This window comes from Oryza brachyantha, chromosome 6, assembly GCF_000231095.2.
Source record: "Oryza brachyantha chromosome 6, ObraRS2, whole genome shotgun sequence".
NCBI classification, from domain to species: Eukaryota; Viridiplantae; Streptophyta; class Magnoliopsida; order Poales; family Poaceae; genus Oryza; species Oryza brachyantha.
The window spans coordinates 1,550,345-1,673,331 of NC_023168.2; the positions used below are offsets into that span (position 1 = coordinate 1,550,345).

At 41.5% G+C, this 122,987-nt stretch overlaps 18 protein-coding genes, 1 long non-coding RNA gene, 1 other non-coding gene and 1 pseudogene across 22 annotated transcripts; 8 read left to right on the top strand and 13 right to left on the bottom strand.

Annotated features, from left to right (window-relative positions):
• The first annotated feature begins 12,334 nt into the window (after positions 1–12,334).
• Positions 12,335–14,282, top strand: LOC102715950 (anthocyanidin 3-O-glucoside 6''-O-acyltransferase-like). Its single transcript, XM_040525242.1, has 2 exons — positions 12,335–13,233; positions 13,310–14,282. The coding sequence occupies exons 1-2, from the start codon at positions 12,502–12,504 to the stop codon at positions 14,033–14,035; spliced, it is 1,458 nt and encodes a 485-aa protein (XP_040381176.1). The 5' UTR covers positions 12,335–12,501; the 3' UTR covers positions 14,036–14,282.
• A 5,299-nt stretch (positions 14,283–19,581) lies between these two features.
• Positions 19,582–21,222, top strand: LOC102716224 (anthocyanin 5-aromatic acyltransferase-like). The gene is made up of 2 exons (XM_040524859.1): positions 19,582–20,342; positions 20,509–21,222. The coding sequence occupies exons 1-2, from the start codon at positions 19,587–19,589 to the stop codon at positions 21,220–21,222; spliced, it is 1,470 nt and encodes a 489-aa protein (XP_040380793.1). The 5' UTR covers positions 19,582–19,586.
• Positions 21,223–22,663: 1,441 nt separating this feature from the next.
• On the top strand, positions 22,664–24,320 carry LOC102716508 (malonyl-CoA:anthocyanidin 5-O-glucoside-6''-O-malonyltransferase-like). Its single transcript, XM_006656566.2, has 2 exons — positions 22,664–23,407; positions 23,521–24,320. Exons 1-2 carry the CDS (start codon positions 22,664–22,666, stop codon positions 24,199–24,201), a joined length of 1,425 nt encoding a protein of 474 aa, XP_006656629.2. The 3' UTR covers positions 24,202–24,320.
• A 2,853-nt stretch (positions 24,321–27,173) lies between these two features.
• On the bottom strand, positions 27,174–30,382 carry LOC102716789 (ethylene-responsive transcription factor WRI1-like). The gene is made up of 6 exons (XM_040524774.1): positions 30,102–30,382; positions 29,530–29,612; positions 29,317–29,414; positions 28,905–28,978; positions 28,076–28,126; positions 27,174–27,868 (listed from the first exon to the last, which is right to left on the bottom strand). Exons 1-6 carry the CDS (start codon positions 30,380–30,382, stop codon positions 27,295–27,297), a joined length of 1,161 nt encoding a protein of 386 aa, XP_040380708.1. The 3' UTR covers positions 27,174–27,294.
• Positions 30,383–33,501: 3,119 nt separating this feature from the next.
• LOC121054826 lies at positions 33,502–33,698 on the top strand. The gene has a single exon (XR_005812110.1). It is a non-coding gene; the product is annotated as a U2 spliceosomal RNA (small nuclear RNA).
• Positions 33,699–34,630: 932 nt separating this feature from the next.
• LOC102717072 (single-stranded DNA-binding protein WHY1, chloroplastic-like) lies at positions 34,631–37,535 on the top strand. The gene is made up of 6 exons (XM_006656568.3): positions 34,631–35,038; positions 35,140–35,232; positions 35,637–35,731; positions 36,403–36,476; positions 36,566–36,654; positions 37,053–37,535. The coding sequence occupies exons 1-6, from the start codon at positions 34,691–34,693 to the stop codon at positions 37,164–37,166; spliced, it is 813 nt and encodes a 270-aa protein (XP_006656631.2). The 5' UTR covers positions 34,631–34,690; the 3' UTR covers positions 37,167–37,535.
• A 2,433-nt stretch (positions 37,536–39,968) lies between these two features.
• LOC102717349 (putative disease resistance RPP13-like protein 3) lies at positions 39,969–43,267 on the top strand. The gene is given in 3 exon segments (XM_040524860.1): positions 39,969–40,087; positions 41,303–42,716; positions 42,719–43,267. Coding segments are annotated over 3 exon segments (2,082 nt in total).
• A 4,807-nt stretch (positions 43,268–48,074) lies between these two features.
• LOC121053213 lies at positions 48,075–48,714 on the top strand. The gene is made up of 2 exons (XM_040524732.1): positions 48,075–48,504; positions 48,624–48,714. Exons 1-2 carry the CDS (start codon positions 48,160–48,162, stop codon positions 48,678–48,680), a joined length of 402 nt encoding a protein of 133 aa, XP_040380666.1. The 5' UTR covers positions 48,075–48,159; the 3' UTR covers positions 48,681–48,714.
• Positions 48,715–52,321: 3,607 nt separating this feature from the next.
• LOC107304396 lies at positions 52,322–61,976 on the bottom strand. Its single transcript, XR_001550467.1, has 3 exons — positions 61,724–61,976; positions 52,933–53,034; positions 52,322–52,828 (listed from the first exon to the last, which is right to left on the bottom strand). It is a non-coding gene; the product is annotated as an uncharacterized LOC107304396 (long non-coding RNA).
• Positions 58,882–64,050, top strand: LOC102717624 (WRKY transcription factor 72A-like). The gene is made up of 5 exons (XM_015838344.1): positions 58,882–59,030; positions 59,730–59,807; positions 60,278–60,859; positions 61,015–61,128; positions 62,795–64,050. Exons 1-5 carry the CDS (start codon positions 58,965–58,967, stop codon positions 63,761–63,763), a joined length of 1,809 nt encoding a protein of 602 aa, XP_015693830.1. The 5' UTR covers positions 58,882–58,964; the 3' UTR covers positions 63,764–64,050.
• Positions 64,051–64,264: 214 nt separating this feature from the next.
• On the bottom strand, positions 64,265–68,017 carry LOC102717905. The gene is made up of 9 exons (XM_015838390.2): positions 67,742–68,017; positions 67,544–67,631; positions 67,243–67,353; positions 66,931–67,013; positions 66,324–66,438; positions 65,920–66,011; positions 65,516–65,581; positions 65,321–65,414; positions 64,265–64,791 (listed from the first exon to the last, which is right to left on the bottom strand). Exons 1-9 carry the CDS (start codon positions 67,993–67,995, stop codon positions 64,681–64,683), a joined length of 1,014 nt encoding a protein of 337 aa, XP_015693876.2. The 5' UTR covers positions 67,996–68,017; the 3' UTR covers positions 64,265–64,680.
• Positions 68,018–68,424: 407 nt separating this feature from the next.
• LOC102702383 (iron-sulfur assembly protein IscA, chloroplastic) lies at positions 68,425–71,028 on the bottom strand. Of its 2 annotated transcripts, none has more exons than XM_015838265.2 (3): positions 70,664–71,028; positions 69,182–69,406; positions 68,425–68,815 (listed from the first exon to the last, which is right to left on the bottom strand). In XM_015838265.2, the coding sequence occupies exons 1-3, from the start codon at positions 70,821–70,823 to the stop codon at positions 68,640–68,642; spliced, it is 561 nt and encodes a 186-aa protein (XP_015693751.1). In that variant the 5' UTR covers positions 70,824–71,028; the 3' UTR covers positions 68,425–68,639. The 2 variants fall into 2 exon arrangements, with proteins under 2 accessions (XP_015693751.1, XP_006655784.1); XM_006655721.3 differs by having other exon boundaries at positions 69,182–69,409.
• A 2,084-nt stretch (positions 71,029–73,112) lies between these two features.
• Positions 73,113–73,557, bottom strand: LOC107304473. Its single transcript, XM_015838561.1, has one exon. The coding sequence runs from the start codon at positions 73,479–73,481 to the stop codon at positions 73,119–73,121; it is 363 nt and encodes a 120-aa protein (XP_015694047.1). The 5' UTR covers positions 73,482–73,557; the 3' UTR covers positions 73,113–73,118.
• A 4,539-nt stretch (positions 73,558–78,096) lies between these two features.
• On the bottom strand, positions 78,097–78,862 carry LOC102702664. The gene has a single exon (XM_015838508.2). The coding sequence runs from the start codon at positions 78,785–78,787 to the stop codon at positions 78,428–78,430; it is 360 nt and encodes a 119-aa protein (XP_015693994.1). The 5' UTR covers positions 78,788–78,862; the 3' UTR covers positions 78,097–78,427.
• Positions 78,863–83,186: 4,324 nt separating this feature from the next.
• LOC102702945 lies at positions 83,187–83,890 on the bottom strand. The gene has a single exon (XM_006655723.3). The coding sequence runs from the start codon at positions 83,752–83,754 to the stop codon at positions 83,389–83,391; it is 366 nt and encodes a 121-aa protein (XP_006655786.2). The 5' UTR covers positions 83,755–83,890; the 3' UTR covers positions 83,187–83,388.
• Positions 83,891–88,264: 4,374 nt separating this feature from the next.
• Positions 88,265–88,883, bottom strand: LOC102703221 (annotated as a pseudogene).
• Positions 88,884–96,429: 7,546 nt separating this feature from the next.
• Positions 96,430–97,089, bottom strand: LOC102718464. The gene has a single exon (XM_006656572.3). The coding sequence runs from the start codon at positions 97,063–97,065 to the stop codon at positions 96,625–96,627; it is 441 nt and encodes a 146-aa protein (XP_006656635.2). The 5' UTR covers positions 97,066–97,089; the 3' UTR covers positions 96,430–96,624.
• A 2,524-nt stretch (positions 97,090–99,613) lies between these two features.
• LOC102718748 lies at positions 99,614–100,269 on the bottom strand. Its single transcript, XM_006656573.3, has one exon. The coding sequence runs from the start codon at positions 100,228–100,230 to the stop codon at positions 99,799–99,801; it is 432 nt and encodes a 143-aa protein (XP_006656636.1). The 5' UTR covers positions 100,231–100,269; the 3' UTR covers positions 99,614–99,798.
• A 3,883-nt stretch (positions 100,270–104,152) lies between these two features.
• LOC121054804 lies at positions 104,153–104,965 on the bottom strand. The gene has a single exon (XM_040525573.1). It carries the CDS (start codon positions 104,836–104,838, stop codon positions 104,422–104,424), a length of 417 nt encoding a protein of 138 aa, XP_040381507.1. The 5' UTR covers positions 104,839–104,965; the 3' UTR covers positions 104,153–104,421.
• A 1,231-nt stretch (positions 104,966–106,196) lies between these two features.
• LOC102719023 (mitogen-activated protein kinase kinase 2) lies at positions 106,197–110,484 on the bottom strand. 2 transcript variants are annotated; one of them, XM_006656574.3, is made up of 9 exons: positions 110,240–110,484; positions 110,048–110,132; positions 108,999–109,136; positions 108,582–108,806; positions 108,295–108,477; positions 107,743–107,948; positions 106,899–106,944; positions 106,695–106,788; positions 106,197–106,598 (listed from the first exon to the last, which is right to left on the bottom strand). In XM_006656574.3, exons 1-9 carry the CDS (start codon positions 110,305–110,307, stop codon positions 106,555–106,557), a joined length of 1,089 nt encoding a protein of 362 aa, XP_006656637.1. In that variant the 5' UTR covers positions 110,308–110,484; the 3' UTR covers positions 106,197–106,554. The 2 variants fall into 2 exon arrangements, with proteins under 2 accessions (XP_006656637.1, XP_015694425.1); XM_015838939.2 differs by lacking the exons at positions 110,048–110,132; positions 110,240–110,484 and adding an exon at positions 109,826–110,039.
• Positions 110,485–113,909: 3,425 nt separating this feature from the next.
• On the bottom strand, positions 113,910–118,057 carry LOC102719305 (RNA-binding protein 2-like). Its single transcript, XM_006656575.3, has 6 exons — positions 117,929–118,057; positions 115,832–115,929; positions 115,461–115,746; positions 115,309–115,370; positions 114,694–114,775; positions 113,910–114,343 (listed from the first exon to the last, which is right to left on the bottom strand). The coding sequence occupies exons 1-6, from the start codon at positions 117,975–117,977 to the stop codon at positions 114,225–114,227; spliced, it is 696 nt and encodes a 231-aa protein (XP_006656638.1). The 5' UTR covers positions 117,978–118,057; the 3' UTR covers positions 113,910–114,224.
• Positions 118,058–122,987: the final 4,930 nt, after the last annotated feature.

Below are 122,987 nucleotides of genomic sequence, written 5' to 3' on the forward strand. Positions count from 1 at the left end.
ATACAGTAAATACTTTAATTAAAACAATGCATGTTTGAATAAGCAAAGCAGGGAATTTGCAATAATGGGTTCAATATGATCAAAGATGAGTGCCACTTGCCTTGCTCTGGCTCCTGGGGAACTTCGGCGACGATCTCGAAGTAAACCGGCTCTTCGGCGGGGTCCGAATCTAAGCGACAAAGCACAAAAATAAATAAAACAGGCACAACCTCTACTGAAACAGCAAAAGAAAGTATTTTTAATGGATTCTTGACAATTTTATGAATTTAATGAAATTTGAATGGACCTAAACGGAGACTAGATGAATTACTTATGAATTTTAGAAGTTTTCTGGGTTTTTAACTAAACAGAAAAGTCCTAAATCAATTATTGCGCAATTAATGGGGCTGCTGACGTCAGCGAGGAGAGAGGAGGCGCTGACGGGTGGGGGCCACTTGTCGGTGGGAGAGAGGGGAGAGGAGAGGCTGACAGGTGGGACCCGGGGAGGATAGAGGAAGGGGGCGCGGCGGACGACTGACGAGTGGGGCCCGCTCGTCAGTGGCCTAGCACATAGGAGTGGGGAGGGTGCTCGGCCGGGAGAGAGAGAGGGGCGGCGGCGCCTGGGCGCGACAGACGGCGACCGGCGGAGGGCGGCGTCCGGCGACAAGTGGCACAAACCGGCGGGGGGCGGCGAACGGTGACGGCGGGCGGCGGCGAACGGCGACAGCGGCCGGTGAGCGGGAACGTCGGTGGCGCGAGGGGTGGCGGCTGAGCGCGGCGCACGGTGACAACGGCTCGGCGGCACGACGACGACGGCGGACGAGCGCGGGAAGCGGCCACAAGGGAAGGCGCGCGTGGCGAAACAACAGCGCGACGACGGCGGAGCTGGGCGACGGTTTGGCAGGGACTGCCGGCGACCCGCGGCGTCCGGCGACGACAGTGAGGGGAGAGCTCGGCGACGGCGGTGGAGGGAACGGGAGAGAGAGGAGGGGAGGCGCTCACCGGCGGCGACGGAGACGGCGGCGCGTCGGCGAGGGCGAGGCGGAGGTGGTGACGCGGACGAGCGGCGCCTTGCGACGAGCGGTGACGAGATCGGCGAACGGCGGCGAGGCGACAAGGCGCGGCGGTGGAGAGGATGAAGGAGCAGCGAAGGGCGCGGTGTGCCCTCCGGCGGCGACGGGAGCCGGAGGAGGGTCGGCGACGCCGAGGCGGAGGTGTCGGCGTGGCTGGATGGCGACGACGGGCGGCAGAGGGCGCAGTCGCACGACGGCGGCGAACGGCGGGGCACAGCGGCGGCTTGGTGGCGGAGGGGATTTATAGTGTGGTGGCGCCGGCTAGGGCGGGACGGAGGTTGGAGACCGAGTCGAGCGCGGCGAGGTCTCGGCGGCGGCGGTTGCGGCGGCGGCGGTTGCGGCGCGGCGGCGGACTCGGACTCGGCCGGCGCGGCGCGGCGCGCTGGCGAGGGCTCGGTCGCTGACAGGAGGGCCCCACCTGTCAGTGGCGTGAGGGAGGAGGGAGGCGGCAACGGACTTCGCGGGCGAGCTGGGCCGAGGCGGCGGCCCAGGCGGAGGGGAGGCGCGCGCGCGGGGAGAGGAGCGGGAGGCCTGGCTCGGCTGGGCCGGCCTGGAGGGAGTGGTGGGCCGGCTCGGCTGGGCCGCCCCGGGAAGGAGGAGAGGAAAAAGAAAAGGAAAGGGAGGAAAATTGGACTTAGGCCCAATTTGAGAAGGAAGGGAAAAAGAAAGGAAAAAGGAGGGAAAAAGGAAAACCCCACTTTTGCCAAGTTTTAAATTAATTTGTTTGGCCAAATTTTATACTTCTGTAATTTGAATTTAAATCCAGTTAGTCGATTTACGAGCCTCGATTTAATTAAGTTAAGTTCTTTTAGAGAGATTTTTCCTGAGTTAATTAAGCCAATTGTTATTTACGGATTTCTTTTTATGATTTTAGGCTTAGGACCAAACTCCGGGCGTGACAGCATCCCGCTCCTCCTTTATCAGTGATAACATGTATGGGTGCTCATCCTCACGTAGCCAGAGAAGTATAATCATTGCCGGCAATATCAGGTTCAACAGCACTACTTTCCTTATTTTTCCAGTATTACACTTGCTTAAGCCTTTGGGTACTCCAGAGATAGTGTTCTTCGATTAAAATTGTGTATGTGTTACTTATAAAGTTGATGGGAAATGGCAAATGCTCTTGTTCTAATGGTTATTTTGGTGTAGTGTAGTTTAGATAGGAAATGTTAGCACCATTAGTGTGCAAATATAGGGGGTCTGTTTCGCTTTTTCAACGAAAAACAAACAACATATTTACAAAAGGAAAATAATTTGTAAATAAAATTAGTGTATATGTGTTCTTAGTGATCTTAAAATAAATACGGAAAAATAATCTATGATGAAAACCTCAAAATTAATTTTAGATTTAAGGTTGAAAATTGAAATTTTGGTTGATAAGCACCAGCAGAAGCGAAAAGGCTTGGTCAATAATTACAAATTCCAACTCAACATTACTTTCACTCACGAACTCCCGTATCTGCATAATGCCTGCTGTATGCTAAAATATTTCTGGGTTTTAGTACAATTGTACAAAATGATAAGAGTTCATTTCATGGGTGCTGATTGTCTCAAGTCTCAACAAAATGATATTTGTTTACGAAGGTAATGAATTCTGGGGGAGAAGTATGGCATGTTGTCAACTAATTTTCTGCTTATTTAAAGCTTTCTCTGTTAATAAGAAGTCCAATGCAATGAGAATTAATGGTCTATTTTTTCACGAATATGCTATATTGACTTCGTCATACATATAAGTTCCTTGTGGAGACATATAATTTTTATTATAAATTAATTTCCCGCTTATTCTCATTGTGACCACGGTAATGAGGACATTTTTTCTTTGTTTTTTCTCTACATGGATAGATGTGATCCTAAATATTGTATATGTACAATAATGAACTCAGCTAATGAGGACCCTTCATGGATTTGTTTCACTATGCACTGTTACGGGAGACCTAACTTGTGAGCGTAAATGGTGTTGTCATTTCTGAATAGATCCAGTTAACTATCCTTTTGTTTTAGGTTTTCAATACAATGAATCTAATATTGTTAAGTGGAGCAACCAAGAATCTATTACCAGGTAAAATCACTTATCAAAAAAAAATGTTCTTCTCCTCTATATTTTGTATTGGTCAGATACTGCTAATTTTGGATCCTTGGGGCCATGTTCTTGGATTTGTACTATAGCTACACGCTGTTATCATTAAAACACTGCAACATGGTTTAGATGGATATACATGCTCATCGGCTGTTCTCCCATGAACCAGCAGTAGCTTGATTGATTGACTTACATTCCATGTTTCCAGGTGACATATGAGGTTCTGCTCCGATAGGCTGATTCCATGGTGTATTAAGAATGTAGCAAGGATCTTACGCAATGTGAATGAAGTGACATACATATTTGGGCTTAAGTAAGGCCACAGATTCTTTCGTTTTTCGCATACATGCTTCTTAAACTACTAAACGATATGTTTTTTTTGCAAAAAATTATAGAAAAGTTACTTTAAAAAGTCATATTAATCTTTTTTAAATTTTTTATAACTAATAATTAATTAAGTATATACTAATTTATTAATACGTTTTCCACTCGGATAACGTAACTATCGCTGAACGGGCCTAACTAGGAGCCAAAGTAGCGAAGAAGACTCTTGAGCTCATGATGCATACTTTTAGATATTTCTTTGTATCTCGGGTAGAGGGCTGTCATCTCATTTTCTTTTTCCTTGACCTCTCAGTCAATAGTTATTGCGTACTGTCAATACATATGCTTCAGGTTAGGGGATCGTTTAGATTGAGAAAATTTTTGGGAGAAGTGTCACGTCAAATGTTTGACTGGATGTTAGAAGGGGTTTCGGACACAAATAAAAAAATAAATTTCACGACTAGCCTAGAACCACGAGATGAATCTTTTGAGCCTAATTAATCCGTTATTAGCACATGTTGGTTACTGTAGCACTTATAACTAATCATGGACTAATTAGGCTCAAGAGATTCGTCTTAAGATTTCTTCCATAACTGTGCAATTAGTTTTTGGTTCATCTATGTTTAATGTTTTATTTAGGTATCCAAAAATTTGATGTGATGTTTTTGGAAAAAAGTTTTGGGAACTAAACAAGGCCTAACAGTATGCTCTTTCAAAATGAACAGATGAATCATTCTTGAATATATAACCTTTGCCTTTGAGGACCGAGCGGTGCTCGGGTGGTCAGCCGCGCGGGCGCGGAGCTGCCGGCGCAAGTTCGATTCTTGAGGATCGCAACTCACGTTTCTTACCTGGGGATTTTTCCCCTCACACGCGTGTGCACCCCAAAATCCTAAGCGTGTGATAGGGACGCGCACGCGTGTGTGTGCGTGTGTCCTGGTGTGTGTTCGTGTACGTCCCGAATTGTACCCTTAAAAAAACCCTTTGCCTTTGCCTTTTATTCGATTTCCACTAGACTTGATTTTCATGGATAAGCTAGACATAGCCGCATAGGTGTCTGACAGTATTGACAGTTCTGTCTGTCCAATCCCAAATGCACGATTGGGGTAATTCCATAACTATATAGTACTAAGGTATTCATCCTGGATAGAACTACTTAGATTATTGTTTTTATCTATTGGTTGCTGAGGTTCTTTGGTGATTCATTTCAGAAAAAAAAGTAGTTGCAAAAAATTAACTTTTGATGGAATTTTTCAAAAATATTTTTTAAATGAAGTGAGAAGTTAAGCTTAGTATTTTTATTTTTATTTTGAAATGACAGTGAAAAAATAGACCTAGGATGGCTTTTACTTATTTGTCACTGAAGAAGACACTCATTTGTCATATCATTCTAACATATGTGGTTTAGAATAAATTTATTTTCTAAAACTATTATTAGAATTGAGTAGATAAATTCATGTAACGTGCATTGCATGTGCACGATTACTATAGTGTGTGTGTATATATATATATATATATACCCCCTCCCTTCCATGGCCTCGCAACATCCCACCTCCACTCTCTTTTGAAGGCCCCAAAACACCCCACCTCATTCAAAATATATATATATATATAATCAGAGAGCAAGGTGTTGCTCTCATGACAAATATTGCATCATTTCTAATATAAAATAGTTCATCTCTAATCAAACTAAATCTCTAACACACAACCATATAATATGATCAAAATAGCACTACCTAAATTAAACCACACATCTTTGTAAACATGACCTATATATTAGCATCTCCTACAACAGCTCTAGTCCAAAAAGAGTACAATATAGAACAAATTGCAGTACACCACAGCAGCGCAAGCTCCAACTGACATGTATGCGACGTACACTGCAAACTTGGTCACCATGGACAAACACGTGAAGGTAGACACCCTTACCTCAACAAGATGGTGGTAAACGAACCCCTCGAGCACCAAAGACATGGTGACGGCGATGAACATATATAAGGGTCTGAAGCCTCCTCCTCGTGTCTGAGTCGATGGCTGCCATCTCTCCGGCGAGTTTGAGGCGGAAACAGACGAGAGATATGAAGATAGCAGAGACGAACACATCACCATCAAAATGAAATGTTGTAGAAGCGCATGCAACCTGCTGGAAAATGTAGAAATGGGCGATGTAGCGGCTCATCGACTGGCCAACGAACTGGTGCTGCGGTGGCATAATCCCCGTCCCGAGCAGGAAGAGCCCGAGCTGCACCATCAATATGTGGACCATCTCGTTTACTACATGCTCAAAGACGACAATATATGAAGCTCCGATGTGCAGTGTCAGATCCAAGATCCAAAGGCTAGGGGGTTGGTTACCTTCTTCTTCATCTAGCCTCCCTCCCCCTCTTCTTCTTCCTCCCCTCTTCTTCCCCTTTCTCTCTCCCCTATTTTTCATGGGGTATCTAGCGTGTAGGGGGCTCTGCCCCCTAGGCCCCTCGTTGGATCCGCCTCTGCCGACGTGTTACCTAACTACGGAGAAACACATGCAACATAAAAGAATCAGATGGACAAGCACTTACCCAAAAAGAGTGAAACTGTAAAAGGATTAAAGAAATGATTTGGATAAGAGTTTTTTTAAGTATATCAAGGAACTATATTTTTCAATGTATCTTGAGATAACATAATTTTACATTAAAATTTTTTATACCTTAAGGTAATTTTTAAGAATGGTAAAAAAATCCTTTGGATAAACCCTAGCTAGCTAGTTTCTCGGTATTTGTTTTTCTATGATGAAAGGCATTAATTAAGGAAGAACATAATTCAAAACTGAAAGCAAATTGAACCCTCTAACCTATTAGGAATGTGTGGACGTCAAAATGTGAACGTTGACGTGTCACACACGAAGGCCTGAGAGTTGTTTCTTAGAATACTTCAGTGCAGGAACTAAATTCTTATAAGGTGTGCGGGCTTGCCAGTCAGTTTGATCCTGCAACTGACAAAATGAAGAATAAAACAAGTCAATCGGCTATCGAGCCGATAGGTACTAAATATTCAGCCAATCAGATGTTGGTGTAATAGTGTTTAGCCGATAGGATGAGCGATCGGCTGTAAAAAGCTTGGATCGGCTAGAAACTTAATAGAAATAGATTTAAGTTAAATATTAGACCAACGTAATCCGCTAAGTTACTTATTAATCTTAGTCAATTGGACGAGTCTCTATAACCAGATCGAGCCAAACATACATAGATCGGACTTAACCAAGACAGTATACAGTCGAGCACGATATAATTATATGAAAAACATGAAGATCGATAAGGCTAATAAATAAATTGATGAATTACTCAGAATAATTAAATCAACAATGAATTTCTTTGCTGTGATCGGCGAAAACCAATTTGCTTGTAATTCTCACGAGCCGATGCAACATAAATAACTGCCGATCTAACTAAATTAAGTCGATTGATATAAAAATAACACAGCAAGACGATCGGCTACTCTATTGATGTAAATATGATAAGCATATAGATTGGTAAAGAATCATCGGCTATAAACGATTGACAAATGACCAAGATCTATAAAATACGTAGTCCAGATTGCTAAGAATAATCATAGAAGATCGGACACATCCAAGATAGTTCAAGATTACACCTAGCAATGTCAGGCTAGATACTAAACAGATCTAGATTGCTATCAAGCCAATAAACCGAAGACTGATAACTTATCGGTTGGTACTCCGATAAAACAATGAGCAAAATACATTAATCTGATATAAACCATATGATAAATGCAGTTTAGTAGATTGAACCGAACCGAGACAGTACTAGATTGAATATGTCAAACAACGAATATCAAACCAACGTAGATCACCCAAAGTGGTTGACCAGATCAACTCAAGATACCCAGGTAACTCAAGCTAAAAATGATACGATAACTGGCAATCGCACAACCAAATTAGAAGATCGAACTGAATCAAGACAGTTCTAATCTAGTCGATACGATTACCTTGGCTGGCAGAACGTAGGACTTACCCCTCCGTCGGAGATCGAGACGATGTAGCCCCGCGTCAGGTACCAAGTTTCGCTGGAGTTGAAACCTCGGTTAGGATGATGGCGATGCGCCGAAGGTAATTGATCTAATTGATGTGTAGATGTTTTACAATGACCCCAGGCATACATATTTATACCCTCGGGTGGATGCTAGTCCGTGTTGGACATAACATACGACTCCTAATAGATAAAAAGAAATAACAAACTCCTATGTAGATTCTATCTCTAACACACAAGTCCTGATTGGACTCTAACTCTCTTAGAGATAAAGGAAAAAATCTAAACTAACTCTAATTAATAAATTAAATTAAATTACACAGACTGATTATTCCTGAATCTAACTGTAACATTCTAGGCCCAATCAGACTCTATCTCTTATCTGATCCATACTCTATCGGCTGAATCCGAGTTGTATTCCATATGTTCTTCTATCTGATTATCATGTTTCTTGTTCGATTCGTTCTTTAATCACAGTTTAATCTCCAACGACAATTATCCAAATTCTGTCGTTAACAAAATCTCTCCTTTACTCAATAGAAACCCTCAAGTTCTCTCTCACGGGTGAAAGCACACCCCACAAGAACAAAAGAGCAAGTAGTTTTGGTCGGCTTTTGCACACTACACTACTCACGCCATTTTTCTTTCATATATATAAACTACTCAAATACGAAAGGACGAGAACTGATCACATGACCAAGACTCATGGAATTCTTCAGGCTCATGCGATGTGCAACTACCATGCATGCAAAGATGCTGACTAGGATATATTCTCTTGCCATGAAATCACTTCACGGCTTCACCAAATCAGGAGCATCTCACTCATATTGTCACGTATATCTCCAACTATTTTGACTCTATCCTATGGCTAGGATACATACAACCATTACTGACCATCTTATGTGCAGCTAAACTAGGGGTGGATCCAGCAATGGGGTTGGGGGGCTCCAGCCCCCCTACATGCTGGATCCTCCATGGAAAATTGGGGAGAAGAGAGGATGAAGAAAAAGAGAGGAGCTAGAGAAAAAAAGGTAACCAGCTCCCCTAGTCTTCGGGTCCTAGATTCGCTACTAAGATGAATTGAAGTGTTTCCTCTTGCACGTCGTAGACGATATTAACACTAATAGTCTGATTGTATCGCACGACTCGTCTACCTACACCAATATTCTGGTCTATCAGGTCTTCTAATTCCACAGTTCGTTGGATTAAGTTGCCCTTCGGTACTCCTAAGAATTGCGACCTTGTAAACCATGCATTGTGCAAAATATCATATCATTTGGGAAATGGATTTGCCCATGTTTACAGTGAACTGTGTGATAATGTGGTGAATGGATCAATATAGCCAACAATTACTTATTGTGCATAGTTAATAAATTGAAAAGAACATAAACACATGTACAGAAGTATAGAACCTTCTATTATACAGTACAGACAGTAAGAATATATGTGCAAAAGGAGAAAGAAAGGAAGGAAGGAAGAATACCAACATAGGAAATTCCTCTGGTTAATTACATTACATGATCAGTAATAAGTAGCAGGAGATAGAGATACTTGTATGGTTTTGTGAACCAATGTGCTTGTTCCAGCAGTAAACACCACAACTAGAAGAGCAACTCTGATGAGGAAGAGATATGTTGCAGTTACTCTGCTTGAGGTTCCATGCATGTGGGTTAGCTTGGACTCGATCGATATGATGATGTTAATATGTCAGTGGTTAAGCAGTAATATCAATAAAGAAACGATGAGTCTCACTGATCGAGCCAGCTCACGTTGATTCCTCACTCCCTATTAGGTCTTTTTCATACACTTTGCTCAAATTACTCTACAGTGCACTAATTGATTTCACTCATTCTACTTTCTTCATTTATCATTCTTCAAATTCAACGGCTAAAATCATCTTCGTAAATGAGATGGTTAGGACAACTCCTTCTCTCCTTATGTAGACTTTCTACGTTTGAGAGACTTTCTAAATTAGAAATTATCTTTCTAGAAAGTCTAACAAAGCAAACATTTTCTATATATTAAAGATTTTATATAAAGATAAATATATAGATGTTATAGAAAGTGTTTATAAATTAGCTAATGTTACTTTCCATATTTATAGGTGGCCCCGTTAAAACCCACCTACTTAACATTAATGGGGACATTTGCAAAATGTTCCTACTCTTGAGGGGGAAAGAAGAAGGATGTTTTTGCATGTAGCCCCCTAAGGGTGAATAAAATGCCCAATAATAAGGCATTAAGGGGCCACCTGAAATCGACATCCCCTACCTGTTAAGTGCTTACAGCTTGTCATGGACACCCATAGACATTCGCCACATCAGATATATCATTTAGTTAGTGGTTATTTTATATATATCGTCCACTGGTTGAGTGTTTGGGATCTAGTTTTAAGATTTTCTCAAACAAAAAACTATTTTTGTTAATTTTTAATAAAAAAGTATGAAAATAAAAATTCCAGATCACAATACTTGTATGGGCTACCGAGCTCACAATGTCATTATGGCCCAACTACTATAGGTCCCATGGAGCTCTTAGTGGGTGTTTAGCTGGGGAAAAGAAAATTTTTAGGTGTCACATCAAATGTTTGATCGGATGTCGAAAAGGATTTTTAGACACGAATGAAAAAACGAATTTCACGGCTCGCCTGGAAATCGCGAGATAAATCTTTTGAGTCTAATTAATCTATTATTAGTACATGTAGGTTACTGTAGCACTTATGGCTAATCATAAACTAATTAGGTTTAAAAGATTTGTCTCACGATTTCTCCTATACCTGTATAATTAGTTTTTTTCATCTATGTTTAATGTTCTATAAATGTCTAAAGATTTAATGTGATGCTTTCTAAATATCACTTTTCTAATACAAACACTACTAATACATTTAAATTTATAGTCATCTCTTTTATGTTTTAGATAATATGGTGTAGAAATCATGTCTTATGCAATAGATGATTTTTTTTCTCGTTCTTCGTTATCTCGCTCGCCCGCATCATGTGTTTGCTGGGTGCGGTTCCTCGGCTGTAAATGCAGAGAGTAATTTGTGTCTTGAGTAACAGTGATGCACATTTGAACAGTGTCTTCTACTGTACCAACAGTGTTTAGGTGTTGTACCGTAGGTCTTTATTTTTAACCGTCTATTGATGATCTCACGTCCAAAAAGACAAGCTAATCCTAATCACTATAGCACCATTTTCTTCCTCAAGAGGATCTCATCCCGCTTTTTGCTTGTCTGCATCGTGTGTACAGTGAAGTAGACGGGGAACTACGACGTAACGTTCCAAGACTTTAATTACGACGTCATGGCTAGCATTTTTTGTATCCATCTCTTAAAAAAAGATAGTAAATTATACCAATAATTACGACTATACTGAGTTAGGTACGTGCTGACATCTTTGGTGTCAGCGTTGTATTCAGGATTATATAATGTTTTAATATTGTAAATATATAATATTAAATATATACAACACAAGTATAAAATTATTTTAAAAATTAGCATCATATATTATTGAGGGATTTTATCTTTCTTTTCTTCATAGAAGTTATTTTCCTTTTCACGGGACCACTCTCTAAATACTTTTGTTTTACATTAGCGGATCAATCTCCATCGTCATGTTTTATATAGATTGATCCGACCTCTCTAAATACGTCACGGGTACTTTTGTTTGACATTAGCTGATCAATCCATCGTCATATTTGATAGATTGATCCGACCAACCCCTTAAATATCTACTACAGTATGGCCGTTCATTTCTTCGGATCAAATCATTATAAATACAGCGAACAAGCAAATACTACTCCCTTCGTCCCAGAAGGCTTTTTATAAAATTTACAAACATATCATTATAATTTTTTATAATTTTATAAAGTTAAAGATATGCTATTGGTATTATAATGATGTGTGGGACCCGTATGAGTCAATGACATATAGGTCAGAATGACATATCTCTGATTTTAATGATATTGTTGCAATCACATATATAAGACTATAAAGATAGAAATGTGTTTTTCAAACATCAATGCATGTGTCACGTACACTTTTAAATCCCAATGCATTTTTCTACTACTTTATCATATTCTAATACAATAATTCCTAAAATAAAGTTTTTGGGACAAAGAAGGTGTTCTATCAATAAATTTTTTGACGATATTACAGTACATGCCCACCGACACTATTCAACATTAATAACAATAATAAGCAATTGCAAATTTAGCACTGATTTAAATCGCAATTGCAAATTTCTAAAATATTTGTCTACTATTTTATCATATTTCAATACAATAATTCCTAAAGATAAAGTTTCGGGGACAAAGAAGGTGTGCCAACAAATTTGAAGATAGGACAGTACATGCCCACCGACCCTAGTTCCCATCAATAACAAGAAGCGGCCAAGTAAACTTAGCACTAGTTTAAATCGTTATTGCAAATTATTACTAAAACAGATATTTTAGTGGCGCCCTTATGATATAGAAAAAACAACGGTAAATTTGTAAAAGCCGCTAACAAGAAAGGGCTTTCCTCTTTGGTTTCAAGAATTTACAAAGGGAAATTATACGAACTGAAATTTTTACTGTGGATATTGTGTAAATTTTCTGCGTTCTAAATAGGTACAGAGAGTTTTAGATGCATAGAGGTTTGTAAATGAAAAATAATTTATGAATAAAATTATTATATACCTATCTTTATATGTAAAAAATAAAACTTAAAAATAAACTTCGCTCACAATTATCTTAAACCAAAATAAGTTTAAGTTTTTTAGTTACGATATTTAAATTAACACTTTTGCTACTGATCAAACGTTTAATTTTTTTATTTTTCTGTTAAACATGCACAGGGGCTAGGGAAAGGACGTGTATGAATCTTCTAAGTTGCGTTTAAATTTTCATCTAGCAATAATGATCAGATTTAATCGACAAAACTAAAATTCTCGAACGGATCACTACACGACCCTTGAATTTAAGAGACTTTCGTCTTGCGTTTTATCAAAAATGTTAGGTGAGAATCAATTGCTCGCTGCGAACAGTGATGAGGTCCCAAGTGCGACTTGTCAACGTCACTCATGTCCTCCCCGCCGGCGCATCACCAGCCGGCGGTGGCGGAGCGCCACCGCACGCCGTCGGCGGCGACGTTATCAAGCTCTCCTTCCTCGACACCACGTTCGTCGCCCTCACGCCGCTCAAGCGGCTCTTCTTCTACGAGGGCGGCGACCTGCCGCCCTTCCCGGACCTCGTCCGCTCCCTCCAGTCCTCCCTCGCCACCACCCTCGCCGCGTTCACGCCGCTCGCCGGCAAGCTGACCCACCGCCCCGCCCACGACGACGTCGTCATCGACTGCTCCGCCGGGGCCGTCTCTCCGGGCGTCATGTTCGTCGAGGCCGAGTACGACCACACCCACGCCGCCGTCGACATGCTCCGCCTCGCCGGCGACGACGAGCACCACACGGAGGCCTTCAAGCGGCTCGTGCCGGAGATGGACGTCGGGAGGCTCCCTGCCCCTCTGCTCGCCGTCCAGGTTACGAGGCCAGCCCGCGACGGCGGCGGCATCGTCGCCATCGGCGTGTCCATCCACCACGTGGTGGGCGACGGGCAGGCCGTTTGGCAGTTCATGAGGGCATGGTCCACGGCGTCGCGGGAGGGGTCGCCGGCGGCGACCGTGGCAACTCCGGTGTTCGACCGGAAAGCGGTGCTTCGCCATCCCAAAGACGAAGAGCTGTCCCGCATTTTCCTCCGCGTGTTTGCCCCGGCGCTGCCATTAGTGGTAATCATTTAACTAATCAATCGATTATTGATGAGATAATTAGATAATTAAACCAATAATTGGTGTGGAAGTGCAGAATTGTTCAATGTTTCCAGAGCCAGACACGGCACGGCAATGGAGGAAGACCTACCAGCTCCGGCCAAACCAAATCCAATCACTGAAGCAGCAGATGCTCGCCATGAGCGAGCTCGCCGAGACGAAGGAGCTAACGACGATGGAGGCGCCAACCACCCACGTAGCCGTGCTGTCTCTCTACTGGACGTCACTCGTTCGCGCCAAGTTCTCGAGCAGCGTCGCCGGAGGCGGCGACGGCGACGTCTACTTCATGATCCCCGGTGACCTGCGCCGCCGCCTGCGGCCACCGGTCGACGACGGCTACTTCGGCAACTGCGTGAAGGGCTGCTACCTGAGGGCCTCCGTCGCCGACCTCTGCGCCGGCGACGGCCTGGCGCGCGCCGCCGTCGCGTTCCAGAGCGCGGTCCGCGAGCACCTGGAGCGCGACGACCCGCTCGCCGACGTCGCGCGGTGGAGCGAGCCGGAGACGAAGGCGCCCACCAAGGAAAGGATCGCGCAGGTGAGCTCGTCGCACCGGTTCATGGCGTACGAGACGGACTTCGGGTGGGGCGCGCCCCGCCGCGTGGAGCTCGTGTCCGTGTACCGCATGGACGTGGTGGCGCTCCTGGCGGCGGCCGGCGGCGGGGTGCAGGTGTCCGTCGCGCTTGACCGGGCGCACAAGGCGGCGTTCGAGAGCTACTTTCTTCCTGCTTTGAACACCGAATCCGACTCATTCTTATCCGTCTAAATAGCTACGATATCATATCATTACACGGGGGCAATTGCAAATTTATAATCGGTGTGAATCCTTATGTAAAACTATCGTTAATAATTACAAAATTACTACTATCAATAAAAATTACAAATTACTACTACAACTATTATTCGAGTGGATCCTTGCAATAAAAGAAGAAATAGTGATAAATTTACACAAAGTCTCTACGTACTATCCCATATCCTATCTTATTTTCCTATATAGTTTACCCATAAAACTGGATTCCTAGAAGGTCACGTCATCGTGAAATTATAACCATTCGACATATACATGGATTTCAGACCATTAGATTTATTCATCCTCTTCAGAAAAAAGACCACCATGTCTTTCGATACACTAGTTCATCCATAAAGCTAAATTCCTACAAAGACACATCATCATGAAATTACGGCCGTCCGATCAAAGCTGGCCAACTTTGGATCTATCGTCAAGTGTACATAGATTTCAGACCATTAAATCCACTCATCCTCTTCAGCCCAAAAGCCCACCATGGAGACAAAGACATAGATTTGGTACTAATCCATTCACAATTTCAGTGATGGAGATACTAACAGTTAGATTTAATACTTATATTGTTAGATACATACCTTCTATTTCAATTTAGCTTCAGCTATCACTACCTTTTTACTATTTAATGTGATCAATAAAATAATACACCAGATATATTTGCATGTTACTCTATATCTTTACATTGTCTTTTATACGTCCTTCATTTGGTATGACATGTATTTGTTCATTAATTGTGCTTGCAATCCATTATAAATTCAAATTATTAACTGATGTTATGGTTTTTATTACAAATTTAAAACTGCATGCATGCTAATCGTTTATAATAATGATTAAATTTTTGAAATTTCTAATATGCCCACGGTAACTCGCGGGGTATCAACTAGTCAGTACTACAATGTAACGCTTTGTTAATGTGTTTGCTTGCCATGGATCTTGGAGAAGTACTAAAATTGGTCGGTCGTTGACTAATGTTAACTCCAAGTACTTGCACACAAACAATCCGAACCATCGTTTTGTAGGCACAGATTTCGCGACCTGACCCACATTAGTCCAATGCACTCACATGAATCGACCAATTTTTCATCACAACATGATTCAAAACACCCTTGCTTTCACAATCTATAAACTTTAAACTTAAATAAAATATTTCTGTTCATAACCTTTATACATAAATAAAATATTTATTGTAGAAATATTTTTGCTCGTCAACTTTGTACACCAATCAAAATAATCTATCCTAAAATCATAATAATAATGATTTATTTTGAGAGCGTACTTAGGTGATAGTTGTTTTATTTAAATTTTACATGAATTGTATTGATATATGTAAGATTGTTTATTTAGGTGATAATTGTTTTATTTAAATTTTACATCAATTGTCTTGATATATTTATTAAGATAAAAAATTAAAAAAAAAACAAGAAGGAACTCGGAAATAATCTGTCGGAATCGGAATCGAACCCGGCACCGAACGATTACACGTACGTTTGCGTGAGTTATATATATGGACGTTAGTTTGATGGGCGACGACACCGGCGGCACGTACGACGTCGAGCGAACAGTCGTCGGTGCACCGGCCATTGCCATGGCAGAGCTGAGGACGGTGGAGGCGCCGAGCGACGGCAGCGACTGTCCTATATGCTTGGACGGCGGCGACGGCGGGGAGGAGGAGAAGACGCCGGACGACGCGTCGTCGACGTGGGTGGAGACGCCGTGCGCGCACCGCTTCCACGGGCGGTGCCTGGAGACATGGACGCAGGTGAAGCTTCGGACGACCTGCCCCATGTGCCGGCGAACCTTGACGACGGCGGCGGCTGCGGCGGCGGCATCGACGCCGCCGGAGATGGTGGATTTAGATGATTCCGTGTTCGACTACGACGACCACGAGATGGAGCTCGCGCGGCAGCGTCGAGCTCGTGTCCGTCTAAGGCCCCGGTTCATGGAGGGTCGCGCTCACGCAGGCGAGCTCGTCGCATCGGTTCATGGCGTACGAGACGACAGACTTCGGGTGGGGCGCACCCGGCCGCGTGTAGCTCAGCCCCATGTTCCGCATCCACGTCGTGCCGGCCCTCTTCGCGGCGGCCGCCGGCGAGGTATAGATCTCCGGCGCGCTTGACCGGGCACACAAGGCTGCGTTCGAGGGCTACTTTCTTCCTGCTTTGAACACCAAATCCGACTGATTATCGGTATAAATAGCTAGGCTATCATATCATATTATATACTATGTACAATTAATGTAACGAGTCATTGATGTCGTTTTGCTTGTCATGGATCTCGGAGAAGATCGCTCCGAGCTACCGGAAGCAACAGTGTAGGTCAACTCGTTTATAAAGACCCTGTTCGGTTAATCCCCAAGAGGTAGGAATGGAAGAGGATTGAGGGAGAATAATTCCACACCATAATAGGTGTGAAATTAATCCCTCACTAATCCTTTCAAATCCCATTGTGATTGGGATTAACTGAACGGTCCGAACAAGACCTAAGACGGGTTACCCACTTAATTAGTTTATAAGTGGGGTTTGTGGGTTGGCTCACTTATACCCTTAACCGGAAGCGGATCTTCTGACGTTAAATTACATTGATATTGACTTTACGTTGGAGGATCTTGTTCCTAGCTACCTAGCCATGATCACGACGGCAGCGACCACCACCAACACAGTGACATGATGTTACCGTCAAACCAGCCCGATGACATGAAACTGAGGTTGGCTTTGATCTTTGGTTGGTTAAGTAACTGACGCGAAAAACAAACAAGACATGGGTGAAGACATGGGCGCATGTGAAACAAGCGACCTGTCTCATGCGCCGATGCGTCATGGTTCTATGGATTTTTAAAAAAAGTCAAATATCTCTTATTTTTAACTACATTTACACAAAAAAATAAAAAAGTTAAAGCCAAAATTCATGTACCAACTTTAAATACTCCATCCAGTTATATTAATAAGATATTCTGGACATAGCTAAGATTCAACCATAGATAAATGATTATTTTTTATTTGTGTTAAGATTCATTACTTCCATCTAAATTCAGTGAGAATTAGAAGATATTATAATAGAGGACTAAAGATCTTATAATATAAAACAAAGATAATGATTAATTAGCCAACAATATCAATGCCCCCATCCTAAATACAAATGAAAATCAGGCGGCAGTGCAATTTATAAGTTGAATGTCGTGGTTCATCCTAAATACAAACGAAAATGAAGAAACTAGAAGCTTTACTAATTGAGGTGCCAGGAATCAATCCCAGTACTGTTCTGGCCCAAAGAGAAATTCTTCTTTGTGCAAGAGGAAGTGTTCTTATACGGAGGAAAGATAAAAGATAAAAGAGTATCAATTTTTTTATATTTAATAGTGTAGACGATATAATTAACTGCTACAAAGTTAAAATTTTGTATTATAAAGATAAAACGATAAATTCTCTGTAGAAACTTTGTATTAAGAAAATACGTACACAATTTAATAATTCAGGAACACGTGCGAGTAAAAAACAACAAATAATCCGGACTATATAGCGCTACAAAAGAAGTTGAGGATCCCGATTGGTCAAATTCCCAACTACGAGTATGATGGCCGGTCCATATCAGTTTGACTTTTGAGTGGCTGAATTTAACTTGATGAATTTAACTTGGAAGTGGTATCAGATTTCGAATCCGAGTCTTTCAATCCGGAAGGTGCATGGCGACCAACACCGATTAGGCGACGTCGACTCGTCGGTGCACCGGACCGTTGCCATGGCATCCCGTTTGGACGACCACGATGATCCGCTCCACATCGACGGCGGTCCGGCGCCAGTGGCCGGCGTCGTCGAGGCAGCGACTGTCCGATATGCTTGGACGGCGGCGGCGGGGGAAGAAGACGCCGGACACGTCGACGACGGCGTGGGTGGAGACGCCGTGCGCGCACCGCTTCCACGACCGGTGCCTGGAGACATGGACGCGGGTGAAGCTTCGGACGACTTGCCCCATGTGCCGGCGAACCTTGACGACGGCGACAACATCGACGGCGGAGATGGATTTAGATTATTTCGTGTTCGACTACGACCACGAGATGGAGCTTGTTCTTCCGTTAGTTTGATTCTACTACGTACAAGAACACAACAAGTTGACCACCAGATGCATGTACTGATGCTGCTAGCATGCTCGTGCGAGTGAATCAGAACTGCACCAACTATGCGCACCGGACTACAGTTTATGATGACCTAGCTATAACGGAATATTGCCTCCGTTCCGAAATAAAACATGAATAGTATTTTATACGTGACTAATTTTTAAGGTTTTGTATAAATTTTTTAAATAAGACGAGTACACAGAAATCAAAAAATATTATAGGACAGAGGTAGCAAGAGGGATGTCCACTTATTTGGTTTTGGTGCTTTTAAATGAGTTTCAGCTAATACAGTTCCTTAAGTTTGGATCAAAAGATATCCGTATATGGTGAAAATAGATTAATTCTAGTTAATTTTTTTTGACCGGGTTGCTAGAAACCCCATGTCCAATGTAGCTCCACCCATTGTATGTTTGGCTTTACTAAGTTTGATGAAAGGCGGTTTGGTTAATTTTGTGTTGTGATCTCAATAGTTTAAACTCTACCTGGTGCTTTTATTTTTAGAATGTATAGAACTATTATACCCCTCTCGCCCGCCTCTCCGTGCAAATACAAGAATGAGGATTATTAGTCTGGGAAATTTTGCTATAGGCAGCTAGAAGTTTGCGTTCTTTGTCATAGAATATTGCAAGGGTGTGTTTTGGCCAAAGAATACCCTAGAAAGTTGGTAATTAGCCACTAAACACCTACAATATTATTTTATAGTTTCTGTTGGTTTTAGAGAGAAAATATGGTGAAAATATCAAAATGCCTTTGTCTCTTTCACGTCAAAGACATAGGATGATGATAAGAACGGGCTCTCAGAGGAGAAGCTGAGAATGACAAAAAAACGGCTCAGCGCTAGCTACACTATAAATGGATTTTTGATATGGTGTCGTCATCGGACAAAAGCATTTTGATGCTCTGATCATGTTTTCTCTCTCTAAAACCAACAAAAATTATAAAATAATATCATCGGTGTCAAGTAGCTAATTGCCACTTCTTATGGTGCCCTTCAGCCGAAACACGACATTACGGTGTCCTTAGCAAAGAGCGCAAAATTCGAATTTCCACTGGTTTTTCCCAGGAGTCTGGGACAAAGCCCAGAACGTAAGAGCCCGAGATTAGCTGCTGAGGAAGGCTCGGATCATTGGGCCTGCTGAACGGCCCATTTACTGTTCATATCTCATTCTGGAATCTGGATAAACAAGATGTGATGGAGACGTGCCGTTGGAATGGTAAAACCAGATGCTGGCCAGTCCAAGTAAAAAATGGCGGTCGTAAGGTCCGTTGTTTTTGCAGTTCTTCACGCTAGAAATTCCACATCCAGACGCTGAAGAATCTACACATCACGATTTGCATTTCGTCCGGGCTTATAAATTGACCCAGTTTCTTGCAAATTTACTGTCCAATTGCACTGCACGTACCATGAGCTCCAGATCAGTGCGAGTCCTCAGCGTCACCCATGTCCAGCCACAGCGAACCACCGGCGGCGGCAAGCTGCAACTGGTGGCCGCCGGCGACGGCGTCGTGAAGCTCTCCTTCTTCGACGTCATGTTCGTCTCCATGATGCCGATCCAGCGTCTCTTCTTCTACGAGGGGCCCGACCTCCCGCCCTTCCCGTCGCTCGTCAGCTCCCTGAAATCTTCCCTCGCCGCCACCCTCGCCGTCTACCTCCCCCTCGCCGGAAAGCTGACCTTCCGCGCGGCGCTTGGAGACGTTGCCATCGACTGCTCCCCCGCCGGCGCCGCCGTCTCTCCGGGCGTCAAGTTCGTCGAGGCCGAGTACTGCCACGTCGACGACGAGCTAGAGAGCGCGCTCGACGCCATGCGCCGCCTCGCAGGCGACGTCGAGCACAACGTGGAGGCGTTCATGGAGCTCGTGCCGGAGCTCGATGTGGAGCACCTGCCAGCCCCGGTGCTCGCCGTGCAGGTGACCAGGCCGGCGGGGGACGAGGGCGACGCGGTCGGCGCCGTGGCGGTCGGGGTGTCCATGCACCACGCGGTGGCCGACGGCCAGTCGCTGTGGCAGTTCATGAAGGCGTGGTCGGCGGCTGCGCTGGTGGGCTCGCCGGCGGCGCCGGGCCTCCTGCCGCCGACGTTTGACCGGTCGTTGATTCGCCATCCCAGAAGCGAAGAGTTCGCCGGCATGTTCCTTCGGATGTCTTCTCCGACGCTTCCTGCGGTAAGCTTGTTTTTAAATTCAAATTAACTCATCAGTTTCTTGTCAAATCCAAGTACTTCTATTTGAATTACGAAAACAATCGAACAAAATTTGAACATAATAAACTAAATTTAACTTGAATTTGAACTGATCCAAGATTTCTCAATTGAATTTCTGGCTAGCACAGGTGAAGCTATCACGTGTGGCGGCTGACGTCATCAAGGGGCAGCGGACGAGGACCTTCCTTCTCCGGGCCGACCAAATCCAGTCGCTGAAGCGTCGCATCTCGCTACGCATCGTCGCCGCCGGCGAGCCACCGCGTGAGGCTGCGGCTGAGGAGGCTCCGGTAGTCGTAACCGCGTACGTCGCCATCGCGTCGCTGGTTTGGACGTCCGTCGTCCGCGCCAAGCCGCACGACCCCGCCGACGACGCCTACCTCATGGTCACCGCCGACAGCCGGCGCCGCCTCCGCCCGCCGGTCGACCGGGGATACTTCGGCAACTGCGTCGCGGCGTGCTACGCGCGCGCCAACGTGGGCGCCCTCCGCGGCGACGGCGACGAAGGGCTCGCGCGCGCCGCCGCCGCGATCGGGGCGGCGATCCGCGAGCAGCTGGAGGACCCGCTCGGCGACATCGAGCGCTGGCTCCAGTTCCACCTGAGCCTCCCGCCGGAGCGGGTGACGGCGGTGGGCTCGTCCAACCGGTTCATGGCGTACGAGACGGACTTCGGGTGGGGCGCGCCGAGCCGCGTCGAGCTGGTATCGCCGTTCGCGCGCGAGCTGGTGATGCTGCTCGGCGCGGCGGACGGCGGCGTGCAGGTGTCGGTGTCGCTCAACGACGCTTACATGGATGCTTTTGAAACCATCTGGCTGCAAACTGCAGCAGCAAGACGAACTTGCTAGCACTTGGGCCGTGTATGTCAACTAAATAGTCACTAAAAATATTTCTAAAATATTGATGTGATGTGTTAAATGTGACATATCATTTTATAAATATACAAGTTAAAATTTAATTTATATAATTTGTGAACGGATAACTAAATTGAAACTGGTATACACATCATTACAATTGTATTTGTTATTTTCCTTTTGCAGTACTTATACTGGCTAAATTTAAACATACATATTTATAAAAGTTATATATCATGTGCTAATTCATCTTGTTATTTTCTTCAAATTTGTTAATGATATTTAGGTGACATGTAAGTGACTATATATCCTTGAGGCATGAAAAACACTTTCCCCTTACAATGTAATCCCAGTGATTGTTTGACTTTTCCATAAAGCCAATAGACTTATATAAACGAAAAATAATTTATAAATAAAAGATTATATACATATTCTCAACAATCAAGAAAATAAAGCTAGAAAATAAATATCGGTGAAAAAATTTCAAATCTACTATAAACTTAAAGTTGAAAATTTAAATTTTGGCTTATATGCACAAACTGAAGCAAAAAATAGGATGTAAGACCGTTTAGTTAGGCCGCGTTCGGCAGGCCGGTAAGTTAGAGCAGGTACAATAGCAGGCTATAAGCTAGCTATAAGCATATTTTAAAGAGATAAGAGGAGAGAGAAGGGAGACGGGCTACTAATTTGTAGCCAGCTGCACACGGGCTCTAAGATAAAATATATGTATGACATGTGAGACCATGTATTGATGTTTTGTAGGTAACTATTGTATGAATTGGTTATTAGATTAACTATAGATGAATTAGAGCCAGTAGTTAGCTGTACTATTGAACTTGCTCTTATGTTATCCTTCTCGTTTTCCACGCGCACATTTCCCGAACTGCTAAATGGTACATATTTTATAAAAAATTTCTATAGAAAAGTTGATTTAAAAAATCATATTAATTTATTTCATATTTTTTTAATAATTAATAATCATGTACTATTTTATTAGTACGTTTTCCGCGTAGAATAAGCTAACTTATCCCATACCTACTGAACACGGTCTTAGTATCTATACTTGTCTAGCTGGTTTTACTTTGTGCAGGGAGGCAGCCATGATATAATATAATATAATAAGCAATTTTATAGTATAATAAAAAGTACCTCGAGGTACCGATAACTCATGGTACTAAATCGTTTCTGATTGTTACATCCAACAGCGTACATACATATTTAGATAGATCCAATAATAAAAAAATGATTTGGTATCTCGAGATACTTTTTGTTGAACCAAAGCAAATATCTGGTATAATATAAGGGGGACAAGTCCTGTACAGCGCACGCTTGTCGGTTCGTCCTCGAGACAGCGCACGCGCTGGAGCTAGAACATTTGGACACACCCCTGACACGTCACGACACCTTGTTCGGTTCGTCCTCGAGCGGCAGCAGCATGAGCTCCTCCTCCTCCTCCTCCCAAGTGCGAGTCCTCGGCGTCTCCCGTGTCCAACCCGACGAGGCGGCGGTCGTCGGCGGCGCATGGCCGCCGTCGCGCGCCGTCGAGCTCTCCTTCTTTGACAGCTTCAACGTCTCCAAGGCACCGATCCAGCGGCTCTTCTTCTACGAGGGAGACAGCATCCCGCCGTTCCAGGCCATTGTCCGCTCGCTCAAGTCCTCTCTCGCCGCCGCGCTCGCCGTGTTCCTGCCCCTCGCCGGGACGCTGGCCTACCTCCCCGACTCCGGCGACGTCGTCATCGACTTCTCTCCAGATGCCGTCTCCTCCTCCGGCGTCGAGTTCGTCGAGGCGGAGTACTCCGGCGGCGTCGGCGATATGCGCCGCCTCGCCAGCGACGAGGAGCACAACGTCGAGGCGTTCATGCAGCTTGTCCCGGAGCTCGTGGTGGGCAGGCTCCCGTCCCTGATTCTCGCCGTGCAGGTCACGAGGCCTAGAGACGAACGCGCCACCGCCACCGGCGCGGTGGCCGTCGGTGTGGCCATTCACCACGCGGTCGCCGACGGCCAGTCGGTGTGGCAGTTCATCAAGGCGTGGGTCGCGGCGGCGCGGGGAGGCTCGCCGGCAGGGGCGCCGGGCCTCGTGCCGCCGACGTTCGACCGCTCGATGGTTCGGCACCCGACGGCCGATGGCCGTGCCATTGCCCGCGGGATCTTGCACAAGATGTCACCCGCGCTTCCAGTGGTGAACTCGCCGTTTCTTGAATCCAAAATGGTTTCATATTTTGTACAAGAATTTATTAGTGGAAGATTTAATTGTTCAGTGAATCAAACATGTATCGCAATTCCAATATGCAGGTGACGCTACACTCGAAGCCGATCGACATGGCGCAGCAGAGGAGGAGGACCTTCTTCCTCAGCGCCGGCGAGATCCAGTCGCTGAAGCAGCGCATATCGGAGAGCAAATCCGGCCGCGAGCAGCTGCACAACCGGCTGTCGACCTACGTGGCCATCACCTCCCTGGCGTGGACGTCCGTCGTGCGCGCCAAGTCCCTCGACGCCGACGACGACGTCTACTTCATGGTGAGCGCGGACTGCCGGCGCCGGCTGCGGCCGCCGGCCGACGAGGGCTACTTCGGCAACTGCGTCTCCGTAGCAATCGCCAGGGCCAGCGCCGGCGACCTGTGCGGCGGCGACGACGTGGCCGGCCTCGCGCACGCCGCCGCGGCTATCCAGACGGCGATCAGGGAGGACCTGGAGGACCCGGTGCCCGACGCGCAGCGCCTGGGGTCGCGGCTGGCGGCCATCCCCAAGGGGAGGATGACGGTGGCGGGGTCGTCGCACCGGTATATGGCGTACGAGGCGGACTTCGGGTGGGGCGCGCCGAGCCGCGTGGAGCTGGTCACCGTGTACGGCGACGAGCTGGTGTCGCTGCTCGGCGCGGCGGGCGGCGGCGTGCAGGTGTCGGCGGTGCTCGGCGGCGCCCACATGGATGCGTTCGCGGCCAACTTCCGGCGGCAGCTGCTGGCGCCAGCCTGATCATCGATCTGGATTTAGAATTTATGGTGCACGTACGGAAATTGATCTAAAATCATACTGTATCAGTCCGGCCATTAGGCATGTCTAATGCGAGAGCTCATTGTGGGCTTTTTCTCAAACCACATCAGCAATAAGAGTCTATTTTATAATGATTTAGGTAAAAGTAAGATTAGATGTGATTTCTACATCAATATAATAAAATATTTTTTATTGTGTTAGTTTTCTTTTTATATATCATGAAGCAAGAAAGTGTCCTTGAATAAATGCTAAGAGTCGACTCTAAGCCGTTGTCATGCATAATAACGTTTTTCTCTCTCTGTGTCTTTCTTTCATGTTATCAAATTTACTTACGTGACGATGGAGAGAGTCAGCTATTAAACACCTTTGTGTCTTATGCGTTTGATGTTTCTTTTTGTTACAACTTACAACATGTTAAGGTTAAATTTAGGCAATAATATATCATATATTGTAGTTCTAAAGAGACAGTTCAATATCTTATTTGATTCTCCGTTAGTACGATATATATGGAATGGTTTTTTTGTTTGCCTTGCTTGGCATCCAACCAACTAATTAATGTGGCTAATCTTTTTGGTAGTTGGCTAAATGATGTTAAACCCAAGATAAAAAAAACTAAATTTATATTAGCATAGCAGCCTTATGTTGGGTGGCGGGGTTAAATAGAAATAACGTGGTCTTCAATGGTTCGACAATAAATTCATTTTTACCGGTGATTTTTGGGGAAATATATTAGGTACGGTATTGATCGCTATTTTTTTTAGGAAAGATGATGACAACATTGAAGGAAGCATGCAAGATAGCCTAGCCGGATACAAGTACAGTCTGACATATTAGCCGGGGTTACAGACTGGAGAGCTGAAGAGGAAACGAGCTTCCAGTCTGTTGCTACAGATTGGTCTTCTGCTGGCATATTTTCCACCCACAGTGCAGTATCTCTGATTGCAGGCGAGAGAAGCCTGTTTATAGATGCTGTTTGGAAATAATAGTAAGGCCGCGGTAGCCAGCATGAGGGGAGGGGGTTAATTATCTAGCGTAAAAAATATAGTAATATATTAGTATATGATTAATTAATTATTAATTATTTAAAAAATATAAAATAGATTAATATGATTTTCTAAAATAATTTTTCTATAGAAAATTTTCGTAAAAAATACATCGTTTAACAATTCAGAAAACGTACGTGCAGAAAATGAGAGGGTTTAGTTACGTTGCCATGGGGTCGAATGTGGCCTAAGTGTTGTTTCCTATGAGCGGTTGAAGAAGTTAGAAATATCGTGTTTTTTCTCCCTTATGTGGTGTCTTTCTGTCTATTGCGTGTGTTTTCTTCACGTATAAGTAAGGCGCCATGTACACCCATTTTGGTCTAAAGTGCTCAGTATTTATTTAATCCATTGTCTTAAAAATAAAAAAATATTAATATTTTTTAATTTATTTAAAAATAATAGTTATTTAGATAACATGCGATACGAGTGAATAAATATACATCAATCGTGTGGTTAAAAGAGTTTTCTTAATTAAGCACATTTCTTTCCCTGCCACTATAAAATTCACAAATACATAGTAGTCTTTTTTTTTGTTATTCTAAGGGGTTGTTTAGTTTCCAAAAATTTTCACCCAAAGAACACCTAAATAGAGTATTAAACATAGACCAAACGAAAAACTAATTACATAGTTATATATGTGAGAAATCATGAGACGAATCTTTTGAGTCTAATTAGTACGTGATTAGCCATAAGTGCTACAGTAGCCAACATGCGCTAATGACGGATTAATTAGGCTCAAAAAATTCGTCTCGCGGTTCCCAGGCGGAATCTGAAATTTGTTTTTTAATTACACTATGTTTAATACTGTTTAAAATTTGACGTGATGTTTTTACAAAATCTTTTTGCAATTTAAACGAGGCCTAACCATACACATTACTTTTTCCTTTTCACGCATTTTCATCACTCGCTGTCAGCTTAGTGACTGCCTGGCACTACCCGTCCAACATAGGTGGTGTTTAGATTGAGAAAATTTTTGGAAGAAGTGTCACGTCAAATGTTTGATCGGATGTCAGAAGGGGTTTTCGACACGAATGAAAAAACGAATTTCACCGCTAGCGTAGAAACCGCGAGACGAATCTTTTGAGCCTAATCAATTCGTCATTAGCACATATTGATTACTGAAGCACTTATGGCTAATTGACTAATTAGGCTTAAAAGATTTATTTCAAGATTTCTTCCGTAACTGTGCAATCTAAACACCTCTGAACAATGACAGTGAGATCACACACCATGCCAGCACGAGTCAAAGCAAATCACACATCAACTCTGTATGCAGCATCGATCACACACGCCTCGCTACAACAACCTGTTCAACTTGGCTACTTCACTTCACTATGTAGACATGGCTATCTCCAACTCCAAGAACTTGTTCTCCTCATCTTCGCCTGGAAAGAAGCTCAAGTTCCCAGCCATGGCAGCCTAGCTACTTACCATGAGCTCATGGCTGATTAATGAGCGTTGGTTTGTTTGTTATTTTTTGAGTGAAGTGTATCAACGGTCACTAAACTTGTGTGCATATGTCATATAGGTCTCTGAACTCTTAAAATACATTTTTATGTCTCCGAACTTGTCTGGGGTATCATATAGGTTCAAATAGGCTCCAACTCACTCCATCCTCTAATGTGGCATGCCATGGTGGCGCCTACGCGGCGCTGACATCGCCCGGCCGCAGCCCGTGCCGTCGCGTGCCAGTCATCTCCCGCTCGGGCGCGCGCACATATGAGAAGGGAATGAGATAGCACAGCAAATGAGTGAGTGAGGGAATCAAGAAGGGAGAGAAAAGAATAAGGAGAGATACTGACATGTGAGACCCACATGACCCCACCAATATATAGGCACCATCGTGATATGTCACGTCAGCGCATGGAGCGTGTCGGAGCCCGTTTAGACCTATATGACACCCCAGACAAGTTCGAAGACCCAAAAATACATTTTAAGAGTGCTGGGACCCAGATGACATATACACGTAAGTTTAGGGACCACCGGTGCACTTTACTCTTATTTTTTTTTTCACAAGTTTGATCAGATCAGATCAGATCAAGCAGTTCCACACCGAGTCTTCGATGAGCGCGAAGCTGTCGTCCAGCTCGTACATGGAGCACCCGTACGCCGCGTCATCGTCGGAAAATACTCCCCCGTACTCGCTCTCCGGCGGCGGGGGCACCTTCACGTCGTCAGCGTCGTGCGACGGCTGGCCATCGCCGTCGCCAACGGCGGGCTGCTGCGCCAGGAGCTCCCGGAACATCGAGGACCGCAGCAGCAGGCCGAGCGCCGTGGTCGACGGCGACGGACGGCCGTACGCGTCGCCCACCTCGGAGGAGGCCCGCGGCGGCGGGGCGAGGAGCCCGTCGCCGTGGGTGGGCTGGACGGCGCACATGGACATGGACGACGTGGGGTGGTGGTGGTGGTGGTGGTGGTGGGGGTTGAGGCAGCGGATGTAGGTGCTGAGGTCGAAGTTGGTGACGGCGTTGATGCCGCGGTACTCGATGGCGGCGATGTCGTAGGCGCGCGCCGCCTCCTCCTGCGTGGCGTAGGTGCCCAGGTACAGGTACTTGTTGCCGAACACCCTGCCGATCCGCGCCTCCCACCTGCCGTTGTGGTGGTGCCTGCTCACGCATGCACGCACAGTTTTTTTTTCCCCTTATAACCGTGCGTGGAAAATTTTAACTTTTTACCTCTCTCACAGGCCAATAATAAAGATTTAGTACTCTTTTCTCGTGAGTGTTTTGAGAGGGATTATACGCTCTAGGTAAAAAGTAGCAAAAAAGAGTAATGTAATATTGCAACGGAAATGGTCAAAATGTTGTGCATACCGTGCAACGCCTCTGTACTTGGAAACCCCGCGAGAGAAGCCGTTGCTCTTCCTGCCCCCACACATCACACGGACATCACGACATGTAAGTAACTCGTGGTATAAGTGAATCGTGGTGAAGTCGTTGAAAGAAATGACGAAGGTATTCGAAAATAATTTGTATCTATAACTTTTAAATATGGGTTCTTGTTGGTTAAAAACCAACACTAAAACACTAAAAAATATATTACCATGAAAAATACTCAAATGCAAACTTTGTTATTTATAAGGAAAATAACTTATTAACAATTAGAAATTAATTTATAGCATGTTTTTAGCGAACTAAAAGTAAATGATAAAAAATAAACTACGATAAAAACCAAAATCAACTGCAAATTAACTTTTAAAATTTAAAATTTTGCTGTAGACAGTAATCCAATAAGCAAATGACGAGAATGTTAAGCTTTTCTAATATATGCAACGTAATATATTTTTTTCTTTACAGACTTACAGCTCAGTAACCAGTACTATGTTTTTTTTAAAAGATTGGACTTTATTCAAACCAGATTGAATTTAGTTAAAAAATGTTGAATCTCTCTTAGTTATATGCAGGGTTCACAATTTTGTTCCGAAATTTCGGAACACCCTAAGGAAAATACTTCGTCCAAAATTTATATTTTTTTCTAAATCTTGCAAATCTAAATTTATCCAAAACTGATTTAAATTTCAAATTATTCCTGACTAAAATTTCGGTTGTATCAGTGACACGATATAATTGCCGAAACCGATATGTTGAACCTGGTTATATGTCGCCTGAGATAGCGAAAAACCTTGATTATGCAGGTTCTCACCTTCTTATTGAGGCTAGGTACTCCTCCTTGGATACACCATGCATCACTTTCAGCTCTTTCTCGTAGTCTGCGACCTGTGTTGCAGCCACATGCATAACAATTAATCATCAATCATATATGCCGGTGTCTTTTCCCCTATACTTTTTCATAATATAGAGAATTCTGACTATTCACTTATAACTTTTGAATTTTATAAGTCATACTTAAACTATTTTTAATAATAAAAAAATAATAAAAAATAAATAATATTTTTAAATTTTTTTTAATAAGACGAATAGTCAAAGAATGCAAATAGAAGTCAAAATCCCATATAATCTGGAGTAGCAGATTGTGTATATGAAAAATCACTCCTAGCTATAGCTGGCTGAATCTGAACTCTGAAGAGATGAAAAATGAGATTTTGTGCACGTACAGGGAAGTTGGTGTAGGTGGTAGGTCCCCAGTACTTGAGCGCCGCCAGATCGTAGGCTCTCGCCGCCGCATCTTCCTCGTTGTACGCCCCGAGATAAACTGCAAACAGCATGTAGTATATCCATATCCGCACGACATTCAGAACCATTTGTCTATAAAGTTTGCAACCTGCATAATGAAGACGCATACGTTCATAAGTGATAGATGTGCCTACCTTGCTTTCCTTTCTTCTTCTGCGTTGGGTTCCATGTCCCTTTGTCCCACAGGTGTGCCTCGAACCTGCCTGTCCATCGGTGCCTGCTCTTATATACGCCACTTCCGTTTAGCCCTATATACTAAAACTTAAATTTTCAAACTTAAATTTAAAGTATATTATGATTTTTTATCTTAACCTTAGTTTTTAAATCGCTAAAACCATGTATATAAAAATTTTAGTTATGATTTTTTTTTACAAAAATACCGTTGAAAAAACCAACAACCACACAGTATCTCTCAGCAGCCAACATGATCAGGTATATATTCATGTCTCCACATACACACGCAAGCAAATCAAATCTGCCTTTTTTATATTTTTAGGACCAACTACTAACTGATATGTGATTAGAGCAATTTTACTGTACTCGAAAAGATATTAAGAGATATCAAAATTTTACCTCAGTATCTTCTCAACTACCCTAAAATTGCAAATAATATTCGAGTGCAAATACTCCCTTCGGTAAAATAAAAAAAAATGTACGAAGCGCTGAATTTTTTTTTCAAGAACTTTGAGAGTTTCGGTTACAGTACCTGCTCACACCTCTAAACCTTGAGCTCCTCTTCACAGCATTGCCACCCCCGGACCTGTCGCCGCCGGCCTCCTTACCGTTGCCGGCCAACGCCACAGCCGACATCCCCGCCAGTGGCTCCCTCTTCCTTCTCTTCACGCTCTTAGCCCTGCCGCCGCCGGCGACCATGGTCACGGCTGGCGCCGCCGCCGCCGCCGGCGTAGCCTCGCAGCAAAGCCGCCCCTGCCCGTGCAGCTGCAGCAGCTCGTCCTTGATCACCAGCCCGTACGCCTCCGTCGCCATCAAACTCTGCACCGCACCACCAAAATCTAAAGCCTTCACTTGAATAAAAATTCTCACAAAGATGCCAGCGTTTTCACCGAGCTGCATCGGTGGATCAGGCTGCCCCTGCGTGCGTGTGGATGGTTATATGCAGCTCTGAATGTTCAGCGAAAGATGCAGCATCCATCGGGTGTTCGTCCTTGTTTCCATCTATGCTCTGATAACGACACGACGGCGTCGATGTTTCCGGTGGTGTGCTCCTTGTCTCTTGCAGTGTTTTGACAGCTTACACAGCCATGCATGCACTGTTTAATTGGCTACCTCTGCAGATGGCCTCACCTTATTGGTCAGAGATTGAACCACCCCTGCAATTTGCTAGTTGTTTCGTATGTGAAGAAAATGTTGAATTGGTTGGGGAGTTTTTTCAGTATATGAAATAATAAATTGATGAACTGCACTTGGTGTGCATTAACACGATGGAGTGATTGACTCAAGATTGGGTGAGTCTCCAGCTAGCAAATAAAGTGTTGGTAATTTAGACTTATGTACTTAGAAGCTGTAAGCTTACTTGTGCTAATTCGATTTTCATTAAGTACTTGGAAATAGAATTTCAATAAGCAGGGTTCAATATTTCGGTTTGAAATTCTTAAGGAATTCTGGTCCCACCCGACAGGAAATTATTTCAGCCAAAAAGATTTCTTTTTTAATTAGGCCCATTTATTCTTCATTCAAATTTCAACCTTTTTTGGTCCTCTGCAATTTCGCTTCTATTGGTACCCCCAATATGTTTTTTGTTTAATTTCTGAGATATAGACACCGCCAATAGTTACTCACTAACAAAATATGACAGGTCCATGCAAAATTCTGTTTGCACAATTCATATATATGGAGCTGAAAGCCTGAAATAGCCAGCTCTAGAATGATCCTTATGACTAAAATATTCAAAGCTCCTCTTTGTGCACTAAACAATTATTATAACCAACCGAACATATATATCTGCAATATAAAATTTTCCATGCATAGTTACTATAGGAAGAACATCATGCAAGATCAGAATTGCAAGCTGGACAAGAGACTAAGAGAGATTACTTACACGATTACCCTATCACAAAAATACCATCCCTTTCAAGCCCATGATAAGACCTAGGTGCAGTTGCATATTCTTATTGTCCTATCATTTGTCCTTGTAAACATGGTAATCCCTCCGCTTCTATTTATTTGACGCGTTGGTTAGCTTATTTTTAAGCTAATCAATGACAAATATAAAAGAACGGAGGGAGTTTACAGGAACTTTCAGAGTACCTACCGGGCATTCTCAGGACGTGTGCAGGTGACGCCCATAGTATGTGCTTTCTTTTGTTTCTCGATCTACGTAGTTTCGTAGGAATTTTACAGAATTTTTAGCTGAGAGGATTGCAATTGTATAAAAAACAGTGAAATTTATGCAATTCAAACATGCCCACCATCACACCATAGCAGGTGAGCAACAATATTAATTTAAGCACGGACAAATTATCGACTATTTGTCAGACAAAAGTCAGATATATATGCACACAAATTCTAGCATAGTTGAAGGTAAAGGTTATTCCGGACATAAATTTTGTTTGGCAGGTGATAGATTATAGAGATTTGCTCCGGTCCAATAAAAAGTATCTCGAGATATCGGTATCCCGAGGTATCAAATCGTTTTCCACCATTAGATCTAGCTGAGTAGGATATGCACTATTAGATCCAACGATAAAAAATGATTTGGTACCGCGAGGTACCGATACCTCGAGATACTTTTTATTGGACGGATGAAGATCTCTAAATTATAATAAAGATATGAAGATGACCAGAAGCTCCAACATATATGCCATTCCATTAAAAAAGGACAACAGAAGGGAACATTCTCCAACTAGCTAAAACGTACTACTAGTCAAACTTGAAAACACATTAAGCTGGATAAAGATGTAAGCCAATCCATCTGGTAAGGAACGCACCTAGGAACAACGTATATTTTGTTGATTATATTACTTCTCCGATGCATATTCACCACAAAAATAAATAATCAGCATGCAAGTATGCAACTCTATTGAGCTTGAAGAAAGCAACCTGCATTTTTTAAGGGTCAGATTCAAGGGTCATCTTTTCGGTTTTTTAAGAAAAAAAGCTAAATATAAAACTTTTATATACGTGTTCATCGCGATTTAAATGTCTAAGGCTGAAAAACAAACTACGATGACAAAACATTAAAATCAACAATTTAAAATTAGTTTATAATAAGCATAAGTATAAGCCAAAAGACGAAGATGTCTCGAGCCTTTTTTTTTTTTGTTTCTGATTATATGCAGCAGAGACCAGCAGACTGGCACAATTAGGTTGGGTTTCTGAAGGTCGGCAGCCATGCACAGCGAGAGGTGACAAAAGAAAGGGTCATCTATCATGGCGACCTTGGTTTGGTCGCAGAGCTTTTCCTTCCTTCCTTCCTTCCTGCAGCCGGACACTCGTTGCGCGCGCGAATCTTGACTGCTGTTTATTTTAAGCTCCTGACGGGCGCCAATGGTATCGTAATCTTGATGTTCTCTGGTTGCAGTGCAGATCATGCATGCTCATAAAATAATTTGGAAGAATAAACTGCTCATCTTAACGACTACTGGACGAACACCATAATTCAGATACTCAACTACATAGGATAGAACGATGGATTGACTGTTCAAGCGATCAAGAATTCAGGTTCATGTCCCAGATCGATCACTTGCAGTCGACCCATGAGTTTAATTCAGCTCTGTACGCCAGCGCTAGCCTGAAGCCTTCAAACTACTTGTCAGTGAAGTGGCAGAGAGGAGGAGGATATCGTGATCTTGCTGGAGACTAGCGTAAATGTACTACGCGTCTGCATCTTCTCCGTCTCCGGCGTCATCTCGAGCCTCCGGGAGACGGCTGACGGCGGCGAGAGGCGGCAGAGCAGCCATTGTGGACTGAAGTATATATGGGCCTCACGTGAGTGGCAATCCGCTCGGGTTGGGCCGAAGAAGCCCGTCGGCCTGGCGATGGATGGAACTGGATTGAACTGAAGGTTTAATACCACCTCGGAGGCGGAAGGCGGAGAATGGCGCTGCGGTCTGTATATAACAAGGTGGATATGCACGTAGCAAATCATACCTTTCTCGGCCTTTTGGCTAAGATCAAGTGTAGTATCTGTTCTTATCAGTTTAATATCTGATACGTAGGCCATGTGTCTACTGTGATATTAAATTTATTTTTTGTGGGGGAGGGCCCACCACATTGGCTTGCCAATGGGGTCCTCATGTGTCGCCTAGGCGTGGCACTACTGCCTGGGCTTGGCACACCCCAATCAAGACAATACATGTAAAAGTTGATTGTTAGTTTCACTGGTCTTAGTTCTGAATTGAGATGCTTCCCTCTGCTGTTCCGATTTCAGATACCTCTTTACTGAATTATCATATCAAAGTTATTATCCGTAGATCACTGAGACTGGGGACCGAATACTACGTCTAATTGAACTCATGATGCAGCGCGTTGCAATGGTTTGGTTGATCCATTACATGATGCAGTGGGTTGGTTGATCCATGAACAAGAAGCTGGTCTAGAGTTTGGGTACCTCATCAAACTGAATAATAAACACCTACATCAGGTGTGTGCAGAGTTCAGAACTGCAGGTGCCTTTCGAACTCTGAACAATATACATCCACATCAGAGTTCAGATGGCTCGTCAACTCTGAATAACAGTTACCTTGACCGGGCGGTCATTAGTGCCCAAAGCTTGTTTAACTCTGTTTTCTACAGAAAACACTATAAATTCGATGTGATCTGGCAGAAACAACGTAACACTGTAAACATACAAGTTCAGTGTGCTCCGTGGAGCGCAGTACCACACTGAACGCCATGAAATCGCCTCGCTAAAAGAAAAATAAATAAATAAATACAGTGAAATTCACATTTACATCCTGAAGCTGGAAAACCATAATTCTGGTACAATTCGATGCATCTTCTGAAGATTATCAGTGATCAGAATTCAGAAGATACTAGGGTGGAATGATGGATTCGCTGCTCAAGCTTCTTGCTCCCAGACCTGCAGGCCAGAGCTAGCTTTCATGGAGATCCATTCGGGCCCAATATATGGGCCGTAATCCTTCAGGTTTAAACGGGCCGTTAGTAATGGGCCGATTTGATGTTGGGCCTTATCCGTTGGTGACAGAGCGGGTGTGTCCGGCCCAACAACCGTAAGCCGATATGGTAAGGCAATATCCCTTCTCACTTCTCCGCTCCCCCAACCCATCCCCGCTTCGCCCACCCGCTCCCACCCCCCACGACCCGTTCGACGAAATGCCGACGCCGCTGTTCCTCTCGCTCCCCTCGCCGCCGCCGCCGCTCCCGCACCTCCCGCCTGGCCCCAGGCCTCCACAGGCGCTGGCGCTAGCCTGGACGCTGCCGGGCAGGAGGGTTTCTTCCGTCTGCCCCGTCGCCTCCCAGCGCCACTCCGACTACTTCGACCCCCGCGCCCCGCCGCCGCCTCCGCCGCCGCCGCGCGACGGGTACGGGAGTCCGCCGTACTCGTCGCCTCCTGCGGCGCCCGGGACGCAGAATGGGAGGGTGTTCTCCACGTACAGCATCTACAAGGGCAAGGCGGCGCTGTCGCTCGACCCCAGGCCGCCGCAGTTCGCGCCGCTCGATGTAGGTAGAGGGGCGCTGCATGCGAGCTGTGCAACTGCGAGGTGGATTTTTTTCTCTAAGTGTAGTGGGTTTTTCATGTGTGCGCGTATTCGAACTTGCAGTCTGGGGCTTACAAGGTGGTGAAGGAGGGGTTCGTGCTGCTACAGTTCGCGCCGGCGGTGGCGACCAGGCAGTATGATTGGACTCGCAAGCAGGTATGCTGGATTTATCTAATTGATTCATTTTTTTAATGAAAAGATAGCTTTTTGCTGGTGCCAAGTATGAAAGTTTCAACTTTTCAAGAGAAATCGATATCTGTGAGACGCTGGATTTTTACCAGGTGGAGAGGCGTGATGTCCTTATGTGTTTAGAGTATCTAATTTGCTTTCGTTGAAATTTGATGTTACTGAAAGTTCATCGAATGTTGTAAACTTTAGAGAGGCTCTTAATCATTGCTGCCGTTTTGAGCTGATTGTGTAGTTTCTTGTTTGCATGTTAACCCTTGGAAGTTGGGTACATCAAGCCCAACGTCTGTTCTGTAATTGTAAAACAGGCCTGCTGACTGGACGAATGCATTCAATTTTGCTTACATGGACTTGTTTGATGCAACGCAATGCAGGTGTTCTCATTATCTGTGTGGGAGATGGGTAGCTTGCTTACTCTAGGTCCAACTGATTCTTGTGAGTTCTTCCATGACCCTTTCAAGGGGAGGAGGTCAGTACTGTATAATACTATCTGATTGCTAGCTCTTTATTTCCTGACACATCTTCCCTAGTTAATTGTTTAGTTCACAGAAGTGTGCGAATAGTACTCCACATGTTTTCACATGCCTCTGGAAAAAGTCTGCCACATTAAGTTATTGTGCCAACAAATTTTCAGTTCCTTGATAGATATACGTAACAAGTTAACATATCAAATGAACTGATGAAATAGCATGATACAACATAGTTTGAGGGTTTATTACTGTTCCTTAGCAACTCCATTCGCCTTTATCTTTTGTTAAAGTAGAATGGCACGGGAAAGAGAAAGTACTACATCTTCTTTCTTTCAATGAAGATTATTAGTTGCAAAAAGCTTTCTTTGTTTCAACTGCTATTTTTATCTATATGTCAGGTAAGTGTTTCTCTTGCAGGCAGTTACTAAAATTTTTGTTAGTTTAATCTTATTACTATCACAGTATCTCTGACTAAATCTTGCCTGATGAGGCAACACTAAATCACATTACCTTAGCATAGTTTACAAAGACTGCAAAGTGCAAACATATTCACAATTTTCCGATCTTGAAATTCGTTTATTTTTCTTTTATTATTTACGACATGTCCATTCTTTTTTTTATGCATCAACAAAAATCTTTATCCTTATTATTGTTTCATCTTTAAACATAGTGATGAAGGTAAAGTGCGCAAGGTTTTAAAGGTTGAGCCAACACCAGATGGCAACAGTCGCTTTTTCAATCTCAGTATGTGGTCTCCATCTCACCGTTGCACATTTTGTTTACAGCTGAATATATGTTCAATTGTTTGATCCAGTGACTATTGTTTCTTTTAGGTGTTCAAAACCGTCTCCTGAACATTGATGAGAACATTTACATCCCAATTAGCAAAGGAGAATTTGCTGTGATTGTATCGACTTTCAATGTACGTATTGTATCCTTCTCTGCTATACTACTTATTGTTGTACCACAGCATCTTATCACCATCCATTTGAAGTTCATTCTTGATAGTTTAAACAATCTGCATGAGTTACCGTTGCTACATTTAGATTAATTTGCATTTGGGTCCTCTATGTATTCTACATATATTAATGTATGAGAAGTATATGACATAATATACATCCATGGACATAGTTTCTATATGGTTCTTGCAGCATGTAGGGTTGCTGTGTCCTGAATACTGAATAACAGCTAGGATGTAAGTATTATGTGCTTAAATCAACTGTTTACTGTCAGATGTTTTTCTTTTTATTTAAGTACATAACATCCAGAAGTCACATCCATGTTTGAAAATAACGCCCTATTACATTTTAATACATGCAGTATATCATACCACATCTTATGGGCTGGAGCACGTTTACAAATTCCATAAAACCTGAAGATTCACGGACATACACTAGGCCACAATCTGGGCCTGAATATGAGTGGCGGAGGTGATCAAAAGGTGTTTGAATGAAGATGACAATGGTGCTGCTCGCTTTGTTAGATAGAACTTGGTGCATAATTTGGTTCAGCAATCTCTGATCTAGTTAGTTAGCGAAGGAACTTTCAGTTCTTGCCTAGAATTCTTGTCAGAGCAATCTCTGACATTTTGAGGGCAATCACACTGTAACCCAATCAAGTGTAAGGCCTCCTCCATCCTTGTCAGGATGAAAATCTGACCCCTGGAGACAACCTCCTTGGTGATTCTTAAACTGCTAAACTACTTGAATAGTGAAAAAGACCAGGAGTTCATGCACTTCCTTACGTGAGATTATTCTGATAGTAGCTCTTTGTTGGAGATACAGTAAGCCGCCTGAAAGCTTTATACGCAAATTTCATCATATTTAGCTTATGTTTAGTTTGATATCTTGTCAAATTTGGATATAGTTTTGTGTAGAAATTTTTATTTCCAAATATTGGTAGGAATTGGCATGGTTATGTGCTAAAGTATTATTTAGTTTGCTTCCGTACTAAAATTTGGTGATACCAAAAAAATAGAATGGTTCTTTGGCAAAAGAAAAAAAAAAGAAAAGAAAAGAAAAAAGCCATGCGTGTTTCTTTCTGCTCACTGACTTGACTTGAGATGAAGTTGCTCGATCGATTGAAAGCTCTAAGATGAAGCCTACAGCGAAATTAAATACTATAACTGTCGGATATTTGGGTCACAATAGAGAAAACAATCCCTTATTTGGATACATGGACTTATTTTTAAAGTTTTTGTCACATCAAACGTTTAGACGTTAATTAGAAGTATTAAATAGACCGATAACAAAACTAATTGCATAAATAAAGACTATTTCATTAGATAAATTTTTTAAGCCTAATTAATGGACGATTAGCAAATGTTTACTATAGCATCACATTCGCTAATCATAAAATAATTAGGCTCAATAGATTTGTCTTATGAAATAGTCCAGAGTATGAGGTGATTTTTATTAATAGTCTATATTTAATACTTCTAATTATATCTAAACATTCGATGTGACATAGACAAAAAAAAGTCCCTGGAAAACAAGCAAGATTTAAGTCGGATTGTTCGGCTTTGTTAAGACAACCAACCCAAAACATTGTAAAATGCTCCACGTAAATGATACTCACTGGTTGACGCCGTTAACTTTTTTATTTATGTTTGATCTCTCGTCTTATTCAAAAATTTTTGTCCAAATATATAAAATTATAAATTAGACTTAAAGTTACTTTAGTAATATATCAAATCATAATAAAATTATCAATAATTATATAAATTTTTGAATAAGACAAAGGGTCAAACGTAGATGAAAAGTCAACGATGTTAAATAAGAAAAATTAGAATAAGTAATAGATAAACAACTAGAGAGACTAATCAAGCGTACATTCTCCAAGAGTAAGCTAGTGAAAAGATATAGAATAAGTTAGCACAAGAACATTACAATTTTAAGATAGAAAATAGTTAATACACTGTAAGAGTTTAATAGCATAGTCAACTACTGTTTCCAATTTATCTATAATCAATCTAATAACTAATTTATACAATAGCAGCCTATATAACATATGCTACTATGTCTCATCTGGTATATATATATTGTGTTCTAAAGTCCGTGCTGCGGCTAACTGTATAGCTCGTTTCTTTCTTATTTTAAAATATATTTATAACTGTTATAGTCTGTTATTGCACCTGCTAAAAGGACAGAGGGAAGTCATTGATTGTTCATGCCCTTCGTTGAGGAGGCTTCTCACGAAGCCAGGTTACTCTCAACCGATTTTCTATTTGAGCGACCAAGTCTGGTGAAGTCTTCGTCTTCGATCCACCGCATGCTGCAGCAACAGCAATGTGAAGGCCTTGTTTAGTTTCTAAATTTTTTTTCCAAAAACATCGTATTGAATTTTTGGACACATAAATAAAGCATTAAACATAGATGATCCAAAAAACTAATTGCACAGTTATAAAAGAAATCTTGTGACGAATCTTTTGAGCCTAATTAGCTCATGATTAGCCATAAGTGCTACAGTAACCAACATGTGCTAATGACGGATTAATTAGGCTCAAAAGATTTGTCTCGCGATTTCTAGGCTAGCCGTAAAATTTATTTTTTCATTCGTGTCCGAAAACCCCTTCCGATATCCGATCAAACATTTAATGTGACACTTCTTCCAAAAATTTTCTTTATGTAAACACCACCGAGGTCTTGGTCTGCAACCTACTCCACCTAGAGCCAAATAAATGACTATTTTCTAGTACTATTTTTTCACCTACGCCCTCTCATTTGAATTTGTCGTTATTTATCTCCATCTGTCTTTACACTCATAAACGTGTCTTGATAATCTTTTCCAAAAATAAGGCCTTTAGAATAAGGCCTTGTTTAGTTATCAAAAACTTTTAATAAAAGATTCACGTCGAACGTTTGATCGGATGTTAGAAGGGGTTTTCGGACACGAATGAAAAAATATTTATGTATAATTAGTTTTAATGTTTATGTATATTTATTATTTTATTTAGATATCTAAAGATTTGATGTGATATTTAAAAAAAAAAGCTTTTAGGACTACGCAGATGCCAGCTATGAAAGGTAGGGAACGAATATTCCCACATCTGTAAAGTGACACCGACAGATCTATTATCTTGACCCCAGTAAATATTTTTAATATGCTACTGCTAATATTTGTTTATATAAGAACAGTACTAGCTCCCTGCAGGTCTGTCCTCACTGCAATTCAAGCAGATCCAATCCAAGTGCTACTTCTCTCCGACGAGCTCGTTACTGGCGGACGAATCCAGCGATGGCGGAGGCGGCGGTGATCGGCATGGCGAGGTCACTGCTGGGCAGTGCCATTAGGGCGGCTGCTTCCGCCGCTGGCCAGGAGATCACCAACCTCTTCGGTGTGCAAAAAGACATCAGGTATACAACCTCCTCACCCTATCCATCCATCCATCTATCTATCTAGAAATTGCCGCATGCATTCCATGGCAACTTTTATAAGAGAGTAGGAGTACTGTTTATGTATTGTTCCATCACTATTTTTTTTCTAAAATGTTTTCCATTATTATTGTAAAATCAATCTCTCACCAAGTTATATAAGGCCCTATCTATTTTAGATTCTAGCCACTAGATTACTGTGAACAAGCTTCCAAACCAATAAATGGTGCGGTTCTTGAAAAAAAAAGGAACTTTCTAATTATAAAGAAAAGTTTCTTAAGAGTCTAAATAAGTTTATTTGTAAGTTTATAATATTTAATAGTACTTTATTAATCACACACCAATTGAATGATGCCTTCTCCTATGAGCCATGCGGCTAATCAGCTAAAAAGCTGGTCGGATAATACACAAGATGTTGCACTCATATATGCGTTTTTATTTAGAACCGACATATATGACATCGATCCATAGTTTTTTTTCCTTTTTAGAAAAGGCTCATATAATAAATATGATAGTTTTAAATTCTTAAGAATCAACCCATATAGTATTTTCCAAGGACCATAAAACCTTTCTTAATTACAACACATATATTATTGGAGTATCTTTCAAGATTAATCTATACATATAGTCTGATGCTTCTAAAGTAAAATATTTTAAAAGTTTGAACTAATAACCTTTATGTTAACCCTTTCCAAATCTATAACTATTATCGAACTAACAATATGATCAAGACGTGCTTATGAATTTAAGATTCTATTAGAAAATTTCCTTTGAAAAATATTTATATATGACATATCATGTTTTCCAAATACAATTACTCTATTAATAGGCTCCATTTTAAAAAAATATTTATATTTGAAAAACATTTATGTTTGAAAAATATTTTCAAACTAAATATTTAAATGTTATTAATAGGCTCTATTAATAGTCAAAGTTTAAAATTTTTGACCAAATCCTTGTTTAAAACAAAGAATTATAGAACTCGTGGGAGTAGATGCTATGCACTTCTCTATTTTTAGTGTTTCCAAAAGACCACCTACCTTTAATATATGATAAAAGATATATCTTCACGAGCGTCGGAATTTTCATATCAGTACGTTTCACTTGGCGTTGAGACTTTTCATTGTTCCGTGCGTGTGGTTACAGCTAGCTAAACAACTAACTTGGAATGAGATTCTTTGAACTCGTGGTTGCTAGGTTCATAGAAGAAGAGTTGACAACCATGCAGGCATTCCTGAGGGCTATCGAGGTTACAAAGGACAAATATGAACTAGAGAAAGTATGGGCAGATAAAGTGAGGGATCTAGCATATGACATTGAAGATTGCCTTGAAGATTTTGCCATGGTTGTGAAGCACCAAAGCCTCTCACAGAAGCTGATGAAGCTCAGGCATCGCCACCGAATTGCTGTCAAGATTCGGAGCCTCAAGCTAAGGGTCGAAGAATTGAGCAGCAGAAAGATGCGTTATGATGTTCCTTCTTCTAGTGGTACGGATGACTTTTCAAGCAGCATGGACATTTGTCGACATCAGGGTGCTCACTACGTTGATGAAGCTGATCTTGTTGGATTTGCTGGCCCCAAAAATAAGATCCTGGAGATGATATCAAGCAGTGAAAACGCAGAATTTGAAACAATATGGATAGTTGGAACTGGAGGTCTTGGCAAGACTACTCTTGCGAAGAAGGTCTATGAAAGCTCAAATATCACAAGCGTGTTCCATCGTGCTTGGGTCACTGTGTCGCAGTCCTTTGATGTCATGGATTTACTGAAGGGTATGATCAAGCAACTCCTAGGGAAAGCTTCACTGGATGGTCTCTTAGAAGAATTTAAGGAGGTGAAGGTAAAGGAGAATAACCTTATGGATCACCTGAAGGAAGGGCTCCGAAATAAAAGGTATTTTCTTGTTCTTGATGACTTGTGGAGCATAGAAGCATGGGCTTGCATCAAACCTACTTTATGGGGCAATAATGGAGAAGCTAGCCGAGTTGTAGTAACAACAAGAAATAAAGACCTAGCCAAAGGCAGTTCTAGCCCACTAGTCTACCACCTTCAGGCATTACGTAGAGAAGATGCTACGAAATTATTGCTGGCAAAAACCAATAAAAGCATGTCTGACATAAAAAAAGATGGGATGAATGAAACATTTGAAAAGATACTAAAGAAATGTGGAGGTCTACCACTAGCTATTGTCACAATTGGTGGACTCCTAGCAGCCAGTGATGTGAAAGAGTGGGAGGAATTGTATGCACAACTTCCTTCGGAACTTGAGAACAACCCAACCCTTGACGCAATGAGGAAGGTGTTAGCCTTGAGTTTCAAATATTTGCCATTTCATCTTAAGCCATGCTTTCTATACCTAAGCATCTTCCCAGAGGATTTTGAGATTCAAAAGAAACGTCTAGTGTATAGATGGATTGCAGAAGGTTTTGCACCTAGGGATGGGGTAAGCATTGTGGATGTTGCAATCAAATACTTTAATGAGTTAATCAACCGAAGCTTGATTGAACCATCAAGACTGAAAATAGATGGAACTATCAAGAGCTGTCGAGTCCACGATATCATGGTATCAATTTCTAGAGACGAAAAGTTTGTGTACTGGATAGGTGATAAAGAAGCCAGAGTCCAGCGGGGGGAAACATCCGCCATGTGGCATACTACAATAGCAACAGCTCGGAGGTAGCCATGGAATGGAACCGTGTCCGGCCATTAACAGTGTTTGGTAAGAGACCCAAAGATCTAGCACCTTTGCTTTGTTCATCCCAACTAAGGATGTTAAGAGTCATGGATGTTCAAGGAGTTAGATTTGGAATGACACAAAAAGAGATGGACCATATAGGGTCGGCAGTCCACTTGAAATATATGAATATCCAGTGTGAGCGTGATGATATTAATGTCCCTCACTTTGATGGATATTCAATTATTTACAGAATTCCAAGGTCTATAGGGAAATTACAAGGTTTAAGAGTTTTGGACATATCTAATACTTACATAGCATCGCTGCCAACTATGATATGTGAACTCCAAAGTCTCTGTGTCCTCCGTTGCACAAGAAAAGGATACTACGATTTCCTTGATCCATTTAAACCTAGAAAATTATGGTGCATTCATGTAATGAAGTCTTTGGCTAATTCCCATAAGCTGTTCCAACCCTCGCCGGAGTAGGATTTCCCGGAATCGATTAACACAACGCGATCACTTGAATCACACGAGCGCGAGAGAATTTTGGTGCGGGCTTAACCTCCAGCCGCTTTTCTGCTTTCTCCATTTATATAGCAAAAACAAGAACAAATTGACGCGCACAGCACGCCACGTTCCTTCGCGAGTGGCGCCATCCCACCACCTAGAACATGTCGCGAAGCTCGGACTCGATGACCCACTCACGCACGATTTGATCGTGCACAACAGACTCGGACTACGCCCAACTAACAAATCGGGCGCAACAACGAAAAAACAGAAAGCAAAAATAGCTAGACACGCTACAGTAAGCGAAAATAACTAAGCACAACCACGCCTGAATTACATAACAATCTCCCCCTAAGTCCGGCGTGGTTCATTTAAGCTTCACGACTCCGATTAGCTCATGAAGTTCCTGGAACTTGGTCCTCCCGAGCGCCTTCGTCATGACATCCGCGAGCTGACCTTGCGTGCTCACGAATTCCAGTTGCACCGCCCCCGTCTCCGAGCATTCACGAATGTAATGAAATTTAGTGTCGATGTGCTTACTTCTATCGTGAAGCACTGGATTTTTGCTAAGGGCGATCGCAGACATGTTGTCCATCTTCAGTGTTGGCGGAGATGCTTTCGTGCCGAGTATGTTCTCCAGAACTCGCCTCAGCCACACGCCCTGACAGACCGCCATTGTGCCTGCTATATACTCCGCCTCGCATGATGACAGTGCCACCACGCGCTGTTTCTGCGATTGCCAAGTCACAGGATTGCCGTCGAGGAATAGATGCTGCCACTTGTACTCTTCCGGTCGTCGACGTCGCCGGCAATGTCACTGTCGCTATAGCCGACGAGGGTGATGTTCTTGCTTCTCCTGCAGTACACCAGCCCGAAGTTGATTGTCCCAGCAACGTACCGAAGCAGGTGCTTCATCGCCGCCAAGTGTTCTTGTCGTGGATCCTTCATGAACCTGCTCAAGTAACCCACGGCGAACCCTAGGTCCGGCCGTGTGTTCATCAAGTACCGCAAGCTGCCGATCAAGCTGCGATACTCGGTGGCGTCCACCGTCGGCGACGTGCTTTGCTTGGACAGCTTCAGTCGTGTTTCCATCGGCGTTGCGCACGAGTTGCAGGTGGCCATCCCCGATTTCTCGAGCACCTTCTTGGCGTAACTTGCTTGAGAGAGCTCGATGCCGCGACGCCCTTGCCTCACCTCGATTCCAAGGTAATACGAGAGAATTCCCAAGTCACTCATGCGGAACACGGTCTTCATCTCCCTCTCGAAGGATTTGATCTCGGCATCCGATTTGCCAGTGATGATGAGGTCATCGACATAGATTCCTACCACCAACCGTGCCTCCTTCGCGCCACGCGTATACAGCCCGTGATCGCACTCGCTCCGGGTGAAGCCGAGTTCGTGCAGGCTGGCATCCAGCTTGATGTTCCATGCTCTTGGCGCCTGCCGAAGTCCATACAACGCCTTATGTAGCCTGAGTGCTTTTCCTTCGTGCCCGGCGGCAGTGAAACCCGGTGGCTGCTGGACATATACTTCTTCTTCAAGTTCTCCGTTGAGGAACGCCGAGTTCACGTCCATATGGTGCACCGCCCATGCATGGTGAGCAGCCACAGCCAGCAGCACGCGCACGGACTCCATCCTAGCGACCGGCGCAAATACTTCTTCGTAGTCGATCCCTTGCCGCTGCACATACCCCTTTGCAACAAGCCGAGCTTTATGCTTGGTGACGTTCCCGTGCTCGTCATGCTTGAGCTTGAACACCCATTTCAAGCCGATGGCGCGTTGTCCCTTTGGCAGTTCCACCAGTGACAGGTCTTGTTGTGCTCGATGGATGCCATTTCTTCAAGCATGGCGGCGCGCCACTCCGGGCTCCCCTTTGCCTCATCTGCCGAGGTAGGTTCTTCACCTATGGCCACCATGAGCTCCTCTGCCACGTCCCGGTTTGCATAGCCGGGGGGCGAGCATTCCCCGAGTATGTTGTCGATCTTGCGGAACCGAAGAGGTACGTCGTCGTCGTGATCGTCATCTAGGTCGGGCTCCATGCTTGGTGGAGTGGCGAACTCGACTGTCGATGTAGTTGCGTCAGGAGGCGTGCGGGGCTCAGACCCGCACGTGGGTGTTGCCGGGGAGCTCGACGATGTTGGAGTGGCGACAGGGCTGCCATGCCCCATCGACACCGTTATGTACTGAATCTAGAATGGCTCCGCTTCGTCACCAGGTCCGGCTCCCTTCTGATCTCCCCAGTCCCAGCCGCGTTCCTCCTGGAACACGGCGTCGCGGGAGATGTGGACGCCCTTCGTCGCCGGGTTGTAGAAGCGATATGCCTTCGAGCCTGGTTCGTACCCGACGAACACCATCGGGGTGCTCCGGTCGTCGAGTTTTGCGAGATATTTTCCGCCGTTCTTGACATGTGATACACAGCCAAAAGTGCGTAAGAATTGAATAGGTGGCTTTGTGCCGTGCCATACCTCATACGGCGTCTTGCCTTCCACACTTTCCGTCGGGGCTCGGTTCAAGATGAACACAGCCGTGGTTGCAGCCTCCCCCCAGAACCAGCCGGGGAGCGACTTTGATTTCATCATGCTTCTCGTCATGCCCATCACGGTCTGATTTCGCCTTTCCACGACGCCATTCTGCTGAGGCGAATACGGCGCGGTGAGATGCATCTGGATCCCTTGCTCGGCGCAGTAGTCCGCAAAGGATCGCGCCGTGAACTCGCCGCCGCGGTTGGTACGCAGCGTACGTAGCTTTGAGACGGCTTCTGCCTCCGCGTCAGCCCGAAAGCGCATGATGGCCTCTGATGCTTGGTCCTTCGAGCGCAGGAGTACGAGCCACATATAGCGACTCAGGTCATCAACGAGCAGCAGGAACAGTTTGTTGCCGCTCGGTGTCGCTGGCGTCACCGGCCCGCAGAGATCGCCGTGCACCAGCTCCAGCTTGCGTTCGGCGCGGAAGCTGGCATGCTTCGGGAATGGATAGCGTCACTGCTTCCCGGCCAAGCAGCTGTCGCAGACTTGATCGACGTGATCAATCCGCGGCAACCCGCGCACCATGCCTTCACGCCCGAGTTTCTGCAATGCACGAAAATTCAGGTGCCCGTAGTGCGCGTGCCAGCGCCAGGCTGCATCATCTCCTTGTGCTGCCAGACAAACTGGTTTGTCGATGTCGAGGTTGACGGTGTAGAGCCGGCTTGCCGAGCGACGGACGCGAGCCAGCAATCGTCGCTGCTGATTCCAGACCGTGAGAACGCCATTCTCACAGGACCATTTGTACCGCTCCTCGTCGAGCTGGCCCAGGCTGATAATGTTGGTGGTGAGGTGTGGAATGTGGTACACTCCCGTCAGCGCTTGGTGCTCGTCGTTCCTGCACTTGAAGAGCACTGTGCCACGTCCCTCTATGCCGACGACGGAGCCGTCACCGAATTTCACGGTGCCACGGATGCCCGTGTTAAGCTTGGAGAAAGCCGATCTTGCTCCCGTCATGTGGTTGGTTGCGCCAGTATCCAGGAGCCAAGTCCTGGAAATTTCTTCGCTTCCGTCCCCGAGCTGAACATACAGCTTGTGTTCGTCGAGGTGGACGATTGTCATTGGCGGCGGCGGGTACGAAGCCTGCTCTGGGGCGAGCTCCGCCATGGCCAACATCAACATGGGCTCTTCGGCCTCCTCCTTGGGATCTGCCTCGGCCATGTGGGCTGCTTCATCGCGTTCTTCTTGCGGCATTCCCGGGCCCAATGGCCAGAGATACCGCAGTACCTGCACTGATCATCAGCGACCGACCCGGTGATGCCACCGGTGTTTTTCCCGCCAGCCTTAGCCGGCTTCATGGTGCCGCGTCCCTTGCCGCGGCCGCGGCCGCGGCCGTGACCCTGCTTCTGGCCTGAGGACGAGCTCGAGGATCCCGTAAGCTGTTCCAACCCTCGCCGGAGTAGGATTTCCCGAAATCGATTAACACAACGCGATCACTTGAGTCACACGAGCACGAGAGAATTTTGGTGCGGGCTTAATCTCCAGCCGCTTTTCTGCTTTCTCCATTTATATAGCAAAAACAAGAACAAATTGACGCGCACAGCACGCTACGTTCCTTCGCGAGTGGCGCCATCCCACCACCCAGAACATGCCGCGAAGCTCGGACTCGATGACCCACTCACGCACGATTTGATCGTGCACAACAGACTCGGACTACGCCCAACTAACAAATCGGGCGCAACAACGAAAAAACAGAACGCAAAAATAGCTAGACACGCTACAGTAAGCGAAAATAACTAAGCACAACCACGCCTGAATTACATAACATAAGCGTCGTAAAGTAACTGCTGAGCTCCACATGGCTTGTTCTAGTGGCTGGTTTAAGACAAGAGGTGTGGGGGTACCTAAGGGAATTGGAAATTTAAAACAGCTACAAGAACTAGGGCTTGTGGATATCAGGCAAATAGTAGCGATGCAGTGAATGAGCTGGGGGAGCTAAGCCGATTAAAAAAATTAAAGCTGGAAACAAATGGTGCCACACAGCCAAAATGCAATGTGCTATGTGCAGCCATTGAGAAGCTCACGTCCCTTCAATCTCTCTACATATATTCTACTAAGGCCAAGGATTCTTCATTGGCAAGTCTCGAGTGGCTACATTTGATTTCTCCTCCTCGCTTTCTGAAGAGCCTGCATTTGCGGGGATGTATTAAGGAGATTGACTGGGTTAAGGGGCTCACACACCGACTTATTTGGAAGTGAACTTGAAGGTAAAACCGTACAGATACTGGGAGAACTTCCCAATCTCATGATCCTGCAACTTGTGGGGGACGCATATGTTGGGGAGAAGAAGGAGAGGCATTCCCAAAGCTCAGGAGGATTAAGATTGATGATCTAACTCACCTAAGAGGGATGAGATTTGAGGAGCGCACCTTGCCTCAGATGGAAACAATAGAAATCTCTTACTGCAGGTTGGAATCAGGGATTATTGGGATCAAGCACCTACGGAAGCTCAAGGAGATTTCACTCGAATGGTGTGGTGGAGTGGCGAGGCTTGGGCAGCTGCAAGAAGAGATGGAAGCAAACCCCAATCGCGCTGTTCTGCGAATAGAGGACAGCTCATCCGAAGAAGGGTGGTATAGTGGAGAGGACACCGAAGAAGGGTCAGCTATGCACAGCGACCCATCCGACCATGACTTAGGGGACACCGTGGGCGAGAGCTCGCAATCCAACCAAGGTGGTGATGACGAGCAACAGGTTAGTCTTAGTCTTACTACTTGCTCTCCTCTCTCGCTTGAGGTTTCTTAAAGCCATTTTTTTCCCTTCCACTCAAAGTTAATTAGTTCCTCTCTCTCTCTCTCTCTCTCTCGTTGTAGCCTAACACAGCAGCGGAGATTATGCCTTCAGGCGCAGACCCCTCTGCCTCTACCTGATTAACTTCACGTGCCGACGTGGTGCTGATCTCAGGCCATCTCCAAATAGATATCTATATAATTTTTTAATGAAAGAAAGATAAAGACTATCTTTTAATCAAGAGATTGTCTTTTAAGTATATTTTGATGTTAAGTGAGAATAAATTGTAGGATCATTTGTACTATAAGTTATTTGTTAAGAGTTGGACCATTGAAGAAGCTGACATTTTAGAATGCAAGATAGTATGTTATCTCTATCTCTCAGTGTAAGCTGTTTTTTTAATCCTCGCAGCGCTATAACGATGTCGCTGCACCACACCAAGTATATATATATATATTACAATGTCTATAGGACACTGTGTTTGTTATCCTGGCAAAGTCAGTTCGCTGAGTTTAGCATTCACACAGAGTTATACGCTATCTTAACTAGTATCATGCGGACGAAGTAGCTAAATTATGTATCCATCTTCTGTGTTATCAATTGCCACAACACTTTATTCTGTTGTGCCTGAAAACCATACCCTTTTTTTTTTATCAATTGTTGAATTTGCGTACTAAGACTGCAAGTACTAAGACTAAGACTAACCTTTTGCTGATGATTTGTTTGCTGAGAGCAATCAATATAAAGGTAAAACTATGGAAATACTTGTTGGCTCTGCCCAGACATGGCTCTTCATTATTTTCAATTTATATAAGTTCATGGGGAAATTAGCATTAACAACAGGAGTACTTTTCCTATATTCAGTTGCCAGGATCTTGATATCTATGAGCTGGAGAGAAACAAGCATAATTTCAAGGGGTGCAAGTCAGCTGGACTCTGAATTAACAATTTCAGCACAGTCCCTTGAGCTAGCAGAGGAGTAATGACACTTGAAGATCAAAGCTTGTCTGAACTATGAACAATGAAGAGAATCTGACTGATAATAGGTCAGCTCTTCTCAGTAATAGCTCTCGCCTGCAGTTATCATCCAGATTTTTGTTATTCTTACGATTTCTAATATCATTTTCAGCCTGTCAGGCAAATATTTGGGACCAAATTCATCTCAACGACAAAGGCATTCAGTCACAATTTATTTTTCATGATTTCCCCCGAGTATTTGTTGAATGGGAGACACTTTTTCCTGTATGCAAGCCGGTCGGCGTGGGCCCATTAATCAGCTGGCCCGTTCGGCCAGTGGGCCGGCCGGCCCACGAATCTACTTGAAGCGTCCCAACGAGCTAAGCAGAGTCATTGCCTGTAATAATAATATTGCAGAAAGAATTGAACATCTCCTCTCAAACATTTTTGTTTGATTCATTGTTTACTTGTTTGCATTAGGCCTGAAAGCCTGCAACCCTAATGTTAGCGATGTACATGTGACCATTAGTGAGTGCTTAGCGCCAAAACCAGATGAATTGTGGAGTTAATGACCAAATTGGGGAGGGTTAATTCTGTGTGTGTGGTGTCTGGTCTGATGAACAAAGACGAGAGGACTTGACCAACATGGCTGCTCTGACCTTCAGCTGACAAAGCTTTTACAAATGGCCTGTTATTTTGATAAAGTTTCTGTGGTCAGGACAAACGGCTGCTTTCTTTTCGTGTTGTTGTTTCCTTCTTTAGAAGTTTTAACGAGGCCTGTTTCATCATTTTACATTAAGAAAATGCCATCTACAGTTTAGCAGATGACGGGGGGCATCAGATATATAGTCCCTTATCCTGGTGAATATGGGATCTTTGACTTAACCAAGACAAGTTGTCTTATCTTGTGGCTGCACTTTGCTTATTGATTATATCTTGCTTATGAGAGGCTCAAGCTGGGGCAGGCAACAAACCCAGCGGCACATATGAGGGGAAAACATAAATGAATAGCAATACCTCGTTTGCATTTCCTATTGTTCGAAACTTTGTCGCGAGGCCTAACTAAATAGAGTTTTTTTTAACATCCTTGAAAAAAATACCTAAGGGTATTATATCTTTTAGTGTAAAAATTTAGTATCTCAAGGTACCAGAATTTTGCTCTAATTTTTTTTTACCTCAAAGTATTTTTCTAGGATGGTAAAAAAAAACTCAACTAAATATGCTAAATTTGGTTTCAGTTGACCAAACACTCTTTAAAGTTTCTGTAAGAGGATGTGCAGGGTACTCAACTTAGTAAGTCTGTTGTTTGGAACTTGAGCCGGGTGATTTGCTCTCCTCCACATTACTTTGGGCCTTCAAGTTTTCATGTTTCTTAGAAATCGACTGATAATAAGTAGGCACAGGTTTTAAATCCAAACTGTTGCAATCACATATACCGTGGTCATGGTTTATGATTTTTTTTTCCCCTTTTGTTGTCTATGTTGAGATTTTAATGATTCAATTGGCTGTTGTGTCATTTATTGCTACATTAATAAAATAGCATTGACAATTTCATCAAAGAGGATGAAAAGTATGAAATGTAATATGAACAAGTTTTTTCCATCAAAGGGGATATTTTTTGATTTTTCTTTTGCTTCTATTTTGCACTTGTCTTCTGTTATTTAATGGTTCAAAGTACAGTTACTACTGTGGTAGATATTGTTTTCTTTTCAGAAATAACTGAGCGGTGATTATGTATTGCTTTAATTTCATCTGTTTTGCGTCTTCTGACTGATTCTACTTGGGCTTTGCACCATCCACCTGAATGAGACTAGACCATTTTTTAGTTTATCTTTTCTGTAGAGGATTTAGCCATTTAGGCTATAGACTACATTGAAATGATTTGACTTCTCAGCATTATTGTCATGACCAGAGTTTCTATAATACACTGATGAACACTACAGTGGGTTTAATGAGATCTTAGCTGTTTCATGCCTGATGTTGTAGCTTTAAGTTACTATAATTAAATTTTAGTATCCTGTTGTAATTGGCCCCTATATATAATAGCCCATGTCAATACCATGAAGCCAATGAGTTTTCAGGTCTAATAATTTAACTGCAAGGAATCAAACCGTACTTTTAGGTCTTATGCGATGTAACCAAACAGGTCATCTTTTAGTTTGTTGGTGGAAAAAAACCAAACAGTATATTTGTAAACGGAAAATATTTTCTAATAAAACTTTTATATTTGTGTTTATAGCGATCTAAAAGCGAAAGCTGAAAAAATAAACTTTAAATTTAAGGGTGAAAATTCAAATTTTAGCTTATAAGCATAAGCAAAAGCCAAAAAGGGGTGCAAAATAATGGCCTGTTTTTGACATGCACAATTCAAAGCCTGATGAAAGCATTGACTTGCGTCATTATAATAATTGTTACGTGGTTGTGCAAACTACTGCTGCAGGCTGCTGTTTTAAGTTATTCCCAATTCAATTTTCATATATGGGCTGCTGTTTCATTTGGTCTCTCTTGACTCTGGAAAAATGGAATAATGTATATTTCAGTGAGGTTCTAAATACATTGCGCCGCCTTGCAGAGATGACATAATTTGAGCAATGTAGTGGTCAGATGTTAAATGCTTCTTGTAGGACTAGCTTTGATACACCGGTTCTAGTTAGGATACAATTTTTTTTTTCTACATTTCAATTTTGTGTTCCTTCGTATAAATTCGAGTTGCCAAAACTAAAATGAATGACTAAATTTTGATTTGGAGATTCAGAATTTAGTCATTCTCTTGGGGATGCTCTCAGCTTACCAGAATTTGATGCTAATCCATTACATCTGTAAGTTAAAACCCAAATTCAATACCTCTTCTGCTACTCCATTTGCAGAAACTATATCATTGTAATTTCTGTACATTTGCAACTTGCAAGCCTCAAGCAATTTGTTTTATCAGCGTTGAACGCATCATGCTGTTGCATACTTGAAAAACTGAGAAATGAACATTTTTTTTGCCGGGAGAAATATACATTACACATTTTTAAATATCGAGGTTCCGTTGCATTTATCAAAAGAAATGCTTTCTTTGGCATGCTATAACCCTGTAGTGACTGTGCTTTCCGGTTGCCAGTTTGCCTCCAGTGGAAAATTTTTCCAATGACGGCATGGTACTTCTCTTGCAATTATGTTTTGTTTGAATCTGAAACTTCTAGAACCTTCAGAGAAACATTTTTGATGGGAACATGCAGACTTCGAGAGGGAAAAAAGAATCTGATTGCATGTACATATTCAGTCGATCATCTCATGTTCGGCATGATGGAGGCAGTCACGAGTTTCAGAGCTTGTGACCTACTTGCTGTACATTTGTTGACAATTACAAATTAAACAATTCCGTACAAAATGACACTTCAAAAGCAATAAGGAAAAAGAAATGTGTGACACTAAGGAGGAACTTAGTACCAATCAAATCAGGAAGAAGCAGAAACCCAGAACTGTAGCTGAAGAGAAGTCCATGTTGGGTGGTGGAGGTGACCCACACCTTTCAACCCAAATGATATGAGCCTGCATCAAATTAAAAGGTAAGTACTTTAGTTGAGCAATGTTTATCCAATTGTTACGTTTACGCAAAAGCGTTGAATTTATATGTTTGTAAACTGGTGTCTGTGTCATTATCAGCCAGAAACCAGCAGCTAGATATCTCCCATTTTTTTTACCATTTACAGGATGGGTGTGTTCTCTGGTCATATTTGTTCGTCTACTTTGATCATGTCCATGATCGACTGTTTGTGTGAGATAATCCTATTCAAAGAGCAACTTGATTAACTTGGACATGATCCATAGCTACGTTTGTTTCTAAATAATGTACTGACTTGTTGTTCTCCATTATTTTTTTGTCAACATGGTTGTGCTCTATTGGTTTGCAGCTGCAGCCTTGCAGCCAAACTAATCTACAATTTGTTTATTCTTGAGGATGGATTCTATACTGCTGTCCTGTAGGAGGTGAAGTCCTGTGGTAACTTCTTGAAGTATTGGAATTCAGATGCAGGTATACAGCTGGGTGATTGGCATCAGGTCCCAGTTTGTTTGATTGCTAGTTTACATTGTCCTAATGTAACATAGGCCACAGTTTGTTTGGTGCTATCTTACATTGTCCTAATCTAACATAGGCAGCATAACCAGTCTGCATGATCTAAGTATCAATATTAAAAATGCTGAAATCACAAACACTAAATTTTGTTAAGGTCAACATGTTGATTGATGATTGATAGTGAGACTTTAGATATTCCATATTAAGAAAAGGTATAACTGAAATATTAGACACTAAATAGCTAGCACATTTGGTCAATGTGTGTGAGAGGTCATGGACGCCAGATCTAGCCTACTTAAGACACATGGTTTCGATATACTTATGTATATTACATATAGTCAAATACAAGTTTGGATAATCTCCAATTTGTACCAGAGCATCAGGCTCTACATTAAATTCATGGACTTCCAAGTCGTACCAACTCACATGGCTTTGCAAAGAAAATAACCAAAAATCAAATGAACCATCTCCATCACGCGCAACTAATTTGGAAGAAATTTCAACAGGAAAAGAACAACATACTTGAAAAGGAGAAAAATAGAGAAAGTACAACATGGAAAACCATCAAAACACAGGAGGCTGTAGCTATCGAATTATAATGGCAGAAAGAGATGCAACAATGAGAAGTCTCCTACCCAATCAGAACTCGATCTTTTTTTTGCGAGATGCTTTTCTCTTCAATTTTTTTCAAGGTATTTAATTCACACCCAATCAGAAGATTCCATGAATGCTTAGAGCTAACTACTACTATATTTTCAAAGGTAGAAAGCACCATGAAAATGTCGTTGCCATCGTTGATGTTCTTTGACGACGAGTTTGTAGCTAAACAGAGCACAACTATAGAGAATTCTGGATTAGATAAAAAAATTCCCCATAATTGAATATCCTTTTGTGAATTATCATACTCAATTTTGGCCAAACAATTAGGATCAACACCTTTCAACCAATACTATCAAATTATGTCATGGCAGTGACTATGACCAGGCATATGATGCAACTTGCAAATAGTTCACAAGAAATTCTGTCTTTTAATTGATGCGGCCATGCATCACCAAGACCTTCATATATAGTTCCATAACTGAGAATCTGAGCTGGAAAAACAGTGCTTATTTTTTTTAACAAAATTTTCTGAAAGGAAGACAAATAGAACTAACTAATTGATTATCTTGAGTTCCTGACCATTCTATGCCACTTGTGCACAGTTCAACGGAAAAGCTCAATCAATAAGGGAACAGTTGGCACATGCTAGGTGAAGACTCCCAATACTGTATAGGCCATGAAAGTTGACACAAGAATACAAAATCAAAGGACTCTGCCATGAGAGAAGTCACTTGCTTTCAAGCAACCGGTTTGAAATTGGATTAGAAACCAAATAAACCTCCAGTTGATTGCCTTGTTCTTTGCCCCTATGACAATGAGTCCATGTGGATTGCCCTTGTGATTGATTAGGCACCACTTTGACGGTATCGTTGAAAAGCTCGGCCCCATATGCCACCCCCATGATGACATCAATCAATATTAAAGTTTATCATGATCAAATTAACATAAAATGGGTCCCTTATTCATAATTTTGCAGTTTACAAGGGGCATTTGGAAGAAAGGCAATATATGCACAGTAGTCCATGGATTTTCACGAGGCAAGTGCGTGTACATGTACACCTATAGACCAAAACAATTAATTGGATACTTTATCGAGGTTAGGTTCGTACTGTACTAAAATGAGAAATACAATATTGTGTGTTTTATTGAAGTCTATAATACAACACCTGTGAATCTCAAAGCAAATCTGACGACAGAGGATATAAGTGTGTGTATACACTTGCATGTTGTAAACTGACTGAAGTCTCCCCTATTTTCTGAAGAAGCATTGCTTTCTACTCTGAATAATATCCTACATGCATATCCTGGAACTGCATGTTGTGCAGCCAACAAGGGCACAGCTAATCTCCTTAATTAGCATAAAATGGATGGATGCATGCATGCATGGCACATAAGCATGACATAAGCTGGGTGCAACTTGAAGGTTCCTTCTGATCATTGCAACTATAAATTAATTAAAAGGACACGTACTTTCAGTCTTCTCATTGTGCTCGTGTGTCTTCGATCTAACTACCATTTGTGTGCCCAACTTGTCAAATATCTTTGGCTACCTAAGCCACATAATTTTTGGGACCATGTAAACTATGTTAGCTAGCTACTACGTGATCCTTGTGCATATTTTCTGATATAATGGCCACCAATGTCACAATGCATGTCAAGATTAGCCTACTGATTTTCTACAATGACTATCACCGAAACCATCTGATTTCATATCTGTTTACACAATAGTTGCTTTGAATTTCAGACAATGTGAATTCCAAGAAAGAGAGGCAGCATGCATGCAAGCAGAAGTTGCAGCTGCTGCATCTGAGTTTCTGAACAACACGCTTAGGTATTGTGCTTACCTTCATTAGTTAGCGTGTAGCTAGAATTCTTTTCATTTAGAATTAACCGCTAATTTGCATGACTAGAAATACCATTTGCTTCATTTGGTAATTAACAAAAAAACACATAGCCTCATAGTGTAAAAGTATTGATAGATACTCAACGAAGTCAACGAGTACATACATAATAAAAATAATCAACTAGCAATAGTCAACTTAAAGGATGAACCTGCATATTGTGCTGTACTGGTACAACCAGTACTCGAAATCTACAGGTCATATTGCTGCAAATTGTAAAAGCTCTTAAAATTGTTTACCTCTCAACTTAGATAATTTAACTTGAGTTGACTTCTGATTCATGCATGATCTTATGAATACAGATCATCAGAAATAAGATAACAACACATGCATGAATGCATACTTATGACACTTTCAACAGGACCTAAATTCTGACAGTTAGCAAATTATTTTCTCTTCAAAGTCAAATGAGTTTACATATGTGACAACGAGATAGATCATGGGCTAGGAAAGATAACTAAGCAACTGAAAATTACAGAGGGCTGTAATCAAAGATTCACTCATTGGATGAACTAAATTAGTGAATAATTCCACGCGTTGATTAAAACATGGAAGACAAATCAAACTTGATGAGAAAAATTAACATGTTGGAAACCGGACTGGTTTTTAAAAACCCTGGTTCTAGTTAGGCTTCTAGCAATTCTTGAACTGCTGCAAATTTCAATTTATCAGCTGAAACTGTATCACATTACCTAACATAAGTATGCAAAGTCCCGGCCGGCCTGCACACACCAATTCAAAGGAAAAGCTTGGACGGCACCAGATGCAGTACCTAATTACCTAAACTGCATGCTGGAAAGAACAAGCTAGCTAGGTGGCAATGTCATTTATACTCCCTTTGTTCTATATCTTAAGATTTACTTGTCATGTTTAGATTTATCAATTGATCAATATATATGTTTTGTATATGTGTCTCAATCCATTAGCATCGATATAAAACTTGGATAAGACTAGAAAGTCTTGCATTGTGAAATATTTAACTAAAGCAGTGTGGCATAAATCTACTTTTATCTACGATATATTACCACAGTTATGAAGTTTAAAAAGGCGAAGGAACTTGAAGAAATGAATATTAACAAAGAAGGGTTATTGCCGGCTTTCAAAAAAAAAAAGAAGGAAAACGATGGAAAAGAACGAAAAAAATAGTGCACTATAATACAGTAAAACTATGTTACTGATGTAAGTTGAGAACCATGCGTACAGCACTAGGTAAGGAGATTTCAACGCATTGGGATCTAAAAACAACAGAGAGAACAAATCCATGAACTAGAAATATATATACCTCTAAAAGGGCACAAATGGATCATCATAAGAGGCAGTCTGAATCTCGAAGACCACCTCCACCAGCAGAACCTACTCGGTAATCTAGGCAAATGGTACAGCTAATTTTGGATTACAGTACCTATACTCTGTTCTAAATTTCCTTGAAGTAGTTATGATTAAGGTCAATGGTCTTGCATTTTATTAGTGTGCTGATTTTTGATTTCCAGAGAATACCATACAAGTGGAAGTGGTCCACTGATGTGCCTGTGGAAGGGGAAACCTTGGATCTAGGAGATATAATCCAAACTTTGCAGGCTGAGCGCAGTTCTTAATTATAGATCTAGAAAGCAAGAGAATATTAGTTTTCTTGAGAAAAGAAACGTTTTTGTAAGATGCATGTGCCTTATATTTTACCTCTCTCTGGTTACCACTGTTTCTAAAAAACTATTTCTCCTCACTTGCCAAATTTGTGCTGAAATTCAAGGTTTAACTATCCTACCTTCGTCTAATCTAGACATGCACCTACTGTCCGTACTCAATTCACATTTCCAAACCAATTTTTATCTTGATCAACAACACCATGCGTTTGCTTGTTTTCAAAGAATCAATCAGACCATACGTATTAATTGAATCAGGACTGATCATTATGTGGCGTTCAATTTCAAACTCCTGGAATAATTCTTAGTCGTCATATGACCTCAAGTCTAAAGAGATACTACTCTAGGAACTTATAGTATCATGCATGCATGTTACTACAGTTCGTTGAATGAAGTGGAGTATGCACTCAAGATAAATTCTTACTTATGAGAAAGACCCATGTGTGGTCCTCTGCTCTCACCAATCAATGCGGATAAAATTAAGATGCTAAGTGGTCCTCTAATTACCAATACGGACAAGCTGTCGTTGATCTAGCTCAAACATGAGAAAACCTGAATTTGTTACCAAATTTCCCCAGTTTTTCTCATCTGAATGTGAATGTTCATTAAATTTGGTCAATCATGGCAATCATTTTCTTTTTCCTAAAATACTACACTGGTACTCGAGCTGCCCCTCCATAGACTATGATCATCACACAAGGACCAAGCTAGCTGCTTAACCATATATGATCATGTTAAAGTCCAAATGAAATTTCAAAACCAATCAATTACTTGAACACACACGGTCCTATAATAGTCGGCGATGGCGAAGACTTGCAGGAAGCTTCGTACGGACATTAACGGTGGACGTGCTCCTGGATCATATTCCGGCCAGACGTACGCAGTCTGGACGCTGCACATCTTAGAATTGGCCTTTCAACAAGATAGCAACATGTTACACACGTTGAAATCCACATAAATCTCAGTCGCCTGTGCTCAGTTTTTTTCCCCCCTTCTCTCCACAAGTCACCCAAGAGTGCGGCCGTGTTTGACATTTAGGATGCTGACCGCCTAACACATAGGTAAGCACAAGGTTACGACTTAATTTATGCAAAAGTCCAAAGAGGAGAAGGAAGAGGACATGGCTTGCCTTTATAATTAAGCCATAAGACCGGTGCTGGAACAAAAGGGAGAAGAGAAAGAGCTGAAGGCAGATAAGAACTTGGAGAAGGAGAGGAGAAGGCCTGGTTGTGCTGCTCAGAGCAGCAGCTAGCTTCTCTGCACATGAAAGAGGAGATGATCAAGGGAGAGAAGCAGCTTGGAACCCATGAAGAGCGGCTAAAAGACGAGGTATGAGCTTCCTTTTCTATTTGAATTATGCATATGTACTTCTATTTTTTTTCTAAAAAAAGGTTACACTCTTTCATGTAAAAAGGATTTTCTATCCTTCTTTCAAAAGTTGGATCATTTATTTGGATAGAGATTTGCTCTAGTCTAACAAAAAGTACCTTGAGGTACCAAATCGTTTCCCATTATTGGATCTAGCTGGGTAGGATGTGCACTGTTAGATCCAACGATCAGAAACGATTTGGTACCGCAAGGTACCGGTACCTCGAGGTACCAGTACCTCGAGGTACTTTTTGTTATTTTTTGTTGGACTGAAACAAACCTCATTTGATAGGTACGATTAGGACTAAGGTAGAGCTTTCTTTTCAGATTCTTGTTCTTGTTGGACCATCAGCCATTAGAACAGGGACTCTTTGTTTTTTCTCAGAAATGTAGTTCTCTTAAAATAGCGGTGCATAGGTAGAGACAAATTCGTCTATCCCCAAATCAATCAGGTGTTCATCTTCTTATCGAAATATTGAGAATCATCCGTTCTCATGCATACATATAGAGAAGATAAATCATGGATAAACTATATATGAACTGGAATTAATGATAGTCTATATATATACTCTGTACGTAGCTGTCCCTGAATATATTTGTGTATTGTGTTATTTAATTTACTAATATACCATCTTCAATTCTATGCTATATTAATTGCAGGTTAGAAAAGATGGGAATCAGATTTCAGATGGCAATTTTTTCAAGTCCTTACGGAACATATCAAGCACAAAGGAGGAGGTACCTACTATGAACCATCCATTAATTCATTAATCAAAGTTCATGGTTGTGTATGAGAGGATCCAAAATCTTCCCTTTTCTCTACTTTTTACTTAATAATATAACAAGTAAAAGGGTAAACTTTAATGTCTAGTTTTCATGCCCTCAAATTTTGGGAAATATCATAAAACCGCCTATTTTAAGTTCATACACGCAGTTTATCTTTTCTTCTAGAAAGTATTTTTATCATCAGGTTATATTTCTAGGTGCGCTCACCAAGCCTAACAGAAAGATCATGTATCGACTCATCATCAAAGCAAACTTTGCTAAATCTGAAAGCTCAAAATAAGGTCAGGATGCATGGCATGCATAAGAGTTATACCAGTGTCTTTATATCAACCCAGATCGTTCATATGACACACGTAACCATTATCATATGTGTGATTTGTTTCAGATATGCTTAACACATCTTGTTGCAATTATGGCTTCAGGGTCAGGACGATAAGCTCGCATCAACAAGGGAAGAAATGGGTGAAGTACGAGAAGAGAACGAGAGGCTCAAGACGTTGCTATCACGAATCTCACAGGACTACAGATCTCTTCAGATGCACTTCTACGACGCTCTTCAGCAAGGCAAGGCCAAGAAGCTCCCAGATCACCCTCCGACCACCTTGAATGCCGACACCGAGGAGCATGAATTCGTTTCGTTAAGCCTCGGCATGAGCACGAGCAAACACAAGAATGAAGACAGGAGTACCATCGGTGAAGTCAAAAGGAGTACTGAAGATTTTCTGAAGATCAAGGAAGGAGGCCTCTCTCTGGGATTATCAGACCGCAGAGCTGGTGCCAATAATACCACTGACAGGGTACACCAGGATGTGATGACATTGAGCCCTGAAGGCAGCTTTGAGGATGCAAAGGACGACACCGCAGAGACCACGGAGCAATGGCCACCAAGCAAAATGCTGAAGAACTTGAGAAGCGTCGGCGCGGAAGCCGAGGATGACATAGCTCCTCAGCCACAGGTCAAGAAGGCTAGGGTTTCAGTGAGGGCGAGATGTGATGCACCGACGGTAAGTGCATAATTTTTCACACACAACTACTAGTAATCTAGTATACATCTTGGAAATTGTTCTCTCTTGCTAAATGCTAATATATGCGCGCTAAGCTGATAAATCAAACGAGATGTGATGGAAAAAAATGTGATTCAATTTGTATGGTTGCTCAGATGAATGATGGGTGCCAGTGGAGGAAGTATGGGCAGAAGATTGCGAAGGGTAACCCATGCCCGCGCGCCTACTATCGATGCACGGTGGCAGCAGGATGCCCAGTCAGGAAGCAGGTATATATAATGCATTATGTATCGTCTACAATAAATCAAACTATTAATGATCAAATCAACTTGGCATAGACTACAGTGCTAAACATATTTTTTTTGTTCAACATTGCAACTCGTTTTTGAATTCGCTTGCCGGAAAATTTGACTTGGAGGAAGCTAGAAATATATAGGCTGAATCCAAGTTACCAAACTAGCAAAAACCAATGGTATATCAACAAGATATTTAGGTCTAGCCACAGTGGTTGAACCAAATTACATTCAATTTGAGCCGTATTTGATTGCTAGAAATGGACCGAATAACAAACCACCGAGTGCTGATGGTCTCAATTTCCGAATCAAATCCAACAACTATTGGTTTTAGATTCCTCTCTTAGTTTTTCCACCGAAATTTTTCAATCGGCAGTTGACTAGCTAAATTAATCGCGTAGGTACCAAGCATCCACAGATAATTACGATCCGAACCACCAAATTGGTCGAAAAATCCGCACACACAAGCTCATAGATCAAGCAACCAAGTGCTAGCGCCACCATCAAGTAGCCATTAAAAACCAGGAGAGCACGAGCAAATGGGGATCGGATCGGATCATCGGAGCCTGACCTGATTGGTAGAGGCGTAGAGGGAGCGACGCATAGGGTTGGGGCGGGGGCTGATCGAGAGGGAGAGCGAGCGAAGCCCGAGCCCGCTGCACCGCCGGGCACTCTCGCGAGGCTGATGCAGCGATGTGCCACGCCGGAGAGGAGGAGGAGGAGGAGGAGGAGCGGTGGTGTTGGCCGCCGGAGCCGCCGCCCCGCCAACTCCGGCTTCCGGCGGCGGCGCGCACGCGGCTGGGTGTTATGGTGGGTCGAATCAAACTGGTCTGGGTCCCTCCCTATTGGGCTTTGAAAGCTCCGTGGGCCTTTACAGTGGCCCAAATTTTCAAATGGCATGAAGATACAGCTTACTCCAGTCTGAAACTGGTAAACGACTACTAGTAATTTCAAGCGCATCTGTACACCAATTACTGGAATTTCAGATACTTGAAAAGTTTACTACGGTAAAATTTCATAACGTTTACTATGGTTTCCAATTCAGTTTCTAAGAATATACTGCATAATATATATCAGATCTTTTTTTCAGAGAGGACAATGTTTTAGGATGGAGGGAGTATTTAGTTTGGACTAATAAAAATACATACAACGTAATGGACTTCTCCACGCTTTCTTTTTTTTTTCAAAATAAATTACTCTCCCTCTTTTTCATATTAGAACTCTTTTTTGTCTTACCTAGATTTATATATAAAAATGCTAACAAATATAAACATATATACAAAATACATATATAATCTATGAATAAATCTAAACAAGATTAGAAAATCTTATAAAATGAAAACGGATGGTGTACTAAATTACTTAGACTACTAGCTTTAAGCTATCTAGCCCTCCCTCTCAAAATAGAAAAATCTATTAATGTATTAGACATAATCAGGAACATAATCCACTCAATAATATACCAGGGTCGGTCTTTTCGGTTTAGAGGAAATTCAAGAAGAAAATACAGAGAAACTAAAACGTTTCATGTGAAAATCCTATAAAATTTATGTGTTTTGATGAGCCCTTTTTCTGTAATGCCATACACTACATGAGTAGCTGCATGTCCTGACTCCTGACCATGCACGTCACGTTTCCGCAGGTGCAACGGTGCGCAGATGACATGTCCATCCTCATCACCACCTATGAGGGCACGCACAACCACCCGCTCTCCGTCTCCGCCACCGCCATGGCCTCCACCACCTCCGCCGCCGCCTCCATGCTCATCTCGGGCTCCTCCTCCTCCACCTCTCTCGGCCCCTACGCCGCCGCGCCATCGCCGGCCCTCGGCTTCGCGGCCACGGTAGACGCCGCCAGGCCTGGTGGTGGTGGCGTCGGCGCCCGGCCGTTCTTCCTCCCGCACGCCGCCGCGTCCATCACCTCCACCCCTTCCTACCCCACCATCACCCTCGACCTCACCTCGCCGGCCACCTCGCAGGGGGCCTTCTCCCTCAGCAACAGGTTCTCCTCGAGCTTCGCGAGCTCGCACGCCGCCAGGTACCCTTCCACCGGCTTCACCTTCTCCGGCGGCTCCGGCCCGAGCAGCACCCCATGGCCGGGGTACCTGAGCTATGGAGCGTCACTAGCCGCTCATCCGTACAACGGCGGCGGCAAGGGCTCGCCGTTCGAGGCTGCACTGAGAAGCATCAATGGAAGGCACGGCGGTGGTGGCGCCGGCGGCGCACAGGCTGGCTCGCCGCTCTACCAGATGCAGCAGAAGGCGGTTTCCGGCGCGGCGGCGGCGGCGCCGGGCGTGCTCACCGACACGATCGCGAAGGCGATCACGGCGGACCCGAGCTTCCACACGGCGCTGGCGGCCGCCATCACGTCGTATGTCGGCACGAAGGGTGCCGGCGCGCCGGCGTCGGGAGGAGACGACGACAGCAAGGTGGGGCTCAAGTGGGGTGAGCATCTCGGGCTGGGGCTGGCACAGTCGTCGCCGTCGTCAACGACGGCGGCGGCGGCACAGAGCTCGAGCAGCCAGATGTTCTTGCAGCCGTCGCTGGGGTTATCAGGATCGACGACGAGTGCGTCGACGTCTCCTGTGACGAACAGAGAGCAAGCACATTAATTAGCTGAAGATAATATATATACATAGTATGCAGATATGCTCATCCATATTCATTGGGACATTTTTGGGATTTAATCCTTTGGTGTAGATATGCAGGATGATACTTGTGTCAGAATGTTAATTAGTGTGTGTCACAGGAGGGGAATTATCTTGATTTATAGGATACAGAAAATGTTTTGATTAACTGTAAACATGTAATTGTGTTTTATTTCCATTTCATTTTTATGAGTTAGCAAAAGATGAATGGACATATTATACATGAACAAATAAGTGACTCAAACAATACAAAGGTACATTTTCAGATAAGCATCGCTTGTATAGGAAAAAAACATAGGTATATATACTCATGTATTTTAATAAGTGGTTCATCGATTTTTTGACACACGTTTGATTATTCGTTTTATTAAAAAAATACACGATTATCATTTATTTTGTTGTGATTGAATTTATTACTAAATATACTTTAATTATAACCTTTTTTTTGCATATTTGCACAGGATTTTGAATAACATGAATGGTGTTAAACATGTACTTAAAAAGTCAACAACATCATCTCTCAAAATATGAAGAGGGTATTTATCTACATAAATATATATCCAGCTATAGAAATAAATATAAGAGTTAATATGCATGGTTTAAGATCATCCAGAGATGCAGAGTAATCTACAGTACATTGTGTGCGCATACACATCCTGGCAACCACGTGCACGGCCTGTAACGCGAACTAGACACCATTCATCAGTAGACAGTAGCAGCATGCAGCCAGTAACTCATGGAGTTGCAGAGTAAGCAACACGCCAACACCGCCAATGCTGGGAGGCACATGATAACCATGCATCTTCTTGCATATTCATGAATAAGACAGAAAGATTCTCATCAACGGCCTCAAATATGAACAATAGCCTTGGCTGTGATTTTCACTTGGAGATGACTTTCATAAACCGGCTCATGGAGCTGAACACGCCCATGACATTGTTCATCAGTGATGGTGCCTCTTCAGATTGTTCATCACCGCCTCCGAATATTATCTGCGGATTGGAACAATGCTCCTTATTTTTAACGTTATCTTTGTGGGCAACATCAAGGACTGAAATAGTTATATATATTTATATATACACACTAAGAGAGAAATCGCATGTGTGAAGCGAACGGAAAAATCGGAGAACACACTTGTAAGGCGCGTGCTCTATTAAAAGTGCATGCAGGGCGTGGTTTGGCGCATTTGTGTGTATAAGCACACCTCTCGACCCTTCCCTATATTGTAAATTACTTGGAAGTAATTTGTTTACTGTAAGAAGAGAAAAATGGGAGCAACCAGATGTGCTCTACTAAAAACATGCGCAGGACCTGCACATCCGTATATGTGTGTGTATATATATACTGGCTGATATGTGTCAGTAGTTTGACTGCTTAATGTGCGTGTTTCCCGTTTCTAAATGCTGTTTCATGTTTTGGTTCGCTACTTCTCGGGGAGTGAACATACATTCAATACAACATAAATACAGATTGACTGAGATTAAAAAATAAATTAAATATTCTATAATTCCAGCGCCTAACCTCAATGTCTGTTGCATCAGGCCGGCTTACAAGTTCTCGGGCAAGCAAATACCGATTAGGCCTATTTGGGTCATCATAGAATACTTTCCACTTTCTGTAATATAAAAAAACACAGATAAGCCTTTAGCATAGTATTACAATGGACAAATATTTTGATCACTATATAAATAAGAAAGTTAATAATTATCTACATACCCAGGATATTGTCTAAAGATTGCACCAGTTGGCAATGGCCTCATTGAGTAAACGGTGGTAAAAGTACTGCAAAGTTGGCGATGAATATTAGCAAAATATAGAACACTAGATGCAGAAGCATGCAATAGGTCAATGAGACCTGTAGTCAAGAACAACATTATACTGGATATATAAGATTTGGGATAAGTTGGTTAAGCACAATGTGATGAATTTAAAAAATGTTCTCTCTTAATGACATGAAATTCCTACTGCATGTATGAATCATTGATATTTCCAAGAAGACATATATTGTTGATGTCAGCAAACAATAGATATGTAGTACATGGTTGGGAAAGCCAAAATACGGAGTATCACAGAACCATGCATTCATAATCAACAAGGAGTAGACAATTTGACTAATTTACCTTAGGAAATTTCTGCGCAGATTCCGAACATTAAAGCCAACTCCAACATCTCCGCTAACAAGGCGTGGATTCCACATGACAAGAGGTCTTATCTTGATTGAATTAAAAGTGGTGTTATTTTAGGATATCATAGTGAAATGGAATTTACATGCAAACAATAATAATGGTGAAAAGATAATGGTCAAATAGACAAATTTAAATGGATAGGTGATTGACAGAAACTTCAGTGGCATAGGCTGGATGTGTGAGCAAAATATTCGGCATCACCTCTTTCACGTGATGGCCTAACTATGTGGTTTTATACTAGCCTGCATGCGCAATTAATTGAAATTCCTCTTTTTTAATATGAAATATGCGAGTTTATTTGGAAACATTTGAAATTTGATCAGGTATAAGTTACATACAGGATCATCAGAGAGTTGAGATGCTATGCGTTCAACAGATTCCACCATTTGATGATCAGGGATAACCATAACAACAACTTCATCCTCAACGTCAACTGGTTTACGGTCACTTAAGCTGAAATTCAAGTTAAATATTAGAAGAATTTATTTTTGCACAAAAGTCAAGCAGAATAAATTGACTGTCGACCAAAATTAAACAGCAGAAAGTCTATAAAGGAGGGAAAAAAATATAATAATTTTCAATATCAGTACTAAACTATAACTTCTGGAAGTCTATGAATTTCAAATATTAGTTGTAAACTATAACGATTTTCATGTCTGAGTAATATTTAATACCCTCATATAGAAGCAACCTACAGTTTTTTTTCTGACACAAAATGGTCTGCATTCTGCTCTGTAATGTCAAACATGGTATGGCTGCCAGGATTTTGAAGCAAACTCTTGGACAAGTTTTAACCACAGAAAAACAAAGCCATTCTTCTGTATAAATACTGCTAGGAAGTAACGTGAATTCAAGAAATCATGGCGCACAAAAAAGAAACTACACTTGTATTACGCTTACGCAACCCCTTATCCTCTGCATAAATTACTGAAAGTGAAGCGGTACCTGGCGCACTTGAACCCTGCATCTGTCCACTGATACTTCAGAAGGGCAGCTGCTCCAGCATCAGGGAAAATGGCCTTAACTTTCTGTAAGCAAGGATTGAAATCAATACAGACCAAATATTTAGTCTGAAGGGACAAGAAATTCTCCATTGCCAAAGTGATACGTTAAGCATCATTCAGTAAGGCCCAGCAAAAAAAATAATCATGCAGTAATCTGGTAAACAAGGGCTAAATCGCAGCTAGATCCATTGAAATATAAACTGTCGCAAAATATCAAAAGGTGCATCTATTTGCTACGACCTTGTATCCAAACCTGGCCTGTCTCTTTTACAAGTGTATCCAGAAATATCCTTGACAGTGCCCAGACCTCAGCCTGTGCTCCTTCCTCGTTCAGGAATTCCAGCTGAGGAATCAGTAGCTCTGCCTACATTAAGCATAACCAAATACAAATAATCACTAATTGTATAATCAACACACAAACTAGAAAATTTCACATCTTGGATAGCACATGAAGTGACTCCATGCCATTCCAAATTCCAAGTAAAAAAGATGCACAATTCTTGTGGTAGGTACAGTAAAATTGGAACAGTGTAGATGAACAATGAGCAACATACAATGGCTCGCATGCCCCCGGAGTTGACGAAATCGGCGGTCGCCTTCCCGGATTGCCATATCGCGCCCTCCAAGTCCGACGGCAAGCAGCTGAACAACGCGAGGCAGGCCAGGCAGAGCACACAGACGCATCACGACGCGACGATGTTTTGGTGTGCTCTTAGGCACAAAGTTCGCCGAGAGGGTGAAGCGAGCCTAACCTGTCGTCCTCCTCTGCGGCCTTCTGTTCCGCCGCCGGCTCCGATTCCGCCTCCCCGGCGCCCCCCGCGGGGGCGTCGGATGCCTCGAACTTGCCGAACTTGGCGCGCGCGGGAGGCGGAGCACGGCGGAGGGGCAGGCGCAGCCGACGGGGGAGGGCGAAGGGTGGAGCAGGGAGGCCACAGCGGAGGAGGAGAGGAGCAGCACGAGGGCACTGCTGCGAGAGGAGCGGCGGGGGCGGCGACGAGGTCGCCATTTCCTTCGCGCGGGGAGAGAAGACGTGGTCGAGGTGCGGTGGCGGTGGCTGCTCGGATAACGGCTCGTGGAACGGGATTTCCATCCACGTTCGCCGTCCGATGGCAATCCAACGGATCAGATTAATTCTGCCATTTTAAAATTTTTTAATAAATAATTTTATTACTAAACCTCGAAGAAAAATATTTATACCGTATGAATCCAATTGGTAGCATGATAAGAGAACGCTGCCACGCAAACTGGTTGGTATTACACGCTTCTACCGACAACGTGACAACGTGGTTTAGTAATAAAATGTTTTTTTCAAGTTTTATTTATAAAATTATTTATTAAAAATATCTAAAAATAAAAAGCTACTGGAGCTGAATAGCTGATCCTGAAGGGACATGTTGAACTGTTGATCAGATCAGCAGCAACAACAGCAGCATCATAGCCAAAATCTGCAAGAGTTCATGGTAACTATCTTTGAATTCTATTGAGCAGTAACTTGTCCCACTGGATACAATGATACATACTGAACCGTAGTAAAAATCGTTTACACTTCTGAGTTTTGAGTATGCATCTGTGGTATATCCATCAGAACATTTTTGACAAGAAGGGCGAGATGTATATGGCATTTCCACCTATATTTCTTTTCTAGCTAACTTAATTGTTGCAGGCAGTTGCTGTGCTCTCGGTTTCTTTTCCGGTGGCAAAAGATTTTCCGCACCCACAGGTTTTTGTTGCATTTGGGTTCTGGAAGGAGAAGCCACCGCCAATAAGGGCATCGCTGTAGTCCAGCTCCATACCGAACATGAAAAGAAGGCTCTTTGGGTCGCAGACTGCAGAAGGTAAAATAATCTACTTGAGTAAAATATAGTAAAATAAACATTGGATAAACTATGATCACTTTGAGCATGAAGAACAACATAATCTACTTGAGTAAAATATAGTAACAAACATTGGATGAAATATGATCACTTTGAGCATGAAGAACAATAACGAGAATCTGGAAGTATATTCATATGACCTATTATAAACGCAGCTCAAAATTATGGTACCTTATTATTACCAGTTTAGTCATGCGTGAAGCATTACTTAGATTGTTTGTCAACATATGCACCAAGTATAAAGAGGTTGAGAAGTGCACATCAAGCTGATAGTTGTGAACTTAATCGTATCTCTAGTAGTCAGTTCAATAAATTTACCTATTGCAAAACCTTCATATTCTACAACTGAATCATCAGGGCTGGCATTGGCTCGATCTTCAAACTCCATGGTGTAAGACATGCCAGAACATCCACCTTGCCTAACTCCAATTCTCAAGCAGAGATCTTCATTCCGTTCAGCCCTCATTCTATTCAGATGCTTCAGTGCCTTTTCAGTCAACGAAATTGCTGGTGCAATGCTACCAGATGTTGCTGCTACCGCTGCTGCTGCAAAATACGACCAATGGTTTTAACGCTTACAGATATTGGCATATTGCCTTAAATTTACTCTACTATTTGAGAATTTCTATGGTTGACAAGAAATTTATGATGTAGCAATTTAATTGTCCAAGGTTCCTCTGATCAATCTCTCTCCCATAAATAAAGTAGATGGGCATGTCTGAATTAAGGGCACTATAATTTTCCATATAAATTAAAGTGACCAGCATATTATATGACAATATATCATGCTCGTTTTGAAATCATACAAGGTGACCAACATGTGAAATACATGCAGCAGTGATCAAATTAGTGTACAAATAATTGCATCTCTATAAAATCTGATGTGGTAAAATAGATCCCCTAATAAAGTAAATTGCACACAGCAATACTATTTCCTACTTAAGAAGTACCAGGCAACAGAGTTAACATGCAATACCTAATTTAGATGGGAATGAGATATTTATGAACCGTTTACTACCAATTTATGTGAGCAAAATTGTCATGTGCAGAACAGGGTAACTGGGAATAATTAACTTGAAAAACAGCATGGCCAGAGGATGCATGTCCAGAATTAGATTTAATGGAGACATTAATGCTTAACTACCAAGCATGGTATCGATTAAGAGTTTTACTCCCATCCTTCCTTTTATACCTCGAGGTACCGGTATCTTGCGGTAACAAATCGTTTCTGATTGTTGGATCCAACAGTGCACATCCTACTTAGCTAGATCCAATGGTAAGAAACGATTTGATACCTTGAGGTACCGGTACCTCGAGGTACAAAAGGAAGGATGGGAGTAAAACCCATCGATTAAGCATCCACTAATCTCCAAAGTTACTGCATCAAGCTTACCCCAAAACAGGGTTTTAAATGTACAGCTATAGCTGTTGGAGGAGTGTATATCTGTTTGCTCTAATGCACGATTTAGCCTCTATTAGCTGCTTGAGGAGGCCAATCGCTAAATGCCTTAGCCCAAGAACCTAGTCCTACATGAAAAGGTATTCTTCCTAATCGCTACAGCCTACAAGTGATATGTACGAATTCGGTTACAGACTTATCGACGTGAAAGCTCTATTGCTATGGCAGTGCCATCTGCCATCATCCAATCCAATATTGCTCATAGTACAGACTAATCCATCCCCATTTTTCAGGCTTTCGACACGTAAATTCAGCCCCCAACAAACCCAAATCTCCCACAAGAGCATCCAGCTCTCTCTAACTACATGCGCGAATAAAAGGCATCTCGGTTGACCGATTACCAGGGCGCACGGAGGCGGCGCGGAGGGAGACGACGGCCTTGCTGCCGCCGCGGGGGCCTCCGCCGCAGAAACGGATCGAGGGAGCGGGCGAAGAGGACACGGCGAGGTGGGGGCGGGCGGCGCCAGGGGCAGCGCAGGACGTGCCGGAAGCGAGCGCCATGGGGGTGGGGCCGGAGCTCGGAGCGGGGGCTTGGTTGGTGAGAGACGTGGCGGAGGAAAGAGGAGGAAGACGACGACGAGGAGCGGAGCGGAAAGATCTGGTGGTTTCCGGGCCACCCGGATTCTTGGAGCTAGCGTTCTGGACTCCTCTTCCTCCTCCTCCCAATCCGCAGGCCTTTCTCTCTCTCTCTCTCTCTTTTGTCCACAATTTGATCGATCAGGGAAGGAAATTATCACGCTCACCGAGATTGTCGTTTTGTGCAGGAGGGAGGGAGAGTATGGTTTAGGCCCTGACTAGTTCTGAAATTTTTCTCAAAAATATCCCATTAAATCTTTACACATTGAAATAGAGCATTAAATATGGATAAAACAAAACAAAAAATTAATTACACGGTTATGGAAGAAATCGTGAGACAATTTTTTAAGCCTAATTAGTGCATGATTAGCCATAAGTGCTACAATAACCTACATGTACTAATGTTAGATTAATTAAGCTTAAAAATTCTTCTCGCGGTTTCTAGGCGAGCCGTGTAATTTGCTTCTACATTCGTGTCCGAATACCTCTTCTGATATCCGGTCAAACGTATAATATAACCGCAAAAATTTTTGTTTTCTCAAAGTAAACACCCCCTTCACGAACATATTATGGTATCTAAGACAGTATACCTGATTTAGCTAAGAGGTTGGTAGTCTAGATACCTAGGCCGCGTTCGGCTGTTAACTATATTTTTTTCGTTTTATGCGCGTACGTTTTTCGAATCGCTAAACGTGTGGTTTTTAATTTTTTTTTATATAAAAATTACTTTAAAATATCATATTAATCTATTTTTAACTTTTTTATAATTAAAAATTAATTATTCATGTAGCTATGTCTTCTGTGTTGGATAACTTACCCTAAAACAATTTCTTCCAAACGCAGCCCCAGTATCTAGAGGTATTTGTACACTGATACAATATGATATTTCGTAGGTATATTCTATAAAAATACTATTTTTATCATATTTAACCTCCCTATGCATAAGAGTATCGTGTACAAGCCTTCTTTTCTTTTTGTTAATCAGCAATATAAAATATCGTTCGTCACCCAAAAAACCAAAACATTTGTTTCATAAAAATGAAATCACATTCATGCTCCAACATAGGAGATCTCACGATGCTGCGGTATATCTACAAAAATATGTAAATATTTTCGGCGCACAAATAAATATAAAGTATCAACTAATACATATTGTAGAGAAACTGTTAAAAATGATGCAGTGCATTTAACATCTACCACTAAGATTTTTCGTGTAACTTTCGTTTCCTATTCCACTCATTAATTCGATAAATGGGGAAACGAGTAACAAATTAAATAACATGACAAGCAAATATCCAACAAGTTGCCCCTAAAATTATGCAATCACTCCTTTGACATGCTGTGTAATGACATCTTCCAACTCGATCAGATCGTGGGAACCAATAAGCCAAATCTGATCCAACTCGGTGCTTGATTACTTCAAGGTCGTATACAAATATACAATACCAGTGTCCAGTGATCTTCCTATAACATAAGTAGGACCTGCAAGATTATAATTACCATGAGTCCATGCTTTCGTAAGAAACAAATATGAACAGATTGTTCAAAAATGAAATCAAATACGTACTCGGTCGTGAAATTCTTAGCAAATATCGAACGCTCATACGCAATTGAAACCCGTGCTAAAGATGCAAGCAACCATGAAGCATCTATCAATCCGTAGGTAGCAACGCCATGGCCGATCGATACACACAGTAGCACTGCAGCAGAGATAGGGGTGAAAACGAGCCGCCTCGGCTCGGTTCGGCTACGTTCTAACTCGTTAAGATAGGTTTGACTCGTTATCGTAACGAGCTAAAAATTCAGCTCGGCTCGGCTCGTTATAGAGCTCGAGCTGGCTTGTTAGGCTTATAAGCCATGGATGAAGAGTAAATCTAAACAATTTTTTAATAAATTATACAAGCAAATTTTTAGTTTAAACATACAAATCATATGAAATTATATCTAAATATTAAAGTTTGAACCAACAAATCACATGGTAAACCTATGAAGTACTGAAATATGCATTCCGGGGTGGAATCAATGAACACCGACGAATCGCGTGTATTTGGTCTAGCTCGTTAGGCTCATGAGCAGCTCACGAGCTAGCTCGAGCTGGCTCGTTATCTCTAACGAGCTAAAATGCTAGCTCGACTCGTTAGAAAAATAAAACGAGCCGAGTTTGAGCGAGCTAACGAGTCACGAGCTTTCTGTCCATCCCTAAGCATCCCTAAACAGAGATCATAGGCGGCGACGGTGGAACAACACAGCGAAGCCACCGGCAGAGGTGGCGACGGCGAGGACCCAGACGGCCACCGCGGCGGCGGGGGGCATCACGCCGGCCACCTTCCAAGCGAACAGCGCGGTGAGGACGGTGCAGAGGCACCAGACACCGCGCCTGAGCCGCTCTCTTCCGGCGACGTCCGCCGGCGGCGCGCGCTCGTACGCGCGAAGGCAGCGGAAGAGGACGAGCAGCGCGCCGTAGCTGACCGCAACAAACGCTGTCGAGCCGACGTCCCCGGCGGCCATGTAGATCGCGGCGCCGGAGGTCAGGGTGACAACGAGGAGGCCCACATGGACAGCGAGATCACCGGCTGCGTCCATCGAACGGGCGAGGAGATCAGCACTGACGATGAAGTGATGTTGTTGATGATGATCGATGAGAAGAGCCGCAAGGTAGCTTGCAACTTCGCGCTAAAGATTCTAAGTGATCTGGTTACGCTAAGTTTATACAGGCACATGTGATTTGTGAAATTGTGATAACGCGTTTTCGACACCGGCCATTTTTATTTATTCGACAACGTTGATTTTAAGCTCATGTTTAAACGTTCGTTTCAATTCAAAATATTTGCATAATTATTAATTATTTAATTATTTAATTGTATTTTAAATCTGACATATAATTTTAAATATTTATCTAAAATCTTACCTATGACGAACGGTTAAACACAAGTTAAAAATCAACGATGCCACGTAATCTAAACGGAGGGATCGAGGGAGTAACTCCCTAGTACCATCTTGCTTGGCCGTCAAGTAAAGGATGACATAACATTGAGGCACAATTACTTTCTGAGGAGGATAGCAGACGATAGGTCGGTTTGCCTTGTGCGTGTTTTCTTAAAGATTATTATTGAAGCATGAAATATTATCTAATTTTGTAATAGCTATTTAATAATATAAATGACTGAGTTAACTATGAAAAACTAAAAAATTACTTTAGAAATGTGAGATTATAAACTTCTCTATATAAACTTTTCATAGAAAATATATAATTTTTCTATATATAATTTAGTAGTTCAGGAAGCACGTAAAAGCTAAGAAAAAATCTGGAAAAAATATAGCCTAAATAACATGACCTAGTAGACTCAGAAGTTGAAAAATGCGGGTTTGCTATAAATCTGATAAATATAAATATATTTTTATTAAAAACCACTCCAAGGTAACTTCAATACGATTATAATATAATTGCCCTGACTAGCATATAATTACAAATGAACTAGGACAATTCGTGTGAGGTTTGCACACAAAATTTGTTTGCACAAGACAGTCCATGGGGAATTTAGGTCGGTTCGCGATAAACCCCTACAGAACACGACTGGTTTGAATGGGCCTTGTTCTGCTTGGCTGTGATGCGGTAAAATTATAATGGGCCTTGATTAATCCAGTGGGCGGCAAAGGGCCCGTACCGCGCTTCCTTATGGGCCTCCAACAATGTGGCCCGTTTTCTTTTCTTGGTCGTCACGCCTGACGTCCCACGGGAAGAGATAGCCGCGTAGCCGACATAGAACACGTGCCCTCCACAAGGTTGGAAGCGGTTTATACCGTAGTGGTTAGCGTTACGGAGCAGGAGTAAATCTTAACATAAATTTCGAAACTTTTCATATCAATCTTCCAAATTATATTACAACGTACTTGGATTATTACACACGATCGAGGTTCTTTCGTGTTACATAAAAAGACCAACAAATTGATGAACCGACCCAGAATTTGGACAAGACAAACGGACACATGGAAACGATCTCACAAAGATAAATAGATAATGTGGAATATAATAATTCTCCCAGGCGCGTCACGGCATCATGGTGCTCCTGCAAGTCGGCATGAACGACGAGGGTGAATTAGAATTAAATCTAAACAAGATGCTTGTTTGTACGTGAAGAGATGTGGTGGGCGAGATGTCAATGGAAATTAACCCCCCTTGGAGCCAAGCAGGTGCGTGGCCATCCAGCTGCCCCGAGAGGTGGATCGATCTGTCCTTGCATGATATGGAATACTCCACTTAAGACAGTGGAACTACAGAAACCGCAGCAGCAGAGTTTAGGGATGGGCACGGATGGTCTCACACGTGATTCGTGACCGACTCTAATGTACATAAATAAACTAATTTTTATTTTAAATGTTTTAAAATAATATGTTATTTATTTATTTAAATTAGAGCGGTCTTAGAATTACCCGTTATCATATCTGTGTTCATCGAATTTAATTTTTAAAGTTATTTATTTATTAAACATGATCGATCCGTGTCTATATAGATTTGCTTAGTTTGTAATCTATATTTTATATTATAAAACTTTCTAAATTTATTTTATAGCGTGAAACGGAGGTCGTCTACGGAAGAACATACCTGATATGCTGTTGAGAAGTTATTCGTGCATGGTGGGAAGGGGGAGATCGAATCGATTGACCTGATCGATCTGCGTGCGATCAATGGCTGAGAAAGAAGGCCCAGAACCCTCCGACGACCGTGGCGGCGGCCATGGACCAGACGACGGCGGCGACGAGCGGCGGCATGAGCGGAGCGACCCTCGCCGCGAACATCGCCGTGAGAAGCGTCGTGAGGAGCCAGACCGCCGCCTTGATCCGGCCCCGGTCCGCCGCCGGCGCGCGCTCGAACCTCCGCAGGAAATGGAAGAGCAGCGCGACGGCGGCGTAGGCGCCGCCGACGAACGCGACGGCGCCGGGCTCTCCCCGCGACCTGTAGATCGCCAGCGCCGAGCTGCACGTCAGCGCGGTGAACCCGAGCCTGGTGAGGAAATCGTGCCGCGCGAACTCCATGGATTCGTGCTCTCTCTTCTCCAGCGCACGGACGCGGAGAACCTAGCTACCATGCACGTACTGCATCTGCATCCGAGTACTTATAAAGCTTGCGCACGTTAGACGAAAGAGATGCTGTTTCGATTTTGGTTTTGCAGCCGTGTAAGAAGGCTCTAGTACTTTCTAGGCTTCGTCCAAGAGTACATGCACCAGCGCACGTTAGACACAAGAGTAATAGATGCAAACTTCGCTTTTACCTATGAACGATCGTATTGGTAAAACTTGAAAGTGATATATTAACAAATAAAAAAATTATAACTAAATATTATTTATATATTATTGTGATCTACAAGTCAACACTAATGAAATGTTTTCTGAGAAATAACATTTTTTTCTGGAGCCAAGAACCATTTACAGTTTCCTATAAAGACACGTGAGGAATGAGGGAACGGTCAATTGTACCGGCAGCCTCTTGCTACCCATATAAGTATGTAAGTGGGCCGACCCATCAACATGCTTATCGGCTAATTAAGCGAGTAGTACATCGGATTACTCATTTAATTGGTCTATAGGTGGGTTCACAGGCTGGCCCACTTATACCCTTATTTCATTGATAGAGTGTTTCTTTCCTAGGGGATACGTACAAATTCCCCAACCCTCTTCCCAACTGGGGTCTGGAAATTACCTTTCAAAAGGAAAAAACGCTCCCCTAGTGGACGATAAGGAGGTCACATGCAAATTTGGTTAACCTCCTCTTCCCTGCGTGCCCTCCTAAGGTATTTTGCAAGTGTCCCGTGATGTTAGAAAGAAAAGCCTCCTACTGGGAGTAAGCCGTCTACAAATTTCTCAGTTCTTATTAGCCCGATGTCAACCAATGACTAAAATCATCTGCCATGTCAAAAAGTTCCTATTGAGAGGACTTATTTTAGGAAAAAAAAATCCTAGTGGGCTTTAGGTATAGATCCGTAAATTTTCAAACAAATTTCTCTGAGAAAATGAGGAGAAAACCCCAAACACACGCTGGAGCCGGCCGGTGCCGGCTGACGCGGAAGCGGAAGAAATGAGAATGTTGGACGACGTTGCTCCACATGGGCGCACCATATAAGCTGCACCGAAAGCCGGCCGGAAATGCGACATATATATGGTCGATATATCGGTGGCATGTGTGGCCATATGGGCGATGGTGAGGTGACTCGATCGATCGGATCGTCTTGGTGTCGGTCGCCAACAGAAATGGTTGTTATATATATCGCGTCAAACTGCCGACGGCCAACCACAGCCTGATCACGACGCCGGTCGGTCGTCGTCGGTGGACCCATTCGACCGTCCAGTCGTCCAGAGACATTCCAACCTAATCACTCTCTGTTTCAACGATCTCTGTTTCAACGACGGACACCCTAGCAGGATAAGCTATTGTATACCCCTTACTTTCAAAACCTTCAAAGCTCGTCTCACCTTTCACCCCTACTTATAAGATCTAAAAATTACTTCCACCTTATTTAGAGATTGGTCAAAGTGTTTCTACCATGGGTCAACCCCTTATAGACTTCTCCTCATGTCTATCAAAGCCTACATCTCACATGAATTTTGCAGTAACATGAAGGCAGAAATACAGTAACACGACAACTAATTTACAGTAATAACGTCGAAACATATCCATGAGAGATTTAAATTTTTAAAGTACGTTTTTTCTAACAATATGGTACAAATGTTTTTTAAAAAATAATATATGAGGTGGGAGATAAAGTTATTTAAAATTTAAAATCTTAAGAAATATCTATAGGATTTATATTAGTATACACTAATGCTATGACAATAGCTATGTTAACACTACACATTCTATATAGCAATAACGTTATTTTACTATAAAATATATATATTATTACAGCATAATTACGAGTAGTAACATATGTCTTGTTACTGCACAATTACGGTAACCCTGTGATATAAGTAACCCCGTTGATATATGGGCCACCAACACTACTCGTATAAAGAGTATACAATGTAATGAGGACAATTTTACCAGCCTTGAGAAAGTATCTCTAGCGACTAAATTTAAATTAAAAACTTTGGTATATCGTGAAACAAAGTAGCTAGAGGTATCAAATTCTACGTTAAAAAATATGGTAGCTCCTATCCTTTTTAAAAATGATAAAATTACTTGTGTAATTATTATGACGCAGAAATGAGATTTTTTTCCCTCTTATATGATATATCAAAATGAAGCGAAGAGAGTAAGGTGCAAGTCATCACAAATGGCCAACTTAGATGACCACCAATCAGTGGCGCCAAGTTTGAAACTTTTGTCACAAGAATAACAACGATTAGAACAGAGCTACCTTGATTCACGCCAATTATCCGGCACGCATCGATAGGCACTCACGAACACGCTGGTAGTGGTAGACCACCAAACTTCTTTGTTCTTTTGACAACGTAAAAAGAGGACAAAGAGAAAAAAGGCACCAAACTGACCTTAAATCGATATGGTATCTAGATGAGCAGAGAACGAACTGACATCACGGATTACTAAGAAAGAACGCCCAGAATCCGGCGATGGCCGTCGCCGCCGACATGAGCCACACCGCCGCGGCGGCGAACGGCGGCATTAGCGGAGCAACTCTCGAAGCGAACATCGCCGTGAGCAGCGTCGACAGCGCCCAGACGGCTCCCTTGATCTTGCCCCCGGCCGCCGCGTCCCCCTCCTCCGCGGCGCGCTCGTACTTGGCGAGCGCGACGAAGAGCAGCGCGAGCGCGGCGTCGGCGGCGAGCACGAACGCGACGGAGCCCGCGTGGCCGCGCGAGCTGTAGATGGCGAGCGCCGAGTTCGCCAGCAGGACGCAAAAGCCGATCTTTGTCAGCGCGGAGTGTCTCTCCATTGCCGGAATTGAATGGAGAACAAGAAACCCAGTTTTAAGCGACGAAGCTAGCGGCTGGGCTGCTGGCTGCTTATAATTAACGTGCACCGAACCGGATTACCTGGAAGTGGATACATGAAGACTCGATTATTTCTATTTCCACGTTTCAAGTTATACGATTTTATAGTCTTAACTATATTTATATATATACCAGTGATAATAAATCTAGATATTGATACATGGATGAATCTAGATAAACTAAAAATCTTATAGTAACGAAACGGAGAGAGTAGCTAGACGCAAAACAAGCTGAAACTAGTTAGAGTTGGCAATTTTTCCGCGAAGACTGGCATACGCCTCGGTCCTACCCCTATAGGGCTGGGGGACCGCAAAACATTTCCCCCACAGGCCCAAAATGTATTATTCTACTCGCTCCGTTTCATAGTATAAGTTTTTCTAGCATCGTTTAGATTCATATAATGCTAATAAATCTAAATACATATATAAATTATATACATTTATGAATGAATGAATTTAGACAAAGTTAAAAAGCCTTACAATAAAAGATGAATGTAATATTAAAAAATTCTGCCTAATAACCCAGTTTTTGGAGCATATTATAAATTGTCGACTTTAATGTTTTACTCATTTCTTCCCCTCCTCTCCTCCACTCCTGCCGTCGTCCCCTGCACTCTTGCCACCGCTGAAAGGTACGAACTGGCCACCGCCTCTGCTCCCAACGTTGTGCAATTGCCGTCCACCATGGGCATCGGTCCGGGTCGGGGTCAGGGCCATTGTTGACCACAACCCCTTTGTCAATCCTAACGGGAGCTAAACTAGCCAATTAAATCTTCTCTTCATCTTTTTTTCATTTTACACGTAGAAATGTCGTGTCCACTATATATTTAAGAAGTCCTAGTAAAATACAATTCGTTCTGTGCTGCCTTCACCTGCGCATTTATCTTAGATTTGCGAGAAGGGTTCAGCAGGCATGACACGATCGGCGAATTGGTAGGCATCAGCTGGATTTAGGGTTAAAAACGATAAGGAAAATCCCGACCGTACAGGCTACCGTTTTCGTTATGTTCTAACTGTCTTAGTCGGTAACGGTAATTCTTAGAAATGGCAACGAAAATGGTAAAGTTATCTAGAAACGGTAGCTGAAACGGTAATGCAATTTTTTTGTCGGAATTCCGTATTGGGCCAGAAATTTTCTAAAATTTGCAGAAAATTTCCAGAAGTCCAGCCAGCCATGTCCCAACTCCCAAGTTCACAGGAAATTTTAGAAAGCCCAGGCGATGGCCGGCCCATTAACTCTAAACCCTAACCAGTACACGGTCCACACACACAACACTCCACAGTCACGCGTAGGCAGGCAGCCAGGAGACGCTGCCGCCTCTGCACACCGCGCACGCACGGGCGTTGGACGCACCGCCGCTGCGCTGCCGGCCGCGGTCAGGCCAGGAAGCACAGCTGCACATCAACGTTGGTGCAACCAAACGGGAAGGCTGCTAGCTGCAAACAGTGCAATCGCCGAGCCATGGGCTCCAGCTCGGTGGACCGGTGGCATCTTGTTCTTAGACCAAGCTGTACTCATCAACAATACTACCTGCTCTCTCCGACTCTCCCCCCATAACGAATCATGCATGCACGAGATTGCCGCTGCATATAGGAGAACAACCTTAGCCGCTGCATATAGGAGAACAACCTTATTAGGATCCTACTCGGACAAAATTACAAAAACGATATACTATCCTACTATAGGATCCCAAATCTATAACCACCTTTGCACTCGAGTAATTGAACAAGTTTGAACAAGGATTGCCGCGTATAGATAGATAGCTTGGTCAAAGATGCATCGTCGGCGCGACTGGCGTCGTGCGATCTCTGCAGCTGTGAGCTGCCGGCGGCGGCGGCCGTCCCGTCCGGCAATGGGGCCGGACAAACGGGCGACAACTGGAGAGGCACACCGCGTATAGATAGCTAATTATTAACTCAGAATTATTTGCTCGATGGCATATGCATCTCGATCATGCTCATTTTTTTTTTGTCTCGTCGCGGTCGTATTATCTCTGCACAGAGAGCCCCAAGGCGACGAATTCAGCACCGCGTCTCCACCGACGCAGTTTGCCTGCGGTAACAACGGCTGATACGTGGCCCATCCACTTACTAGAGATAATGGGGTCTAAACTGCATATTATTGATAAAATATTATATATATATATAATGATCTAAAATCAAATATATGAAAATAATCTACGGTAAAAAACTTAAAATTAATTTCAAATTTAGGCAAAAAAATTAAATTTGGCTTATAAGCATAAGTAGAAGCAGATCCAATCAGACGATCTGAATTTACTCTCAATCTTTTCGCTTCTATTTATACTTATAAGCCAAAATTTAAATTTTTAAACTTAAATTTAGAGTTTTTTCACCGAAGTTTATTTTTCAGCATTGACTTTTAGATCGCTAAGAATACATATATAAAAATTTATTCACAAATTATTTTTATTTATAAATATATTATTTGACTTCTTCTATAAAAAGCCAAACAACCTCTAGCATTTCCCTCTTCATCACTCCACCTACGTGGCGCATGTATGTGGTGTGGGCCTTGCTAGCGCAAGAGAGGCGATGACGGTCAAGCCCATCGATCGCTCTGCTTCCAATGCTCCTTCCCTTCTACACCACCAGATCGCTCTGCTACCAATGCTCTACACCATCAGATTCATACTGCCAGCGTCGGCTTCTTACTCAAACACGGGCATAACCTTGATTTCCCACAGTGCCTTTCCTCCTCTATATAAGATGGCTCACTCACTGTAGCCTCGAGGAACCGGGGAGGGAGGGTGGCCACTGGCCCCGGGCAAAAAAGCTAATACGCGCGCGGTCGTACCGCTATGGCCCAACTACCGCTACGGACCAACTTGGCGTGATACCTTTTTTATTTTTATTTTTGCTTTCTTTACTTTGGTTTTAACGCATAAATTTATATGCATAAATTTTTTTCTATAATAAGTATATATCTATAATTTTTGTGTATATAATAATTTTATATCTATGTAGATTTTATATGAAGAGTTTGTATGTGTGTGTATATATATTATATAAAGTTTGTATATATAAAGTTTACATGTATAAGTTTATATTTATAAAGATGTTTTCATATATGTATAAACTTCATAATTAGAGGTTTTAACTTTATAGGTATAAAGTTTATATGTATAAAGATTTATATATGAAAAGTTTCTATGTATATACATAAAGGTTGCATGTCTAAATTTTATATGTGTAAAGTTTACATGTCTAAAGCAAACAAATGTTATATATATGTGTGTGTGTGAGAAGAACGCCACACGTTTCGCTGGTGCATGGCCGGCCTGACCAGTTTTGCTGGGCTGATGCGTCGTCGTGGGCCTACGAGAAGAAGCGACAATCCGTTCACTCGGGCAGCGCGGCCACGGCCGATCGCCAAGTAGACCCGCCCGGCCCCGGGTCCCTCCCCTTACAGTTGGCCATAAGACCCGAGGCCCGACGGCCCGGTTTGACGGTTGGGCCGTGTCTAAGCCACACCCTTGGCACACTAGGTCGGCCTGTCCTGGTTTTAAAAAATATATATTTTGAGAACCTAAAATAGACTTAGTTTATTAATATAAGGCCTAGTCTAATTAAAAAAAGTATGTAAATAGACTTATTCTAACCATTTATAACAAGATCCAAAGAAGAGTAGGGAAAAATAGATCTATTTCAACAGCCCAAAGAAGTGAGGAACGAAATATATACTTATTTATTGAAAAAGCACGGTACACTATCGTGTCTTCGGACCAACCCGGCAGAGCTCAAGTAGTATTGGGCATGCCTGAATCGTCAGTGCCGCTCGTGGACCAGCACGGCATGATTTAACATGCTAATCAGGCTGTGCCGGTCCGACGCATTTTGGCACGGACCCGACCGTGCGGGGTCGGACGGCTCATTTGGCCAACTATACCTCCCCTATTGTAACCCTCACAAATAAGGGCTCATCATAGTTGCAACGAGGAACCAGAGAGACACCGAGGCCCTATGGACTTACTTGCCCAGGCCACGTGTCCCTTCAGCTGATAGGGTGGGCCAAAATGGTAAAGACGAGAACCCAACTATCTAATCTATCTAATTAGGATCCTATATAGTACTGCTCTTTGACAGGTGGATCCTGTAGACTATTGGACCCACCTGTCAGTGTCGGTGAGTACTGCACATGCATGTCCCGCTCACCACCCTCCTAGCATCCCGGCCTGTCCCACTGTCTCAACCTCAGAACGCTACTCCTCCATCCAAGTTCAGGGGTCGTTAGAGTTGGCGATCAATCCGTCATCCCCTTCCCCTTCCCCTTCCCCATCCTCCTTGCTCCCATGTCCATAGATGAAAGACGAAGACCAAGTTGACCAACACAGTTCAAACAAAACGTAGATACACTCCAATTAAGCTGTACAATAACGCCCAAGGTTTAGAGAGTGTAGATTGGAAATACAATTAAATGACACCGGAGCGAGGGAGGTGGTACTTATTTACACCCCAGCATGAGCATAGCATACAGCAGCTGTACAGTACAAGCGCAAGCTAGCTACCGATTTTTCATGGATTCAGGTGTTGACGAAGATGGCCAAGAACCCTCCGAGCGAGGTCGCCACGGCGAGGGCCCAGACCACGGCCGCCACGGGCGCCGGCATGAGAGCCGCCACCTTCCACGCGAACATGGCCGTGAGGAGCGTGGAGAGCGCCCACACCGCGCGCTTCAGCCGCCCCCTCGCCGCCGAGCCCGGCGAGGCGCGGTCAAAGGCGGCGAGGCAGGAGAAGAGGAGGAGCAGGGCGGCGTAGGAGGCGAGGACGAAGACGACGGAGGCGGCGTCCCCCCTGGCCCCGGAGCGGTAGACGGCGAGGCCGGAGTTGAGGGTGAGGACGCCGAGGCTGGCCCTGCTAATCCACGCCGATCTGCCGTTTCGATCCATCCTCCACTTCGATCATGGTTCGCGCTTTGCAGCAGGCTGCAGAGCTGAGGACAGGTGGAAGATTGTGTGTGTGGAAATGAAACAGCCAGCGACGACGACTCTGAACTTTTGGATAGACACGAGTCTTCCTATCTTTTATAGTTTTATTCTCTCCACACAGTGAAATAACGGATAAGGACCAGGGTTTTATTTATCGGGGGACTGAAACCGGTTCAGGACGGATCGACGATAATCACGACTATCGTTAAATAATCATATGAATTCAAAACTAAAAAAAATCGTCGCGGTTTTGAACGTCAAACGTACAGTTCTACACGATTATCATACGATTATCGTGGTGATTTTGAAGACAATGATAATCACGGCTGCGATTCCAATAATCGCATGATTTCAAATACAATGATAATCATGGCTTTGATCACGATAATCACACGGTTTTCTACTATTATCACACGTGTTGCTACGATTATCGTGATGTTTTTAAATTTCTTCACAGTGATATTTCTATTTTTTTCAAAATTTTTGAATTGGGACAATATTTGTGAAGCATATCACCAAAAACCGTTACCGTATCTTGGCAACACGTACAATTATTGCGATAATCACGGTTTTATGAACCTAATAAGGACAGTTCTATACTTTTCTAGGTGATCATCACTTAGTTTTCTTAGAAAAAAAAGACAAAACGACATATATATTTATAAACAAAAAATAGTTTTGAATAAAAAAATTATATATACGTTCCTAGCAATGTAAAAATAAATACTAATAAGTATGATAAAAAAACTTTTAAAGCAACTCTAAATTTAATATTAAAATTTAAATTTAAATTATAAACATATCCATAAGTGAAAAGACAAGATCACTTTTACCATAAGGATATGGATGAATAGGTGTAGCATGAGTTGTTAAAATTTGAATGAGCCATGATTAATCCAATGGGTGGCGAAGAGGCTCGTACCTGCTTCCTTATGGGCCTCCAACAACGTGGTAGTGTTTGTTTTCCGTCAGTCTGAAGTCCCACTTGACGAGACTTGGAACAAAAACCCTTCACAAGGTTTGACGTGGTTTGTGGCAGTGGCAAACCAAAGTTTATCTTGCCGTGCTCCTCAGACCCAGTAAAATATTAAATTCTTATTAAATTATATGATATTAATTAGTGTAAAAATATAAAAATTAGATAATTAAGTACGTAGTGGAATTTCGGTAATTTTTATTATGAGTTCGTCACTGATTTAGGGTAGTTAGGAGCAGGAGTAATTCTTGACATAAAATTGGAAAATTTTCAGATCAGCCTTCCAAAATAGTTACAACGTATTTGGATTATTACACACGAGTTTCTTTTTCATACATAAAAGACAAACAAATTGATCAACCGACCAAGTACATTCTCACGAAAATAAATTTGCACAAGACAAACGGAGCATGGAACCGATTTCTCATACGGGGATGTGGAACATAAATCTCCCAGGTGCATCACGGCATCATGTTGCCCCTGCAAGTCGGCATGAATGACGAGGGTGAATTAGAAATAAAATTATAGGACTAATTAAATTTAACATATGCTTCTACGTGAAGAGCTGTGGTGGGGGAGATCTGAAGGGAAATTAACCCCCCTTTAGCCAAGCAAGTGCATGGCCGTACGTCCAGCCGGCCCGAGAGGTGGATCGATCTGTCGTTGCATGGAATCGAATACTCCACTTACCACAGCAAACTCCTCAGGAAATGGAAGAGCAGCACGATGGGGAAACAGTTTTTAGCACACGCGTGTATATACACCCGTGTGCTTGTATGCTATCTAAATAGTTATTAAAAAATATAAAAAAATTTAACAAGATAGATTAATATGAGTTATATCACTCCACAAACATGCAAGTTTAAATTCAACTTCTACAAGTTGTAGCAAAAAAAAAACAAACTAAACTGAAACTAAGTATATGCATATTCATAATTGTTTTTGTTATTTTTGCTACAACTTGGAGACGTTGAATTTAAATATGCATGTTGGTGGAGTGATATAACTCATATTAAACTATCTTGTTAAATTTTTACATATTTTTATGACTATTTAGATGACATGCAAGCAACGGGTGTATGTATACCTGTGTGCTAAAAAAACTTCTTCCCAGCACGATGGCCGCGCGGCCATGGCCCAGACGAGGACTGCGACGAGAAGCGGCATGAGCGGAGCGAGCCTTGCAGCGAACATCGATCGCCGTGAGGAGCCAAACAACAGCACTAATCCGGCCTCGGTCCGCATGCTCGAACCTCGGAAGAAAATGGAAGAGCAGCACGATGGCGTACGCGGCCATGGCCTAGACGAGGAGCTGCGACGAGAGGGGGCATGAGCGGAGCGAGCCTTGCAGCGAACTTTGCCGTGAGAAGCCAAACCACAGCCTTAATCCGGGCTCGTTCGGCCGGCTGTCCCGAGTGCTCGAACCTCCGCAGGAAATAGAAGAGCAGCACGATTAGGGTTAAAAACGGTACATAAAATCCAGACTCCTCACGATACGTGTGGGCGGCGAGGGGGCAGCTGAAGCGCGCAGTGTGGGCGCTCTCCACGCTCCTCACAGCCATGTTCACGTGGAACGTGGAAGCTGATCGGCCATCGGCGTGGATTAGCAGGGCCAGTCTCGGCATCCTCACCGTCAACTCGATCGGGCCTCGCCTTCTACCGCTCCAGGGCCAGGGGGACGCCGCCTCTACTGTATGCTATGGATTAAAAGAGAGACGATCATGCATGTTCATGGAGCGAATACGTACCGGGAGGGCGCCGATCCATCATTCCTCTACTGTATGCTATGGAGCCCCTTAGCCACGAGGTCGTCGTAAATTTGGTTGATGTACTCGACGAACTCATTGCCTTCGTCCACAGCACCGGCGGCCTTGCCCTGCTGAATCTCCATGCACTTCGCACTTGTTATGTGGCGCCACAAATGGCTTGTGCCATCCACGTGCCTGGCCGTAAGAATCTTGCCGCAGTACTTACATTCTGCTCTTGGCCCCCCGCCACCGCCGTCCTTGTACTCCAAGTGGCTCCACACCAAGGATTTTAACTTGCGAGGGTGACCATCTGCAATTTGCTGAGACATATCTGCTGTAATACACACTAATACCTCGATCGGAATGTTTGGATACTGCCCAAGTATGTTCTAATTTATATATGCTCCGGTCTCGACAAAGCAGTAGCTTTTCACACACAGCGGCCCGGGCCGGCGACTCCATCGCCGCCATTTTTTCTAAGATGTAATTTTGCCCAAGGATGTTCTAATTAATGTCACTATGGATTATCGATTTCTTTTCAAACTTCTAAACTCTTGCAAAATATAATATATGGACGCACGCGTCTATAGAGTATATATACATCATATATAAGAGTTCAAATCGAAAATAGCAAGCAAAAATGATAGCTTCATTAATTGTTTTTGAAGTTTCACTGGGGGGAGGAGCTCTCCAACCTGAATGGCATTGAGCATAACTTCAACCGGTTTAGGGTACAAAGAGCAAACAGCTTACAGGTGCCCGGAAGCACGCTGCTGGCACACTAGGATAGATTACACCAGCATGGATTACAAGTTTGTGAAAATGTAGGCCCAGGATTGTGCTACTTGACGCTCTTCAATCGGAAATCGTTCCGTCCATAGCTTGAGTTCTCTTTTCGCATTGGCGGCCAGTCTGGTAAGAGAAGGTGCTTCATTTCTGAAGGTGATATATATCATGCCTGTGGTTCCAGAGCAGCAGAAGAAGAGGATGAAGAACGTTCTGCAGTGTTAATTTGGGAGGGATGTTACCTCCAGGTGCTGGCTTGATTCGGTGTAGATGCTGTACGTTTTTTAATATAGCTTGATTAATTGATAATGAGTAACTCTCCGGTGCATTTTACTTGTAGTATTATACTACCAGTAGAAAAAGGGTATTTTTGTACTTTGTTAATTACTTGATTAGCAGTATTTTGTAATTTTATTTTTTTTTAATAAATATCACAATAAAAAGGATGATATTACCCCTTTAAATTTCTAATACACCTAAAATTGTTGATAGTATAATTTAATCACAACCGTCGGATAAAAATAGATCAACAGTTTGATTAAATTCTACTCCAAATAAAATTCCTATAAAATTTTTTTGAATCAAAATGGGGCCTAAATACAGTACTAGCAATCCACAGATCCCACGAAGATCTCGCCGGCGTAGCGTTCGTTGCCACGACGTATCTCAGCCTCATGCTGCTGTTCTGGTGCCTGCAGCAGTACGAGAGGTTCGTTGTTTCGCTTTTTAAATGAAAAATGCAAACAAAATAATTGCAAACAAAAGATTATATATATATATATATATATAATATTAGCAATCCAAAGACTTAAAAATAAACTATAATTTAAAAACTCTTAAAGTCAACTCTAAATTTAATTAAAAATTTTAAATTTTAAATCGTTTTTTACGGTGTTGGGTAAAAGTAGTTGATAGAAAAAAAATATTTTTTTGATAATTGATAGAAAAAATATTAGTCACTGGGAAGTTTTGTTACCGCTGTCTATTTCATTTCATAAGAGAGAGTAAAGAGAGCTAGCGATTATTAATTACGAACGACCGAACATGTACAAAACTAAGTACTACTACTCCAAATATGTACAGAAGCAGCGTAGATATACACTTGACTACTCGTACGTAGTACGTACAGTGTACAGAGAGAAATACATCGCCGATCACAGCTTCAGGTGTTGACAAAGATGGTTAAGAACCCTCCGAGCGAGGTTGCAACGGCGAGGGCCCAGACCACGGCCGCCACGGGCACCGGCATGAGAGCCGCCACCTTCCACGCGAACATGGCCGTGAGGAGCGTGGAGAGCGCCCACACCGCGCGCTTCAGCCGCCCCCTCGCCGCCGAGCCCGGCGCGGCGCGGTCGAAGGCGGCGAGGCAGGAAAAGAGGAGGACCAGAGCGGCGTAGGAGGCGAGGACGAAGACGACGGAGGCGCGTCCGCCCTGGAGCGGTAGATGGCGAGGCCCGAGTTGAGGATGAGGATGCCGAGGCCGGCCCTTCTAATCCACGCCGATCTGCCGTTTCGATCCATCCTCCACTGCAATCATGGCTCGCACTTAGGACTTGTAATTTTTTTTAAAAAAAATCATATCGGATATACGGATCCTACTAAACGTAGTGTAATAATCAAATAAATTATAGATTCCTATAGGAAACCATGAGACGAATCTTTTGAGCCTAATTAATCTATTATTAGCATATGTAGGTTACTGTAGTACATATGAGTAATCATGTACTAATTAGGCTCAAAAGATTCGTCTCACGATTTTTCCATAACTTTATAATTAGTTTTAATGTTTATATATATTTAATGCTCTATTTAGGTATCTAAAAATTCGATGTTGTTTTTGGAAAACCTTTTACGAACTAAATATAGGGCCTTCGAAGAGCAAGTATAATAGCAGACTATAAGTCAGGTATAAACATATTTTAAGGTGATAAGAGACGAGAGAATAATAACTGAGTATAGATATGTAGCTAGCTACAACGCTGACTCTAAAACACATATGTATGATATGTGAGGTTAGATATTAATTATGTAGTATATAATTATTATATAAATTGACTATTAAGTTATTGGCTATATTATTGAACTTACGTTTAGCAGCAGGCTGCAGCGCTGAGGGCAGGTGGAAGATGTGTGGAAATGAAACAACCAACGATGACCACTGTGAACTTCTGGATAGATATGAGTCTTCCTATCTTTTATAGTTTTATTCTCTCCACAAGAAAATAACGGATAAGGACAGTTTTATACTTGTCTAGATGGTCATCATTTAGATTTCTAGAAAAGAAAAAGGCAAAATGGTATATATGTTTACAAAAAAAATAGTTTTTAATAAAACTTTTTATATATACGTGCTTAGGAATCTAAAAACAAATACTGATAAAATTACGATAAAAAACTCTAGAATCAATGTTAAGATTTAAATTTTGACTTATAAAGCCATTCACAAGTGAAAAGATGAGGCTACTATAATAGACTCTACTATAAGGATATGGATGAATATTTGTAGCTTGATTTGGGCACAATACAACCTATATAAACAACAAATTGTAGGTAATATATATCGAAAGAATAGAATTTAAGATTGTTCAATTGTATTAAAGACATATAGGCACGTACTCCCACGAACTCATGTTTATACATAGACAAATTATATATATATATATATATATATATATATATATATATATATATATATATATATATATATAATTTTTATACCGTATAACATTTCATCTTTTTATATAGAAAATTATACACAGTAGCAAATATAACGTATAAAGTATATAGTAGGAAAATATATAAATCAAAAATATCATCTTAGAAATATTTACTATAAGGATTCTACGTAAAAAAACTATATTTTACATATAGAAATTTTGCATATAGAAAATTAATATATAGAAAGTTATTTATGAGCGGGCACGCGGGCGTTTGCCCATTAGCTTTTTCAACCTATGTGTGCACATCATTTTCTTTTATTTCCTCTGAATATTCGGCTTGAAAGTACACTCTATACTCTTTCCTCCAGATAGCAATATACTACCTCTGAATTTTTATTTGATATTGGTAACGTTTGGATCTAAGTTTGATCATTAATATTATTCAAAAATGAATATAATTATTAATTTATTTTATTTTGATTTTTTATCAACAAAAGGTCTATAAGTATTAATTAGTTTGATTTAAACAAAATTTCTATATAAAATAAATGATAAGATCCAAAAGTTAATAACGTCAAATACAAAACAGAAAATCTATAAAACATACTTCTGTCTATATTGGAGTCCTTATACTGTTTTTCACGCCAGCGCCGCTCCTCCACGATGCACTGCACACTTGCGCTGGTCTTTCCCCGCTCTGCTTTGTCGCCACGTCAATCTTGGCCCGTGCCACTCCTCTCTATCGGCTTCGTGCTCCGGCATGTGCCTCCCCTCCGTACTGTCTCTCGTCAATAAACTTGTTGGTATCCTAGATGATACCAGGTAGCAATGATACTTGCTGGTACCGTATTATCTCTTTCGTAAATTGTGTCGGCTAAACGGATGTGATCTAGTCAGCCTGAGTAAAACAAAACCCGGACGCAGTACAACGCAATAACACACTTGTGTGGATCAGGTGACTTTGACGTAACTGTTTCGTTGACAAAATCGCAGGTGTGTTCTCTCTGCCTGTCCCTTTCAAGACCGGAACGTCCAGTTAGAGCAGATAAATAGCATGCTAAGCTAGCTATAAGCATATTTTAAAGAGATAAGAGAGGGGAGAGAAGAGAGATAGACTACTAATTTATAGCCAGCTGTACGTGGACTCCAAGACAGAGTGTGTATATGACATGTGGGACCATGAAGACAACTATTGTATGAATGAGCTATTAGATTAACTATAGATGAATTGGAACTAGTAGTTGGCTATGCTATTGAACTTGCTCTTAGGGGGTGTTTATTCCAGGACTTTTTTTAAGTACCTATCACATCGAATATTTGGACACTAATCAGAAGTATTAAATATAGATTATTAATAAAATCTACCAGACTATTTCGCGAGATGAATATATTAAGCCTAATTAGTACATGATTAGCGAATGTGATGCTACAGTAAACATTTGCTAATCATAGATTAATTAGGTTTAAAAAATTGTCTAATGAAATACCCTTTATTTATGCAGTTAGTTTTGTTACCAGTTTATATTTAATACTCCTAATTAACGTCCAAACATCCGATCATCCGATGTGAGAAGTAACTTAAAAAAAAAAGTCTCTCATTCAAACTGTCACTCAAGCCGGCCGAAACTCGGCGGCACCTGTCCTCTTCATCTTCTTGCAGAGAGCTTCTGAAAAAATTAAACGAGTGGGCAAGCAAGCATGCAAGGGGATATATGGCAGCGGAACAGAAGCTCGTCGTAAGTCGTCGCAGCCTCGCAGGCGAGAGAGCATGGAGCTCATCGCCGATGGCCGCAGCGACAGAGGCAGCAGCCCAGCTAGCGGGCGGTTCAATTCGATTCTTCATCCGCTGCTTAATTTGCGGCCGGGGGCGCGCCGCCGCTCATCGATCGGCTCATACCATATATGGATCGAGTTGTGTGGAGGTTCTCTCTTTTCCCAGCTGGGAAGCCAAAAGCTAGTAGCTCCCAACCTGAAACTTGCAGTATGAAATTCGATCTCGATCTTTTTTCAGAGTTCTTGTACTGTTATCTGATACTACCTGATCAATTAGATATCTTTGATTTGGAAGTTTTGATCAATCATGCTGGACTAGAACCTCTAGCTAGGAGCCGGCGTCAGGATGACGTGTTTGCACAGGGGACCAGCAAGTACAAAGAAATTTAATTACTTGCTTTCTTTGTTCTTGTAGTTAGCTAACTGCGATGGTACGTACGTGAATGGTGACTCGTCAAAGCTCATCCAAATATTGCTGCAGCCTGCGTGGGGGAAATGACAAGGAAATTTGTTATATATTAACCTATCAAATTAAGGTTTTAATGCCTACGTGGATTACAGAACACGCCGGGAAAAGACGTACGACCTCTTCAATATTAAGGTAAAAAACGAATAATTAGACATGGTCAACTGCCTTGGGGGAGACGTATGTGTCACCCTAGCTCGCTCCACCTGCTTGCTTCGCAAGGACGAAATAGTTACCGTGTGCGTTCTGGGTACGCCATGAGTTCAAATCGAAAATATCAAGCAAAAAATATCTTGATTAATGGATAATATATAGTAAGTTAAAATATTTAAGTCAAGATTTGCTTCGGTCCAACAAAATATACTTTAGGTACCAAATCGTTTTTCACCATTAAATCTAGCTGAATAGAACGTGCACTGTTAGATCCAACAATCAGAAATAATTTGGTATAACCAGATACCAATACTTCGAGGTATTTTTTGTTGGACCAAAGCAAATCTCATTTAAGTCGGTTTACTTTGTAATTAAATCTATAAAAGTCGGTGAGGCTTCTTCAGGAACAAGCAAGCTTGGCTGTATACATCCGGCCGGAAGATCTCGGAGAAGCTACAGTAAGAGAACATCGATCATATATATCTGTTGCCGGCAATGGCTTCATGGATGACTTGCATAGGGTTCGGGTTCTTAACCCTAAATTCAGTACTAGCAATCCACAGATCGCATGGAGATCTCGCCGGCATAGCGTTCGTTGCCACGACGTATCTCAGCCTCCTGCTGCTGTTCTGGTGCCTGCAGCAGTACCAGAGGGCGGCGCCGGCGAACTCTCCGGCGAGGACTCGCTCCAAGGCCGGCGTGTGGCTCTCGTCGTCTCTGCTCACGACGGTGTTCTCATGGAGAGTATCGGCGATCATGCCGTGGCCGGTGGCCGTAGTCGTTTGGCTCATGGCGGCCGCCACAGTGTTTGGAGGTTTCTTCGCGCTGTTCGTTTGGTCAGGCCAGCAGCCATTGAATTGATGAAGAACTACTCCAGATACATGAAGATAAAACCACAGCTATATATAGTTTTTGTCAGACTACGTACTTTTCAAGCAAATAAATTTGTAGTCTCCAACACTACGTGCTAATTTGTGTTACTATACGTACCTTCGTATTGTTGTATATATGTTGCTCCATTTGTTAAAAAAATACAGGATGCTTGGATTTGTTCCATGTAAAACTTATTCAGGTTTAATTAATTACTGAAGTCCATTGGAATATGTAGCAATATTTTTTTTGCACCAAAAATATACCCGATGATAGATTTAACGAAATTGATTTTATGTTGTTAATCTTGCTACGTTTTGGTCCTTTTTTTAAGATTCAATCGGTTTGCTTATGCTTATGCTTATTTGTATGACTTATTATAAACAAAAAAATAATTTATGGGTAAAAAATTTATATACATGATCATAGCGATTTAAAAGAAAATATTATAAAATACACTACGACTAATAAAACCACAAAATCCACTTCAAATTTTAGTTTAAAAGTTTTTTCTTATAAGAATAAGTGAAACGACGTGGACAGTAATGAACATTGCGTTGGCTTTGCTAAAATATTTTTTTGGATGGATTTTAATTTCAATGTTCACCTTCATATTGATGTAGAGAGTTGTGAAATTTCGACCCAACAAACAAATTAAGCTTCCTGGTGAGCGATGATTATCTAGTGTTTTTTTATAGCAATGAGAGAGTATAACGAATGATTTAACTAGTATAAAGTTAAAATTTTGCTTTAGAAAGATTGGATAAAAAGTTTTAAATATATATAAAATGACTGTACAAAACATGTTATTTAGAAGTCTGAAATGTGTATCCAAGAACATTTAAAATCTTTTATTGGAACAAACTGGGCGTAAGTTACTCCCTCAATTCCAAAATAACCAACTTCTAAGTTTAAATTTGAACATACATAAAGTTGGTTTTTTTTCTCTAAAATAGATCATTGTTGTACTGAGTAAGGGTGGGAGCAATCTGTTCTATTGGTTAAGGATATGTACAACAGTAGACATTTCTTGCCTATATAAGTTATGTATAAGTTATGTATAGACAAGGAAACAAACAACTTGTACAACTTGTATAATAAGTTCTCTACTTAGCTGTCTCTATAATATTTAACACATCATTTTTATATGTTTTATATTTATTGCATGTAACCAATACATGAAGTTTTACGTTAAAAAGGATCGTTAAAAAGGATCGCATGCATCTTGCGAGCACGTGTCCAAACAGTAGACGAACGAAGAGATGACTTATAAATTTTTTCTTAAGCTAATAATGTCACATAGAATGATTAATCTGATGTGGATGTACGTAGACGGCTACTATATCGCTGTTGTACATGCCTTAAGGGTCTGGTCGTGTTGTGTTTGAATGGGCCAAATGGCCGTGCTGTAGGCTGGGCCATCGGGTCTTATGGCCATCTATGATCTCTACATACACAACTAATTTGATTGTACGTAGCTACAACTAGTCATTCGATCAATCATCCACCAGCAACTTTGTTCTGCACATACTCTCTGGGATGATCGATCGTTCGTTAGCATTGCTGGAAGCACGGAGTGCGGTGCGGATCATATATATGCCAAAGATTATATATATATGCCAAATGCCACTTTGCCAGTTGTAAATCTGACATGATCAACGCCAGCGAACTTGCAACTTATTATTCAGGCCAACTTATTAAAGCAGCAGATCATCACAGCTAGGGGTAGCTTGATCCAGCTCCTTCCTGGACAGGGACTTCATCGTCGGATGCACAAAATGGGAAAGGCCGGGTGTGGGGGCAGCTTTGGTTTTCTGTTGCTTTCTTATCACATAATGGTGAATAGTGTTCTTGTTCAAGCAACATTTTGATTGCTGAAACACTTGTGATAAGGATTAGACTGAGTTTATATATGAAAGTTATTTGCATCATCTAAACAAGCCCAGTTATTTGATGGTGTGAATGACCGAATTTGATATTAGAAAGTTGATATGTCGACTTTAAAGAAAGTTTTATAAAAAGTGTTTACGGTTGCAGATTTAGCCAGATAATTGCACCGTTCACGAGCTTACTAAGACCGTGTTCGGTAGAAGGGGTGGAGTGGGTTAGTTAGCCCGCACAAAAAAACGTAGTAATAGGTTAGTATATTGTTAATTAATTATTAATTATTAAAAATATGAAATATATTAATATGATTTTTTAAAACAAGTTTCTATAGATTTTTTTGCAAAAAATACACCGTTTAACAGTTCAGAAAGCGTGCACGTGAAAAAACAAGATGATTAGATAACTTGGCCTCATAGCCGAATGCAGCCTAAGCATGTCTGACGATAACACATACTCTGTAAGCAACACAGAACATGCCGTGAGATTCAGGGGTCGAGCTAGTCCTATTTGTTGGAGTTAGCCCTATTTGTTGGAGTTACGTACAAGTCGAAATTACTAAAATCTCTATTAAAAACACTATTTTGATTTATAGTTTCCTATATTGTGTAATTATTGTGTAATAGAGATGACTCCGTCAATAGTGAGATGGTAGATGCAAGGTACAAATACTCGTGTTTCGGGTGAAACAAAATTTCTATGGTCGAAATAGAGCAACACTTGTACCTTTTCTTTGAAAAACAAAGAAAGATGTACGATGCTATAAATCTTTTGGAAGTTCTTGCTAATGTTCAAAGGTTGCTCACCGTTGAATCGACTATCGCCTATCCCAGGTGAAAAGATTCAAAATTTATTTTTCCAGAAAATCTCTCTTGCTGTCATCACATCTAGCGACTTCTACCGCCCAAAACCCTTCGAGACGTGTCGGAAGGAGAGCGAGTGGCAAACTAGCGATGACAGCACATACCTAAAGGTCAAAAAACACTACAATCTTTCGGTTGAAAATGTTTACATAAGAGAGGAAGTTCTTACACTGTTAATTGGTATCCTCACCGACATGAGTTAGGCTCATTGTGTGTGTCCCCATCACCCCATGTCACTTTGCTGCTACCTCCTCCACTTTCTCCTCTGAAATCTAGGTGAGAGTGAGATAGACATTTGAATTTCTAGGTAAAATAATAAGATCAAAAACTACTTATCACATTTATCATTTTTATCGTCATCTATTCTTCCATCCCATATATTTTTCATTTATTGAAAAACAATGTTTCTTTTCGGCTTTAGTCTCTGCTAAATAACTTAGAAAAAACAGAGTTAGCATGGAGTATAAGAAACAATATGTGATATTGTAATGTGCAGATAGCACCATCACCTTGTGCACAGAGACTTCACTTCATTTATTTATGATCAGCAACTCTCATCAGTCATTACTGATAAACTCACCTGAAATCTTACAGTGTTCTTGTATGACGCGATTTGATTACCCGATGATGGATGGATGAATCGATGGATCGATCACTTCTCCTCATGGACGAAGAAGCCGTAGAACCCCCCGACGACGGTGGCCGCGGCCATGAGCCAGGCGACGGCGGCGACGGGGAGGGGCATCACCGCCGCCACCTTCCAGGTGAAGGCGGCGGTCAGCGACGTGGCGAGGATCCAGACGGCGGCCCTGATCCTGCCCCTCGCCGCCGATCCGTGCGGCGGCGGCGCGCGGTCGAGCTGGCGGATGCACCAGAAGAGGAGCAGCAGGTTGAGGTAGGCGAACGACACGAAGGCGATCGTGCCGCGATCCCCTTCCGCGCGGTAGATGCAGAGCGCGAGGTTAACGGCGAGGCCGGCGAAGCCGATCAGGGACGCCCAGGGGGTGCGGCCGCCGCCGTTGCTGCCGCGATTGCTCGCCGTCGCTGGGGGATTCAGGAGCGGATCACTATCATCGGGCTTCTGGTTCGCCATGGCAGTCTCCGCCGAGTGGTAGCAACCAGGAAGCTTCGCGGACTCTAGTCCATATATAGCGAGAAGCGTCTCTACTGAAAATACCGAAAAAAAATCGGTAGATTTGAGAGCATTTTTCGAGGAGATATTACGAAATTTTATATAGAAAATAATGGTATCTTCTGCTATATTTTTAAAGAATGATAAAAATTGTTCTAGATTTTAATATACCCGTACATTAACTGATTAACAGATGAGTATTTTTATGATCTTTTATGATAATTGAGCAGGTAACAAGAGATACTAAAATTTTAACATAAAATTGATAACCTGATACCTTAGCTACTCAGATGTATCAAATTTTACACTAAAATTTTCGTACCTCTCGGTACTTTTCCAAGTACCGTACAATCGTTCTTAACAAATACATACGACTGATAATACATATGCTAAAAGAAACGATTTTTTTAACAAACTATTATATTTTTTCTCTCTAATATTTTTAAAAGAGATTGTTTTTACGTGATAATAGGAAAGAGGTTGGGCATCTCCGCTTTTGAGTAACAGAGCCAATGAGAATCTTGACATTTGCTTTCAACCAAAGCTATAACTAATAATTAAAAGCTTTACTGCATAAAAGGCTATGAGTAATAATAATAACAATTAAAAAAGATGAGAATTAATATGGTAAATAATAACACCAGCGAGATAGACATAAATTTGAAAAATATTTGGCTTAAAATAAATATAAAGTAATTTATAATATGAATCGAAGAAAGCAGTTGATATCGTGAGTCTACTCCCGTCGTTATCTCGTTGCATGCACAAAAAACACCTGAGCTCGATCGTGGGCTGTCTACCTCTCATTAATTATTTAATTCCAACATGACAGTAGCAACGCAGTGCGCTTGCTTAATTAATTAGCTTAGGCCCCCGTATGTGATCAGAGTTTGAGGAGAAAGCAACAATGTTTTTGCTTCTTCTAGCGTTCTAGCACGAGTTTAGAGGGTGTTTAGTTTTTGCCCCAATGTCACATGGGATGTTTAGATATTTATTATAATTAAACGCAGACTAATTATAGACTAGTTAAAAAATAAATGCTAATTTGCATGATAAATTTTTTAAACCTAATTGATTTATAATTAGAGTATGTTTACTGTAGCATCATATAGGTTAATCATGAATTAATTAGGCTCAATAGATTCGTCTCGTGAATTAGTCTAAGATTAATGATGTGTTTTATTAATAGTTTATGCTTACTATTTATAATAAGTGTGCAAATATTTGATACGATAAAAGACGAAAGTCTAGTCCGGTGTCCCTAATCACCATCTTTTCTCTCCAATGGCTAGCCACGTCAAAATTTTGATTCGATCTTCTGCTAATGTATAATTGATCCAGGACACCTTGCACATGTATGTTCCAGGACGTAACCTTGCTGCCTAACTTCCAGGAAGACTCTTGTCGATTGCTGGTTTGGATGGTTCCGTTAGTGTAAACGGTCCTTTTTCGGTGTATTTTTATGAATGTATTATACTTCTAGTAAAATCAATCTGAGTCATCGATTAAAAAAGATATTTTTTACTTTATTAATTAATTGATTAGTAGTATTTTATAATTTAGTTTTTTTACAAACAAAAAGGTAGCTCGCAATTAAAAATACGATAATACCCCCTCCAAAATTCTACTGCTCCTAATACAGTTGGTAGTATAATTCAATCATAGTATTCGATAAAAACATATCAACGCATTAATGGTATTGATTAAAAATGCATTAGAGAGGGACTCTGTTGTAAACTATTCTATGCTAAGTATATAAACTAAGTATTTTTTATATAAAAATTAATCCAAGTGAAGGAAGATGCTGCGTTCTAAACTTGGCCTTATATTCTTTGTTCGTGCAAAATGTAGATCTGACATTTCCAATTAGTGAAAAATCTGCAAATTAACATAAGCTGAAAATTCAACTGGATACAGCTAAATAGATAATTAACTAGAAGCTAGATTGATGTGCACCATTTAGAAACCAATCAATCACCCATCTGTTCTACAGACTGGGAAAATTCATCATTAGCTTAGCTGGGGGCACAGTACAGTGCAGATTGCCAGATCATATATGCTCATATGTATTGCAAGTTTCTGGAGAACTGCAGCACATGTTCCAGCTTCTGTTCCTTTCTTGATTTGCCAGCTTGCTAATGATCGATATGAGATTTACAATGCATCATAAAGTGCATTCATGCATGCCATAGATATCATGATGGTGTTCTACCAGCGTGGCTCCATAATCGGTGTGTTAGTTAGAAAAAGATTTAAGTAGGTGTGAAAATCCCCATAAAGATGGAGTAGTTCTCCTAAAAAATCATCAATATTCGGTCGCATTCCGATATGCCAAAATTTTAAATGTAAATTTTGCTTTCAACTTTTGTGTGTGTGAGACAAAAAGGAAGATTGAAATTTCAAGGTAAAAATGCATATATATATATATATATATATATATATATATATATATATATATATATATATATATATATATATATATATAAAAGTAAGATAAATCTGGTGCTGCGGTGCACACACAAGTATATATACCACTGAAGCATCCAGTACATTATTCATTTATATATGATCCGGGATATAATTTTGTCCACCGGTCTTAACTCTTAAACCATCAGTCAGACAAGCAAGACGGATTAAGTATGCAGAGTTGTTGTGTGATTTGAGTTAACGAAGCTTCTGGATCAGTTCATCACTTCACTTGTACTCATGGATGAAGAAGCCGTAGAATCCACCGACGACGGTGGCGGCGGCCATGACCCATGTGAACGCCGCGACGGGGAGGGGCATCATCGCCGCCACCTTCCAGGTGAAGACGGCGGCCAGCGATGCGGCGAGCAGCCACACGGCGACCCTGATGATCCGGCCCCGCGCCGGCGATCCGCTCGGCGCCTGGTCGAAGTGGTGGATGCAGCAGAAGAGAAGCAGGAGGTTCAGGTAGGCGAAGCACGCGAAGGCGATCGCCGCGCGGTCCCCTTCCGCGCGGTAGATGCAGAGCGCGAGGTTGACGGCGAGGCCGATCAGGGGCGCCACCCACGGGACGACGCGGCTGCCGCCGTTGTTGCTGACTCGGTTGCTCGCCGCCGCCGGCGGCGGCGGATCCAGGAGGGGATCGTCCGGGTTCGCCATTCTACCACGGCGTCGATCTCAACCCCAGAACGTTTGACGTCTTCTTGACTCTTGACGACCCTAAGTCTAACGCGGTCACGCTAGTCAACGAAGTCACCTGCTCCCTCCGCTCTATAAATTTTTTTTCTTTAAAAAAAATATTAGTCACACGTAAATACAATTCATAATTTATCATTTATAAAAATAAAAATATTAATCATAATTTTTTTAATAAAAAGTGAAAGATTGATTTATTTTGGTACGGAGAGAGTATTAGGTTACGCATACTCCATCCAAAAAATCAATCTTTTCATGTGTAAGTGTTTGACCATCCGTTTTTCATGTCTAAGTGTTTGACCATCCGTTTTATTGAAAAATTTTCATTTTTTTCTTAAAAAATCAGTCACATGTAAAGTACTATTTGTGTTTTATCATCTAATAAAAATAAAATATTAAACATAATTTTTTTAATAATACGAAGAGTTAAATATTGTATTTAGAAACCGTAAAATTGATTTGTTTTAGGAAGGAGGGAACATATCGCAACAGACCTTTCAGTACTTGCTGTGTTTACTACTTCACATTCCTAGCTTCCATCCCTCTAGTTTTTATGCCCGCGCATTACCATACAACTTTTAGTACTCGGATCTGTTTGCAACAAAACATAGAGTAAAAAACACATCCGAGTATTTTTTTTTTAGAAAAAGTTACTCTCTGTATTCTATACGGTAATTATTAGGTTACACATACATTGCAACAGAACTTTCAGTACTTATAGTACTCGGATCTGTTTGCAATAAAACATAGAGTAAAAAACACATCCGAGTTTTTTTTTTAAAAAAAATTGTTTTACTCCCTCTATTCTATACGGTAATACTTTTTAAGTATGGATGGATGTATATTATTTTGCATATATATGGATTCATGAGTAGGTATGTAAATCTATATAAGACTAAAGTACTACTAGTTAATGATATATCAATCCACCACTTTGATTTACGTGCTAAAGGGGAAGGATTTCCGCCCATCAAAACAAACACAACTAAGGGTAGACTGATTTTATAGTGGGGGTATCAAGAGGTTTTTAAATATTCTTGAGGTACCTTGATGTCATGTAATCGTTAATTAAGTGTAAAAACGGGTATTTGCGAGACCAACTCTTATACGATGATTAAATTGGGATGGAGTGAATATAAATTAACGTGGAAATTCATGTACATGGAAATTAATGGCAAACGGAGTCATTCGTTCGTTTCAAAGAAGTGAATAGTGATGTCTCCTATGGGGCTTGAAATTCTCTGTTTTTTTCCTCAAAATGTCTTCGATCTATATGAAGACTAATTAAACATTTTTTATAAAAAAAAAAGGAAGGAATGAACCCTTTCTAGCCCAGGTGCGAACTTTTTTATTTCATCTAGGTTTTCTTGTAAAATTGTATTTAGTGAATTTTGATGTAAAGCTTCTTTTTCTTATTAGAGTTTCCTTTGACTATTTTAACCCATATGTTAACTTTGGACTCTATCCTTCTCTCTTTTTTGCACTTAATACCCCTTTTGTCACCATTATTACCATTTTTTGAGAGGTGGAGAACGTTAAAATTGATGCTGAAGACAAATACTACAAGGAGTGCACAGACAAATAGGACTACAGAGCGTCTGAGCTGGAAGAGACCGAAAGTTAGGAAAGCAAAATTAAAGCAAAATTCGTACAAAAAAAATAGAACTTTGGTGAGAACAGCTGTACCCTGGTCGTACTCGTGTTGCATGAACAGCTGACAGCGCAGACAACGACGACGACGAGTTCTACGATGTGCTGTTCATAACGATAGAAATTCAGAGAAATTCCACACAATTTCCATATATTGTTATGCAATCCCCGTGTGAGACAGTGAGAGAGAGTGAAAGACCAATGGAAGAAAATCCGGGTTACATGGCCACATCGTGCTTCTGCTTCTTTCTTCTAAGTTAAAATTTAAAATTAATTTATCGTAGTTTATTTTATAACATTAGCTTTTGAATCACGACAGACACGTCTATAAAAAATTTAGCCATAAAATTTTCTTTGTTTATAGAGCCATATCACTAACGGCGTTTTGGTTCGAAATATAATCATAGTTTTAGGTGTTATGTGATTTTTAATTTAAGTACTTATCTACTCTTATATCGATCTATACTAATAGAATAGACAGCTGCTTGGTAGACAGCTTCTGAGAATGTAGAAAAGCTTTTAAACCCAACTTCTGGATTTTTAGTTTATTTTACAGAATCAATAATTATAGATTCTTAGAAGCTATGTACTGTTTGAGACAGCTTTTGATAGAAACAATTTTTAGGAGAGGCTGCAACTGGGAGAAACTCTCCCAAACAGGCCATAGGTAAAGCATCTCCAAGAGATATCTAAAATTAATCCTAAAATTCAATTTTAGAAATTAAGCTAGAAAATATATTTCCAACATATTACCAAATATATTCTTAATATTTACTCATGCCCAAAATTAACTCTCTTCTATCATAAGTTTGGGACAAAAATATGCGTTCCTAATACAACCTATTCATATTTAGATTTTTATTTAGATTTTTATTGAAGGAGTGTAATTTTTATACCCAAAACTTTTTTAGATAAACCTAATATAAATTTTTAGAAAATAAAATATTAGCATTCTGAAGATACTATTCTCTCTCTTGAAGATACTATTATAGATACTATTATGTAGCCATATTTTGAAAAAAGATAGACGCAAAACGGAGAGTATGTTTAATTAGTGCTCAGTGGTGAGAGGCATTGTCCTTACTTATTATGTTTTGCTCGTGTAGGCTTTTGTGTATATTTTTCTTGGATGTATCGAGGCATCAAACATGGCGGGCATGACCGACCACCCTTTCTCCTTGCATACATAGAACGTGTCGCCTAGTCAAAAGAAGCACGAAGAACGTGTCATCCGCATCACATCTCACAAAGCGTCCTATGCATGTGCTACAGCTTGGCAAACACAGGATGTATTATTTTTTGAATCTATTTTTTGAATCCACCTGTAAAACAATAAAAAAAACTCTGGTTAAAGAAATAGTCTAACCGAATAAGTTTAGTGTAAATCTTCGGTTGGTTCTATATATCTAAGAGATGACCCATGTATAATTACATGGTAACTTCCTCTTTACGAGCTAAATCCATATTCAAGTTTTACATACATAGCACTAATGTTTTTTAAAATTACTAAATTTGTAGTTTTGAATAAAATTGATGTTAAATATGTAGTTTTATAATATAATATCTTAAAAATATTAGTGCTACATAGGTTAGTTTTGTGATAGTTTGATTGAAGTACATATAATTTATAAATTTTATTTTAAATTTGAAACTATAAGTGTGATTTAAATTAGCTCGTGAGCCAAGTAAAGCTAAGCAAGCTTTCCGTGCGTTAAGATTAACTAGTCGAGCCAATCTAGCGGTATATACAACGGCGTAAATAATTGTTTTCTATTTATTACACAAACAAGAGGTTGTATCATGAGTTACCACGACGTTTGATTTTTTCAATGTTTGACCATTTGTCTTATTCAAAAATTTAGTATAAATATAAAAAATGATAAATCGTAGTTAAAGTTCTTTTGATAATAAAGTAAGTCACAAGCAAAAATAAATGATATTTTCATAATTTTTAAATAAGACAAATATTCAAATATTACAAGCAAAATAATCAAACATCTCACGTTATAAAACGGAGGGAGTATTTACTTAGTTGTCTGTATAAATATGTAATACATTATTTTCTATCTCTTGTATTTATTGTATGCATGAAGTTTTTCTTAAAAAAGGTTAAGTAAGGTAAGGTTACATACAGCTTGTTGGATATACGTACCTATCAGTAGATGAACGAAGAGATATGATGTCTATATTTTTCTTGAGTTAATCTTAAATTAACGATGTTAGGATGATATTTAACGATGTTAGGATGATTAATATGACACACGATTATTGTCTTTCTGTTGTACTATTATACATGGCCTTATTCGCTATTTTTGTGCATGTCCTTATTGGCTGGTACAAATAAGTGTTACTCTTACGAAAGTCTTACGGTGTTGGTCCAATTTTTCGTACCACCTTTTCACATAGACTGTGTTATTATTCGAAGCAAACTGAAAAAAAAACAAACAAATACAGAGGAATTATGATTTAAGAAATAGCCTAACCAAACGAATTTAGTTTGAATCCTCAATTAGTTATATCTACTCGACGATCCAGAGGAAAGAGATCGAGCATGTAGAAACCACCGCAAACGGTGGCCGCCGACATGCCCCAAACCAGAACCGCCGCCGCGCCGGGCATCACCGGCGCGACCCTGGCGGCGAACATGACGGTGAGCGCGCTGCTGAGCAGCCAGACCGCGAGCCTCAGCCTCCCCTGCGCGGCCGCATCGCCGGCGCCGGCCGCCCGCCCGAACGCGCGGAGGCACGCGAGCAGCGTGAAGAGGAGCGCGTACGGCGCCGCCGCCGCGAGCAGGAGCGCCGCCGGCTCGCCGGCGCCGGCCCCTCTTCCGGCCGGCTGCCGCCACAGCGCGAGCGCCATCGCCGCGGCGAAGGCGACGGCCAGGACGCAGCTGCCACGGTCATTGTCTCCGGCGATCGCCATGTCGATGGTCAGCACGTCACGTTACGCGTGGAGGGACGCAACGAAACGCGTGTTTAGCTTCTCGTCATGGGCACGTACACGCATTTTATAAATGCGTCTCTCTTAGTGTGGAAGCAACTATGCTATAATTAAATTTTACGGCGCTCTAGAGTTCGAGTAGAAACTAAGTGTATAATTTAACAGATGGCGCGGTTAATTTCTTTGGCACACATTTGACTATTTATTTATTTAAAATATAAATCTGTGAAACATTTGCTTATTTGTTATATTTAAAAACGTATATAATTATATGAAATGTAAGTTATAATTTAAATAAATGTAGTAATACATCTCACAAAAAATAAATGATAACTACACAAGTTTACGGGGAATTTCTACCTGGATTATATTACTAAACTGAGTAGTAATCGATCGAGAAGCAAGCATATGCAACCACCAAAAAGGATAAATTCTGTTGGGCTATTACTAATTTCAGCCCAAAACTACCGACCATACGGCCCACATTAGTGAGTACCGAGTACATGACTGGGTCAGTAACCAGCTACCGCATTAAAAATGCCACGGCGAACAGCGACGAAGCAACGCGTAATATTAATAGGGATATCTTCTGCGAAATTTAAATTTGGACCGAAGTATTCCCAAATTTGAACAGATGACTTCCGAAAACACAGGAAGGAGAGTTGACGGCAATAAGAACACGAGGAAGGAAATCAATCTTGCCGACAAGGCCAAATTTCGTGCCATTTGCTTTGCACCAGCGGCTCAGTTGCTCACACCGTCAGTCACACACACCTTATCAAAAGGGCACCACCAATACAAAAGTTGCCAATGTGAAACGCCCACGCCGTCATGGTGTGATCTGTCCTGAGTTATCTTTTTAGAACCTTTTTTTATATTTTAAAATTTAAAACTAAATCACTCCGACACCTATTTTTATATCATGTACCTTTTAGCAACGCTGGCACACCATATGGGGTGACTTAGAAATAAGCGTTAGATTGATTTACTGGCTGGTTGGATCCATGGACTTTTAAATTTTTTTAAGTCCCTTATTACGTCGAATGTTTAGAAATTAATTAGAAGTATTAAATATAGACCAATAACAAAGCTAATTGCATAAATAAAAGTTATTTCATTAGACAAATTTTGTAAGCCTAATTAATCCACGATTAGCAAATTTACTGTAGCATCACATTCGTTAATTATGAACTAATTAGGCTCAATAGATTCGTCTTGCAAAATAGTCCAGAATATGAGATGGGTTTTATTAATAATCTATATTTAATAATTTTAATTAGTATCCAAATATTCGATGTGACAGAAACTTTAAAAAAAGTTTGAAAACAACACCCCCTAGTTTTAAAATTAAAAGATGAGAAGGTTCAAATAATAATAATAAATTGTCCAGAGTACGGGGCCATGAATTGGACAATCCGGTAAGATATGATTTAGGTACAGCAAGAGAGTGACAGACAAGGTCAAGCGGAGAACATACCATTCTGGTGCACAGCAAAGCAAATCTTCTCAATGCTCAATGATCCTAGAATTTTGTTCTGTATATGAAATTACGCGGAATTTACACATCAAGACTATCAATTCCAGCTCAGTACACAGGGGCAAGCTTTATCCCAAAAAATACTCCAAACATTTCGGGTTGGAGCAGTTAGGTAGATGGTAGATTCTACAGATTGACAGCCAAAGGATCAATCCTTCCAGCTAGCTCATTGGTGCATCAGAGTATCTGTCATCGTACCGGTTGCCTATGAAAACAAGAATGTAAGATTCCCTTGAACAGTAGCAAATGTCTCTGACAAAATGGATGCCCAACAAAAAGAAGATAAGTTACTCATCATTACTTGTATTGAAGGTGGCAAGCGGAGATCCAGCGGTTGTGAAGTATGAAGCGAGATCTATATTCAGGTCGTCATACAAGCTCAGGAATGGATGATTCTGAGTACCAAAGACAGCGTAGAGGGAGGACGCAACAAGATCAGTGAACTAGCCATGTGCAAATGATGCCTTGAAAAGATCAGATAGTGTGGATAAGAATTTTCACTTACTAGTAAGATTTGTGCAGATGATCTATCAGAAGCCTTCTTCTGGATACTGAAAATCCACAGAACAGGCAGATCAAATGTATTAGCCATATTTATTTATTATTTTTCCCTTTATAAAACTTACTAGCCTTCTTAGCTTTGAAAAGGCCATATGAATATGAAGGCATCAAACCTATTTGGATCACATGTAAGAGTAACATACCGCACAATAAGATGATTTAGTTAGGTGCAATTCCACCATGCAATCATGCATCAGTGGGTCTTTATAATCTGCACACCTAGGGGGTGTTTGGTTCCCTGGATCAGTCCTAAGACATGCTCACTGCATGCAAAATTCCAGTGTTTGGTTTCTAGTGTGACTCTGACTGGATGGGCCAGTCCCTGTGCATGCAAAAGTGAGGTGTAGGCATGGCCCTACAAACGAATTCAGAATCTGTTTCTTGCTGGCTTGGCTGGCGAGAGCACGAAATTACTGACATGCGCTTGCTCCAAAGCCATTTTGTGGCCTTTACACATGCAGCAAACCAAAATAAACTCCTTAGAAGGCCTGGTTAAGCAAAAGCAAGTAACCAAACATGCCAATCTTGAGCATCTAAGACTATCTGGGCCATCTCCACTGATGCGAGCCAGGCTAAATGCCACATAGGGAACCAAACACACCCCAAAGGGATCTCTTGCAGTCACCCTTTCCCTCAATTTTGCATGTAAAATGTATAGAGCAGGCACCAACTTGGGATATTGGAAGCACATAACCGTATACTAAAACTTAAAACAAATTGCTAGTACTGCAAATGTAACTTCCATGAGAAAAAGAAGATAGGAGAAATCATCAAAGAAGTACAATTACCATGCAGAGATGAATGAGCAGAATTCCCCTGAAAACTGGTCTGATGGAGCAGAAGGTGGTGGGTGGTCGACAACAGCTTCAAGCAGCTCATAAAAGCTTTCACGGGGAGGATATGGAAATTCACCAGTGGCCAATTCTAGCATAACAAGGCCCAAGCTCCAGATATCACTCATGTAACCATGTTTTTGCCCACTGATTCTTTCTGGCTGTCAAGAAGAGAAATTCCCATTGGTTCAATGAGACAAACAGAAATGGATAGCATTCATGCAATAATCGGAGATACATTTAATACTACCTCTGTTTTTTTTAATTTGATGTTGTTGACTTTTAAACCTATGTCTGGCCATTCGTCTTATTTAAAAAGTTTACATAACTAGTAATTATTTTTTGTGACATGCATTACCATTTAAGGTACTTTATGCATGACTTGTAATTTTGCATACTTGCACAAAAAGATTGAATAAGACGAGTAGTTAAACGTAGATCCAAAAGTCAATCACATCAAAATAAAAAAATGATGTAGACATGTAGTAACATAAAACTTTCACGCACCGCCATGTAGTTATATGTCCCAGTAAATGTATCTCGTTGTGCAGAGGAACTAGCAATGATGGCACTAACACCAAAGTCTGATATTTTTACTTCGCCCATATGGTTTATTAATATATTTGATGGCTTCAGATCTCGGTGTATGATGCGCTTCTCATGATGTAAGTACATCAGTCCTCTTAACACCTGCGCAAGAAAAATCTGCCTTTTTTATTATAAGGTCCACATGCTGCTAAAGTAACATTCTCAAAGCAAAGATTGTGGGGTAGCTTCTACAACATGTCACTGGCCTGCTTACAGATTGCAGCAAGGTAGGGCTCTGGAATGGTTTTAACTGTCTTCAGGAAATCTGAGAGAGAGCCACCATCCATATACTCCAAAACAATTGAAATAACGCCATTGACATAAAAACACTGACAACACGCAACAATATATTGGCACTGTGTTGACAAGCTAATTTTCAATTCCTGCGCAATCTGTCTGCGTATAGCCTCCTGGATATTGAGTTGTATAACCTGTAAACAGACAGTAGTATATCAATGGAGGTAAAGATCCTTTGCAAGTGTTAGGCAGAAGACCACATGAAAAGAGTACTGGACTCACATGAAGTTACACCTACTAGGAACATTAAAGAGATTTTAGTTAAAAATCTCAGTGGGGAGTGGACGAAATTATAAAAATCAAACCATGTTACTTTCATATAATACCTTCAGCGCAAAAAACTGGCCAGTCCATTTGTGGCGAACTAACTGCACGATTCCACTACTACCTTTCCCGATAACTTTGATTGCATCTAGGTCATCAAGACTCAACTGATTATGATCCAATGGCTCCACAGGAGGAACCTACAACAATTTTAGCATGTCAATATAGAGAAGGTGAGGACACAAAAGAGACGAACATAGCTACTAAATGAATTGAGAGTATAAAAGGTAATAATGGTATTAAAGAAAATTCTATCACTATGAGTAAATGAGCACCAGGAACAGAGATACCAGATGCAGCATATATGCTTTCAGTAATTTATTGTGCAAATACCAACAGCCAGTACTTAGGTCAGTCTCAATGCATAATTTATGGCATAGTTAACAAGACTGCAAACTAGGTAACCGAGCCAAATGAGTTTTATAGGGATGAAACTCCTCTCTCATTTCATGAAACTCCCTCATTTAATGACTCTGTCAAGCCAGTAATTTTATTGATGTGACATCTTATTTAATGTGCATTACACCCTCATAAAACATGCATTGAGACTGGCCTTATGATGATGACATCCCACATGAAAAACACTATAATATTCCGCTCGTCGACACAATGAAAGTAAAAGGGAGACACGAGACACAGTATTGAATGCTGTTTCCCTAAAATGCTGCCCTAGTAAGATCACAATGGACTAGAAATGGCAATTAAACTATTTCAGGACTCTCTACTACCATATCAAAAATGCCTTGTAATTAGTACTAATTACTTGTACATTTTAATGTATAAAATTAGCATAAGCATCTGCCATATCACCAAACAGCACCCTGATTACCAGACACATGGTACTTCGATTCAGATTATAACCAGAGCACAAACCAAAAAATTGACTCGTGTGAATCCAGGAACGGCACCAGCCAAGACGAATTCACGCCCCGATTTGTATCCTCATCGTCGCATCAACAAAAAACCCAAGAGAGGATCCAACCACGGAGAGATCAGCCCCACGATTGTCGAACGTGATACAACATTTTTTCCGCTGGCGCTTTCGCTTTACCTCCCCTTCCTCGCTCTGCGAGACGATGCGGAGGCCGTCCTTGTTGACGAGCAGATCGCCGTCCTTGAACGTCCCGCTCTGCGTCCTGCACACAAGAAACCCCCCCAAACCACCACCCCGGCGGCCAGAAATCAGCACAGGCACCAAACCCAACCACGAGCGCAAGCGGGGGAGAGGGTAACGGGAGATCACAGGAATTTGCCGATGGTTGACTCGTGCGAGGGGAGCGCCAGCTTCCCCGGCTTCCGAGTCTTCTCCATCGCAAGTCGGCGGCGGCGGGCGCTGCAAGCTCGCTCGCTCGCGGCGGTGGGGATGGCCGGAGGAGACGCGAAATGGAGAGGAGGCGACGGAGCGAGTTGAACACTATGGGCTACGACTACTCGACTAGTCTCCTTTGCCTTTTTGATGGAATTTTTTTTTTACTTCTTTTCTTTTTTTTCTCTCTCTCTATCTAAGATGTGTTTGAAGATTATTCTAATCTGAATCCGAAATGGGTAGATGAATTGGATCTTACTCACGTTTGTGCGTGTTTTGGTCAATGTCTTGAAAGATACATTTAGGTTGGATTCGTTTGGTGATAAAAGATAAAAAAATATCTGGTTTTTATAGTTATTTAATGGTATAAATGCTAAAATTAATTAGTATATTCCCTCTAGAAAAGTGAGATACATTATTTTAAAAAACATATCATTTTATAATTCTGAAATTTTGCAGGTAAAAGCTAAAGAATACTCTGAAAATAACATGAAGAACATAATCATAGTCTGTATCACATTGCGATGTACAGTTGTACAACCAAAACATTGACAACACACAATTGTATGATTTTTCGTTTGATTATTATCTCTCCGCATATTAAAGTTGCTACAGTTCGTTTTCGTTCTGTTGATTTTTCATTCTGCAGTCAAATAGTCGTATATCTAACCAACGGCGTAGCCAGGGATGGTCCAGGTGGGCCCGTGACCGTCTCGGATTTCACTAATCGATTAATTATTATAAATTGTAGTATTTCACTAATCGCTAAGCCATGTTCGAATCAAAAAGCCAAGAGTCTAGACAAACCATATTTTCTGAATTTATTAGGTGACCATGACTTATTTTCCTGTAAATGCTTATAGTGTTCTTTTCTTTTGTTTATTTCTTAGCAAATACACATATATATTTATTCCAACAGCCAGCAAATTGCAATTCTATATATTAATTAAACAAACAGAATTGTTGCTTTCTGCGAATTTCTTCAGTCTTCGTGCATGTTGAAAATTATGCACTTTTTATATTGTCATCATTTGAAGAAGTAATATTTATAGTCAACGGATACCTATTTATTTAGTATATTTTGGTTAGAACTATATATGCAACTATAGAAAAAGTAAGTCATGCACCCTTTGTTTTGCTCTAGCTCCGGGGCTGCCTAAGGATGCGGACCACTCGTCGATCACTGCCTAACCTCTGGAGTCCCATGTTTTATACGTGATACCAACTTGTATGGCAGGATTACCTAAGGAAAAATTCCTGGCTACACCACTATATCTAACAAACTAGTATTATATAATAAGGAATATAGCTCCAGTGATAATAAACCATATTACCATACTCCCTTCATATTATATGGATCATATTATAAGATAAGAACCTCTATTGTATTTTGGTTGAGATCCACGTAATCATTCCGTTCACACATAGATTAAATGTTTGTGCGTATCTATCTAATTGGTTTATATGCGATTTGTAAATTTCTCTGCCTCTCTTAATATGGATGATTAAGTATGTCATGAAAGAGTTTTCTCCATGGTCTAAACCCAAATCGATGATCAAATTGGGATGATGAGAATATTATTTAATCAAATAAAATAGAGAAATATGGCGGAAACTATGTTCAGTTGTCACACACTGAATGATATAAATATTATTTGAAATGAGCCAGTTTTACTAGAGCTTTAAAATAATGGGTTGTTTTCCGCATTAGTCTAATTTTAACATTTTATAGTAAATTATTTATCTTTCGGTAAAACAGACCACGAAAATTACTTGCGGAATAGACTGGGGTGTAGCAAAATAGCGATGCTAGTGCACTAACAATTCGGCGATGGAAACAGCTTAGGGCTAGAATCCAAATGGCTTTTGCAACCACCGGCTACAGGACGGCTTACTACCGTGCCAACGAGGTAAATTGTGATAGCTCTGTATCCTGCCAATACCCAATGGCTGCGCCATCCAATTTGGCGGCAAAAGACGGCGATAGATTAGATGTGTAATGTATATTCGCGGGGCACTGTCTCTCCATATTTTTTTTATTTGTTTATATGACACCGTTGACTTTTGATTATACGTTTGATTGTTCGTCTTATTTAAAATTTATATCTAAATATGTAAAATTATAAAGCATACCTAAAGTTCATATAATAATAAATCATATTATAATAAAATAATTAATAATTATATAATTTTTTAATAAAACGAAATATCAAATATGGAACGAAAAGTCAATGGCGTCGTGTAAAAAAATATGGACAGAGTATTTAGTAGCAGGAATTCACATGGAAACCAGCTTCAGGAACCAAAAGTGATAAAGAGAAACCTACAATCATCCCGTGAACAATAAAAATCCAAGAGGTGCGGGTGCCACGAACATGTCATGCCATGCCTTGGATAAGCTTAATTTTTAATGCAATTTGGCATGCTGTGTCAACCATTTTTTTTCTCTCTAGGACATGATCCTACGGGGAGACGTTATTCGTAGAATTCCAAACTTCCAAGGAATCTAAATTTGAGTGTTTAAATATTATGATGATTATCTTTTCTCACATGAAGTGCATATATATTCGCAGTAGATTTTGCTTTGAACATGTTTCAACACATGAGTTTTTGAAGTTGATTATGTAACTTTTCATCGTATTTTATTTTTCAGCATTGACTTTTTAGATCGCTATAAACACGTATATATAAATTTTGCTAATAAATTATTTTTTTATAAATATATACGTTCCTTTTTTTTCTTTAAAAAGCCAACAAATAACCCACCCCTTTCAGTACTAATTGACAATGACAAGCCGAGAAACTGCGAACGAATGACCTCACCGCAAGAGCGTCACCGAGAGGTAACAATAAAACATCGCGAATGCAGAAGCATCTTACAGCTAGCGGAGCGGCGAAAACGACGGCGAAGCACATCGCCTCCGGGTCCGGGACCTCGCCGGCAGTTTCCAGCGGCGAAAGCGACGGCGCCGGAGGGAGGGAGCTTCTCGCCGCCCCGCGGGGCCGCCATTGACCTCTCCGTCGTCGACGAGCGGCCGGACTCGACGGCGAGGTCGAGATGTATGGCCAGACGTGTGAGCCTGACACGCTGGTGCTTCTTGTGCAGGACCGGAGACTTGAACGTCAAATCTGTCTCACGTCAACAGCTCGAGGACAAGATATGCCGTTCTTTCAAGACCACCGCTGGGCTCATGACACACTGATGACGTTTACGGCTCCTCTCGAAAAAAGCTAATTATTTAGTGGCATGACAAAAAATAATTTATAAAAAATATATATGTTAATAATCATAAAGACAAGACTGAAAAAATAAATGTGATAAAATACCCTAAATTTAACAATAAATTTGATGTTAAAAATTAAATTTTGGGTTATAAGAAACGAGAAGATGAAGTTGAAGAATTTTACACGATTTTCACCACATTCAGTAGGAATAAATTGTAATAAAATCCTTTAAAAATCTTTCTGTTCCAAGGTAGGCCTCGGTCTCTGCTCGGCTGAATATTTGCATGAGTTATTTCTGTAATGTTTTCAGAAATACAATTTATTCAAAAACTTTCTGTATCATTGACCACTAGTTCTAATATATCTGTTAGATTTATAATATGTAATTATTTAGCTTATCCCTGTAAGCAAGTAGAACATCCATCATTGTTCATCATCAGCCCATTGTTTGTTTCTAAATGGCACTAGCAAAAAACCGAAGATGCAACGAATGTACAAAAAGGTAGACAGAGGATCCAAATCCAGGCAGGATGGGGCCAAAGAAATGTACATTCCTGGTGTTGCAACTTGCAGCGTTGCTGCTGTTAAAGATTGGTTAGTTTCAACAGGCAACATGTCGTTACAAGATCAACAGGTTGCAAAGGCAAGGTCAGGTCCTAGGAAGCTAATAATTATGGATGACAGAAACTACCAGCAATCAGTGCAAGGTAAGGCGTCTCCTATCGTCATGGGGAGCAGCGGCCGGCCGGAAAGGGAACCTTGCAAATTTGATCTTAAGAACCGCGGAGTCAGGTTTCTTCTCATCGAAGTGGTATTCTGCGAAATCAATAATCTAAAAATTTCAGATTATGGAATCAAGAAATTCAGCTTTAAAGTTGATTCCTGCTACCCTTAGGTTTGTTTGTGTATGAAACATAAGAGAACTGTATGGCATGTTGTCTTAATAGCTACAGCTTTTGAAGGAAGATAGGGTTAGTGCATGAAAGTCTGAAATACTACTGAAGAAGGAAAATAACAGACTATGGATAGTATGCATTGATAAGTCACCATTCAATTATATGCATAATTTAGCATGATTATAATCTGATCCTAGCAAATTCTCGACTCTATGATATATGAAGGCTGTCAAGTGAGAAAAGGCATCGAGTCAATAACACCGGAATAACCTTGGAGAGCCTCCATAGCAGTTAGTGCACATTTTGCATCACTGAACTCCACAAAGCATAGAACATAAGCCTTGTCACCACTCTGCAACCACCAGTAGGAAAAAAGAGTTGAATTAAATTCAAACTAGCACTAATAAAATCAGAAGTAGCATACCAGTGATGAATGGAATAGGAATTTGTGATACAAAACAGGGATAAGCCACTGACTGTCCATTACCACAGAAAATAAGGTAATGACTATGGCAAGGATGGTGGCAAAAGTTAACAGCCCTACTTAAGTTGTCCCGTGGAAAAAGATAGTCACAAAAGTATGGGAAACTTGTCATCAGATATGCTCAATATGTGGAAGTCAATGTAACTGCTATTATTCTTACCCACTTAAATCTACAAATAATCTAATGATGCTTCTATTGCAATTAAATTAATGTGTTTTCATGCAATGGCTGGAAAGATATATCGCATTCTGTAATATATGTACTGTTAACGTACCGTCAGTTCAAGATGTGAATAAAAATACACATGCACAGACTCATGGGTATTGAAAAGGAGAACCATCAAACAAAAAATTTCAAGTGAGAATAAAACTGATGCGTTGAAAAAGAAAGTGCATCATACGTGTCTGGGCTCCTTGTGCACTAGTCTGATATCCTTGAAGCCAACAAAAGGACGGAACAAATCTTCCATAGGAAGTTAAGGCTTGCAAAAAGAAACTAACAGGATAGAAAAATATAAATGTGAAGCATAAGAACACTAAGTAGGAAGGATACGGGCCACTTCTCTCCTTGTGCAATCAGTAGGGAGACAATCAACAAAGAGAATATTGGATTCATCTTCTCTTGGTCCATCAAGGTTCAAAAGGGCTCTGGGATGCTCAACCTCTGGAATACTAGCAGTTTGTCCTAGAGAAGAACTTCTCCTTACTAAAACTGGGTCTTCCAAAGGACTAGCTCCCTGAGCTGTAGTTCCAGCAGTCAGTCCACCAAGACCAGCCAAAGCAGGATGACTCACTCCTGCTGGACCATCCAAACCATAAGGTCTTGGCAGTAATGGTACCTGTAGACCAAATCAATGTGTTGTGTAACAACGTGATGGTACTCTTATATTATGAACAAACCCACTAAAAGTTAAGTTGTATTACATCATGTCTATGTATATCTGATGTCCCATGTAGAGCAGACATTCTTGAAGCATAATAAGAGCCCTCAGGTGGAAGATGCCTAGCAAGATCTTGTGGATCTGCAAACAAATAATATTTACACTTCTAAAATAGAAGGCCTGAGTTTTCAATGCCATTATTATCATCAGAACAAATAAGAAAAGGAAAAAAAGAAAGCAAAACAAAATGTATGTCCTATTAAGTGGCACAAAATTAAATATATGAAAATCACTCCCTTCTATATTCAACTTCGCCAAGTTTAACTCTGTCTAGATAGTAGATAGTTATTTGTTATTATTATATACTCCCTCCACTTTTCTTATTTGACACCGGTGATTTTCTTTATCTATATTTGACCATTCGTCTTATTCAAAAAATTTACATATTTATTACTCCCTCCGTATTTTAACAGATGACACTGTTGACTTTTGATGCACGTTTAACCATTCGTCTTGTTAAAAAATTTTGTACAACTATGTGAAAATATGAGTTATAATTAAATATATTTAATAAAACTAATCACAAAAAAATGATAATCATGGAAGTTTTTTTTAATACGACGAATAGTCAAACGTGTGCCAAAAAGTCAACGACGTCATCTATTATAATACGGAGGGAGTAATTATTTTGTTGTCATTTGATTTATTACAAAAGACACTTTAAACGCGACTTATAATTTTGCATAATGAATAAAAAATTGAATAAAATGGATGGTCAAACATAAATCCAAAAGTCAACGGTGTTAAATAAAAAAAATGAAGAGAGTACTTTTTAACAACACATCAACAATTTATTCAACCCACTCCAAGTGCAAAAGGAGATCCACTATCGCCACCGTACTGTTCCTGAAGAGTTAAGACTATGCATCACTACCAGACATTTCGTGTTTCCTCAAATCATCAAAAGTTGTCAACTGCTCATATATGGAAAGAAGTGTCTTCATATCCATAAATGGAGTTCCTTCGTACAATAGTTCAATTCAACGATGACGATTTCTGTGGATGAATTAAACACCACATGAATTAAATCCCAATTCAGTGAATCTTACTCAATAGGTCCAACCCTTTTATTGCACCTTATATTTCCATAAACCATGGAGAACATTCAGAATAGCATGATGGTCAGTTGGAAACTGGAACACTGGGAAAGGTAATAGCAAGATGGTCAGTTGGAAACTGGAACACTGGGAAAGGTATCTTTTATTCACTAAAATTACTTAACACCAAGTCACCAAATTCACAAGGCACAAGCCTCCCATCATGGTACTACCCAAGCTGTAGTTGATGCCAAAAGTCTATGATTTGTTTAGCTCAGCATAAGCAGTTAAGCACAGCCATTTGCATCCAGCAGGATTATATCCAGTGCGTGATTCCTTAGCAGTCACACACAATTACTTACAGCCCCATCTTTTTTCTTCTAATTATGTTTATAAGCAAAAAATTAAATTTCCAGTCTTAAATTTAGAGTAGATATTGGAGTTTTTTCATCGTAGTTTATTTTTCATCATTGGCTTTTAGATCGCTAAAAACGCGTATATAAAATTTTTATTCATAAAATATTTTTTATTTGTAAATATGTCATTTGGTTTCTTCGCTGAATAAGCCAAACAATCACCCCCTTGCAAATGGTGATGGTATATGTTCAACCCAACCATTCACCAACTAAGCAGTCAGAAACTAAGTGCTAGTTTGGTCGGGGATTCTAATGACATTAGAGCTCACAACAGATTAGTACCAACTGAAGGGATTACATTCAACTATGCAATGCCAGTCATAAACTATGTGACATATTCTGCATTCCCCTTTGTATGGTACAGATTAGTACCAAGGCATCGCACCAAACTGACTAGAAAGTACGGAATACTATCTAAGCCGGCCAAAATTGAGCCCTGCACGAACTGAGCCTACGGATCAAAAGCAGTAACAGCAGGAAACCCAGCAGCAGCAGACCACCACCAACAGTTCCCGATTCATTCGACGATCCGTCCACCCCGACGACTCAAGACGGCCACAAGAACCACGCGGGAGAGACCCCCGGTCGGTTTGGGTCGGAGAGGGCGTGCGGCGATCAAAAACGTACCTCTTCCGAGAGAGGTGGGAGGGTCGTAAGCGCGGTAGGGGTCAGCCATGGACGGCGGCGAGCGTGGACCACGGGCGGCTCGGCCGGCGGCGAGTCGCCGTGAGCGGAATTGGTGCGGCCTTTGGCCCTTGCGCGACCTGAGAGAGTTGAGCTCGGCGAATTCGAGCCCTTTTTTTGCTCGTGGTTGGGCCGCTTGGGCTATTTCGAGAAAGCCCACAACGCACGGCCCAGTTTTAGTTTGTTGGGGGACTGTTAACTGCAAACGGCACCAAAAGAGTGTACACGAACATAAAGCATTTTCGCAAAGGTAGCGGCATTTTTATTTCAGAAAGGGAGGATAAATTTGGTTTATAGATTAACCTTGGAAACTTTTAGGCCTTATTTATAAATGTGGGAAATTTAAAGGTGAATAAAATTCACGCAGTCCAGCCTTAAGGCGGGTAAGATTCAAAAACAGATACAGAACTATATAATACATTTTTTCATACAATTATGGCCGCCTTCGGCAATGGGACATAAATTAACTTATGCTCTGGCATGAAAAATGTAATAATAGATTAGTACATGATTAATTAATTATTAAAAAAAATATAAAATAAATTAATATGATTTTTTAAAACAACTTTCCTATAAAAACTTTTAAAAAAATACACTGTTTAGTAGTTTGAAATCGTGCACGCGGAAAACGAGTGGGCTTAGTTAACTAACTGGTCTGCCGAATACGGCCTATAATGTTTATCAAAAAGATGTTTATAAAGTGTCGTAAGTTTTCATGTATACACAACTTTCAAGAATATTCCCTTTATTTTACGATGTAAGGCTTAATCTTACCTAAATATATATATGAAGGTACATAAACTAGTATTCTGCTGCGTACTTAGTAGCAGTAAACTTTATAGTGGAATAAGGAAAATCAAACAAAAATAATTTGCCCGTTTCAGACTATGTTATAACATTTAAAATATGTTTCATAATATACTTATTTTCATGACAATAAAATTAACACTCAATCTTTTCACTTATAATTATAACCCAAAATTTAAATTTTTAACTTTAAATTTAGAGTCGATTTTAAGGTTTTTTCGCCGTAGATTATTTTTTAGTATTAGCATTTAGATTGCTGAGATAAAAATATGTATATAAACCTTTTATTTATAAATTATTTTTAGTTTACGTGTATACCGTTTAGTTTTTTCTATACGTACAAAAGGAAATAAATTATCCAAATTAAAAAAATGAACTAGAGAATCTGAAACGGAAAGTTGGAACAGTACAAGGTATATAACTCGCGTTCCTTCCCCTGCAATCCTCCTCCATTACGTTGGGTACGAAACGGCGCTTCACTTCACCCTCCGCTCGCTCTCCGATGCTCGCCGCCGGCAACCGCGCCGACGCCGTCCGCCGCTTCCCGCCGGGATGCGGCCGCCGCCACCACCACATCTCCGCGCATCCGTCGCAGCAGCCCAGCGCCGGCGCCGGCGCCTCGACCACCAGCCCCCTCCAACGGCCTCCAAACGCATCGGCGCGCGCGGCGACGAAAGCCCCCAACCACCTGGCGAGGCAACCTCTCCTCGCGGTCGCCTTCTCCGGGACTGACGGCCCCGATCGCGGCGAGGGGAGTGGGCCGGTGGACGGAATCGAGTCCCCTCCTGCCGAGGTGGTTCTCGTGCGCCTCGCCTCCGCCGTGCGGAGGTACCCTCCCGGCTGCGGGAGAGGAATTGCCGTGCCCAACGCGGGGGCGCCGGCCGGTCAGGGCGGCCTTAAGGCGCAATCCGCATTGCGCAATGGCGAGGCGAAGGCAATTGCTTCTGGTGATTGCAAGGTGGTGGTGGTGGGTGCCGACTCCAATGGCTGGATGAATTGCGGAGGAGATGCGGGTGGTGCGGAGGAGGAAGGTTGTGAGCGGCATTGGAACATGACCGGGATCATGTTGCCGCCATTCCAGTCGTGGGCGCAGCATGGGAGGAGGTTGCAGCGGAGGAAGCTGCTGTGAAACATGTGTGAAGCGCTGTGCTTGATTTTGCCAAAGCTGGGCACATGAGCTGGGCCATTTTGGGATCGTACAAAACTGTGGGGGATGATGATCAGGTCGACAGCGAAAGATTTTATGCAGTTTTGATCTTTACTGTGGCTCTGGATGGGAGGTTGACAGCATTGTTGAAAGACTTAATGCCATTTTGGATGTGAAAGACTTTGTAATTTTCGTGTGGTTGTGATGATCAGTATCTGAGATCGAATTGCTGATATGCAGCTTGCTGTTTCATGGCAAACCTGTATCTGAATGCATGCTGATTTTGGCTACTCAATGGAGTATCTAGTAAAAATGAAGAAGTGGTATTGGAGAAGGTCGCATACTATTTGTTGCTGCCACAGTTTCACTTTATCAGTAACCCTTAATTTCATCATATGTCTTAAATGAAAATTTCTCCCACTGTTCTTTTATGCAAATCCAAAGCTCCTCAGTGAAGACTCAGTACTGTTCCATACTTATTGGGGACACATTGTTTTAATACCCGTATAGATGTTCTAGCTAACTGATCATTGCAATTGCATGAGTGGGGTATTCTTGTACTTTCAATTAGAATTCCGTGTCATATAAATGATGAACTGGACCACTGAATGCTCGTACTGTTGAAATATTGCATGACAAGGGCATCCTTTATTCTTGTATGTCTCATTATGTTAGTTGCACTGTCACTGTTTACCATAACTGTTCGGTCCTAATGAAGCTCATCCTCTTCAGTTCTGTTTGAACTGCAAGATTTTTTTTATAGGGAACAATTTAATTCACAAGGTATTGGGAAAATTTGTCTTGTTTCAAGCAGTGCCATAGGAACTAAATGCTTTTTGCTGCCATGGATGACAGAAACTGCACCATCACCATCATATTCACTCTGTGGTTAAGATATTTTTTCCGAGTTCTATTTCTGGGTTATGACATGTATTTGTACTGTTTAAGACAAAAAGATCATACATATTGTTTATGACTTTTTGCTGAAATCTAAATACATTGATGATGACATCCAACTGAATTTTGCTGCTAATAAACACAGTAATGTATTGTTTATCCATTAATATAAATGATTTTCTTCCATTTAGGACAAAGACCCCAGTTGAATTTATGACTGTTTCTGCTTTAACTCATAAACCCTCAATTGTATGCACTTTGATTTAAACATCTTAACTCTTTGATGTAGCATATATGACAATTGTGGCTAATGGTTTTAGCTTGGAACTGTGTGATGATCCATTGTTCTTTGTTCTCTAAATCTGCGTAAACTAGATGCCAAGGAATATAATTCATCATTGAATGCAAATTCAATCTTTAGATTTTCTGCGTTTGTATAAGTTATGTATATTTCACATTATTACCCATTCAATATCCCATAGTCAATTTTTTCTCAGCTCATCCTGGAATGCCAGATCATCACTCTCGAGCTTTTCTATATGTTCTCTGTAATTTTTCCAAGCTATAGTGCTTATATATTTTAACCAGTAGAATTTGAAGTATGTTATTCTGTGATTGATTTATGTAATCTCTTCGCATGCCCATTTGAAACATTTGAAACTCCGAGATAAAGCTGATTTTAGTTTCTTTACTCTTCTTGCATTAACTACTACTAGCTGTTGCACATACTATTTCCCCAACATTCCCTCGTTTTGTGAGGGAATAACTTTTTCATTTGAACAGAGTAAAACGTATTACCACTGTCTTTTTCTGATGTTATGCTTTTGCACATATCAATTTTGTGATGTCAATTATGTACATATCATCTATGAAACCTGCAACACGAATGATTCTTATGAAGCAGTTGGTGCTGATGCTAAACATAAGGATGATCCTTTATCCATATATCCTTGCAATGGTAAGTTCATTATTCAATCCAATCTGCAGACATTTGATTCAGATTATAGGTAACATGTATGTTCATCTTTTGCTGTGGTAATGTCAACCTTTTGAAGAAACTACATCATGGACTTTAGCAGCTGGCCAATGTTCAGTTAACCAAATTTGCATCTATTCTGTGTTACTAGCATTGTTCTAAAAGGTGATTCTTTTCACGGTATTGTGATGGTCACATGCTTTACGTGTGTACTGATTGGTCATAATTTAAAATGCTCATGTTTTCTTTTCCGTATACTTTCCTTGCTATTACGATATTATTTCTTACACAATCAGGTATTCGTAGTTATTCATACATATACACTCTGGTTAAACTAATTCTGCTCTTATGTATTTTGGTGTTGTTTGAGTTGTTCTTGTCACTCTCCAATACAATTGTTGTCATATCTGGTAGTCATCCAAATCGACCAGGCACAATGGGTCCATTCTTACCACTAACATAAGAGCGAGTGTATCTTGAGAAATTGTTAATTTGTTTCAAGAAGCTTGTTGGTTCTCTGAAGCTTCATTACAAATCTAAATGCGTCCTAATCATTCAATAGCTTCATGCCAACATGATGTTTTGAAGTTAGATCCTCTTCTTTCAAGAGAAACTCGATCTACTTAAATATCCAGAGAGCCACTTGTACAGTCCTTTTATGAGATTTTCATCACTTTTAAAACCCATCTCAATTGAATGTTTATGTAACATCCATTAGACATAGCATGTGGTTGCTGAACATTTAAGAATGAAAATAAAATATATTAAATTATGTAGCTTTATTTATTGCCTCTAATGTTATCTTTTCCCCAGCTTTGTTCTTTTGATGTGTTGTAATTTTTTCCCCATGAATAGTTACCTCTTTTTTTGCATTAACACTGAGTTCTGCTTTTTTTAACATATTTTAATATGTCTTAAAGTCCTTTCTTAGTATAAGAGAATATGTTTTCTTTATCATAAAAATAGAGGTCATACGTCCATTGTAGTATACGTAAACAGTGATTATAGCATATTTTTTTAATCAAATGATCATAGCAATATAGCATATGAACCATCTCTAAAGTGTTAGTGTTTCTCGGTCTCAGACTAGCCTATTTTCATTTTTCAATCCTCAATCAGGGGACTGGACAGTAACCTTTGAGAGCATGACATATACAGAATTCAGTTATGTATCC

What these genes read in the sequence shown, in the direction of transcription:
- LOC102719023 (XM_006656574.3), bottom strand. Translation starts at nt 110,307, where the DNA reads ATGGAGAAGACTCGGAAGCCGGGGAAGCTGGCGCTCCCCTCGCACGAG. An exon ending in TGCTCATTCATCTCTGCATG is followed by an intron (nt 106,945 to 107,742) that starts GTAATTGTACTT and finishes GTGGATTTTCAG; the next exon opens with TATCCAGAAGAAGGCTTCTG. An exon ending in CATCTGCACAAATCTTACTA is followed by an intron (nt 106,789 to 106,898) that starts GTAAGTGAAAAT and finishes TTTGGTACTCAG; the next exon opens with AATCATCCATTCCTGAGCTT.
- LOC102719305 (XM_006656575.3), bottom strand. Translation starts at nt 117,977, where the DNA reads ATGGCTGACCCCTACCGCGCTTACGACCCTCCCACCTCTCTCGGAAGA. An exon ending in TCCCACCTCTCTCGGAAGAG is followed by an intron (nt 115,930 to 117,928) that starts GTACGTTTTTGA and finishes ATTTGTTTGCAG; the next exon opens with ATCCACAAGATCTTGCTAGG. An exon ending in CACAAGGAGAGAAGTGGCCC is followed by an intron (nt 115,371 to 115,460) that starts GTATCCTTCCTA and finishes TTCCTATGGAAG; the next exon opens with ATTTGTTCCGTCCTTTTGTT.
- LOC102702945 (XM_006655723.3), bottom strand. Translation starts at nt 83,754, where the DNA reads ATGGATCGAAACGGCAGATCGGCGTGGATTAGCAGGGCCAGCCTCGGC.
- LOC102716224 (XM_040524859.1), top strand. Translation starts at nt 19,587, where the DNA reads ATGAGCTCCAGATCAGTGCGAGTCCTCAGCGTCACCCATGTCCAGCCA. An exon ending in CTTCTCCGACGCTTCCTGCG is followed by an intron (nt 20,343 to 20,508) that starts GTAAGCTTGTTT and finishes TGGCTAGCACAG; the next exon opens with GTGAAGCTATCACGTGTGGC.
- LOC102717624 (XM_015838344.1), top strand. Translation starts at nt 58,965, where the DNA reads ATGAAAGAGGAGATGATCAAGGGAGAGAAGCAGCTTGGAACCCATGAA. An exon ending in AAGAGCGGCTAAAAGACGAG is followed by an intron (nt 59,031 to 59,729) that starts GTATGAGCTTCC and finishes TATTAATTGCAG; the next exon opens with GTTAGAAAAGATGGGAATCA. An exon ending in TATCAAGCACAAAGGAGGAG is followed by an intron (nt 59,808 to 60,277) that starts GTACCTACTATG and finishes TTATGGCTTCAG; the next exon opens with GGTCAGGACGATAAGCTCGC.
- LOC102717072 (XM_006656568.3), top strand. Translation starts at nt 34,691, where the DNA reads ATGCCGACGCCGCTGTTCCTCTCGCTCCCCTCGCCGCCGCCGCCGCTC. An exon ending in GACCCTTTCAAGGGGAGGAG is followed by an intron (nt 35,732 to 36,402) that starts GTCAGTACTGTA and finishes CTTTAAACATAG; the next exon opens with TGATGAAGGTAAAGTGCGCA. An exon ending in CAGTCGCTTTTTCAATCTCA is followed by an intron (nt 36,477 to 36,565) that starts GTATGTGGTCTC and finishes TGTTTCTTTTAG; the next exon opens with GTGTTCAAAACCGTCTCCTG.
- LOC102702664 (XM_015838508.2), bottom strand. Translation starts at nt 78,787, where the DNA reads ATGGAGAGACACTCCGCGCTGACAAAGATCGGCTTTTGCGTCCTGCTG.
- LOC102718748 (XM_006656573.3), bottom strand. Translation starts at nt 100,230, where the DNA reads ATGGCGAACCCGGACGATCCCCTCCTGGATCCGCCGCCGCCGGCGGCG.
- LOC102716508 (XM_006656566.2), top strand. Translation starts at nt 22,664, where the DNA reads ATGAGCTCCTCCTCCTCCTCCTCCCAAGTGCGAGTCCTCGGCGTCTCC. An exon ending in TGTCACCCGCGCTTCCAGTG is followed by an intron (nt 23,408 to 23,520) that starts GTGAACTCGCCG and finishes TCCAATATGCAG; the next exon opens with GTGACGCTACACTCGAAGCC.
- LOC102717905 (XM_015838390.2), bottom strand. Translation starts at nt 67,995, where the DNA reads ATGGCGACCTCGTCGCCGCCCCCGCCGCTCCTCTCGCAGCAGTGCCCT. An exon ending in GCCGCAGAGGAGGACGACAG is followed by an intron (nt 67,632 to 67,741) that starts GTTAGGCTCGCT and finishes CGCGTTGTTCAG; the next exon opens with CTGCTTGCCGTCGGACTTGG. An exon ending in CCGGGGGCATGCGAGCCATT is followed by an intron (nt 67,354 to 67,543) that starts GTATGTTGCTCA and finishes TGCTTAATGTAG; the next exon opens with GCAGAGCTACTGATTCCTCA.
- LOC107304473 (XM_015838561.1), bottom strand. Translation starts at nt 73,481, where the DNA reads ATGGACGCAGCCGGTGATCTCGCTGTCCATGTGGGCCTCCTCGTTGTC.
- LOC102718464 (XM_006656572.3), bottom strand. Translation starts at nt 97,065, where the DNA reads ATGGCGAACCAGAAGCCCGATGATAGTGATCCGCTCCTGAATCCCCCA.
- LOC102715950 (XM_040525242.1), top strand. Translation starts at nt 12,502, where the DNA reads ATGAGGTCCCAAGTGCGACTTGTCAACGTCACTCATGTCCTCCCCGCC. An exon ending in CCCCGGCGCTGCCATTAGTG is followed by an intron (nt 13,234 to 13,309) that starts GTAATCATTTAA and finishes GTGGAAGTGCAG; the next exon opens with AATTGTTCAATGTTTCCAGA.
- LOC102702383 (XM_006655721.3), bottom strand. Translation starts at nt 70,823, where the DNA reads ATGGCGCTCGCTTCCGGCACGTCCTGCGCTGCCCCTGGCGCCGCCCGC. An exon ending in CGCCGCCTCCGTGCGCCCTG is followed by an intron (nt 69,410 to 70,663) that starts GTAATCGGTCAA and finishes CGTATTTTGCAG; the next exon opens with CAGCAGCGGTAGCAGCAACA. An exon ending in ATATGAAGGTTTTGCAATAG is followed by an intron (nt 68,816 to 69,181) that starts GTAAATTTATTG and finishes TACCTTCTGCAG; the next exon opens with TCTGCGACCCAAAGAGCCTT.
- LOC121053213 (XM_040524732.1), top strand. Translation starts at nt 48,160, where the DNA reads ATGAGATTTGAGGAGCGCACCTTGCCTCAGATGGAAACAATAGAAATC. An exon ending in GTGGTGATGACGAGCAACAG is followed by an intron (nt 48,505 to 48,623) that starts GTTAGTCTTAGT and finishes CTCTCGTTGTAG; the next exon opens with CCTAACACAGCAGCGGAGAT.
- LOC102716789 (XM_040524774.1), bottom strand. Translation starts at nt 30,382, where the DNA reads ATGGCGACGGAGGCGTACGGGCTGGTGATCAAGGACGAGCTGCTGCAG. An exon ending in CCACCTACACCAACTTCCCT is followed by an intron (nt 28,979 to 29,316) that starts GTACGTGCACAA and finishes GCTGCAACACAG; the next exon opens with GTCGCAGACTACGAGAAAGA. An exon ending in AAGTACAGAGGCGTTGCACG is followed by an intron (nt 27,869 to 28,075) that starts GTATGCACAACA and finishes ATGCGTGAGCAG; the next exon opens with GCACCACCACAACGGCAGGT.
- LOC121054804 (XM_040525573.1), bottom strand. Translation starts at nt 104,838, where the DNA reads ATGGCGATCGCCGGAGACAATGACCGTGGCAGCTGCGTCCTGGCCGTC.